Here is a 143,114-nt window from a genome sequence, read left to right as displayed (position 1 = left end):
AGTCAGTCAGACAGACAGTGAGACAAACAGTCAGTCAGACAGACAGTGAGACAAACAGTCAGTCAGACAGACAGTGAGACAAACAGTAAGTCAGACAGACAGTCAGACAAACAAACAGACAGTGATACAAACAGTTAGTGAGACAAACAGTAAGTCAGACAGACAGTCAGACAAACAAACAGTCAGTGAGACAAACAGGCAGTGAGACAAACAGTATGTCAGACAGACAGTGAGACAGACAGACAGACAGTCAGTGAGACAAACAGTCAGTCAGACAGACAGACAGACAAACTGAGAGACAAACAGTCAGTGAGACAAACAGTAAGTCAGACAGACAGTCAGTCAGACAGACAGAGAGTCAGTGAGACAAACAGTCAGTAAGACAGACAGACAAACTGAGAGACAAACAGTCAGTCAGTCAGTCAGACAGACAGACAGACAGACAAACAGTCAGTGAGACAAACAGTAAGTCAGACAGACAGTGAGACAAACAGTAAGTCAGACAGACAGTGAGACAAACAGTAAGTCAGACAGACAGACAGACAGACAGACAGACAGACAGACAGACAAACAGTCAGTGAGACAAACAGATAGACAAACAGTAAGTCAGACAGACAGACAGACAGACAGACAGACAGACAAACAGTCAGTGAGACAAACAGTAAGTCAGACAGACAGTGAGACAAACAGTAAGTCAGACAGACAGACAGACAGACAGACAGACAGACAAACAAACAGAGAGACAGTCAGTGAGACAAACATTAAGTCAGACAGTTAGTGAGACAGACAGACAAACAGAGAGACAGACAAACAAACAAGTAAGCAAAAAAAAAGCACGGAGAGACAGACAGAAGCACGGAGAGACAGACAGAAAAGCGTGTAATGTGTGTGTCTATGATGATGTAATTAGACAATGTCAATAAAACACTATAATCTAAATCAGAGAATAATCCAGAATTCTGACTCACTGGACACGGATGTTTGAAAACCAGAGTGACTTCAGTCCCGCTGCAAACTCATATTCCGCCTTTAATGACCGTAGAAAAGTCCCGGATCCCGCCTGGAGACGGTAATCTCTAATATAACGGGCTTTACCGGCGAGAGTCCCGGAGAACCACACGCTGAGAACCGGCGGAGCGTTCCTTCAGTTCGGGGCGAATTCCGTTCAAATGACTGAACGCGCGCAGCAGTTGAACAAACTCTCTCTCTCTCTCTCTCTCTCTCTCTCTCTCTCTCTCTCTCTCTCACACACACACACACACACACACACACACACACACACACACACACACACACACACACACACACACACTTACTGACGCGTCTCCGCCAGGACTCGGGCTTGTTTTCGCTCTGGATGTGGATGTTTTTCTCCGGACGGTTGTAAACTATAGTCCCGTGTGTTTCTCCACTGCGATCCGCTGAAACGGAGAAAAACTCTGCAAGAAACTTCTTCCGTAGGCGGCGCGTCACATGAGCGCGTGTGTGAAACCCGCAAGACGCGACTGATTTGACGCGACGCGCCACTCTGGGCGTCAAATACCGCCGCGGTTGCTGTGCGACACGGTCAAATTCCTCAGGGGGCGCGCGACACACAAACACCCCGCGTTCAATCTAGTTTGACACGTTTAATCACTTAAACATACAACATGGATTGTCTTTATTAAAACAATATTTTCAAATCCTCAAACCCTCACACTCGATGTGATTGGTCCATCCTGAGCAGCGCTGAGAAATATAATATTTATTTATTTACTTACTTACTGAAAATCTTGTTTTAAGCTTATTTCAGTCCTTCATGAAAGCGGGATTTATTTTACAAGCGCTGTAGAAGTGACTGATGTTTATGGACCGTGTAGTTTTATCTGTTATTTTGTAGTTCTCTAGTGTTTATAACAGCGGCACGTGCTCGCTTTGGCCAGGAGGCGGCGCTAGAGGATCATAATAGAAAAAAATAGAAAATTCTATTCTATTTTTTCAAAATAGAAAATTGTGATGCTTCTGTCACTTCCTTCTGTATGATTCGTTTCACATAAAGACTAAGTGCTTTTATGAGGTCATTTTGTGTCCTGTTGGACAGGAGAGACACCTGGCACCTTTGGTTTGATGCTTGTTTTTCTTGAGATGCTTGAGTACGCTGTCATATTGGCCAAGCAAATCCACCAGGTTCAGAAAATGTCCTCTATTTGAACTTGACAAGTCTTCTTCATTTCCCCTAAAGGCTAAAGCTTGTTTTGCCAGATATAATGTGATGTCTATTAAACGGAACATAATCTCTCTGTTTTTCTGCCTCTCTCTTTCTTTGGCTGCTTCCATCTGAGAATCAGCTACTGCAAAAGCCCTCTGCGGTGCATCTTTTGTAAAGGCTTTCCACCTAATCATGCTTAGCATATGCAATTCACTGCTGCGGTGCTCCTTGATCTTCACTTTGGCCTGCCTCCACAAGTTTATCCCTACAGACTTCCATCCTGTCCTGCTCTGAAATCTTTCCTCATTCATAAAATCCCTGCAGCTAAAGCAATGCATAGCATCATTCAGTGGAGAATATTCCAGCCAGGGGTCATCATTATACCATTGGGCTTGAAAAGAGCGCCCATCTGGATTTTTAGGGAACTTTACCATAGGACGGCAAGGCCCGACTGAACTGGGAAATGTGATGAAGGTCTGATCATATTTAAGATTGCTGCTTTGTACATGAGCTGGGGGATTAGCCAACCTCAGCAAAATATCAAAATCTGTTGACTCTGCCCCACTCAATATCTTCCCTTGCTGATGCTCTCGTCTCCATCATCTCATCCTCTTGCTCATCTATCATTTCCCTATTTTGCCTGTCTGTCCTGATCTCATCTGGGATTGGCTCTGGTTCTGGCTCTCTGAATGCAGCTGATGCACTGGGCTCATCATCTGTCCAATTACTTATTATTGTTATTGCCATTATCATTATTATTTTAATGCCCACTAGTGGTATTTATGTTCTGCTCAGGCAAGATCTTTGAAATGACCTCTAAAATAGCCTATGTTTTTTTTAGATTACAATTATTTAGCATGCAGCTCTTTAACCCTGTACTTTCTAGCATGGTCCTCTCATCTCATATTTGGTGATCATCACTTAGGCCTACCTGATCTATGTGCCTCCTCCTGGTCCACATTTTCCTCACATAGACTGGAGGCTTGTGACTGCTCCTCCTCATCTTAAATGGAATGTAATTATGAAACATCTTCTATTGCTGCTCATGCAGGCTCAGCTCAGGTGCCGGTCGCGTGCAGCGCTGCAGCCCCGAAAACAGAGTTTGCCCTTCTCTCATACTGATGTTCACTTTCGGACGGGTGCCCGAATATGGAAGTGAATGAGGCTTTGCGATTTTTTTTTTATTTTTTATTTTTGTTGATTTTTTTATCTAGGCCTAGGTGAAAATCTGCACCTATTGTACAATTTTTTTGTGCGTGTGTGTGTCGTCTGCACAGCTCTGTAAACTGAAAGCTTCCTTTAGAGGTGAATTATCTCATGATTGTATGATTGCATGACTGTGTGTTTTATAATAATCACTGAATTGAAAAAAAAAAATAATAATAATAATTCCCAGAAGTATCTGATGGACCTCTTTATGGCTGATATGACTCCGACATTTTGGGGCCTGAGGATGGAAAATATGATTTCTTCAGAGATTAGCTGTAACGGTTTCAAACTATAAGAAGTGCGTTTTCTGAGAATGACCCAACGAGAGAGCTGAGACCCCGGACTAGAGAGAGCTGAGACCCCGGACTAGAGAGAGCTGAGACCCCCTGACTAGAGAGAGCTGAGACCCCCTGACTAGAGAGAGCTGATACCCCCTGACTAGAGAGAGCTGATACCCCAGACTAGAGAGAGCTGAGACCCCCTGACTAGAGAGAGCTGATACCCCCTGACTAGAGAGAGCTGAGACCCCGGACTAGAGAGAGCTGGGACCCCCTGACTAGAGAGAGCTGATACCCCCTGACTAGAGAGAGCTGAGACCCCGGATTAGAGAGAGCTGGGACCCCCTGACTAGAGAGAGCTGGGACCCCCTGACTAGAGAGAGCTGAGACCCCCAGACTAGAGAGAGCTGGGACCCCCTGACTAGAGAGAGCTGAGACCCCAGGACTAGAGAGAGCTGAGACCCCCGGACTAGAGAGAGCTGACACCCCCGGACTAGAGAGAGCTGGACCCCCTGACTAGAGAGAGCTGGGACCCTCTGACTAGAGAGAGCTGGGACCCTCTGACTAGAGAGAGCTGAGACCCCCTGACTAGAGAGAGCTGGGATCCCCTGACTAGAGAGAGCTGGGACCCTCTGACTAGAGAGAGCTGAGGCCCCCTGACTAGAGAGAGCTGGACCCCCTGACTAGAGAGAGCTGAGACCCCCTGACTAGAGAGAGCTGAGACCCCCTGACTAGAGAGAGCAGGGACCCCCTGACTAGAGAGAGCAGGGACCCCCTGACTAGAGAGAGCTGAGACCCCCTGACTAGAGAGAGCTGAGACCCCCTGACTAGAGAGAGCTGGACCCCCTGACTAGAGAGAGCTGGGACCCCCTGACTAGAGAGAGCTGAGACCCCCTGACTAGAGTTAGCTGGGACCCCCTGACTAAAGAGAGCTGAGACCCCCTGACTAGAGAGAGCTGGGACCCCCTGACTAGAGAGAGCTGAGACCCCCTGACTAAAGAGAGCTGGAACCCCCTGACTAGAGAGAGCTGAGACCCCCTGACTAGAGAGAGCTGGACCCCCTGACTAGAGAGAGCTGGAACCCCCTGACTAGAGAGAGCTGAGACCCCCTGACTAGAGAGAGCTGGAACCCCCTGACTAGAGAGAGCTGAGACCCCCTGACTAGAGAGAGCTGGGACCCCCTGACTAGAGAGAGCTGAGACCCCCTGACTAGAGAGAGCCGGGACCCCCTGACTAGAGAGAGCTGAGACCCCCTGACTAGAGAGAGCTGGGACCCCCTGACTAGAGAGAGCTGAGACCCCCTGACTAGAGAGAGCTGGGACCCCCTGACTAGAGAGAGCTGGGACCCTCTGACTAGAGAGAAATGAGACCCCCTGACTAGAGAGAGCTGAGACCCCCTGACTAGAGAGAGCTGGGACCCCCTGACTAGAGAGAGCTGGACCCCCTGACTAGAGAGAGCTGGACCCCCTGACTAGAGAGAGCTTGACCCCCTGACTAGAGAGAGCTGGACCACCTGACTAGAGAGAGCTGAGACCCCCTGACTAGAGAGAGCTGGTACCCCCTGACTAGAGAGAGCTGGACCCCTGACTAGAGAGAGCTGGGACCCCCTGACTAGAGAGAGCTGAGACCCCCTGACTAGAGAGAGCTGGTACCCAATGACTAGAGAGAGCTGAGACCCCCTGACTAGAGAGAGCTGGACCCCCTGACTAGAGAGAGCTGAGACCCCCTGACTAGAGAAAGCTGGGACCCCCTGACTAGAGAGAGCTGGACCCCCTGACTAGAGAGAGCTGGACCCCCTGACTAGAGAGAGCTGAGACCCCCTGACTAGAGAGAGCTGGTACCCAATGACTAGAGAGAGCTGAGACCCCCTGACTAGAGAGAGAGCTGAGACCCCCTGACTAGAGAGAGAGCTGAGACCCCCTGACTAGAGAGAGAGCTGAGACCCCCTGACTAGAGAGAGCTGGGACCCCCTGACTAGAGAGAGAGCTGAGACCCCCTGACTAGAGAGAGCTGGGACCCTCTGACTAGAGAGAGCTGAGACCCCCTGACTAGAGAGAGCTGGGACCCTCTGACTAGAGAGAGCTGAGACCCCCTGACTAGAGAGAGCTGGGACCCCCTGACTAGAGAGAGCTGGGACCCCCTGACTAGAGAGAGCTGAGACCCCCTGACTAGAGAGAGCTGGAACCCTCTGACTAGAGAGAGCTGAGACCCCCTGACTAGAGAGAGCTGAGACCCCCTGACTAGAGAGAGCTGAGACCCCCTGACTAGAGAGAGCTGAGACCCCGGACTAGAGAGAGCTGGGACCCCCTGACTAGAGAGAGCTGGGACCCCCTGACTAGAGAGAGCTGAGACCCCCTGACTAGAGAGAGCTGAGACCCCGGACTAGAGAGAGCTGGGACCCCCTGACTAGAGAGAGCTGAGACCCCCTGACTAGAGAGAGCTGGACCCCCAGACTAGAGAGAGCTGGCACCCCCTGACTAGAGAGAGCTGAGACCCCCTGACTAGAGAGAGCTGAGACCCCCTGACTAGAGAGAGCTGGGACCCCCTGACTAGAGAGAGCTGAGACCCCCTGACTAGAGAGAGCTGAGACCCCGGACTAGAGAGAGCTGGGACCCCCTGACTAGAGAGAGCTGAGACCCCCTGACTAGAGAGAGCTGAGACCCCCTGACTAGAGAGAGCTGGGACCCCTGACTAGAGAGAGCTGGGACCCTCTGACTAGAGAGAGCTGAGACCCCCTGACTAGAGAGAGCTGAGACCCCCTGACTAGAGAGAGCTGGGACCCCCTGACTAGAGAGAGCTTGACCCCCTGACTAGAGAGAGCTGGACCCCCTGACTAGAGAGAGCTGGTACCCCCTGACCAGAGAGAGCTGGACCCCTGACCAGAGAGAGCTGAGACCCCCTGACTAGAGAGAGCTGAGACCCCCTGACTAGAGAGAGCTGGGACCCCCTGACTAGAGAGAGCTGAGACCCCCTGACTAGAGAGAGCTGGACCCCCTGACTAGAGAGAGCTGAGACCCCCTGACTAGAGAGAGCTGGGACCCCCTGACTAGAGAGAGCTGGACCCCCTGACTAGAGAGAGCTGGACCCCCTGACTAGAGAGAGCTTGACCCCCTGACTAGAGAGAGCTGGACCCCCTGACTAGAGAGAGCTGAGACCCCCTGACTAGAGAGAGCTGGTACCCCCTGACTAGAGAGAGCTGAGACCCCCTGATTAGAGAGAGCTGAGACCCCCTGACTAGAAAGAGAGCTGAGACCCCCTGACTAGAGAGAGCTGAGACCCCCTGACTAGAGAGAACTGAGACCCCCTGACTAGAGAGAGCTGGGACCTCTGACTAGAGAGAGCTGAGACCCCCTGACTAGAGAGAGCTGAGACCCCCTGACTAGAGAGAGCTGAGACCCCCTGACTAGAGAGAGCTGAGACCCCCTGACTAGAGAGAGAGCTGAGACCCCCTGACTAGAGAGAGCTGGGACCCTCTGACTAGAGAGAGCTGAGACCCCCTGACTAGAGAGAGCTGGGACCCCCTGACTAGAGAGAGCTGGGACCCCCTGACTAGAGAGAGCTGAGACCCCCTGACTAGAGAGAGCTGGAACCCCCTGACTAGAGAGAGCTGAGACCCCCTGACTAGAGAGAGCTGGGACCCCCTGACTAGAGAGAGCTGGGACCCTCTGACTAGAGAGAGCTGAGACCCCCTGACTAGAGAGAGCTGAGACCCCCTGACTAGAGAGAGCTGAGACCCCCTGACTAGAGAGAGCTGAGACCCCGGACTAGAGAGAGCTGGGACCCCCTGACTAGAGAGAGCTGAGACCCCCTGACTAGAGAGAGCTGAGACCCCCTGACTAGAGAGAGCTGAGACCCCCTGACTAGAGAGAGCTGAGACCCCGGACTAGAGAGAGCTGAGACCCCCTGACTAGAGAGAGAGCTGAGACCCTCTGACTAGAGAGAGCTGAGACCCCCTGACTAGAGAGAGCTGGACCCCCAGACTAGAGAGAGCTGGCACCCCCTGACTAGAGAGAGCTGAGACCCCCTGACTAGAGGGAGCTGAGACCCCCTGACTAGAGAGAGCTGGGACCCCCTGACTAGAGAGAGCTGAGACCCCCTGACTAGAGAGAGCTGAGACCCCGGACTAGAGAGAGCTGGGACCCCCTGACTAGAGAGAGCTGAGACCCCCTGACTAGAGAGAGCTGAGACCCCCTGACTAGAGAGAGCTGAGACCCCGGACTAGAGAGAGCTGGGACCCCCTGACTAGAGAGAGCTGAGACCCCGGACTAGAGAGAGCTGGGACCCCCTGACTAGAGAGAGCTGGGACCCCCTGACTAGAGAGAGCTGATACCCCCTGACTAGAGAGAGCTGAGACCCCGGACTAGAGAGAGCTGGGACCCCCTGACTAGAGAGAGCTGGGACCCCCTGACTAGAGAGAGCTGAGACCCCCAGACTAGAGAGAGCTGGGACCCCCTGACTAGAAAGAGCTGAGACCCCCGGACTAGAGAGAGCTGAGACCCCCGGACTAGAGAGAGCTGACACCCCCGGACTAGAGAGAGCTGGACCCCCTGACTAGAGAGAGCTGGGACCCTCTGACTAGAGAGAGCTGGGACCCTCTGACTAGAGAGAGCTGAGACCCCCTGACTAGAGAGAGCTGGGACCCCCTGACTAGAGAGAGCTGGGACCCTCTGACTAGAGAGAGCTGAGGCCCCCTGACTAGAGAGAGCTGGACCCCCTGACTAGAGAGAGCTGAGACCCCCTGACTAGAGAGAGCTGAGACCCCCTCACTAGAGAGAGCTGAACCCCCTGACTAGAGAGAGCTGAGACCCCCTGACTAGAGAGAGCTGGACCCCCTGACTAGAGAGAGCTTAGACCCCCTGACTAGAGAGAGCTGAGACCCCCTGACTAGAGAGAGCTGGGACCCCCTGACTAGAGAGAGCTGAGACCCCCTGACTAGAGAGAGCTGAGACCCCCTGACTAGAGAGAGCAGGGACCCCCTGACTAGAGAGAGCTGAGACCCCCTGACTAGAGAGAGCTGAGACCCCCTGACTAGAGAGAGCTGGACCCCCTGACTAGAGAGAGCTGGGAGCCCCTGACTAGAGAGAGCTGAGACCCCCTGACAAGAGTTAGCTGGGACCCCCTGACTAAAGAGAGCTGAGACCCCCTGACTAGAGAGAGCTGGGACCCCCTGACTAGAGAGAGCTGAGACCCCCTGACTAAAGAGAGCTGAGACCCCCTGACTAGAGAGAGCTGGGACCCCCTAACTAGAGAGAGCTGAGACCCCCTGACTAGAGAGAGCTGGGACCCCCTGACTAGAGAGAGCTGAGACCCCCTGACTAGAGAGAGCTGGGACCCCCTGACTAGAGAGAGCTGAGACCCCCTGACTAGAGAGAGCTGGGACCCCCTGACTAGAGAGAGCTGAGACCCCCTGACTAGAGAGAGCTGAGACCCCCTGACTAGAGAGAGCTGAGACCCCCTGACTAGAGAGAGCTGGGACCCCCTGACTAGAGAGATCTGGGACCCTCTGACTAGAGAGAGCTGAGACCCCCTGACTAGAGAGAGCTGAGACCCCCTGACTAGAGTGAGCTGGGACCCCCTGACTAGAGAGAGCAGGACCCCCTGACTAGAGAGAGCTGGACCCCCTGACTAGAGAGAGCTGGTACCCCCTGACCAGAGAGAGCTGGACCCCTGACCAGAGAGAGTTGGGACCCCCTGACTAGAGAGAGCTGAGACCCCCTGACTAGAGAGAGCTGAGACCCCCTGACTAGAGAGAGCTGGGACCCCCTGACTAGAGAGAGCTGAGACCCCCTGACTAGAGAGAGCTGAGACCCCCTGACTAGAGAGAGCTCAGACCCCCTGACTTGAGAGAGCTGGGATCCTCTGACTAGAGAGAGCTGAGACCCCCTGACTAGAGAGAGTTGAGACCCCCTGACTAGAGAGAGCTGGGACCCCCTGAATAGAGAGAGCTTGACCCCCTGACTAGAGAGAGCTGGACCCCCTGACTAGAGAGAGCTGGTACCCCCTGACCAGAGAGAGCTGGACCCCTGACCAGAGAGAGCTGGGACCCCCTGACTAGAGAGAGCTGAGACCCCCTGACTAGAGAGAGCTGGGACCCCCTGACTAGAGAGAGCTGAGACCCCCTGACTAGAGAGAGCTGGACCCCCTGACTAGAGAGAGCTGAGACCCCCTGACTAGAGAGAGCTGGGACCCCCTGACTAGAGAGAGCTGGACCCCCTGACTAGAGAGAGCTTGACCCCCTGACTAGAGAGAGCTGGACCCCCTGACTAGAGAGAGCTGGACCCCCTGACTAGAGAGAACTGAGACCCCCTGACTAGAGAGAGCTGGGACCTCTGACTAGAGAGAGCTGAGACCCCCTGACTAGAGAGAGCTGAGACCCCAGACTAGAGAGAGCTGGGACCCCCTGACTAGAGAGAGTCGAGACCCCCGGACTAGAGAGAGCTGGGACCCCCTGACTAGAGAGAACTGAGACCCCCGGACTAGAGAGAGCTGAGACCCCCGGACTAGAGAGAACTGAGACCCCCGGACTAGAGAGAGCTTGACCCCCTGACTAGAGAGAGCTGGGACCCTCTGACTAGAGAGAGCTGGGACCCTCTGACTAGAGAGAGCTGGGACCCCCTGACTAGAGAGAGCTGGGACCCCCTGACTAGAGAGAGCTGAGACCCCCTGACTAGAGAGAGCTGGGACCCCCTGACTAGAAAGAGCTGAGACCCCCTGACTAGAGAGAGCTGAGACCCCCTGACTAGAGAGAGCTGGGACCCCCTGACTAGAGAGAGCTGAGACCCCCTGACTAGAGAGAGCTGGTACCCCCTGACTAGAGAGAGCGGAGACTCCCTGACTAGAGAGAGCTGGGACCCCCTGACTAGAGAGAGCTGGGACCCTCTGACTAGAGAGAGCTGAGACCCCCTGACTAGAGAGAGCTGAGACCCCCTGACTAGAGAGAGCTGGGACCCCCTGACTAGAGAGAGCTGGGACCCCCTGACTAGAGAGAGCTGAGACCCCCTGACTAGAGAGAGAGCTGAGACCCCCTGACTAGAGAGAGCTGAGACCCCCTGACTAGAGAGAATTGAGACCCCCTGACTAGAGAGAGCTGAGACCCCCTGACTAGAGAGAGATGGGACCCCCTGACTAGAGAGACCTGAGACACCCTGACTAGAGAGAGCTGAGACCCCCTGACTAGAGAGAACTGAGACCCCCTGACTAGAGAGAGCTGAGACCCCCGGACTAGAGAGAGCTGGGACCCCCTGACTAGAGAGAGCTGGGACCCCCTTACTAGAGAGAGCTGGGACCCCCTGACTAGAGAGAGCTGAGACACCCTGACTAGAGAGAGCTGAGACCCCCTGACTAGAGAGAGCTGGACCCCCTGACTAGAGAGAGCTGGACCCCCTGACTAGAGAGAGCTAAGACCCCCTGACTAGAGAGAGCTGGGACCCCCTGACTAGAGAGAGCTGAGACCCCCTGACTAGAGAGAGCTGAGACCCCCTGACTAGAGAGAGCTGAGACCCCCTGACTAGAGAGAGCTTAGACCCCCTGACTAGAGAGAGCTGAGACCCCTGACTAGAGAGGCAAGGCAAGGCAAGGCAAGTTTATTTGTATAGCACATTTCATACACAGTGGCAATTCAAATTGCTTTACACAGAAATGAAGTTAAAATAGTTATAAGTGAATAAAATAAAAATATATATAGTATAATAGTTATAAAAGGAATTAAAAGGAAATTAAAAGGAAATAAAAATAAAGATGAAATCCCCTATCTGGGGTGGAAGAAAATGGAGAGTCAGGTTTACTTTAAAAATATTTGTCAGGTAACTGTGCGTTTAGACAGTACCCTTACAGACAAATCTTCTTGGCCTAACTTGAGGGTGTTCTCTAGATGTTTTACCCGCCAGAGCAGATCTAAACGGGTCTTCCTCGCACCAGAGCGAGTACTCAAAAAATATTTGTCAGGTAACTGTGCATTTAAACATTACCCTTACAGACAAATCTTCCTGGACCGGAACACCAGGGCTATCTACCTTTTACCACCAAGGCTATACAGATCTATTCGTCATAGCAGATCTAAACGGATCGTCCTCGCACCTATGTGGACTCAAACCACAATAACATTTATTCAGTGATGCCACTAATCAGGTAGTCAAAACCAAATTCATGTCTTACCTGATCAGAGACATCACGTCGGGGTCTAAATTGAGGATAACTATGTGGACTCGAACCACAATAACTGTTTAAGCTCCCCCGTCTCTCAACCTCTTCCACCCAGACAGCCTTAACAAAATAAAAAAATAATAAAAATAAAAGTATAATTAAAAACTAAAAATAAAACAGGGTTAAAATGAAACATAATTAAAGTGCAAACAGTTCGGACAAAGCACAGAGCACATTGAGTAAATGCATAAGATAAGGTGCAATTAGTCGTACAGTTGCACAGCTCATTCAGTAAATGCACAGCTGAACAGATGTGTTTTGAGTCTGGATTTGAAAGTGGCTACTGTTGGAGCACATCTGATCTGTTCAGGAAGCTGGTTCCAGCTACGGCTGGCATAATAGCTAAACGCAGACTCTCCTTGCTTTGAGTGAACCCTTGGTATTTCTAGTTGACTTGATCCTGATGATCTGAGTGATCTGTTGGGTTTGTATTTAATCAGCATATCTGCAATGTATTGAGGTCCTAGGTCATTTAGTGATTTATATACAAGTAATAGTACTTTAAAATCGATCCTAAATGTAACTGGAAGCCAGTGTAAAGACCTGAGGACTGGTGTGATATGGTCATATTTTCTGGTTCTGCTCAGGATCCTGGCAGCAGCGTTCTGTATGAGCTGCAGCTTTCTAATGGTCTTTTTGGGAAGGCCAGTGAGAAGACCATTGCAATAATCCACCCTGCTGGTGATAAAAGCATGAACGAGTTTCTCTAAGTCTTGCCTGGAAATAAAGCTTCTAATTCTTGCAATATTTTTAAGATGATAGTAAGCTGATTTAGTTATTGCTTTGACATGACTACTGAAACTCAGGTCTGACTCCAAAATCACACCAAGATTCCTGACTTGATTTTTTGATTTCAGGCCTTTAGCCTCAAGATATGCATTCACCTTGAGAATTTCATCTTTGTTTCCTAATGTAGTGATTTCAGTTTTGTCTTTGTTTAACTGAAGAAAGTTTTGGCACATCCAACTGTTAACTTCATCAATGCATTTACATAGAGAGTCAATGGGGCTGTAGTCATTTGGTGATAGGGCTAAGTAGATCTGGGTGTCGTCAGCATAGCTGTGGTAAGCCATTTTGTTATTTTTCATTATTTGGCTCAGTGGCAGCATATACAGATTGAATAGGAGTGGTGCAAGAATTGACCCTTGTGGGACTCCGCATGTCATGGATGTCCACTCTGACTTATGGTCACCTATACTCACATAATAACCTCTCCCTTCTAAATATGACCTGAACCATTTGAGGACCATTCCAGAAAGCCCAACCCAATTTTCTAGCCTGTCAAGAAGTATGTTGTGGTCAACAGTGTCGAATGCAGCACTGAGGTCCAGTAGTACCAGAATCGATGTTTTGCCTGTATCTGTATTGAGGCGAATATCATTTATAATCTTTATGAGCGCTGTCTCTGTGCTGTGATTTGGTCGGGAATACTTTGAAAATTGTCAAAGTATCCGTTTGAGTTCAAGAATTTGTTCAGCTGACTGAAAACAACTTTTTCAATGATCTTGCCTATGAAGGGGAGATTTGAGATTGGTCTGTAGTTGCTCAATATGGAGTTATCCAGATTTCTCTTTTTAAGGAGAGGCTTTACTACTGCAGTTTTAAGGGAGTTTGGAAAAGTCCCAGAAAGAAGTGAGGAGTTTACCACTTCTAGGAGATCTGCTTCTAAACAGTTAAACACACTTTTGAAAAAAGAAGTGGGGAGTGTGTCAAGGGTGCAGGTTGATGTTTTAAGGTGCTGTACTGTTTCTTCTAAAATTTTACCATCAATTGCTTCGAAATCAGTCATAGTAACTTTCTGAGGCTGTGGTCTGATCTGATTCACCCCAGAGCAACTCAAGGATGTGCTGATCGCATTTCTGATATTAATGATTTTCTCGGAGAAGAAGGAAGCAAACTCACTACATTTGCTGTCTGAGAGCATTTCACTGGGAATGTGACTCGGGGGGTTTGTTAGTCTCTCTACAGTAGCAAAAAGAGTGCGTGTGTTGTTTATGTTTCTATTTATAATATTTGAAAAGAAGGTCTGTCTAGCTTTGCCTAGTTCCACATTGAAAGCACGAAGACTGTTTTTATAAATGTTGTAATGGACAACAAGTTTTGTCTTTCGCCACAAGCGTTCAGATTTCCTGCATTGTCTTTTCATTAATTGCACTGCTGTTGAGTTTCTCCAAGGTGCTTTTTGTTTGCCACTCTTTTTTCTGACTTTTACAGGAGCAATATCATCAATTACACTCTTAACTTTTGAGTTAAAAGAGTCAAGGAGAAAATCAACAGAGTCTGCAGATATGCTTGGTGTTAGAGATATAGCCTTCATAAACAGCACACTAGTGTTCTCATTTAAGCATCTCTTTTTGACAGAGACAGATCTAGTTTCAATGGCAGGAGAGATTGATATATCAAAGAAAATACAGAAATGATCAGACAGTGCCACATCCTTAATAACTATCGATGAAATGTTTAGCCCCTTACTGATAAGTAAATCTAGAGTGTGTCCACGATCATGTGTGGGTCCGTGTACATGTTGTGTCAAATCAAAAGTGTTAAGAACAGTCATGAGATCTTTTGTTGTACTGGATTCAGCATTGTCAATGTGAATGTTAAAATCCCCAGCAATAGCAAAACAGTCAAACTCAGATGAGATTGCTGATAACAGCTCTGTAAAGTCATCAATAAAGGCCGGAGAATATTTTGGAGGCCTATAAATAATGATAAGCAGGATGCGTGGTGCACCTTTTAGCACAATGCCCAGATATTCTAGAGACAAATAATCACCGAATGATACTTGCTTACATTGATAAACATCTTTAAATAGAGCAGCGACCCCCCCCCCCCCCCTTCTGACTGGTCTGGAGACACTCATAAAAGTAAAGTTAGGAGGGGCTGTTTCATTGAGGACTGTTGCACTGCAGCTGTCTTCTAGCCACGTTTCATTTAGAAGCAAAAAATCTAGGTTGTTTGTGGATATTAAGTCGTTGACTAGAAATGATTTGTTTTTAAGTGAACGGATGTTTAAAAGTGCTAACTTAACAGTATTAATTTTAATTTTTTCCCCCACAGTAATCTTAGTTTGATAAGTAACAGGCAGCAGATAAGAAGGGTTTGCCATACGGCCTGAGAAAGCCTTGGACTTTCTATCACGTAACAGAACAGAAATAGAGAAAGAAGCAGGCACACTGGATTCACGCATGTTTTGTAAACATTTGATAAGATTGCTGTTGACGTTGCGTGGACCCAGAACACGTCACTGAGAGCTGGTATCAGTTGTTTTTGGTGCAGATGGAGGAGGGTGTGTGCCATGGCGTTGTGACCGAAGAAATCTCACAGGAGGAGGGGCAGAGCGAGCTGGACCCACAGTCTTTGGTGGTTGTGGGCCTTGACGCTTTTTGGTTGATATCTGGGGGCTTGCAGCGATCGAGTATGATTGTCTGTTTCCAGTATAAACAAAATCCATTTTCTCTGTGAAGCTCAGAAGCGGGGATTCTGTAGAGTGGGATAACATGTCTGGTGAGGGGGGCTGTTTCTCTGGTGTTACCGGAAGCTGCAATATGTTATCGTCCGGTTTAAGGAGTGACATTTCTTCCAGCTTATTGCTTATATCACATATAAGTTGTAAAAGTTCACCAGTCTCACCCCTGAAGGTCCCCATTTTTACCAGTGCCTCCACAGACTCCACAGTATGGGCTGAGATGTTGCCGTCACAGTGTGTCTGTGGTGAGCTCTGAGGGCGGGGCTCTGCTGGGAGTGTGTCCATGAGAAGTGGTTGTTGTGGCTGCGTGGTGTTATCATTGTCCTTGTGGGGTGTATCAACCGCATGTCCAATCAGATGCTGAAATGAAGTCCTGTGATCGTACTGTACTGGTGTGTGTGTGCCATTCAGGTTGAGTGGGTTAGCACACACAGCTGAAGGATGATGAAGGGAAAAATAAATATTGTCCTTTAGCACTCTTGCACCGAGTTTGTTTGGGTGGAGGCCATTTGATGTAAACAGTTGTCTCTGACTCCAGAAGAGATTAAAATTGTCGATAAAGTTCACTCCCTTCATGTTGCAGGTTTTTTGCAGCCATGTATTAAGCCCAAGTAGCCGTGAGAACCTATTTGTTCCTTTTGCTGGAAGTGGTCCACTGATGAACGGCTGAACTTTCAGTTTTCTAAGTGTTTCAAAAAGTTCATTGAAATCCCTCTTTAGGAGTTCTGACTCCTCTCTCTGAATATCGTTCTTTCCCTCCCCTTGCCAACTCTGACCACAATGCAATTCATCTGCTACCTACATATCGGTCAGTCTTTAAGTCCAGCAAACCAGAAATCCGAACTGTAAATGTGTGGTCGGACGATAAGATTGAGGAACTGAAAGGATGTTTTCTCTTGACAGACTGGGACGTCTTTTTCAAGGAGGCGGACATTGACAGGGCAACAGAATCCACAACTGCCTACATCTCCTTTTGTGTTGACTCCATCATTCCACAGAAAACTGTTAAGATATATCCGAACAATAAACCTCACATAACAAAAGATATTAAGGAGTGTATTAAATGGAAAAAGTCTGCCTTCAAACTTGATGGAGTCAAAACAGCTCAAAAAGAGCTAAATAAACATATGAGAGCAGCTAGGCTGCAGCACAAGGAGCGGGCAGAACAGAACTTGTCCATGTTCAACTCCAAGAAACTGTGGGACTCAATTAGAGGAATGACAAACATGGAGGCTAAAAGGAAGCCCCTGTTTGCTCAGGATGAGAGTTTAAAAGCAAATGCACTGAACCAATTTTATATGCGTTTTGAATCTGACAACAATAGGGACTGCTGTGATGTTTTAGATAATGTAAACTGTACTGTCAAGGACAGGATTTTTATAGATCCACATGCGGTAACCAAGGTTTTTAAATCAATGCACCTGAAAAAAGCGACGGGGCCAGATAATATGTCCACTTTTATTTTAAAGACATTTGCAGAGGAATTGTCTCCGGTATGGCACCAGCTGTTCCAACTTTCTATTGATAAACATGTTGTACCTGAGATCTGGAAAAAGTCCACTATAATTCCAGTTCCAAAAAAGGCATGTCCTCAGGAGGACAACGATTATAGACCTGTTGCATTAACTTCCAATGTCTTCAAGGGCCTGGAACGACTTATGTTAAATGTACTTCGCTCAGAGGTGGAGCCAGCATTAGACAAATATCAGTTTGCATATACAAAGAAACGAAGTACAAGTGATGCCATATCAACTATAATGCACCTTACATTGAAGCACCTTGAATTCCCAGGTGCATATGCTAGACTGCTCCTTATTGATTTTAGCTCTGCTTTTAACACAATTCAGCCACATATTCTCCTAAGAAAATTAGCCCTTCTGAATGTAAATCCATTTTTAATCAGGTGGTACCACTCATTCCTTACTAAGAGGCCACAGCAGGTGAAGTTTAATTCCTCCTTATCAAATATAGAAATATGTAGTACTGGTGCCCCTCAGGGATGTGTCAGTTCACCATTTTTGTTCATTCTGTATACAAATGACTGTGTTAGTTCTGAGCCTAATCAATATGTGGTGAAGTTTTCGGATGATACAGCTGTTCTTAGTCTGCTCACTAAGAACTCTGACTCATCCATTCACAGAGATGCTGTGGACAGGTTTGTGGACTGGTGCGACAATCATAAATTACAGATTAACACCTGTAAGACTGTAGAAATGCTCTTTGATCCCAAATCAATTGGTGACCGAAGCCCTGTGACGATACATGGCAATAACATTACTCAACAAAATTCATGCAAGTACCTAGGCATTCACATTGATAGTGACCTGAGCTGGCAGACACAAGTAGCCACTGTGTGCGCCAGAATCCATCAGCGCCTCCACTTTTTACGCAGACTGCGGTTGTTTGGTGTCAGTAAAAACATAATGTTAATTTTCTATAGGGTAGCAATAGAGTCTATTTTACGGTATGGTATCACCAGTTGGTTTGGTAATCTGCAGAGGTGTCAAGTAACGAAGTACAAATACTTTGTTACCTTACTTAAGTAGAAATTTTGAGTATCTATACTTTACTGGAGTAATTATTTTTCAGCCTACTTTTTACTTCTACTCCTTACATTTTCAAGCAATTATCTTTACTTTCTACTCCTTACATTTTAAAAATAGCCTCGTTACTCCTATTCCATTTCGGCATGTTTTCATTCCGGGCTTGTCATAAAATAAAAAAAAACTATCCAGATAAATCGCGCCATCCGGACAGAGTGAATTTGATTGTGGTTGGATGAGAAGGATAAACACAAACCATTCCGACACCCTATTGGGTTGTACGCGATCAATCACGCCTGCACCTGCACAAATCACACACCATGTTGCCAGATAGGGCGGGTTCTCGCCGACGAGCACGTACTTTCAGCCAATCAGCGATCAGCAGGCAGACGTGCTCAGCCTCATTCATGACTTTAGCCGGGTTTTTAGCGCGATAACTCGTAGCTGTATATTCCAGTGATCGCTATGCCAGTGGCATAAATACACAGTAAGTTGTATCTACAGTAAAGAGTGGGAGAGTGACTCAACTCTCAAACGTGAATTACACCTGTGACTCGAAGACTCTTTATAAATATAACCGTGACTCCAGTCCATCATCATACACACACTTAGGACATCTGCAACTAGCAACCCCGACAGATGCTGAAAGATGTTAAAATCAACGATTAATCCGTTTTGACTGTGCTAAATGTGCATGTGCCATGTACTTCACGAAAGACATACTGTAGTTTTGTCAAAGCAAAGTGCAACACAAGGGTAAGCGCATTGTTGTTATTTATTTGTTGACGGATTATTGTACAGTATAAATGAATTACGCATTTTGACATTGGTGTGTGCATTAACGTGTGAAATGCCTGTTAATTACATAGCTTTTTCCAATCTCTATATTGGGCACTTTTTGCACGTAAATTGGCTTCTTACTGTTGACATTGAAAATCTTGTGTTTTTCTAAGGGATTGCGGTTTTGACAGTTTCTACCTGGACATATAGTCATATTTGAACCGTTTTACTGGGATTTTTTTTTTTTTTTAATCAATGTTATGCTTTAAGGAGATAAAATGGTAACTTACTTATCAACATTGATTGGTATGGCAATACAATAATATCACATTATTTTGGCAGTTAAAGTTTTTTTTTTTTTTCTTGGAGTGACTAGTTGCCTATAAGTATTGTAAGAGGTGCAAACTTGTTATCAATAACCAGGCATGTTATCAATAACCATTTTTAAAAAAATATATAAATGTACATTTGGTGAGGTTTTTGGGCTGGAAATTGTTGACCCAATCTGGCCACACTGATCACACATTCAAAAAATGGTTATTGATAACATGCCTCTGAATTTTGACTTTTTGCACCTTTACAATATTTATAGGCAACTAGTCATCAAATCTTCCACTCCATGAAACACGTTAATGCTCATTAGTACACAATATGGATCTTTAATGTATTTGCATTGTCCTAAAATGCGTTCATTTTCAATGGGAATATATGCGGCTGAAACGCGTAGCCAAGTGCATCTAAAAATGTTCAACATTAACTTTTTAATATAACATTATAGTCATTATGGCCTTCAGAAAAATGTTTTTTTGAGGAGGTGGGGTATGCACTGTGGCGCGGCCTAATCTTTTGTCCTTAAAGGGATACTTCACCCAAAAATGAAAATTCTGTCATCATTTACTCACCCTCAAGTTGTCCCAAACCTGTATGAGTTTTTGTTCTGAAGATATTTTGAAGAATGTTTGTAACCAAGCAGATAGAGCAACCATTGACTGCCATAGTAGGGGGAAAATGCTATGGCAGTCAATGGTTGCATATAATCTGCTTGTTACAAAAATTCTTCAATCTTCAGAACAAAGAAACTCATACAGGTTTGGAACAATTTGAGTAAATTATGACAGAATTTTCATTTTTGGGTGAACTGCCCCTTTAATGGCATTTTTTCCCCTTACATTACTTTTACTTTTATACTTTAAGTAGTTTTGAAACCAGTTACTTTTACACTTTTACTTGAGTAAAAAGCTTGAGTTGATACTTCAACTTCTACAGAAGTCTTTTTAAACCCCAGTATCTATACTTCTACCTGAGTAATGAATGCGAATACTTTTGACACCTCTGGTAATCTGAGTGTCAAACTTAAATCACAGATTCTCAACCTGGTCAGAGTAGCGGGCAGGATTATGGGTCACCCCCCCCTTAACCCTCAGGAACTGTTCAACGAGGCTGTCCTTACTCAGGCAAAAAACATTCTAAATGACAGTTCCCATGTTTTGTGCAGCGAATACTCGCAGATGCCCTCAGGGAGAAGATACAGGGTCTCCTTATGTAAATACAACCGGTTCAAACATTCTTTTGTCCCAGTGTCAGTTAAGCTCATTAATGAGCAAATGTAGGGAGGTTTTTATCAGAACTGTAACATGTACCAGAATCTTTTTAAATTCGTACCAGTATTTTTAATATGTATAGCATTTGTAGTGTGTGTTCGAATGTGTATCAGTACTGTATTGTGCACCGCACTTTAACATGCACCAGCACTTTACTGTGCATTGCACTTTAAATGTGTAATTGTAATTACAATGTACTTCAAGTATTGAAGCTTGATCCTCTTGCACTTTGGTCCCCATCTGGTTGCCAGTTATTTACCCTCTCCTTTGTTGGATGTTTTATGTTTTATGTTGTCTATATGTTTTATGTCTGCCTATGCAGCAGTACCCTGTCTCTAAACCAAATTTCTCCCTAGGGAGACGAATAAATGAACTTGACTTGACTTGACTTGACACATGAATGATGAGTCGATTTGCAGTCTTGTGTTTCATCAGAATGTTCTTAAGTTCCCTGTTTACATCAGAAACTGTTGCTTGTGGAAGGCAGCATGTAGTATTATCCCTGCTGCTAATGTTTCTGATTGTTGAGTCGCCCACTATCAGAGTCCTGGGCTCGGCTGCGCTCTGAGCTGAGGGCCGCTGTCTGCTCGACCTTGAGCGCCTGTTAGCATCAGTGTTAGCTGCGGGCTGATTCAATCTGTGTTCGGTCACATTTATCACGTTTGGGGATTCCTCACCCACATTCATTAGCACTTCAAATCTGTTTTCAAGATGAATATTTGGTGGTAGAAAACTAGTGTTTGCAATCCTTGTGTCTGGGGTAGAGCATGCTACTGCGGCAATATGTGATGCTCGTGACAATCTGATGTCTCGAGTGCCTTTTGGTCTTGCTCCCTGTTTGTTCCATCGATTAGTGTGTTGATCAGTTACTTGTTTCTCTACATGTTGAGTAGCACTACATTTATGGGACTCACCGGCAGTGTGCAGAGGGCGATCATGATGAAGCTCTGCTGTGTGATTCGTCTGGATGGATGGTTCCGCAAATAGCTTTGTTTCAAGAACTGCAATCCTTTGTAAAAGTCTGTGGCAGTTTGTGCAGCAAGTAGATTCTAGAAGAGGCATTTTCTTATCCTTTTGAATGTAGGCAGCTGTGTTTTCCCTTCTCCGGAATGTAAGCTGAAGGCAGTGGGAGGCTGGTCGGTTGAAATATTCCGCTTTTTGTTTAGGAATTCAGTCACCAGAGTTTCTAATTTTATCATTGGAGTCAAGCTTTGTCGTTTGAGCAATGTGCTGATTTGCTGAAGTTGTAAAATATAGAAGCGATAGAGCAAAGCGCGGAGCGCAAAGCGCGGAGCAGTAAGCAAGAGCGTCCGATCAGTAGCGAAGCAGGAAGTGAAAAGAGAACTAGAGAGAACTGAGACCCCCTGACTAGAGAGAGCTGAGACCCCCTGACTAGAGAGAGCTGGGACACCCTGACTAGAGAGAGCTGAGACACCCTGACTAGAGAGAGCTGAGACCCCCTGACTAGAGAGAGCTGGACCCCCTGACTAGAGAGAGCTGGACCCCCTGACTAGAGAGAGCTAAGACCCCCTGACTAGAGAGAGCTGGACCCCCTGACTAGAGAGAGCTAAGACCCCCTGACTAGAGAGAGCTGGGACCCCCTGACTAGAGAGAGCTGAGACCCCCTGACTAGAGAGAGCTGAGACCCCTGACTAGAGAGAACTGAGACCCCCTGACTAGAGAGAGCTGAGACCCCCTGACTAGAGAGAGCTGGGACCCCCTGACTAGAGAGAGCTGGGACCTCCTGACTAGAGAGAGCTGAGACCCCCTGACTAGAGAGAGCTTGACCCCCTGACTAGAGAGAGCTGGACCCCCTGACTAGAGAGAGCTGAGACCCCCTGACTAGAGAGAGCTGGGACCCCCTGACTAGAGAGAGCTGAGACCCCCTGACTAGAGAGAGCTGAGACCCCCTGACTAGAGAGAGAGCTGAGACCCCCTGACTAGAGAGAGCTGAGACCCCCTGACTAGAGAGAACTGAGACCCCCTGACTAGAGAGAGCTGAGACCCCCTGACTAGAGAGAGCTGGGACCCCCTGACTAGAGAGAGCTGGGACCCCCTGACTAGAGAGAGCTGGGACCCCCTGACTAGAGAGAGCTGAGACCCCCTGACTAGAGAGAGCTGAGACCCCCTGACTAGAGAGAACTGAGACCCCCTGACTAGAGAGAGCTGAGACCCCCTGACTAGAGAGAGCTGGGACCCCCTGACTAGAGAGAGCTGAGACCCCCTGACCAGAGAGAGCTGAGACCCCCTGACTAGAGAGAGCTGAGACCCCCTGACTAGAGAGAGCTGATACCCCCTGACTAGAGAGAGCTGGACCCCCTGACTAGAGAGAGCTAAGACCCCCTGACTAGAGAGAGCTGAGACCCCCTGACTAGAGAGAGCTGGGACCCCCTGACTAGAGAGAGCTGGGACCCCCTGACTAGAGAGAGCTGAGACCCCCTGACTAGAGAGAGCTGAGACCCCCTGACTAGAGAGAGCTGAGACCCCCTGACTAGAGAGAGCTGGGACCCCCTGACTAGAGAGAGCTGAGACCCCCTGACTAGAGAGAGCTGAGACCCCTGACTAGAGAGAACTGAGACCCCCTGACTAGAGAGAGCTGAGACCCCCTGACTAGAGAGAGCTGGGACCCCCTGACTAGAGAGAGCTGGGACCTCCTGACTAGAGAGAGCTGAGACCCCCTGACTAGAGAGAGCTTGACCACCTGACTAGAGAGAGCTGGACCCCCTGACTAGAGAGAGCTGAGACCCCCTGACTAGAGAGAGCTGGGACCCCCTGACTAGAGAGAGCTGAGACCCCCTGACTAGAGAGAGCTGAGACCCCCTGACTAGAGAGAGAGCTGAGACCCCCTGACTAGAGAGAGCTGAGACCCCCTGACTAGAGAGAACTGAGACCCCCTGACTAGAGAGAGCTGAGACCCCCTGACTAGAGAGAGCTGGGACCCCCTGACTAGAGAGAGCTGGGACCCCCTGACTAGAGAGAGCTGAGACCCCCTGACTAGAGAGAGCTGAGACCCCCTGACTAGAGAGAACTGAGACCCCTGACTAGAGAGAGCTGAGAACCCCTGACTAGAGAGAGCTGGGACCCCCTGACTAGAGAGAGCTGGGACCCCCTGACCAGAGAGAGCTGAGACCCCCTGACTAGAGAGAGCTGATACCCCCTGACTAGAGAGAGCTGGACCCCCTGACTAGAGAGAGCTAAGACCCCCTGACTAGAGAGAGCTAAGACCCCCTGACTAGAGAGAGCTGGGACCCCCTGACTAGAGAGAGCTGAGACCCCCTGACTAGAGAGAGCTGAGACCCCCTGACTAGAGAGAGAGCTGAGACCCCCTGACTAGAGAGAGCTGAGACCCCCTGACTAGAGAGAACTGAGACCCCCTGACTAGAGAGACCTGAGACCCCCTGACTAGAGAGAGCTGGGACCCCCTGACTAGAGAGAGCTGGGACCCCCTGACTAGAGAGAGCTGAGACCCCCTGACTAGAGAGAGCTGAGACCCCCTGACTAGAGAGAGCTGAGACCCCCTGACTAGAGAGAGCTGGGACCCCCTGACTAGAGAGAGCTGAGACCCCCTGACTAGAGAGAGCTGAGACCCCCTGACTAGAGAGAGCTGGGACCCCCTGACTAGAGAGAGCTGAGACCCCCTGACTAGAGAGAGCTTAGACCCCCTGACTAGAGAGAGCTGAGACCCCTGACTAGAGAGGCAAGGCAAGGCAAGGCAAGTTTATTTGTATAGCACATTTCATACACAGTGGCAATTCAAATTGCTTTACACAGAAATGAAGTTAAAATAGTTATAAGTGAATAAAATAAAAATATATATAGTATAATAGTTATAAAAGGAATTAAAAGGAAATTAAAAGGAAATAAAAATAAAGATGAAATCCCCTATCTGGGGTGGAAGAAAATGGAGAGTCAGGTTTACTTTAAAAATATTTGTCAGGTAACTGTGCGTTTAGACAGTACCCTTACAGACAAATCTTCTTGGCCTAACTTGAGGGTGTTCTCTAGATGTTTTACCCGCCAGAGCAGATCTAAACGGGTCTTCCTCGCACCAGAGCGAGTACTCAAAAAATATTTGTCAGGTAACTGTGCATTTAAACATTACCCTTACAGACAAATCTTCCTGGACCGGAACACCAGGGCTATCTACCTTTTACCACCAAGGCTATACAGATCTATTCGTCATAGCAGATCTAAACGGATCGTCCTCGCACCTATGTGGACTCAAACCACAATAACATTTATTCAGTGATGCCACTAATCAGGTAGTCAAAACCAAATTCATGTCTTACCTGATCAGAGACATCACGTCGGGGTCTAAATTGAGGATAACTATGTGGACTCGAACCACAATAACTGTTTAAGCTCCCCCGTCTCTCAACCTCTTCCACCCAGACAGCCTTAACAAAATAAAAAAATAATAAAAATAAAAGTATAATTAAAAACTAAAAATAAAACAGGGTTAAAATGAAACATAATTAAAGTGCAAACAGTTCGGACAAAGCACAGAGCACATTGAGTAAATGCATAAGATAAGGTGCAATTAGTCGTACAGTTGCACAGCTCATTCAGTAAATGCACAGCTGAACAGATGTGTTTTGAGTCTGGATTTGAAAGTGGCTACTGTTGGAGCACATCTGATCTGTTCAGGAAGCTGGTTCCAGCTACGGCTGGCATAATAGCTAAACGCAGACTCTCCTTGCTTTGAGTGAACCCTTGGTATTTCTAGTTGACTTGATCCTGATGATCTGAGTGATCTGTTGGGTTTGTATTTAATCAGCATATCTGCAATGTATTGAGGTCCTAGGTCATTTAGTGATTTATATACAAGTAATAGTACTTTAAAATCGATCCTAAATGTAACTGGAAGCCAGTGTAAAGACCTGAGGACTGGTGTGATATGGTCATATTTTCTGGTTCTGCTCAGGATCCTGGCAGCAGCGTTCTGTATGAGCTGCAGCTTTCTAATGGTCTTTTTGGGAAGGCCAGTGAGAAGACCATTGCAATAATCCACCCTGCTGGTGATAAAAGCATGAACGAGTTTCTCTAAGTCTTGCCTGGAAATAAAGCTTCTAATTCTTGCAATATTTTTAAGATGATAGTAAGCTGATTTAGTTATTGCTTTGACATGACTACTGAAACTCAGGTCTGACTCCAAAATCACACCAAGATTCCTGACTTGATTTTTTGATTTCAGGCCTTTAGCCTCAAGATATGCATTCACCTTGAGAATTTCATCTTTGTTTCCTAATGTAGTGATTTCAGTTTTGTCTTTGTTTAACTGAAGAAAGTTTTGGCACATCCAACTGTTAACTTCATCAATGCATTTACATAGAGAGTCAATGGGGCTGTAGTCATTTGGTGATAGGGCTAAGTAGATCTGGGTGTCGTCAGCATAGCTGTGGTAAGCCATTTTGTTATTTTTCATTATTTGGCTCAGTGGCAGCATATACAGATTGAATAGGAGTGGTGCAAGAATTGACCCTTGTGGGACTCCGCATGTCATGGATGTCCACTCTGACTTATGGTCACCTATACTCACATAATAACCTCTCCCTTCTGAGTATGACCTGAACCATTTGAGGACCATTCCAGAAAGCCCAACCCAATTTTCTAGCCTGTCAAGAAGTATGTTGTGGTCAACAGTGTCGAATGCAGCACTGAGGTCCAGTAGTACCAGAATCGATGTTTTGCCTGTATCTGTATTGAGGCGAATATCATTTATAATCTTTATGAGCGCTGTCTCTGTGCTGTGATTTGGTCGGGAATACTTTGAAAATTGTCAAAGTATCCGTTTGAGTTCAAGAATTTGTTCAGCTGACTGAAAACAACTTTTTCAATGATCTTGCCTATGAAGGGGAGATTTGAGATTGGTCTGTAGTTGCTCAATATGGAGTTATCCAGATTTCTCTTTTTAAGGAGAGGCTTTACTACTGCAGTTTTAAGGGAGTTTGGAAAAGTCCCAGAAAGAAGTGAGGAGTTTACCACTTCTAGGAGATCTGCTTCTAAACAGTTAAACACACTTTTGAAAAAAGAAGTGGGGAGTGTGTCAAGGGTGCAGGTTGATGTTTTAAGGTGCTGTACTGTTTCTTCTAAAATTTTACCATCAATTGCTTCGAAATCAGTCATAGTAACTTTCTGAGGCTGTGGTCTGATCTGATTCACCCCAGAGCAACTCAAGGATGTGCTGATCGCATTTCTGATATTAATGATTTTCTCGGAGAAGAAGGAAGCAAACTCACTACATTTGCTGTCTGAGAGCATTTCACTGGGAATGTGACTCGGGGGGTTTGTTAGTCTCTCTACAGTAGCAAAAAGAGTGCGTGTGTTGTTTATGTTTCTATTTATAATATTTGAAAAGAAGGTCTGTCTAGCTTTGCCTAGTTCCACATTGAAAGCACGAAGACTGTTTTTATAAATGTTGTAATGGACAACAAGTTTTGTCTTTCGCCACAAGCGTTCAGATTTCCTGCATTGTCTTTTCATTAATTGCACTGCTGTTGAGTTTCTCCAAGGTGCTTTTTGTTTGCCACTCTTTTTTCTGACTTTTACAGGAGCAATATCATCAATTACACTCTTAACTTTTGAGTTAAAAGAGTCAAGGAGAAAATCAACAGAGTCTGCAGATATGCTTGGTGTTAGAGATATAGCCTTCATAAACAGCACACTAGTGTTCTCATTTAAGCATCTCTTTTTGACAGAGACAGATCTAGTTTCAATGGCAGGAGAGATTGATATATCAAAGAAAATACAGAAATGATCAGACAGTGCCACATCCTTAATAACTATCGATGAAATGTTTAGCCCCTTACTGATAAGTAAATCTAGAGTGTGTCCACGATCATGTGTGGGTCCGTGTACATGTTGTGTCAAATCAAAAGTGTTAAGAACAGTCATGAGATCTTTTGTTGTACTGGATTCAGCATTGTCAATGTGAATGTTAAAATCCCCAGCAATAGCAAAACAGTCAAACTCAGATGAGATTGCTGATAACAGCTCTGTAAAGTCATCAATAAAGGCCGGAGAATATTTTGGAGGCCTATAAATAATGATAAGCAGGATGCGTGGTGCACCTTTTAGCACAATGCCCAGATATTCTAGAGACAAATAATCACCGAATGATACTTGCTTACATTGATAAACATCTTTAAATAGAGCAGCGACCCCCCCCCCCCCCCCCCTTCTGACTGGTCTGGAGACACTCATAAAAGTAAAGTTAGGAGGGGCTGTTTCATTGAGGACTGTTGCACTGCAGCTGTCTTCTAGCCACGTTTCATTTAGAAGCAAAAAATCTAGGTTGTTTGTGGATATTAAGTCGTTGACTAGAAATGATTTGTTTTTAAGTGAACGGATGTTTAAAAGTGCTAACTTAACAGTATTAATTTTAATTTTTTCCCCCACAGTAATCTTAGTTTGATAAGTAACAGGCAGCAGATAAGAAGGGTTTGCCATACGGCCTGAGAAAGCCTTGGACTTTCTATCACGTAACAGAACAGAAATAGAGAAAGAAGCAGGCACACTGGATTCACGCATGTTTTGTAAACATTTGATAAGATTGCTGTTGACGTTGCGTGGACCCAGAACACGTCACTGAGAGCTGGTATCAGTTGTTTTTGGTGCAGATGGAGGAGGGTGTGTGCCATGGCGTTGTGACCGAAGAAATCTCACAGGAGGAGGGGCAGAGCGAGCTGGACCCACAGTCTTTGGTGGTTGTGGGCCTTGACGCTTTTTGGTTGATATCTGGGGGCTCGCAGCGATCGAGTATGATTGTCTGTTTCCAGTATAAACAAAATCCATTTTCTCTGTGAAGCTCAGAAGCGGGGATGCTGTAGAGTGGGATAACATGTCTGGTGAGGGGGGCTGTTTCTCTGGTGTTACCGGAAGCTGCAATATGTTATCGTCCGGTTTAAGGAGTGACATTTCTTCCAGCTTATTGCTTATATCACATATAAGTTGTAAAAGTTCACCAGTCTCACCCCTGAAGGTCCCCATTTTTACCAGTGCCTCCACAGACTCCACAGTATGGGCTGAGATGTTGCCGTCACAGTGTGTCTGTGGTGAGCTCTGAGGGCGGGGCTCTGCTGGGAGTGTGTCCATGAGAAGTGGTTGTTGTGGCTGCGTGGTGTTATCATTGTCCTTGTGGGGTGTATCAACCGCATGTCCAATCAGATGCTGAAATGAAGTCCTGTGATCGTACTGTACTGGTGTGTGTGTGCCATTCAGGTTGAGTGGGTTAGCACACACAGCTGAAGGATGATGAAGGGAAAAATAAATATTGTCCTTTAGCACTCTTGCACCGAGTTTGTTTGGGTGGAGGCCATTTGATGTAAACAGTTGTCTCTGACTCCAGAAGAGATTAAAATTGTCGATAAAGTTCACTCCCTTCATGTTGCAGGTTTTTTGCAGCCATGTATTAAGCCCAAGTAGCCGTGAGAACCTATTTGTTCCTTTTGCTGGAAGTGGTCCACTGATGAACGGCTGAACTTTCAGTTTTCTAAGTGTTTCAAAAAGTTCATTGAAATCCCTCTTTAGGAGTTCTGACTCCTCTCTCTGAATATCGTTCTTTCCCTCCCCTTGCCAACTCTGACCACAATGCAATTCATCTGCTACCTACATATCGGTCAGTCTTTAAGTCCAGCAAACCAGAAATCCGAACTGTAAATGTGTGGTCGGACGATAAGATTGAGGAACTGAAAGGATGTTTTCTCTTGACAGACTGGGACGTCTTTTTCAAGGAGGCGGACATTGACAGGGCAACAGAATCCACAACTGCCTACATCTCCTTTTGTGTTGACTCCATCATTCCACAGAAAACTGTTAAGATATATCCGAACAATAAACCTCACATAACAAAAGATATTAAGGAGTGTATTAAATGGAAAAAGTCTGCCTTCAAACTTGATGGAGTCAAAACAGCTCAAAAAGAGCTAAATAAACATATGAGAGCAGCTAGGCTGCAGCACAAGGAGCGGGCAGAACAGAACTTGTCCATGTTCAACTCCAAGAAACTGTGGGACTCAATTAGAGGAATGACAAACATGGAGGCTAAAAGGAAGCCCCTGTTTGCTCAGGATGAGAGTTTAAAAGCAAATGCACTGAACCAATTTTATATGCGTTTTGAATCTGACAACAATAGGGACTGCTGTGATGTTTTAGATAATGTAAACTGTACTGTCAAGGACAGGATTTTTATAGATCCACATGCGGTAACCAAGGTTTTTAAATCAATGCACCTGAAAAAAGCGACGGGGCCAGATAATATGTCCACTTTTATTTTAAAGACATTTGCAGAGGAATTGTCTCCGGTATGGCACCAGCTGTTCCAACTTTCTATTGATAAACATGTTGTACCTGAGATCTGGAAAAAGTCCACTATAATTCCAGTTCCAAAAAAGGCATGTCCTCAGGAGGACAACGATTATAGACCTGTTGCATTAACTTCCAATGTCTTCAAGGGCCTGGAACGACTTATGTTAAATGTACTTCGCTCAGAGGTGGAGCCAGCATTAGACAAATATCAGTTTGCATATACAAAGAAACGAAGTACAAGTGATGCCATATCAACTATAATGCACCTTACATTGAAGCACCTTGAATTCCCAGGTGCATATGCTAGACTGCTCCTTATTGATTTTAGCTCTGCTTTTAACACAATTCAGCCACATATTCTCCTAAGAAAATTAGCCCTTCTGAATGTAAATCCATTTTTAATCAGGTGGTACCACTCATTCCTTACTAAGAGGCCACAGCAGGTGAAGTTTAATTCCTCCTTATCAAATATAGAAATATGTAGTACTGGTGCCCCTCAGGGATGTGTCAGTTCACCATTTTTGTTCATTCTGTATACAAATGACTGTGTTAGTTCTGAGCCTAATCAATATGTGGTGAAGTTTTCGGATGATACAGCTGTTCTTAGTCTGCTCACTAAGAACTCTGACTCATCCATTCACAGAGATGCTGTGGACAGGTTTGTGGACTGGTGCGACAATCATAAATTACAGATTAACACCTGTAAGACTGTAGAAATGCTCTTTGATCCCAAATCAATTGGTGACCGAAGCCCTGTGACGATACATGGCAATAACATTACTCAACAAAATTCATGCAAGTACCTAGGCATTCACATTGATAGTGACCTGAGCTGGCAGACACAAGTAGCCACTGTGTGCGCCAGAATCCATCAGCGCCTCCACTTTTTACGCAGACTGCGGTTGTTTGGTGTCAGTAAAAACATAATGTTAATTTTCTATAGGGCAGCAATAGAGTCTATTTTACGGTATGGTATCACCAGTTGGTTTGGTAATCTGCAGAGGTGTCAAGTAACGAAGTACAAATACTTTGTTACCTTACTTAAGTAGAAATTTTGAGTATCTATACTTTACTGGAGTAATTATTTTTCAGCCTACTTTTTACTTCTACTCCTTACATTTTCAAGCAATTATCTTTACTTTCTACTCCTTACATTTTAAAAATAGCCTCGTTACTCCTATTCCATTTCGGCATGTTTTCATTCCGGGCTTGTCATAAAATAAAAAAAAACTATCCAGATAAATCGCGCCATCCGGACAGAGTGAATTTGATTGTGGTTGGATGAGAAGGATAAACACAAACCATTCCGACACCCTATTGGGTTGTACGCGATCAATCACGCCTGCACCTGCACAAATCACACACCATGTTGCCAGATAGGGCGGGTTCTCGCCGACGAGCACGTACTTTCAGCCAATCAGCGATCAGCAGGCAGACGTGCTCAGCCTCATTCATGACTTTAGCCGGGTTTTTAGCGCGATAACTCGTAGCTGTATATTCCAGTGATCGCTATGCCAGTGGCATAAATACACAGTAAGTTGTATCTACAGTAAAGAGTGGGAGAGTGACTCAACTCTCAAACGTGAATTACACCTGTGACTCGAAGACTCTTTATAAATATAACCGTGACTCCAGTCCATCATCATACACACACTTAGGACATCTGCAACTAGCAACCCCGACAGATGCTGAAAGATGTTAAAATCAACGACTAATCCGTTTTGACTGTGCTAAATGTGCATGTGCCATGTACTTCACGAAAGACATACTGTAGTTTTGTCAAAGCAAAGTGCAACACAAGGGTAAGCGCATTGTTGTTATTTATTTGTTGACGGATTATTGTACAGTATAAATGAATTACGCATTTTGACATTGGTGTGTGCATTAACGTGTGAAATGCCTGTTAATTACATAGCTTTTTCCAATCTCTATATTGGGCACTTTTTGCACGTAAATTGGCTTCTTACTGTTGACATTGAAAATCTTGTGTTTTTCTAAGGGATTGCGGTTTTGACAGTTTCTACCTGGACATATAGTCATATTTGAACCGTTTTACTGGGATTTTTTTTTTTTTTTAATCATCAATGTTATGCTTTAAGGAGATAAAATGGTAACTTACTTATCAACATTGATTGGTATGGCAATACAATAATATCACATTATTTTGGCAGTTAAAGTTTTTTTTTTTTTTCTTGGAGTGACTAGTTGCCTATAAGTATTGTAAGAGGTGCAAACTTGTTATCAATAACCAGGCATGTTATCAATAACCATTTTTAAAAAAATATATAAATGTACATTTGGTGAGGTTTTTGGGCTGGAAATTGTTGACCCAATCTGGCCACACTGATCACACATTCAAAAAATGGTTATTGATAACATGCCTCTGAATTTTGACTTTTTGCACCTTTACAATATTTATAGGCAACTAGTCATCAAATCTTCCACTCCATGAAACACGTTAATGCTCATTAGTACACAATATGGATCTTTAATGTATTTGCATTGTCCTAAAATGCGTTCATTTTCAATGGGAATATATGCGGCTGAAACGCGTAGCCAAGTGCATCTAAAAATGTTCAACATTAACTTTTTAATATAACATTATAGTCATTATGGCCTTCAGAAAAATGTTTTTTTGAGGAGGTGGGGTATGCACTGTGGCGCGGCCTAATCTTTTGTCCTTAAAGGGATACTTCACCCAAAAATGAAAATTCTGTCATCATTTACTCACCCTCAAGTTGTCCCAAACCTGTATGAGTTTTTGTTCTGAAGATATTTTGAAGAATGTTTGTAACCAAGCAGATAGAGCAACCATTGACTGCCATAGTAGGGGGAAAATGCTATGGCAGTCAATGGTTGCATATAATCTGCTTGTTACAAAAATTCTTCAATCTTCAGAACAAAGAAACTCATACAGGTTTGGAACAATTTGAGTAAATTATGACAGAATTTTCATTTTTGGGTGAACTACCCCTTTAATGGCATTTTTTCCCCTTACATTACTTTTACTTTTATACTTTAAGTAGTTTTGAAACCAGTTACTTTTACACTTTTACTTGAGTAAAAAGCTTGAGTTGATACTTCAACTTCTACAGAAGTCTTTTTAAACCCCAGTATCTATACTTCTACCTGAGTAATGAATGCGAATACTTTTGACACCTCTGGTAATCTGAGTGTCAAACTTAAATCACAGATTCTCAACCTGGTCAGAGTAGCGGGCAGGATTATGGGTCACCCCCCCCTTAACCCTCAGGAACTGTTCAACGAGGCTGTCCTTACTCAGGCAAAAAACATTCTAAATGACAGTTCCCATGTTTTGTGCAGCGAATACTCGCAGATGCCCTCAGGGAGAAGATACAGGGTCTCCTTATGTAAATACAACCGGTTCAAACATTCTTTTGTCCCAGTGTCAGTTAAGCTCATTAATGAGCAAATGTAGGGAGGTTTTTATCAGAACTGTAACATGTACCAGAATCTTTTTAAATTCGTACCAGTATTTTTAATATGTATAGCATTTGTAGTGTGTGTTCGAATGTGTATCAGTACTGTATTGTGCACCGCACTTTAACATGCACCAGCACTTTACTGTGCATTGCACTTTAAATGTGTAATTGTAATTACAATGTACTTCAAGTATTGAAGCTTGATCCTCTTGCACTTTGGTCCCCATCTGGTTGCCAGTTATGTACCCTCTCCTTTGTTGGATGTTTTATGTTTTATGTTGTCTATATGTTTTATGTCTGCCTATGCAGCAGTACCCTGTCTCTAAACCAAATTTCTCCCTAGGGAGACGAATAAATGAACTTGACTTGACTTGACTTGACACATGAATGATGAGTCGATTTGCAGTCTTGTGTTTCATCAGAATGTTCTTAAGTTCCCTGTTTACATCAGAAACTGTTGCTTGTGGAAGGCAGCATGTAGTATTATCCCTGCTGCTAATGTTTCTGATTGTTGAGTCGCCCACTATCAGAGTCCTGGGCTCGGCTGCGCTCTGAGCTGAGGGCCGCTGTCTGCTCGACCTTGAGCGCCTGTTAGCATCAGTGTTAGCTGCGGGCTGATTCAATCTGTGTTCGGTCACATTTATCACGTTTGGGGATTCCTCACCCACATTCATTAGCACTTCAAATCTGTTTTCAAGATGAATATTTGGTGGTAGAAAACTAGTGTTTGCAATCCTTGTGTCTGGGGTAGAGCATGCTACTGCGGCAATATGTGATGCTCGTGACAATCTGATGTCTCGAGTGCCTTTTGGTCTTGCTCCCTGTTTGTTCCATCGATTAGTGTGTTGATCAGTTACTTGTTTCTCTACATGTTGAGTAGCACTACATTTATGGGACTCACCGGCAGTGTGCAGAGGGCGATCATGATGAAGCTCTGCTGTGTGATTCGTCTGGATGGATGGTTCCGCAAATAGCTTTGTTTCAAGAACTGCAATCCTTTGTAAAAGTCTGTGGCAGTTTGTGCAGCAAGTAGATTCTAGAAGAGGCATTTTCTTATCCTTTTGAATGTAGGCAGCTGTGTTTTCCCTTCTCCGGAATGTAAGCTGAAGGCAGTGGGAGGCTGGTCGGTTGAAATATTCCGCTTTTTGTTTAGGAATTCAGTCACCAGAGTTTCTAATTTTATCATTGGAGTCAAGCTTTGTCGTTTGAGCAATGTGCTGATTTGCTGAAGTTGTAAAATATAGAAGCGATAGAGCAAAGCGCGGAGCGCAAAGCGCGGAGCAGTAAGCAAGAGCGTCCGATCAGTAGCGAAGCAGGAAGTGAAAAGAGAACTAGAGAGAACTGAGACCCCCTGACTAGAGAGAGCTGAGACCCCCTGACTAGAGAGAGCTGGGACACCCTGACTAGAGAGAGCTGAGACACCCTGACTAGAGAGAGCTGAGACCCCCTGACTAGAGAGAGCTGGACCCCCTGACTAGAGAGAGCTGGACCCCCTGACTAGAGAGAGCTAAGACCCCCTGACTAGAGAGAGCTGGACCCCCTGACTAGAGAGAGCTAAGACCCCCTGACTAGAGAGAGCTGGGACCCCCTGACTAGAGAGAGCTGAGACCCCCTGACTAGAGAGAGCTGAGACCCCTGACTAGAGAGAGCTGAGACCCCCTGACTAGAGAGAGCTGAGACCCCCTGACTAGAGAGAGCTGGGACCCCCTGACTAGAGAGAGCTGGGACCTCCTGACTAGAGAGAGCTGAGACCCCCTGACTAGAGAGAGCTTGACCCCCTGACTAGAGAGAGCTGGACCCCCTGACTAGAGAGAGCTGAGACCCCCTGACTAGAGAGAGCTGGGACCCCCTGACTAGAGAGAGCTGGACCCCCTGACTAGAGAGAGCTAAGACCCCCTGACTAGAGAGAGCTGAGACCCCCTGACTAGAGAGAGCTGGGACCCCCTGACTAGAGAGAGCTGGGACCCCCTGACTAGAGAGAGCTGAGACCCCCTGACTAGAGAGAGCTGAGACCCCCTGACTAGAGAGAGCTGAGACCCCCTGACTAGAGAGAGCTGGGACCCCCTGACTAGAGAGAGCTGAGACCCCCTGACTAGAGAGAGCTGAGACCCCTGACTAGAGAGAACTGAGACCCCCTGACTAGAGAGAGCTGAGACCCCCTGACTAGAGAGAGCTGAGACCCCCTGACTAGAGAGATCTGAGACCCCTGACTAGAGAGAGCTGGGACCCCCTGACTAGAGAGAGCTGGGACCCCCTGACTAGAGAGAGCTGGACCCCCTCACTAGAGAGAGCTGAGACCCCCTGACTAGAGAGAGCTGAGACCCCCTGACTAAAGAGAGCTGGGACCCCTGACTAGAGAGAGCTGGGACCCCCTGACTAGAGAGAGCTGGACCCCCTCACTAGAGAGAGCTGAGACCCCCTGACTAGAGAGAGCTGAGACCCCCTGACTAAAGAGAGCTGGGACCCTCTGACTAGAGAGAGCTGGGACCCCTGACTAGAGAGAGCTGGGACCCCCTGACTAGAGAGAGCTGGGACCCCCTGACTAGAGAGAGCTGGACCCCCTCACTAGAGAGAGCTGAGACCCCCTGACTAGAGAGAGCTGAGACCCCCTGACTAGAGAGATCTGAGACCCCTGACTAGAGAGAGCTGGGACCCCCTGACTAGAGAGAGCTGGGACCCCCTGACTAGAGAGAGCTGGACCCCCTCACTAGAGAGAGCTGAGACCCCCTGACTAGAGAGAGCTGAGACCCCCTGACTAGAGAGAGCTGAGACCCCCTGACTAGAGAGAGCTGAGACCCCCTGACTAGAGAGAGCTGAGACCCCCTGACTAGAGAGAGCTGAGACCCCCTGACTAGAGCGAGCTGAGACCCCCTGACTAGAGAGAGCTGAGACCCCCTGACTAGAGAGAGCTGAGACCCCCTGACTAGAGAGAGCTGAGACCCCCTGACTAGAGAGAACTGAGACCCCCTGACTAGAGAGAGCTGAGACCCCCTGACTAGAGAGAGCTGGGACCCCCTGACTAGAGAGAGCTGGGACCCCCTGACTAGAGAGAGCTGAGACCCCCTGACTAGAGAGAGCTGAGACCCCCTGACTAGAGAGAACTGAGACCCCTGACTAGAGAGAGCTGAGACCCCCTGACTAGAGAGAGCTGGGACCCCCTGACTAGAGAGAGCTGGGACCCCCTGACCAGAGAGAGCTGAGACCCCCTGACTAGAGAGAGCTGATACCCCCTGACTAGAGAGAGCTGGACCCCCTGACTAGAGAGAGCTAAGACCCCCTGACTAGAGAGAGATAAGACCCCCTGACTAGAGAGAGCTGAGACCCCCTGACTAGAGAGAGCTGAGACCCCCTGACTAGAGAGAGCTGAGACCCCCTGACTAGAGAGAGAGCTGAGACCCCCTGACTAGAGAGAGCTGAGACCCCCTGACTAGAGAGAACTGAGTCCCCCTGACTAGAGAGACCTGAGACCCCCTGACTAGAGAGAGCTGGGACCCCCTGACTAGAGAGAGCTGGGACCCCCTGACTAGAGAGAGCTGAGACCCCCTGACTAGAGAGAGCTGAGACCCCCTGACTAGAGAGAGCTGAGACCCCCTGACTAGAGAGAGCTGGGACCCCCTGACTAGAGAGAGCTGAGACCCCCTGACTAGAGAGAGCTGAGACCCCCTGACTAGAGAGAGCTGGGACCCCCTGACTAGAGAGAGCTGAGACCCCCTGACTAGAGAGAGCTGAGACCCCCTGACTAGAGAGAGCTGGGACCCCCTGGACTAGAGAGAGCTGGGACCCCCTGACTAGAGAGAGCTGGGACCCCTTGACTAGAGAGAGCTGGGACCCCCTGACTAGAGATAGCTGATACCCCCTGACTAGAGAGAGCTGATACCCCCTGACTAGAGAGAGCTGGGACCCCCAGACTAGAGAGAGCTGAGACCCCCTGACTAGAGAGAGCTGATACCCCCTGACTAGAGAGAGCTGGGACCCCCAGACTAGAGAGAGATGAGACCCCCTGACTAGAGAGAGCTGAGACCCCCTGACTAGAGAGTGCTGATACCCCCTGACTAGAGAGAGCTGAGACCCCCTGACTAGAGAGAGCGGAGACCCCCTGACTAGAGAGAGCTGAGACCCCCTGACTAGAGAGAGCTTAGACCCCCTGACTAGAGAGAGCTGATACCCCCTGACTAGAGAGAGCTGGTACCCCCGGACTAGAGAGAGCTGGTACCCCCGGACTAGAGAGAGCTGGACCCCCTGACTAGAGAGAGCTGGATCCCCTGACTAGAGAGAGCTGAGACCCCTTGACTAGAGAGAGCTGAGACCCCCGGACAAGAGAGAGCTGGTACCCCCGGACTAGAGAGAGCTGGGACCCCCTGACTAGAGAGAGCTGGGACCCCCTGACTAGAGAGAGAGCTGGGACCCCCTGACTAGAGAGAACTGGGACCCCCTGACTAGAGAGAGCTGAGACCCCCTGACTAGAGAGAGCTGAGACCCCCGGACTAGAGAGAGCTGGTACCCCCGGACTAGAGAGAGCTGGGACCCCTGACTAGAGAGAGCTGGGACCCCCTGACTAGAGAGAGCTAGTACCCCCGGACTAGAGAGAGCTGAGACCCCCTGACTAGAGAGAGCTGAAACCCCCTGACTAGAGAGAGCTGAGACCCCCTGACTAGAGAGAGCTGAGACCCCCTGACTAGAGAGAACTGAGACCCCCTGACTAGAGAGAGCTGAGACCCCCTGACTAGAGAGAGCTGGGACCCCCTGACTAGAGAGAGCTGAGACCCCCTGACCAGAGAGAGCTGAGACCCCCTGACTAGAGAGAGCTGAGACCCCCTGACTAGAGAGAGCTGAGACCCCCTGACTAGAGAGATCTGAGACCCCTGACTAGAGAGAGCTGGGACCCCCTGACTAGAGAGAGCTGGGACCCCCTGACTAGAGAGAGCTGGACCCCCTGACTAGAGAGAGCTGAGACCCCCTGACTAGAGAGAGCTGAGACCCCCTGACTAAAGAGAGCTGGGACCCCTGACTAGAGAGAGCTGGGACCCCTGACTAGAGAGAGCTGAGACCCCCTGACTAGAGAGAGCTGAGACCCCCTGACTAGAGAGATCTGAGACCCCTGACTAGAGAGAGCTGGGACCCCCTGACTAGAGAGAGCTGGGACCCCCTGACTAGAGAGAGCTGGACCCCCTCACTAGAGAGAGCTGAGACCCCCTGACTAGAGAGAGCTGAGACCCCCTGATTAAAGAGAGCTGGGACCCCTGACTAGAGAGAGCTGGGACCCCCTGACTAGAGAGAGCTGGACCCCCTCACTAGAGAGAGCTGAGACCCCCTGACTAGAGAGAGCTGAGACCCCCTGACTAAAGAGAGCTGGGACCCTCTGACTAGAGAGAGCTGGGACCCCTGACTAGAGAGAGCTGGGACCCCCTGACTAGAGAGAGCTGGGACCCCCTGACTAGAGAGAGCTGGACCCCCTCACTAGAGAGAGCTGAGACCCCCTGACTAGAGAGAGCTGAGACCCCCTGACTAGAGAGATCTGAGACCCCTGACTAGAGAGAGCTGGGACCCCCTGACTAGAGAGAGCTGGGACCCCCTGACTAGAGAGAGCTGGACCCCCTCACTAGAGAGAGCTGAGACCCCCTGACTAGAGAGAGCTGAGACCCCCTGACTAGAGAGAGCTGAGACCCCCTGACTAGAGAGAGCTGAGACCCCCTGACTAGAGAGAGCTGAGACCCCCTGACTAGAGCGAGCTGAGACCCCCTGACTAGAGAGAGCTGGAATCGCAGGCCAGACTCTAACTTACAGAGAATTTTGCCTACCAGTTATACTAGTTACAAGGACATTGATTACATCAACAATAACAGATGGACTCAGACGCCTGCATGTCGGGAGATGGGTCAGGCCCCGATCAGATAGCTCCAACAATCCTGCTCAAGGCAAGGCAAGGCAAGGCAAGGCAAGACAAGGCAAGGCAAGGCAAGGCAAGTTTATTTGTATTGCACATTTCATACACAGTGGCAATTCAAAGTGCTTTACACAGAAATGAAGTTAAAATAGTCATAAGTGAAAAAAAATAAAAATATATATAGTATAACAGTTATAATAGGAATTAAAAGGAAATCAAAATAAAGATGAAATCAAAATAAAAAATAAAAAAAAATAAAAAGTATAATCAAAAACTAGAAATAAAACAGGGTTAAATTGAAACATAATTAAAGTTCAAGCAGTTCGGACAAAGCATAGAGCTCATTGAGAAAATGTATAAGATAAGGTGCAATCAGTCAGACGTACAGTGGCATAGCTCATTCAGTAAATGCACAGCTAAACAGATGTGTTTTGAGTCTGGACAGATGTGCACAGATGTGTTTTGAGTCTGGACAGATGTGCACAGATGTGTTTTGAGTCTGGATTTGAAAGTGGCTACTGTTGGAGCACATCTGATCTGTTCAGGAAGCTGGTTCCAGCTATGGCTGGCATAATAGCTAAAAGCAGACTCTCCTTGCTTTGAGTGAACCCTTGGTATTTCTAATTGACTTGATCCTGATGATCTGAGTGATCTGTTGGGTTTGTATTTAATCAGCATATCTGCAATGTATTGAGGTCCTAGGTCATTGAGTGATTTATATACAAGTAATAGTACTTTAAAATCGATCCTAAACGTAACTGGAAGCCAGTGTAAAGATCTGAGGACTGGTGTGATATGGTCATATTTTCTGGTTCTGCTCAGGATCCTGGCAGCAGCGTTCTGTATGAGCTGCAACTGTCTAATGGTCTTTTTGGGAAGGCCAGTGAGAAGACCATTACAATAATCCACCCTGCTGGTGATAAAAGCATGAACGAGTTTCTCTAAGTCTTGCCTGGAAATAAAGCCTCTAATTCTTGCAATATTTTTCAGATGATAGTAAGCTGATTTAGTTATTGCTTTGACATGGTTACTGAAACTCAGGTCTGACTCCAAAATCACACCAAGATTCCTGACTTGATTTTTTGGTTTTAGACCTTTAGCCTCAAGATATTAGATTAGATTAGATTAGATTCAACTTTATTGTCATTACACAAGTACAAGTACAAGGCAACGAAATGCAGTTTAGGTCTAACCAGAAGTGCAATAGCAGCAAGTGCAGGATATACAGTGGTTGCGTAAGTGCAGGACATGGAAATGTACTGAATATATATAAATATGTATAAGTAGAGAGATGGTTATTACTATAAACAGAACTGAATTTACAGATGAATATATACAGTGAATAAATATACAGATGGCTATTACTATAAACAGAATTTACAGGTGAATATGTACTATGAATATAATATACAAATGGCTATTACTTTAAACAGAATTTCTACAGATAGAGGTATACAATAATATGTAAGGCTAATATGAGGAATATAGCAGTGGATTAAGGTAGTGCAATAAATTATGGACAGAGCTATCCGAAAAAAAAGTGTAAAAGTGCAGTGGAAAGTGGTGGCATATTACAGTTAGAAGTACGGTGCAAAATGCAAATGTAAACATTGTTACTGTAAATACAGTCGGCAGTGCAAATGAGCATAATCCAGTTACGGTATGATGGTGCAGAATGCATAAGTAAACAGTTGTTACTGTAATAAACAGTCGGTGGTGCAAATAACAAAGTGAAGGAAGATGTGAGGTAGGAGAGTTAGCAGTTTATGAGGGAAGTGGATCAACGGGGGTTTGAGTTCAGTAAAGAGACAGCTCTGGGGAAAAAATTGTTCTTTAGTCTGCTGGTCCTGGTCCGGTGGATCCTGAAACGCCTGCCGGAGGGCAGGAGAGAAAACAGTCTGTGGGCTGGGTGAGAGGAGTCCTTGAGGATGCTGCGAGCTCGATGCAGACAGCGTTTCCTCTGGATGTGCTCATTGGCAGGCAGTGGAGTCCCTGTGATGCGCTGGCAGTTTTCACCACCCGCTGCAGTGCCTTGCGCTCCGCAACAGAGCAGCTCCCATACCATACTGCGACACAGTTGGTCAGGATGCTTTCTATTGCGCAGCGATAGAAGTTCACCAGGATAGCTGAGGAGAGCTGATTCTTCCTCAGTGTCCTCAGGAAGAAGAGGCGCTGGTGAGCCTTCTTGACCAGGCTGGAGGTGTTGGTCGTCCACGACATGTCCGCCGAGATGTGGATCCCCAGGAACTTGAAACAGGAGACACGCTCAACAGCCATTCCATTGATGTGGATGGTGTCGTGTGTGCCTCTTGACTCCTTCCTGAAGTCCACGATGAGCTCCTTCGTTTTGGTGGTGTTGAGGAGCAGGTTATTATCAGCGCACCATGTGGCCAGGTGCTGGATCTCCTCCCTATAGGCAGTCTCATCGTTGTTGCTGATGAGACCAATCACCGTAGTGTTGTCCGCAAACTTGACGATAGAATTAGATCCATACACAGGCTTGCAGTCGGCGGTGAAGAGGGAGTAGAGAAATGGGCTTAGCACACAGCCCTGTGGTACGCCAGTGTTGAGTGTGATGGATGTGGAGCAGGTGGATCCTGAACGAACATTCTGGGGTCTGTCAGTTAGGAAGTCCAAAATCCAGTTACACATTGAAGTGTTGATGCCCAGGTCTCCAAGTTTGGCTATTAACTTGGTTGGGATGACAGTGTTGAATGCTGAGCTGAAGTCAACAAACAGCATGCGTGCGTAAGTGTTCTTATGGTCCAGATGGGTGAGCACAGAGTTCAGTGCCATGGAAACTGCATCCTCTGTGCTCCTATTGCTGCGATAGGCAAACTGGTGTGAGTCCAATGTGGATGGTATAGAGTCTTTTAGGTGTTCCAGGACCAGCCGCTCAAAGATATGCGTTCACCTTGAGAATTTCATCTTTGTTTCCTAATGTAGTGATTTCAGTTTTGTCTTTGTTTAACTGAAGAAAGTTTTGGCACATCCAACTGTTAACTTCATCAATGCATTTACATAGAGAGTCAATGGGGCTGTAGTCGTTAGGTGATAGGGCTAAGTAGATCTGGGTGTCGTCAGCATAGCTGTGGTAAGCCATTTTATTATTTTTCATTATTTGGCTCAGTGGCAGCATGTACAGGTTGAATAGGAGTGGTGCAAGAATTGACCCTTGTGGGACTCTGCATGTCATGGATGTCCACTCAGACTTATGGTCACCTATACTCACATAATAACCTCTCCCTTCTAAGTATGACCTGAACCATTTGAGGACCATTCCAGAAAACCCAACCCAATTTTCTAGCCTGTCAAGAAGTATGTTGTGGTCAACAGTGTCGAATGCAGCACTGAGGTCCAGTAGTACCAGAATTGATGTTTTGCCTGTATCTGTATTGAGGCGAATATCATTTATAATCTCTATGAGCGCTGTCTCTGTGCTGTGATGCGGTCGGAAACCAGATTGAAAATTGTCAAAGTATCCGTTTGAGTTCAAGAATTTGTTCAGCTGACTGAAAACAACTTTTTCAATGATCTTGCCTATGAAGGGAAGATTTGAGATTGGTCTGTAGTTGCTCAATATGGAGTTATCCAGATTTCTCTTTTTCAGGAGAGGCTTAACTACTGCGGTTTTAAGGGAGTTTGGAAAAGTCCCAGAAAGAAGTGAGGCGTTTACCACTTCTAGGAGATCTGCTTCTAAACAGTTAAACACACTTTTGAAAAAAGAAGTGGGGAGTGTGTCAAGAGCGCAAGTTGATGTTTTAAGGTGCTGTACCATTTCTTCTAAAATTTTACCATCAATTGCTTCGAAATCAGTCATGATAACTTTCTGAGGTTGTGGTCTCATCTGACTCACCTCAGAGCAACTCAAGGATGTGCTGATCGCATTTCTGATATTAATGATTTTCTCGGAGAAGAAATGCTCAGAACATGTGAAACGCACACACATACAAGCACTAGGGCATCACTCTCTAGTTCATGTCAGGGGATTATGATCGTTTATCAAGAGAACACCCAATACCCAAACAGAGATACAGCCACAGCTATCCTTCACCAGAGAGAGCCATGCATCCTGGCTGGAGGTCAACCCAAGCAGCTGAAGAGACTAGATTTAAAACTACAAAATCATCTTTTAAACTAAATATATAGAAGTATGAAATCACTCAGAATTACAATCATCTTTAAACTCGATATATGAAAGCAGAGAAAGAGATACATAGATTCATTATCCTTGATTATTCAGGTTAGGGAAATAGTAAAAAGAAACATTGAGAAGGAATAGGGTATAAAAGAAGAGACACAGGTAACTGACCTGCCCCTTCATTACAAATACATTTTTAAAGCATGTATTTTGTAATCTGTAGCGTAATACTTTTTTAAAATGAACCTCCCCAATCCTGTAGGGTGGAAAAAATTATTTGAATGTGGAAGTACTAGCCTCTGTATATCAACAAATCATCAGTGTCATGTGAACTAATGAATATTCATGAGCCAAGCAGTGACAGTATCGTTAACACGCAGACTAACCATTTAAGAAAAACTCCCTTGGACTATCAGGCTACTTTTACAATTGCATATCTTCTCAAAATGGTGCTCCAAACTCGGGAACAATACTGTAAGTTATTTTTAATACTTCTTGGCATTTGTTTTTTCATGGAAATAATATCAAAATAACATATAAATATAATATAATTTATGGCTTAATAATGAATTGGGTCAGCAAACTGATCAGCAAACAATTATTATATTAAAATTGTCCATTTCAAACAACAGAATGGCACATCTTTCTTTATAGTTTAAGTATAGCTTATAGTACACAACAATTAATGTCCCACATATTAATAAGATATAAGGACACAATAGCAGTAAAACTCTTATCAGCACATAAGCTGCTTTAACATTTAATGCAAATAAAAAAAGAAACAAAACAAGAAAAAGGCCAAATCCCCTTTTTTTACATTATTGTAATAATATCAGTGAACCTGTGGTAATTTGATATGCTATCAACCACTGTAAAAAAAAATGTTTTAATATAGGCCCATCTCTATATGTCAAATATTATTTGTTTGGGGAAAAATATTTGTGTTTGTTGAATATTAAATTTGTATCATAGGCCACAGGCATATCTCTTGCAATTTTACATTGTTGGTTTACTTAAAAACATAACTTCAATCTTATTATTATTATTATTATTATTATTAGTGCTATTTACTAATAAATATTAATCATTAGCATTAAATTAGTCATATATTTTTAAGTTACAAATGTGTAGCTATATTTAGATATTGTATAGGCTAAAAGAAAACGCAAATGCAGTTTGTTCATGACAAGGAATGCACTGTGATGACATAATGCTTTTACAGTTTACAGGGAAAGATCATTACGGAAGATTTTTATCGGTCTGTGTCTACTGGTAATCATGTGTTGTCTGGTAAGTTCATTTATCACAACTATCACAACACAACACAACACAACACAACACAATTAAAATCAATAATGCTTAATCAAACTAAATAGCATACAAAATATTGGGTACAATGCGGATTCTGTAAAATTGTGTAAATTCATTTGAGAACAATATTCTCCATGATATATGCTAACATTTATGAAGTAGCCTATGTAGACTTACAGGTGTAGCAGGTTATTGTTATTGTAGGGTACTATAAATGATTCTGAACTTCTCAATGTTGTATGGCTATAATATTTTCCAAATTGTAGATGTCAGAAAGATGCATTGAAAGCATATTATTATTAGTATTAGTATTATTATTGTGTGTATGCATTTCTAGTTCTCAGGGATTAAATGTGGAGAGATTTGAGGTGGAAGTTATGCCTACTAAACCGCCTCCTTCCCTGCCCCGCAACTTTGTGGGCCTTCATTTCTCCTGTATATTCATATTGAGGTTTCAGAATCGTGGAGGTGTGTGTATTGGCATGGATAGATAAATATTTTATTTTTGGTTGGGGTCGGGCCTGGGCAAAAGTGAGCGGGCACTTTCACGCGTGTCACTGTCAATACCAAAACTGCAGCTACAACCTGTCCACATAAAAAACTTGAGCAGTGGTTACAACAAACGACACTTTCTTTCTACTTTTCGAATATTTTCTTCATTTTTAATTGATAAGAAACGCCTTTCCTATCTGATATGTGATGAGAAAAGGAAGCACAGCGAATTCAACCTCAGGTTGAATTACGTCAAAGCTTAGTGCCACGCACCTTACCCCTACACTATAATGTATCCTGACTTTATATAATAAACCTGCACTTGGAATTGAAAAGTCTTACCGTTATTTGCGGCCTGATGGATGGATTCTCTCCCGCGTTAATGCAAGTTTTTTTAAAAGTCCTGTTTATAGAAATGTGCATCGCTGCTGTTTATCTATCACACACAACTGCAAATGATAGGCTAAGTGAATAGGTAAACACAATTCATGAACTCACAGGCGCAAGCCGCATTACATGCATGAGACAGCCTATAAACATTCCCTAAAACACAGCTGTCAATCAAATGAAAGAAATGTTACACTTCACGAATGAGGCGGTGCTCTTCCTTTCTGCAACACATTTATTTCTGTTTTCCTCTTTGAAGATATGAAAATGACTAGATCAGGTTAGATCAGGAGCACTCTCTGTAGCGTGTACACTCACTCATAACATACTGAGCGCTCTTTTACTCTACTAGCGTCAGTTTCCTTAACTCAGTATCAAATATAATGTCTCAAAGTGCAAGCATTAATGCATATTCATGATGACACTGACTAGACACGATATATATACACGATCTTTAAAGCTACCTTCTCTAAACCCATGAACACTATAAACACAATACACCTAAACATGTTCAGTACTCACTTTTACACGGTGCAGAGGTAAGTATAGTAGATAACAATGGTATTACATTACACCTCTTAACCGGATTGAGGGCGCATTCGTCCTTAAGCTTTATTTGTTTAAATGAGCTCAAATGACTGTCAGATGTAAGTAATTACAAGTGACAAACTATACATCATTTAAAAGATCTACCCAGCTAACAAAAAAAGGTCCCCAGAACGTCCCCTAAATGGCCTCAGCGATTGTCCCCTGGACGTCCATGTGTAGGGTCCTCTTGAGGTCCCGCAAACGTCCTCAAGACGTCCTCCTGACGTTCATAAGGACGTTCACAGGACATCCAGCGGCCATTCGGGACGTTTAGGGGACTTTCCCTTTAGCAGCATTTTATTTTACATTTCGGCAAACCAAAGAAAACAGACACGTATGAATTGTAAGGAACGTCTCTGGTTACGTATGTAACCTATGTTCCCTGAGAACAGGGAACGAGACGCTGCGTCAGCTGACGCTACGGGGAACGCCTCCAGCGTGACAGGTGCCTGAAATCACAATTACAAAACGTCAATCCTATTGACCGGCGACAGCCTACGATGTCATCAAGGTGCAACCAGGAAGTATAAAAGGGCGCCTTGCCAAAATGACAGTATCTAAACGTCTGAAGGGACTGTTTGGCAGGCAAGCCTTGAGGCATGGCAAAGCGATGCAGCGTCTCGTTCCCTGTTCTCAGGGAACATAGGTTACATACGTAACCAGAGACGTTCCCTTTCGAAAGGGAACTCGCGCTCCGTCAGCTGACGCTACGGGGAACGATATACCAACGCCGCCATGCCGAAAGGAGTGCATGCCCACTGGCAGTGACAACTGTCAGGACAAGCAAATTCAACTGAAATGCCTGAACCACTCCCCTTCTGGTCACATTAGGCTGTCAGTGACAGCGCTCCCTACGGTCAAAGCCCAAGCTATAAACCTGAGAAGGAACCTTCGCATACCATATGAAGTCCTACCCTGGCCGCTCAAAGGCCTGGAACCAGCCCATTCGACAGAAGGGGTTCCTTTAAGGGAACGTGGCAGGGGGACCCGAGGGAACCCGTGCCAGTCACTATTCGGGAAGAATTCACCAAATGCCACCAGGGAGGCCTGACCTAGCGACCTCTATGTGGGACACATCAGTTCGGCCAACCCCTGTCTGTTTAAGTACAGAGCCTCTGGTACTTGCCTCCGGAGAGACATCCTGCTAGGGTATTGCAAAAAGGCAGTGTCCTCCACCAGCCGGACCTCAGAGACGGGTTATCCTGGAGAGCAGTGCTCAGCGAAGTGCATTCTAACCCTTGCTAGCTTTTAACGTTGCTAAAACGTGCTCAGGAGGCCGAACAGGCCTACAGGCTGATCCTAGCTGGGAGGCCTCGAGGGGCCTACAACCGATGGATCAGTGCCAAGCGGCTATAAGCTCACAGAAGACTCTCACTTGAGAGGAGCTTCCAAGCCTGCCTGGTAGGTAACCATGCTGTAGGCGATCTATGAGAGTCCCTTCCTGTAGGGACCGCATAGTAACAGCGTCGTCTCGTCATGCTAGGGTATGAACACCGCCTTCAGGTACTACCGGCCGGAAACCGGCGCCTGATAGCAGGTGACCACCAGCTGTCAGCGTAAAGCCAGTTATGTGTTCCCTCCTAGGGAACTCGTCCCCCAGGGAGGCCAGAAGGGGCCTCCACCTGGTAACCTGTGCCGACTGCTCGCGTGTCCAAACCGCGGAGCTCGCCCTCAGGGAGGCCTAGCAGGCCTACCACCTGACCGCAGTCGAGCTAGCCCTCGAGGTAGCTGGGAGAACAGGGACTCGCTCTGTCAGGGAGGCCTAGTGAGGCCTACCACCTGTTTAGTCGTTGGGCGTTCCTCCAGGGAGGCTTAGTTAGGCCTACCACCTGACAATAGGTGTGCTAGAGATAGCTTTTTCACAGTGACTAGACTCACCTAGTGACTGTGAAACTGGAACATGCCCTTAGAGGAGGCCAGGTGAGGCCTACAATCCAATAGCGAATCCCCCAGGGAAGCCTGTGCCGCTTGCTACCTGTTAGCAACCCCTGCTACCACGTGTCACCGAAACTGGGGACCGGGGAACGATCTCAGGGAGGCCCGGTGCTAACGACCTGATGGCAGAAAGTGCTAGCCTCCAGGGACCTCGGCCACCTGGAGCCCAGGAACACCTCCTCAGAGGAGGTCAAGTGAGCCTGCTTAGCCCACAGCAGGCCCTTAGGGAGGCCTGGTAACGCCTTCCACCTACAAGCAGCTCGTGCCAGCCGTCGAGGGACTGACGCCTCAGGCATGCCCCCTCGGGGGAGACTGAGTGTGGCCCGCTATTCACAGCAAGCTCTCAGGGGGGCCTGGAGGGGCCTACCACCTGAGCCAAGGTGACCCAAAAACGGGAGCCTACCCCTCATCTCTAAATAAGAGGTATGCAGGTTCTATGAACCCTGCCGTGGACAGAAGACTGGCTGCTGCACCCAGGCTGACGGTAGCTGTCTGCTGCTGAAGAAGAACTGGACATCCAGATATCACCTGGGGACTCATCCCCAAGGAGGCCAAAGAGGCCTACTAGTTGAAGAGATTGTCGCTGAAGTTTGACGTTGATGGTTTATAGTCGCGACGTCGAGACTCCCTCCTGGAGTCTGCTGCCCAGACTGCCCAAGCTGGCTACTCACAACCAGCTGGCCTTCACACGCCCGCACCTGGGGCTGGCTCCATCCCAGAGGCTAAAGGGCCTCCGCTATAGCGCAGTCTCACAGGGCAGTGCCTACAGACATGAACCTAATCACATTGCCAACAGCAGTGCACTCAGCAAACAAATGCTTAGGAACCCTCTAAAGCGAGGGGAGTACAACTTATGTCACCTGCTTCAGGGCGGCCGCCTTACTTTCTTATACAGCGGTCTGCCGTTCGTGCAAGGACGTCAGCCATTGGTAATGCTCGGGCCTCAGGGGAGCATTCGATCAAACCGCCATGCAGAAGGTTGCGATGTTCAGCTCGACCCGAGCCCTAAAGAAGGTGGAGCAGAGGACATAGAGCAGAGGGTAAAACACATCATACAAAAATGTAACCCACCGGCCGTACCATCCTCCAGGATGAGGCCGGGGGCCGCCAGAAGGTGGCGGCCACACCAGCTCTGAAAGGCGGGGCACAGCAAAACTAAAGTCTTAGACGCACACAGCGAAAGAAGCTCAGCCCGGCCCCACGACCACTGGCAAGGTCGCTATCCCTGCTGCAACACCTACACTGCATTACTAAATAACCCCAGAACGCAGAGAAGGGGGCGGGCCTTGGCCGGACTACTCTGTAATAAGAGGAGGCTGAATCAAGGATGCAGAAAAACAAGCACTGTTCTTATACTTAAAGACAGGCCTAGGGCGACATTACCTGCTTTTAAAGGAAGCGCCCCCCATCCTTAGCAAAGCCTAGGCCAAGTGGTGCGGTGCTAAACCTGCACTAGATCTACCCAGGGCTCGGGAAAGAAATATTATCACCCCTTAAATAAACAATGGGGCCCCGAAACCCATTTAAAAGCCCAACAGGGCTGGGCGCAGATCTCACTACAGCTCACGCATTAGTGCTTAACCCGGTCGTAATGCTACTTTATACTTAAAGCTAGGAAAACAAACAACTCGCCCCCGCGCGCCACAAGCCCGCGAGCAAGAGCGGCAAATACAGACACTCACATAAGTGAGAGAGATAACACGGAGAGACGGTAGATCTCTACTAGCTAAAGTATAGCATTATGCACAAACATATAATGTTGCAAAGAAGATCGTTCTTAGCTTACTCACTGGGAGCTGCAGGCCCTGCGATGTCCAGCGATGTTCCATAATCCCCCGAGCCCTCTCAGGAGAGCGAAAAACGGAGTCCTGAAAACATTAGTAGAAAATGTTTCACCCTTCTCGAGGGGGACTCACCACTCGCTCTTCTTGGCGCTTCAACCCAGCCATCAAGCTAGTATACGACCACCATCCTGAGGGGGGCGCTTTCACCAAACAAACCAGGCGGGCCGTCAGAATCGTACATTTTCTGCTCATCATTGGCCCACCGGCCTGATGTAAAGCGCCCAGGGGAAAGCACAGGAGGAAGGGAAAAAGGCAGCGCTCATCGGCGCGCCCTGGGAGGCGGAGTCCGCTGCCTGCGCTGGTTCCGGTTACCAGCACTGGCTTCCTTCCTCTTCTTGTTGCGGGTGTCCCGCCTTCTCTGCGCACCAGTCCTCCACGGAGGGGGCGCTCGAGAGGCGACGCTGGTTCGCTGGTCCCGTCTCCAGTCCTCAGACCGTGACGGGCCAGGGACACCCGGTCTCGTCCACGGGCGGCAACGACACATATCCAGCCTCAGCCAGTCCCTCGACATCAGCGAAGTAAGCTCGCTGATGCCGATGGATGCAGGCTGAATAAGGCTTCTTCCATCCCTTCGAGATCTGTTGATGGAGATCTGGAAGAAATGGAAGACTCCCGGGAGCTGGGCGGTCATGAGCGGAGAGAAACCGGTCATCCAAACGATTTGGACGCACGACCTCTCTCCTCGTGCGCTGCCACGGCAGCTGCAGTCTACCTCCAGCGCGCTCCATGACCTCCACCAGCTCCCCGTACATGGGACAGGATGGATGTGAGGTTTCAGCCTCAGCTGACTCACCAACCTCTTCATCCAAAACGCTCGCAGTTTGCACAGGAAGCTCCCTCGAGAACTTCCCATGCATGGTCCTCACCCAGACAGTAAACACAGAGTGTGTGTGTATCCTCAGGTGTAAGATACCTGGTACACGGGTCCACACATCTGCGGAAGTGGCGTTGCTTCTGAGCACACTTCATTCTCTCGATTGTAACTTTCTTTGACGCTTTACGTGAAATCGGCAAACAGTCCCTGAAGACGAAAAGATACTGTCATGTTGGCAAGGCGCCCTTTTATACTTCCTGGTTGCACCTTGATGACGTCGTAGGCTGGCGCTGGTCAATAGGATTGACGTTTTGTAATTGTGATTTCAGGCACCTGTCACGCTGGAGGCGTTCCCCGTAGCGTCAGCTGACGCAGCGCGAGTTCCCTTTCGAAAGGGAACAAAGTATATTTATTTTAATAGTTGTAAAGGTGATGTGCTCTTTCCGCATGCCCGTGTGTGTGTTTGCAAACGCGCAGGCAGCTGTGTGTGCGCGCGGGCGCGTGTGTGTGTGTGTGTGTGTGTGTGTGCGCGCATCTCTGGTTGTCAGCTGTGGGGTTAGTCCGATGGCAATTCTTCCACTTGGCTTCTAACCTAAAACAACAAAATGAACACACTCAGTAGTGTTATGATTTTATGTCTAGTATCATAGTTTGTCCATTGAAAAAAAAAAGACTGTTGACTATTTTGATTTCGTTAGACCATGGTCCAAATTAGCCTAATATTATATTCAGCGCATATTGGAAGATAACGGTTGTCCCAATTTGGGCTTTGTCTTTTTACTCAGTATATTTACTGTATAAAGTTCGATATTTAATCCCTATATTTGTCAATATCAGATAATGTTGTCTCATTTCAGCTTAACATAAGTTATAGCTTCGAAATGCTAGCATAATGGTTAACAGCTGTAGGCTACTACACGATGGAAAACTTCAGCAAAAGTTTTAAAAAGGTAAAATTTTCATATTTTAAACATTACAAGATTAACAATGGTTATGGTAGCTAATGTCTACTAATCAAAAATTATAAATACTTTTTCTACCGACGAAAGAGAAAACTCAAATCCGCCTCTGAGGAAATCCGGCAGGACCGTTAACTATCTCTACGCAGCTAAGCGTTGCCATGGATACATGCTGCGCGTACCTTTAAAGAATGACGTCACTCGGGCAGGTCTGTGGCTATAGACGGTTTCAACGGCAACAACACAAACATTTTTTTAATTTTTTTATTTGAGCTATGTGCGCTAAATATTAAGCAGTAAAATATTTTACCTAAAATAACTTTTCTTGAATAAAACCGCCTTCACCTGACCAGGTAAAACAGGAAAATTTTATTTTTCTTACCTGTTATTTCCACTTTCTTTCCAGCAATGTGTTTTTTCATTCTTCACGTTTTCTTTGGCTGCATTCATTAGTTGAAGTCGATTCATTCTTTTAGAGCTCCGGAGATTCAACCTTATTTTCTTCATGCATGTGTAATACATAATAAATTGTAGCCTATGTTTAATTATATTATTGAAGGGTATCGTGTTTTGATGTTTAAATTACTGCTGAAAACAAACTCGCGATTTGATGATAGTGATACTGGTAAGTGTAACAGGAAAGTTATTTGTAACATTGACCTACAATTCATTCAAATCATATTTTTAGGCTAGTTTACTTGCACTAAAATGTTAATCTACAATATATATATATATATATATATATATTTTTTTTTTTGTTGTTGCATACTTTCCATTATCACAGTTAATTTAAGGGATTTTAAGAAATAAACAAATCCCCTTTTAAATCCAATACGGGTTTATTTTAGTTGAATTTTTTGTTTGTCTGAGTTGTGTCAGGTCTGATGATAAAAGGCAATGCATATGGGCGACTGGATTTTGCAAGTGTTGCTATCCCATATGGAAATGGCAGGTGAGGGACGAAATAGACGTTCATAAACTGGCCTAGACAAATGTCCTGGGAACGTCCGGCAGCGAACGTTAAGCGGACCAAATGTAGATGTCCTCCGAATGTCCACCAGCGAACGTTATAAATGGAGACGTCCTCCGAACTTTCCACACGTCCACTCTCAAGCTAGGCCAATATACTACATCTAGAAGTCGAAGAAGTGTCTTTAACCTCCCCAGATGACCGCTGAGTGGATTGTCATGCGCGTAGCGTAAGAATTCTTCACAGTACCTTGCTGGAATTACTAATTGCAACTTCTGTCCTGTCTGTCCTTTCTGTCCGTTGGGTACACTGCGAAATAGAAATCCATTTTGTAGAACATAATGCACTCGAGATATATCTTGAACAGTCTGTGACTGTGCTTTACCAATTAACTCCTGAAGTTCTACATCATTCTGTTGAGCGATGCCAACTTGAGTAAGATCTACCGGAATGTCAGTGGCAAGTGCTGTGGCCTTCACTACAGCAATTATATCAGGTGAGGTGAGATTATTTTGGGTTCTGGATAACACATCCGGTACAACATTACACTGTCCTTTTCTATATTTGACGGTAAAGTGGAACCCTTGTAAACGTATAGTCCAGCGTATTATTCGTGAAGATGGTTTTGGGTGTTGAAAAACACAGGTCAATGCTGCATGATCTGTAACCACTTCAAATGGATGACCCTCGAGATATGGCCTCCACTTCTCGACAGCCCACACCACAGCCAGACACTCTTTTTCTGAAACGGAGTAAGCCTTCTCGGGTCCTCGTAACAGTCTAGAAGAGTATGCTATCACATGCTCTTCTCCCTCTGACTCCTGTGTAAGTACAGCACCCAAACCAAGCTCACTGGCGTCAGTTTGAACTTTGAACGGTTTATCAAAGTCAGGTGGTATCAAGACTGGGGCTTGTGTCAGATCTTTTTTAATGGTGTCAAATGAATGTTGGCATTGCTCCGTCCAAAACCACATGGAATTTTTCTGCTTCAGTGCATGTAAGGGGGCAGCTTTATCAGAGAAATGTGGTATAAAACGATAATACCAGCCTGCTAAACCTAAGAAACGTTGAACATCCTTAAGTGATTGGGATGTAGAGAATGAATTGACTGCTGCTACTTTGGATGGATCAGTTTTTATACCATCACCTGAAACAATGTGTCCTAAAAACGATAGTGATCGCTGGATGAGATTACATTTTTTTAGGTTGAGGGTGAGACCTGCATCGTGAAAGCAATGGAAAACTTGGCTAAGGTGTTGAAGATGTTCCTTCTCATTCTGTGAAAACACCACCACATCATCAATGTATATGAAACAGCACTTGCCTTTGAGCTTTCTTAATGCATGCTCCATTAATCTCTGAAAGGATGCAGCTGCATTTTTCAGCCCAAAAGGAAGCCGTAAAAATTCATAGAGCCCTGTTGATGTGACAAAAGCAGTTCCCTTTCGAAAGGGAACTCGCGCTGCGTCAGCTTCAACGCTACGGGGAACGCCTCCAGCGTGACTGGTGCCTGAAATCACATTGAATCACGTCAATCCTATTGACCGGCGACAGCCTATGATGTCATCAAGGTTCGACCAGGAAGTATATAAGGGAGCCTTGCCAACATGACAGTATCTTTTCGTCTTCAGGGACTGTTTTGCCTGTCTTCACGTGAAACGTCTACAAGAAGGATAACAATGAAGTGTGCTGAGAACGCCACTTCTGCAGGTGTGTTTTGAATGTGTATCTTGCGCTTTGGATACACACACACTTTGCGTTTGCTGTCTGGGAGAAGAGCATGCATGAGAGGTTTGCGAACCTCTTTTGAAATTACTTGTGAAAGTATTTTGTGAGCGTTGTCCTCTGGAAACGCTCCGCTCTCGGTGGGACCTCTTCTCGAGGGGAGAGGTTTCAGCATCTGGGAACGGCCACGCTCGAGCTGAGGCTGAGCGGCGTCTCAATACCAAAAGCGCTTCCCAGATGGTTCTTGAGGACGATCCAGATTGCGAGAGGCGGACCTTGGAGGAAGGAGCTGGATTTATGTTCCTCCTCCTCGTCTGCTGCTCTTCCACTCGAGCAGAGGATGGGTGAGTCAGTTAAAAATGCTGAAGCTTTTCTTACCATCCTGTCCCATGTACGGGAGTTGCTGGAAGTCATGGAACGCGCTGCGGGTAGACTGCAGCTGCCTTTGCGGCGCGTGAGGAGAAAGGCTGAGCGTCCAAACAGTTCGGACGATCGGTTTCTCTCCGCCCATGACCTCCCAACTCCTGGGAGTCTTCCATTCCTTCCAGATCTCTATCTGCAGATCTCGAGGGAATGGAAGAAACCATACTCAGCCCCGCATCTGTCGACATCGGCGAGCTAGATGTCGCTGATGTCGAGGGACTGCCTGGCTGGGTATGTGTCGATGCCGCCCGTGGACGAGATGTTATGTTTATCTCGCCTCTGGGCGGCCGGCGACACTGTGGCTCCCACCCTGCCGGTCTAAACGCCTGAATGGCAGGGCGTACATGTCAGTGGGCTTTGCACACCACAGCTGTGTTGCAGGCTGTGTTGCAGGCGGACCTGCTGAGGGACCTCGATCAGGGGGGAGGGACCCCCTGAGGCGGTAGTCGAGTCGCGCCGGACCGCGGTTTCCGCTCTCCGGGCCACCGTACAAATAGCGCCGATGCGGCGAGGGTGGCCACGGAGAGACATCTGTGGTTAAACCGTTTGGACATCAGGGAGAAGGAAAAAATCCTTTCTCCCTGATGCCCCGGTTTCGCCATCTGAACTTTTCGGCACCTCCGTAGAGGCGGTGGTGGGAAAGTTCGGAGAGGCGAAGGCGCGCTCGGCGGCATTCAGGACATGCATTCCGCTGAGGTCCGGGACCGCGCCCAGGCAGTCGGGTGTCCCCGGCCCGTCCCAGTCTGAGGGCTGGAGACGGGAATAGCGAGCCAGCGTCGCCTCTCGAGCGCCCCGCCGCGGAGGACTGGGGGCGCAGGGGAGGCGGGACACCCGCGACAGGAAGAGGAAGGAAGCCGGGGCTGGTAACCGGAACCAGCGCAGGCAGCAGACTCCACCCCCCGAGGAGCGCGGAGATGAACGCTGCCTTTTTTCCCTTCCTCTGGTTTTTCCCCCGGGCGCTTTTACATCAGGCCGGTGGCCTATGATGAGCAGAAAATGTAAGATTCTGCCGGCTTGCCTGGCTTGTTTGGTGAAAGCGCCTCCCTCAGGATGGCGGGCGGATACTAGCCTTATGGCTGGCTGGAAGCACCGCTGGGAGCGATCGGTGAGTCCCCCTCTCTGAGGGTGAAACATTTTCAAAACTATGTTTTTCAGAACTCCTATACCTTCGCTCGCCTGAGAGGGTTTCTGGGGAAATTTGGATCGCCGCTGGATCTTCGCAGGGCCTGCAGCTCCCCGTGAGTAAGCTAAGAATGATCTTCTTTGCAACATTATGTGGTTGTGTGTGAATACCTCACTTTCTGCTAGTAGAGTCTGCTGCCTCTCCGTGCTATGTTTTCCCCCACTATGTGGGTAACTGAAACGCGTTCTTGCCCGAGGACTTGTAGTGTAAGAGGCGAGCTGTGTTTTTCCTAGCGTAAAAGTGGGAAGTAGCTGAAGACCGGGTATGCACTAACGCACGAGCTGTAGTGAGATCTGCGCCCAGCTCTGCGGGGCTTTGGGAAAAGGGTTTTTGGGGCCTCATTGTGTATATTAGAGGTGATAATATTTCTTTCCCGGGCCCTGAGTAGATCTAGTGCGGACTTATGTCGCACCACTTGGCCTAGGCTTTGTCAAGGATGGGGGCGTTCCCTTTTAATGAAGTTGTTCGCCCCTGGCCTGTCTTTTTATATAAGAACATGGCGTTGTTTATGCATCCTTGTTTCAGCCTCCTCTGTTTCAGAGTCGTCCGGCCAAGGCCCGCCCCCTTTTTCTGCGTTCTGGGGTCACAAGTAATGCAGACGAGGTGGTGCAGGAGACAGCGACTTCGCCAGTGGTCGTGGGGTGCAACTAAGCGTCTTTTCGCCAGTGGCGATTAGACTTTATCCGCTGTTTCCGCCTTTCGGAGCTTGGTGGCCGCCATCTGCTGGCAGCCCCCGGCCTCTTCCTGGAGGATGGTACGGCCGGTAGATTTCACATTTCTGTGATATTGTTCCCTTGCTTTATGTCTCTGCTTCACCTCCTTTAGGGCCCGGGTCGAGCGGAACATCGGGTAACCTTCTGCTAGTGCGGTTCCGGTTGGATGCTCCCCTGAGGCCCGAGCATTGCCAATGGCTGACGCCCTCGCACTTATGTTGGCCGCTGCATGGAAAGTAAGACAGCCGCCCCTATGCAGGTGACGTAAGTTGTACTCCCCTCGCTTTAGAGGGTCTTTGTTTAAGCACTTCCGCTGAGTACACTGCTGTTGGCAATGTGATTAGGTCCATGTTTGTAGGCACTGCCCGAGAGACTGCGCCGTCCTGGGGGCCCTAGGACACGGCGAAGCAGTTGTACCTAGCTGCCTCTGGGATGGAGCCAGCCCCAGGTGTAGGAGAGCATAGGAGCCAGCTGGCTGTGAGCGGCCAGCTTGGGCGGTCTGGGCAGCAGGACTTCAAGACAGGTAGTAGGCGTTAACCGGCCTCCTTGCAGAAAAGTCCCGACACCATGGCCCACGAGTGGGCCTCAGAGGCTCTTCTCCACTGGTGTCGACGTCAGCAGTGACCCGTCATTTGGCCCTGGGGATGAGTCCCCAGGTGTTAACTGGATTTCCAGGCCTTCGTCAGCAGCAGACAGCTGCCGTCAGCCCAGGTAGCAGCAGCCAGCCTTCTTAAAGTCTCGGCAGGATCCTTGGAATCTGCAGACCCCCTATTCGGGGGGGGGTAGGTCCTGCCAGGCCTCCCTGAGGGGTAGGCTCCCGGTCTGGGTTACCTTCGCTCAGGAGCTAGGCCCTGTTTGGCCTCCCTGAGAGCCTGCTGTGGTCAGCAGGCGCTGCCTGGTCTCCCCCGAGGGGGCACCATAGGCATTAAGTCCCTCGACGGCTGGTACGAGCTGCTAAATAGGTGGTAGGCCCTACCGGGCCTCCCTATGGGCCTGCTGTGGGGAAGCAGGCTCACTCGACCTCCTCTGCGGATGGCGTTCCTGAGCCCCAGTCACTGTATGACTAGCACGAGTGCTAGGAGGTAGTAGGCCTCATCCGGCCTCCCTGAGTGACCCCCTTGGAGGGAGAAAGCGTAGCAGAGCGCTACGGACGGCATGTTCAAACCAGCTGATTATGACTTTGTCCATAATAATTTTTTATCATCTCACTGATCTTTAGATTGGCCCTGCAGCTACTGCTGTGCTGGCCTGATCATTGGGTGCACAGCAATAAGACCAAACTGGAAGCCAGTTATAAACTTAGTTGCTGTGAACGTTCAATAAACTGCAAACACTGAGAGCACAGATCAAATTATTGCTCAATTCAAAGATTTTTTGTGACTACACAATATAGAATTTGTTCAGCTGGGCCTGTGTTGGATTCATGTTGTTCAAACATGTGTTAATAAACAGTATGATATGATCTTGTGTGGTTGGCAGTTTAGAGTCGTCCTGCCACGCCTTTTTGAATCTATTTACGAAAGCTGCGGCTGATTCTTTTGGCTCCTGTTTAGTGTTCGCGGCATATGAAATGTCTCTTTTAGAAATCACCTTTCTTTCTAACATTTTTTGCAGCTCCTCATAAAAAGTCTCTAAATGCTCTTCCTCTTCCCAAAGCAGCTTATTAGGATTATCTGCGGTACCTTTACCAGTCATTTTATCGTTTTCTATTCTCAGAGAAGGACACCCGTCAATTATATCTGTTTCTGTCACGTCCTCCCCCAGAGTTCTGAGTAGTATTACTTTAAAATCTGGACCTGTCAATTGTGCATATCGTGTATGACTTTTTAGGATCTGGACATATTTCACCGGATGAGAGGGAGAAGGCAGATTGTTACATATACTTTCAATATCACTGATATAATCTGATTTATGTTAAAGACAACATTCAAAGCAAACAAATTGATATATATGAAAATTCCTTGGAGTGTGTAGGGGTCAATATTACTTTATCCCCTCAGATGTCATTTGTTGTTTTTGCAGTCTACCGACCTCCTACTGCTACAAGTGTTTTCTTTGACAATTTATCAGAAATTCTTAAACAACATGAAGGTAAAGAAGTTATACTTCTGGGTGACTTCAACTTAAATTGGCTTGATAAAGCACGCAGCAAAAAGCTCAAGGAATTTGCCAAAACATATCAGATGATACAAATGATAAATAAACCTACAAGAATAACAAAATCTTCTCAAACACTACTGGATCTAATTTTTACAAATAAACCGGATAGGATAACTAAAACATATAACTTGATTACTGGTTTATCTGATCATAATTTCACTCTAGCTGCTAGAAAGCTAACTAGATCACGGTATAGGAATCAAATCTCACTAAAAAATAACCCCAATATATCTTTTATTTCAAAGAAAGATCTAGTATTTATTGAAAATGAAATAAAACAAACTAATTGGAACGACACTATTGAAAATAAATCCTGTGAGCAAGCATGCAATGATCTAATGTCAGCTTTTAAAGATATTTTAATAAAATATACCAAAATAAGGGCCAGGAAACCTAATGCAAAACAGAATCTGCCTTGGTTAAATAGCAATCTCTGGAACTTAATGAAAAAAAGAGATGCCTCCCTAAAAAAAAATTTAAAGTCTGGATTGACTACTGATCATTTAATATATAAAGGTCTGAGAAATAAAGTCATAATGCAACTTAGAAAGGCAAAACAGATTTCTTCCTTGAAATTATTAGAGATGCCAAAGGGAACAGTAAAAGACTATGGAAAAGCATTGACAAACTAAATGGAAAGGAAAAGCCCAAATATGAAAGCATACATCTTAAAATAAATGGAAATATTATAGATGATAGCCTCGCTGTCGCTACAAATTTTAATAATTATTTTTTAAATTCTGTGCAAGCATTGGGTCCGAATTTTCCAAAGATCCACCCTCAGCACTCCTTAGTTTGTGATAGTTCTGCCTTTTGTATAACACCAATAAATGATATAAAGGTTGGAAAGGTCATCTCAACCCTGTCCAATAGCAAGGCAAAAGACATATATGGTCTTGATACTGTCTTTTTAAAAAATCATAAAGAATCTATAACCTCCGCTTTAACTAAACTAATAAACATATCTATTAATGAGAGTACTTTTCCCAGTGCCCTGAAATCTGCTATAGTTATCCCTGTGTATACATCTGGTGACAAACTGGAAGTTAGTAACTATCGACCTATTAGCATCCTGCCAGCCATTTCAAAGGTCATTGAAAAGGTTGTAGCAGAACAACTGATTGCTCACCTTGATTCCAGGGCTTTTTTACATCCTATGCAGTTTGGGTTTAGGAAAAAACATTCAACAGAAACAGCATGCTGCTACTTCCTTGAAGTAATTAAAACAAACCTAGATCAGGGTGGAGTGGTGGGTGCAGTTTTTCTTGATTTGCGCAAGGCTTTTGACACAGTTAATTATGACATACTATTAAACAAACTGGCAAATTATGACCTTTCCATAGACACACAAAATTGGATTAAATCTTACCTGAGTGGCCGAAATCAGTGTGTGCGGGTGAACAATACTCTGTCCTCATTTAAAGCATGCACCCTGGGAGTGCCACAAGGGTCAATTTTAGGGCCACTGCTTTTCAGCATATATATTAATGACCTTCCATCTGTGTGTAATACTGTTGATTTAATAATGTATGCTGATGATACTGTGTTATATACTCATGGGAAAAATGCAACTGAGGTTGCAATGAAATTAACTAAGGAAATGCAGAAGGTTGCAGAATGGCTAGATAACTCCTGTTTGACCTTAAACGTTGAAAAGACAGTAACCATGTTCTTTACAAACAGGAGCAAACTCAGCGATTGTCCTGAAATATCAGTAAATGGGCAAAAAATAAAAAATGTGGATGAATTTAAATATTTAGGGGTTACCCTTGATAATACTCTTAGTTTTAAAAATCATGTTAAAAAGTTGAGTAACACACTGAAATTTAACCTCATAAACTACAGACACATAAGAAACTCTCTTACTGTTGAAGCATCACATACATATTTAAATGCAATGATTCTCCCACATTTTTTCTATTGTATGACAAGTTGGTCTCAGGCATGTAAAACAGCCTTAAAACCACTTGAATCATTATATAAAAGTGCCCTTAAGATTCACGACAAAAAAACACGTCAGTATCATCACTGTCAGATACTCACCAAATATAGTATTTTAAATCTGGAAAATCTAATAATCCACACAAATGTATGTCTATTGTTTAAAATCCTTCATAATGCTACTGCTCCGCCTTTGAAAAAAATGGTGACACTCTGCTCAGAAAAAACTACAAGAGCTACCCGATCATGTACCAGAGGAGAATGCAGTATTCCTAAACGCAGGACTGCATTTGGTAAATCATCTTTTTCTTTTGTTGCCATAAATCAATGGAACACACTTCCAACAGAGTTGATTACATGTACGGATTTTAAAAAAATTTCATGTCACACAAAACATTGGATCCTGTCACAACAAATGTGTGGCCATTTGTGAGTTGGTGTGTGTTTGTGTGAGAGATGGGGGGGGGGGGGTTATTAATTTATAAAAGGTGATGGGAGGGGGGTAAAAATGTTTTAATTATGTGGAAATGAGTCTATTGATAATTTTGTACTTGATATTTTGCACAGCTGTGAATTTAGTAACTGTTAATTTATTGTATGTTTTATTTACCTGCCCAGGGACTACGGGTGGAAAATAGCAATTTGCTAAAACCCGGTGCAATGCATCTCTCCTTGTTATATACAGGGTTAATGTTTTATTGTGCACTGTCCCTGTTCAAATAAAAGAAAATAAAAAAAATAAACAAAATCACTCGCCTTAGCAGGGCGTATGGAAATTTGATTTCCCCTTCTCACAAGCATAAATGCAGGCTCTGTTTTCTGTTCATCAGCTGTGGCCCCCCCTGCTACACACAGTTCAGTCTCACTCTCTACTCCGTCTCTACTCTCTGTCAGGGTGTGGTATAGTTTTGTTTCAGGGATGGATTGTTTCAATTCCTCTAATTTAGGAACATTATGTTTAGGAACATTATGTTGGTAAGTGCTCGATTTGAATTCTACCGGCGGGACATGTGTCAACACAGCTGACTTGTATTCTACCGGTGTGACATGGGGTATTACTGCTGGCTGGTATGGGGGTGACTGGTTTTTCTTTTTTGAGTTCGGCCTCTCTGGACCCTTATCCCAGTATTTTTTCATTTCTTTCCATTTATTGTATGCCTCTTTCATGTACTTATAATTCCATTCTGGATTTCCCCATCCCCCATTAATCATTGAATCTGCACTATCCATATCCCCTGGCTTAAAAGAACCATCTTCAGGGAAATGATCCAATTGTATTTTTCCCTGAGTCCACCCTTTCAAATTTGATAAATACAGTTCGGTCCAGTATCCGCAACTATTTCTAAACATCCAGTCTCGGGGTGTTTCCCCTTGTTCTGGTCTTGATATTTTTTGACCCATCCTTCACTTAATCAATTGTGATTTGATTAATTTGTTAGTTTACCACACCACATCACAGGGGTCTCTTTATCAATTTGTCAAATATTTGGTGTCGATCAGTTTGTCAATTACTTTTATTAATTGTCTAAACGGAATATTCCCATCAACACTTGTTTGACCGTCAGAGCGGATCTACACGGTCCTTCCCCCTACTGGAGGGCTATCTCAGAATGTTTTACCCATCAGAGCAGATCTAAACGGGTCTTCCTCGCACTGGAGGGAGTACTCAAAAAATATTTGTCAGGTAACTGTGCATTTAAACATTACCCTTACAGACAAATCTTCCTGGACAGGAACACCAGGGCTATCTCTACCTTCTATGGGATCAATCAATCAATCAATCCTACTACCACAGGAAATCATACAAAGATAACTTACCTGTGATGGAGGATGACTTCTCAGCAGTCCCGTGTTTCTTGGGAATATCCCGGACGAGCCCCCAACTGTTAGAATCTAACTTTTAGGTAGACTATCAGTATATCAATATTCTCAATCATCAGTCGATGTCCACCCCTGTGATGTGTGGCAGCAGCTGCAGCGCAAGATCTTGGGAGAATGCTCAAGGAACCACAGACACAGTGCAGTACTATAACATTCTCAAATTTATTAAGGAAGAAAGGTCATATATAAAGGTGTAAGTGAAACATGTATGTGCGCAAAATGTGTGTATGTGTATCTTAATGTTTTGTCTTGGATGTCTGGGTGTGTGCGAATGTGTCCAAGGACTACTGAATGTATTGTCTAATTGTGCACACGTACCATGGCAGAAAAGTCAGTGTTATACAAGGAAAGTTAAAAAGTGAAGCCCAAGAAATAAGAAAATATTAACACAAGTTAATAGCCAAACTTGGAGACCTGGGCATCAACACTTCAATGTGTAACTGAATTTTGGACTTCCTAACTGACAGACCCCAGAATGTTCGATCAGGACTCACCTGCTCCACATCCATCACACTCAACACTGGTGTACCACAGGGCTGTGTGCTAAGCCCGTTTCTCTACTCCCTCTTCACCGCCGACTGCAAGCTTTTGTATGGATCTAACTCCATCGTCAAGTTTGCGGACAACACTACGGTGATTGGTCTCATCAGCAACAACGATGAGACTGCCTATAGGGAGGAGATCCAGCACCTGGCCACATGGTGCATTGAAAATAACTTGCTCCTCAACACCACCAAAATGAAGGAGCTCATCGTGGACTTCAGGAAAGAGTCAAGAGGTACACACAACACCATCCACATCAATGGAATGGCTGTTGAACGTGTCTCCAGTTTCAAGTTCCTGGGGATCCACATCTCAGCGGACAAGTCGTGGACGACCAACACCTCCTGCCTGGTCAAGAAGGCTCACCAGCGCCTCTTCTTCCTGAGGACACTGAGGAAGAATCAGCTCTCCTCGGCTATCCTGGTGAACTTCTATTGCTGCGCAATAGAAAGCATCCTGACCAACTGTGTCGCAGTATGGTATGGGAGCTGCTCTGTTGCGGAGCGCAAGGCACTGCAGCGGGTGGTGAAAACTGCCCAGCGCATCACAGGGACTCCACTGCCTGCCATCGAGCACATCCAGAGGAAACGCTGTCTGCATCGAGCTCGCAGCATCCTCAAGGACTCCTCTCACCCAGCCCACAGACTGTTTTCTCTCCTGCCCTCCGGCAGGCGTTTCAGGATCCACCGGACCAGGACCAGCAGACTAAAGAACAGTTTTTTCCCCAGAGCTGTCTCTTTACTGAACTCAAACCCCCGTTGATCCACTTCCCTCATATACTGTTAACTCTCAGATCTGCCTTCACTTTGTTATATGCACTACCGACTGTTATTTACAGTACCAACTGTTTACATTTGCATTTTGCACCGTGCTTCTGACTGTAATATGCAACCACTTTCCACTGCACTTTTTCACTTTCTTTCGGATAGCTTCTGTCCATAATTTATTGCACTACCTTAATCCACTCCCATATTCCTCATCTTAGCCTAACATATCATTGTATACCTCTATCTGTAAAATTCTATTTATAGTAATAGCCATCTGTATATTATATTATATTCATAGTACATATCCACCTGTAAATTCTGTTTATAGTAATAGCCATGTGTATATTTATTCACTGTACATATTCACCTGTAAATTCTGTTTATAGTAATAACCATCTCTCTATTTATAGATATATTTATATATATTCAGTACATATCCATGTCCTGCACTTATGCAAACGTTGTATATCCTGCACTTGCTGCTATTGCACTTCTGGTTAGACCTAAACTGCATTTCGTTGCCTTGTACTTGTACTTGTGTAATGACAATAAAGTTGAATCTAATCTGATCTAATCTAATCTAATTTCATGACTTAATAGATGACAGACCTACGACTTTGCATGCTCGTAGTTTCTTTTGCACTTTATTTGATGTGATATACAGCGCGGCACATTTGCGTGTGATATTCAAGAGTGCGTGCTGCAAGCACAGTTTAACGCCGGACACTGAGGACAGGAAATTTAGTTTTTTGGATTTTTACTGTCATATAGACTGATAACATCTCATCTGACAGCAGATACTGAATCAGGACAACACGCTTCTCTCAGAATCTGACAGAAGTGCCACCAGTTTTCACACATATCTTTCAAAATAAAGATGGCATCGAAAAAACAGAGAGTTACATTTGTTGTTGTTTCTTTGACCGCACACAATGCGACTCACTCAAACCACAAACCATTGAGAAACATTGATGTAAGCCGCGTTTCCACCGAAATTACCAGGAACTATTTGTACCAGGAACTTTTTTCCCAGGAACTTTTTCTCCCCCAGACCTGCTACTATCTGCGTTTCCACCGCGGTCTAAAGTACCGGGAAGATTAGGCAAATTAGTCCGGTGACGTGGGAATGCGCGCGACTGCTCCTCCCAGTCACCGACGGACATGAATCACTTTTGCGTGATACTGTCTGCAACAATAACAAGTGGAGGAGATGCAAGCAGTGCTGCGTTTGCTGGTTATGTAGGCACAACACTGCTTATTTAAACGTGCACTTTCACCTGGTTTGACCATTTTAATGCAAAATGGGATGATGGGCAATCCAAAATCTGAATGTGCTCAATTCCAAAACAAAAGATTTTCTATAAAAGGATAATGAGGTTAAAGTCATTCATGACAGATGTGTGAAAAGTTAATTGAATGAAAACAATAGACTGAATTAAGCGGTTGAAAGATTAGGTACTAGACTGCAAGTATTTTATTTTTTATCACAATAACATCTCAACATTCACAACAAAAAAAAAATCACATGACTAGTATTACAATATGCTTCATTAAATGCATAATTTTAGAGACTTCTTCCTCAAATTTGAAATGAAGCAGGACCACACTTATGGCTTCACTTAAGTTGTGGTTATAAGTTATTATACTACATTCGACTTCAAAATTACACTGGTGTTCAGGGACAGGCATTAAACTGGTTTAGATCGTACTTATCAGACCGCTACCATTTTGTCTGTCTAAATGGGGAAAAATCAAAGATAACGTCAGTAGACTATGGGGTGCCGCAAGGATCCGTGTTAGGCCCTCTGCTATTCTCAATATATATGCTGCCACTTGGTAATATTATAAGAAAACATGGAATTAATTTCCACTGTTATGCTGATGACACTCAATTATATATTTCATCACGACCGGATGAAAACGCTAAATTATCTAAACTGACAGCGTGTGTTGAAGATATTAAATACTGGATGACGTGTAATTTTCTGCTATTAAATTCAGATAAAACGGAGGTGTTACTTATTGGTCCAAAAAACTGCCCACAAAACCTCTCGCAATACAATTTTACCTTGGAAGGATGTCCTGTCACTTTATCCACTACAGTAAAAGACCTGGGTGTTATATTAGACCGCAACCTGACATTCGAAAATCATATTTCATATGTTACAAGAACGGCATTTTTCCATCTTAGAAACATTGCTAAGCTACGTAACATGCTATCTATTTCTGATGCAGAAAAGTTAGTTCATGCATTCATGACCACGAGACTAGATTACTGTAATGCTTTATTAGCTGGTTGTCCTGCATCATCAATAAACAAGCTACAGTTAGTCCAAAACGCAGCTGCTAGAGTTCTTACTAGGTCAAGAAAATATGATCATATAACACCAATTTTATCATCTCTACACTGGTTACCTGTGAAGTTCCGTATCAATTACAAACTATTGCTACTGACCTATAAAGCCCTAAATGGTTTAGCTCCAGTGTATCTAACGGATCTTCTATCGCCCTACAATCCATCGCGCTCTTTAAGATCACTAAACTCTAGGCTTCTGGTCATTCCTAGGATATCTAAGTCCACTAAAGGAGGGAGGGCTTTTTCACATTTAGCTCCTAAACTCTGGAATAGTCTACCTGATATTGTTCGAGGTTCAGACTCGCTGTCCCAGTTTAAAACTAGATTAAAGACGCATCTCTTTAGCCAAGCATTCACATTATAATTATTCAATTCAATTCAATTCAATTCAATTCAATTCAATTCAATTCAATTCAAATTTATTTGTATAGCGCTTTTCACAATACACATTGTTTCAAAGCAGCTTTACAGAAAGTGCATTTCATAGATGTACAGTAAAAATGTTAAAAAGACAATGTTAAAGAATAATGTTCGAAAAAGTTAATCAATCGTGTATTAATCTAGGCCATAACAACGCTGGCGTTGAGTCGTCTCTTCACAGGCGTCGAGTCGTCTCATCACAGGTGTCGGGGCATCCGAAGTCTCCATGAGAGGCTGGATACAAACTGGAGCTGATGAACTATTTACCTCGGGACTAGTGTCCCGAGATGACAACAGAAAAGCAGATGGGAAATGATTAGCGTAGCTGCTGTTCAGAATATTATATTAATGCTTTTGATCCGATTTAACTGTAGTATAAAAAGATAATTATAATGTGAATGCTTGGCTAAAGAGATGCGTCTTTAATCTAGTTTTAAACTGGGACAGCGAGTCTGAACCTCGAACAATATCAGGAAGACTATTCCAGAGTTTAGGAGCTAAATGTGAAAATGCCCTCCCTCCTTTAGTGGACTTAGATATCCTAGGAATGACCAGAAGCCTAGAGTTAATTATCTTTTTATACTACAGTTAAATCGGATCAAAAGCATTAATATAATATTCTGAACAGCAGCTACGCTAATCATTTCCCATCTGCTTTTCTGTTGTTATCTCGGGACACTAGTCCCGAGGTAAATAGTTCATCAGCTCCAGTTTGTATCCAGCCTCTCATGGAGACTTCGGATGCCCCGACACCTGTGATGAGACGACTCCACGCCTGTGAAGAGACGACTCAATGCCAGCGTTGTTATGGCCTAGATTAATACACGATTGATTAACTTTTTCGAACATTATTCTTTAACATTGTCTTTTTAACATTTTTACTGTACATCTATGAAATGCACTTTCTGTAAAGCTGCTTTGAAACAATGTGTATTGTGAAAAGCGCTATACAAATAAATTTGAATTGAATTGAATTGAATTCACATAGTTATACATTTAAAAATATAATATTTGGATTTTCTAGATATGTTTATGTGCATATTCAGAAAGACTTGCGAGCAGCAGCCCTTTTATTTGCTTTCTACACTATATGAATGTGGTTATATAGTTAGAATGTGGAAATTAAAGACACAGTGACATTTTACACATTTGACTTTATTTTAGACAGATTAGTTCTTACAAAATTAAAATAAATAAAATAAGTGTGCAAAGACAAATAAATTACTAGAACAATAAAATGAAAATATAAAATGTGAAAACAACAATATAAAAATGTGTTGCAGGTCTGAATGACAGGAAAGGATGCATATTTACAAATGACATGAAGTTGACCAGACAAAACATGAAATATTTTGTGTTCATATTGTCTGCAATGAAATACAAGTCAAAGTAAATTTAGAAATCACTTCTTTTTTTTATTTGCGTTTTCCATACTGTCCCAACTTTTTCTGATTTGGGGTTGTATACTGGTCTTATGAGATCAACATTAGACTATGGATGCACTGTTTATGAGTCACCATCGGCATCGTTGTTAAAGAAACTGGATGTTATGCAAGCTAAGGCATTAAGAATAATTTTAGGTGCAGTTAAAACCACGCCCATTGCAGCATTGCAAGTAGAATCGTCAGAAATGCCATTATTTATAAGACGACAAAAATTGGCTATGGCATACTGGATAAATGTACAGGGACAAAGAGATAATCATTCTGTAAGGGAAGTCCTGAAGGATTGCTGAGAAATTTTAAATGTAACAGGTAAAGATTTTGGGCAACTATCCACTATCTTACTGTGTGGGCAACTATCCAGTATCTTACTGCATGAACAACTATCCACTATCTTACTGCATGAACAACTATCCACTATCTTACTGCGTGGACAACTATCCACTATCTTACTGCATGGGCAACTATCCAGTATCTTACTGCATGAACAACTATCCACTATCTTACTGCATGAACAACTATCCAGTATCTTACTGCATGAACAACTATTCACTATCTTACTGCATGGACAACTATCCAGTATCTTACTGCATGAACAACTATCCACTATCTTACCGCGTGGGCAACTATCCACTATCTTACCGCGTGGGCAACTATCCACTATCTTACCGCGTGGGCAACTATCCACCATCTTACTGCATGAACAACTATTCACTATCTTACTGCATGAACAACTATCCACTATCTTACCGCGTGGGCAACTATCCACTATCTTACTGCATGAACAGCTATCCACTATCTTACCGCGTGGGCAACTATCCACTATCTTACTGCATGAACAACTATCCACTATCTTACCGCGTGGGCAACTATCCACTATCTTACCGCGTGGGCAACTATCCACTATCTTACTGCATGAACAACTATCCACTATCTTACCGCGTGGGCAACTATCCACTATCTTACTGCATGAACAACTATCCACTATCTTACCGCGTGGGCAACTATCCACTATCTTACTGCACGAACAACTATCCACTATCTTACCGCGTGGGCAACTATCCACTATCTTACTGCGTGGACACTCTAGTACCCCACATGACACATCCTTGTGTTACAGAAAGCTGCTCACGACGGTTTGAGTAGTCAGGAAGCTGCGGATCACCTCTAGTTGGCCATCCTTTCATGGTCAGATCAAACACTTTGGACAATACAGGATCTCGATTTGTCTCCCTTTTAATTTGAGCGCTTGTGACAGGCAGGGGTTCCATTTGAGTGATGTGAAACATATCACTGTCATCCTCGACCTCCTCTGGTTTCTCCTGAGGAAGGTGTGACAATCCATCTGCATTGCCATGGTGCTTTGTGCCCTTGAACTCAATTGAATAGTCATGACCACCAAGGAATAATGCCCTACGCTGTAGTCGTGCTGCAGCCATCACCGGAACACTTTTACTAGGGCTGAAGATAGCTACTAAAGGCTGATGATCAGTAATGAGAGTGAAGTTTTTCTCGTAGAGGTACTAATTAAACTTCTTCACTCCCCAAATCAAGCTTAAAGCCTCTCGATCGATCTGGGCATATCTTCTTTCCGCAGAAGTCAAGGACCTAGATGCAAATGCAATCGGTCTCTCAGATCCGTCAGTCATTTTGTGAGACAATACAGCACCTATTCCGTATGGCAAAGCATCGCACACTAGACGCAAGGGAAGACTAGGGTTATAGTGCGTTAACACAGTCTCTGAAGTAATCAATTGTTTAGCTGTTTTGAAAGCTGTGTCACACTCTTTGGACCACATCCAGTTGTTTTCCCGTTGTAGCAACACGTTCATTGGATATAGCACTGTGGATAGATATGGCAAGAATTTATGATAATAATTTACAAGTCCAAGAAATGAACAAAGCTGGCTCACGTTCTCTGGTCTTGGTGCCTTCAAAACAGCATTGATTTTATCTGGAGATTTGTGAAGGCCATCCTTGTCAATTTGGTGTCCACAGTTCTCCACTGAGTCTTTGAAAAATTCACACTTGCTTTTGTTTGCTCTCAGTCCATAGTCTGCAAGCCTTTCAAAAACAGCTTTCAAATTTTCCAGGTGAGAACCATCATCATGGCCAGTGACTATAATATCATCTAAATAGCACTGTGTGCCTGGAATCCCTTGCAAAACTTGATCCATGGCTCTTTGCCACAGTGCAGATGCTGATGACACCCCAAAAACGAGTCTGTTGTAGCGAAAGAGACCCTTAAAGGGGTGGTAAAACACATTCTTTTGAAGGCTTGACTGTGTTTGTGGGGTGCACTGTAACATGTGTTCATGCTTCATTTAAAAAAAAAATTGCCTTATTTTTCATATATTTGACCTTTATTCTACACTGCTCTGTCCCTCCTTGTAAAACGGTCTGATGCTTTCCGGGTTGTATGAAGCCAGTCCCTCAAAAATACGCGATGGGCTCAGATTGGTTTGCTGGCCCAGTGTGTTGTGATTCGCTAACCGCAGTGCACGTATGTCGGAAACGTCACGCCCCTTACCTTTACCGGAGGCTGTGCTTTGGTCAGTATTAGAAACAACGGCGTCAATAAAACCATATGAGCCCGAATCAGACCCAGAACATTTGAGTGAAGATGATCGAGCAGAACCTGTTCAGTCCTCAAGAGTAAAAACTGCGGATCTATAATGATCGCTACTGAATGGCACTTTAACTTTTGTATTTTTAGAACGATTATAGCCAAATATCTGACGCAAGAACTAACCTAAAACGAACACTAAGCACTGGCTTTAACTAGTAAGTTAGCCAAATCACACACAGAACCATGTTTAGCATGCCTGTAGATAAACAATACATAAAAGCTCTAATCAAAGAATCATTTACACTAATGCCAGGTTCGCTGTTGAGATTTTAACGTTAGTGTTTGTAAAGTTAGGTGTTAGTCGGATAACGTTAAGTATGAATGAGAATTTAACAGACTGGTTTGCAGAACAGCGCTGTCATCTGTTTACTTCCTTGCTACAACCTATTACAGGAAAACACATCGATGAAATATAAATCAGACTTACAGGTTGTGGCCTGTAAACAGCTTCTGTTTGTAAATCCAGCTTTCAGGACAAGCCGTTGTGCATATCTTGTATTGAACTCGCGAAGTTTGTGGAAGTTGTCCTCCGTGAAATGTGCAGCGCGCGCGTCTGCGGCAGTGTTTTTTTCACGCAGCTGACGTTGTGCAAATCCGGCATTGAAATCGCGAAGACGGTGGATGTTTTCCTCCGTGAGATGTGCTGCAGGGAGCCCCGCGCGCGCCTGTTCCCCGTCTCAAACACACGTGCATATAACATGCTGTATGTTAAACGCTCTGCAACGCACCCCTGTCCCAAGGAAGGCTGAACAGAGCAAGTACCCCAGACCTGCAATCCGGATGAAAATAACAGCTTTTCCTTGGCATCGCGGCAACAACACTCCAGCCTACTATACCACAACAGCGCCACGATACAAAATGGCCTCACCCCCCCTTATTTAATATTCTCGGAGGAGGGTTTTATGTAAATATTGAGCCTGTTGATGTCACCAACCCTGGAGGAATGGGTGTAGTGGCCTACTGGCCGTTTGCTGTAGTTCTTAGAAACTGATTTCTTTAAAAGCAAATATCTCCCTTTGCTTTAAACTTTGAACGTTGTAACTTTGCAGTGTTAAACAGGAAAATAATGCAGCATAATTTTATTCAGCTGTATAGCCATTCTGGAGAAAACGCTGATGTCATCAGTTCATTTAAATTATCATACAGTGACAGTGTGGGCTTTAAATCAATAATTAGATCAGTAATTTAGTTTATATGGTTAATTTAGTTTATTAATTTATTTCGATGTTTAGTTGAAAAATTTAGTGTCCCCAACTGAGCACGCCAAGGTGTGGCCCAGAATGTGGCACAAAATAGGTGTGGCTCAGTCAGTCCAGCTTACTTTAGACAGGATTCCTTGGTCTTCTAGTTGCTTTAACTCAGCCTCCACTTTTGGACGTACCGCATATGGCACAGGGCGTGCCTTGTGAAATTTTGGTTGCGTATCACTCTAAATGGTAAGCCTTGCCTCATTGTGCTTCAATGTTCCAATGCCATCTTGGAAGACTTGTACAGATTTCTCTAGCACATGCTCTAATTTGTCTTGTATAGAGCACGTGGTTCCCTTGGGGGTAACTTGCATGGCTTTTATCGACTGCCAATTGAGCCGAATGCTTCTAAGCCATTCACGTCCAAATAAGGGTACTCCACCCTTTTCCAGCACATAAAGGTCCAAAATGCGCCTTTTATGTTCACATTTTACTCTGACCTTAAGTTTTCCCATTGGAGCAATTTTCTCTCCAGTGTAGGTCTTCAGCCTTACGGAAGTGCGCCTCAATTTCAGTTTATGGAAATGGACTTTGTAATCTTTGTATGAAATTATCCATCTTCAATTTTAGTCCTTCAACGATAGGAGTCACCCAGATAATTTTTCGATCTGTCCCTTTAAGAGAATGCAGCTCAATGTATGAGAAGTCTGCCAGAGTTGTCAGAATCTGGTTCATTCAGTTCTTTTATCTTTGCATCTCTTTTTGCAAATGTCTCTCTTCTTTTCAGTTGGCTTTGTTTGCAGATGCGTTTGCAGCACCTCCACAATTTCATTGAATGTTTTCTCTGCTGACTTGACTGGTGCAGTTAAATTGCACAAGAGGTTGTATGTTTTTGCCCCCATTACACTCAGGAGAACGGCCACTTTTCTCTCGCTCCCGATGTCATTGGCTAAACAATACTGTTCAACTCTCTCCACACACGTCGCCCAATCTTCCACCGTACTGTCAAAAGCATCCATTTGTCCAACACACCCAGCCATTTTTGTTTATTCTTTCGTTTCAGTCGATTAATGTATATCCCCTTTATACAACTGATGCAGAAAACTCAGTTCATTAATTTAGGCCGTGTGGCGTGTGCCCTCCACCCGTACACTCTAAAAACGTTTACTATGATTTACTAAATTTTTTGGGTGAAACATTTTTACACTAATAAAATTGAGTACATTTTAAAGCAGTGCATACACCGTATAAGTTGAACAAATGCAAGTAAAAAAATTAAGTAGATCTGAGTAACTAAATTTGGCACATTTACAAATAAAACTGAGTAGAAAAAATTGAAGGAAAAACATTTAAAAAACAATATTTATGAGTAATATGAACTGTTTTTTATTCATAGTAATATTAACTCTTATAGTATAACTAGTATAAAGTTAATTAAATTAACTTTAATTTCCTCTAAACCTTTGTAAAATACTCCACACAACCACACTTATACATGACATTGGCCTTTATTGTCGATGAGTACAGCAATACAGCATATATTACAGTTTTGACAATATTGGCAACATTTAAACTCATGTAACAAACATTTTACATTTACATTTATGCATTTGGCAGACGCTTTTATCCAAAGCGACTTACAGTGCCCTTATTACAGTGACAATCCCCCTGGAGCAACATGGAGTAAAGTGCCTTGCTCAAGGACACACTGGTGGTGACCGCTGGGATCGAACCAGCAACCTTCCACACATCAGTTCCATGGTTTAACCCACTGGACCACCATCTCAAGTCCTTCTCATTTTAGAAGTAAACATTAAACATTTAAAAGTAATTCAAGTGTAATCAACCTGTCTGTCATCCCATTTCTACCGTATCAGCGCCATTTCTCGAGCCTGAGATGGACTCGCGTTCTGCGGGTGGACTTTGAACTTCAGGGGGAGGGGTGCAGTGTTATAATCAAGGGGCGGGGGAGGGGTGCAGTGTTATAATCCAGTAAAGTTACTAAATTTCTTCAGTGTGTGTTAAAGATTAATAATCTTGATTTGAATTAAGTATTATTTGTGGTTCTTGAAACAGACCGATTTAATTATCTGTTCTCAAATATTTTTATGGAAATTTCACAAATATATTAAGTATATTTTAAATAAATAATTGGTTATTCGAACACTAAATTATTTTAGTGAAAAGAACGTCTCGGTTACGTATGGTAACCCTCGTTCCCTGAAGGAGGGAACTGAGACGTATGTCGGACATACCGACGAATTGGGATCACTTCTGGGAGCCCCTATCAGCTTCGAGCTATCTAGAACCGGCCAATGAACAATTGGCATGCGAGATTTGCATCTCGCGCTCCGCCCCGCACTGCGGGTATAAACAGGAAGTGAGAGCGAATGCACGCTGTTTTTCACTGAGGAGCCAAACGTAGTGGCTCAACCTGCAGTGAGGGTACAGCAACTGTGGCGACGGGACGTACGTCTCCGTTCCCTCCTTCAGGGAACGAGGGTTACCATACGTAACCGAGACGTTCCCATTCAGTCGGTCACGTTCGACGTACGTCGGACGTACCGACGAATTGGGATCCCTATGGAAAACGCCATAGTTACTACCACTTCCAGCGCCCAGCGATGAGCCCCTCAGACCCCGATCTGATGCGGGCGGGAAAGTTCACGCAGGGAGAGTCAAAGCTGCTGTTCCGCAAGACCCACTCAGCTGACTGTATTGGATAACGCTGGGAAAGCGTGCCTGTGAAGGCAGCTGCGGAAGCCACATCATGCCCAGAGGGAGTTACCATGTGGAGAATACACGTATGGGCTGGCCGTGGGCAGCACAACATACGGAAGTCCCAGGGGTGGCCCCGGCCAATTAGGAGGGAGACAACACGTACCTGGGACGGCAGAGGGAACTCTGCCGAGGGAAAGACACGGGCTCGCCGTAGGGAGCCGTACTGTGGAAGAATACACATATGGGACCACCGTGGGGGTCACTACATATGGAACCCAGCCTAACACAAGTTCCACCAATGCATACGAGTGTTAGACCTGGCGTTGAACGCTCCGCCACGTCCGACTGCCGCGGGTTGCGGAGGACTCAACAGGGTTTGCCGTTCCGGGGAACTCGACTGGAGCAAAATAAGCGCACGCATCCGTCTACCATAGGGGAGGGAATGGCGCAGCAAGCCGACACTAGAACGGGCACTTCGGTGTTACTGACTATGGGAAGTGAGCACACAGGAAGAAACCGGCTCTACACGGAGGCTATAGAATCTAGCGAACGTGTTAGGTGTCGCCCAGACCGCAGATCTACAAATATCTGTCAGCGAGGCGCCACGAGCCAGCGCCCAGGAAGAGGCAACACCCCTAGTGGAGTGGGCTCTTAACCCGAGCGGGCAGGGCAAGTCTTGGGACTGATAAGCCAAGACGATGGCATCCACTATCCAGTGGGCCATCCTCTGCTTGGAGACAGCCTTTCCCTTCTGCTGTCCTCCGTAACAGACGAAGATCTGCTCTGAGGTCCTGAAGCTTTGCGTTCTGTCCACGTAAGTCCGGAGAGCACGGACGGGACAGAGAAAAGCTAGGGCTGGGTCTGCCTCCTCCGAAGGCAGCGCTTGCAGGCTCACCACTTGGTCCCGGAAGGGAGTAGTGGGAACCTTGGGCACATATCCAGGTCGGGGTCTCATGATCACATGAGAGTTACCGGGCCCAAATTCCAGGCACGATTCGTCGACCGAAAATGCCTGCAGGTCCCCTACCCTCTTGATGGAGGCCAACGCAGTCAGGAGTATTGTCTTTAACGACAGAACTTTCAACTCAGCTGACTGCAGAGGCTCAAAAGGTTCTCTCTGTAGTGCAGTTAGCACCAGAGTTAAGTCCCAAGAGGGTATGGAGGGAGGATGAGGCGGATTTAATCTCCTCGCTCCCCTAAGGAACCTGTCGACCAGATCGTGCTTACCTAGAGATTTTCCATCTACGAGCTCATGATTAGCGGCGATAGCGGTGACATAGACTTTGAGGGTGGAGGGAGATAGCCTTCACTCCAACCCGTCTTGTAGAAAGGTAAGCACAGATGCGATCGAACATCTTCGGGGGTCTTCTCGGCGAGAAGAGCACCAATCTACGAACAGGTTCCACTTCAACGCATAGAGGCGCCTCGTAGAGGGGGCTCTAGCGGAAGTGATGGTGTCAACTACCGCTTGCGGTAGGTCACCTAGAACCTCCGCGTCCCGTCCAGGGACCAGACATGGAGTTTCCAGAGGTCCGGACGCGGGTGCCATAGGGTGCCCCGTCTCTGAGTCAGGAGGTCCTGCCTCAGAGGAATGGGCCAGGGAGGTGCTGTCGCAAGGAGCACTAGTTCCGGGAACCAAGTCCGGTTGGGCCAATACGGAGCGACCAACAGGACCTACTGCTCGTCCTCCCTGACTTTGCACAGTGTCTGCGCAAGAAGGCTCACTGGGGGAAACGCATACTTGCGTTCTTCCCGGGGCCAGCTGTGGGCCAGGGCATCCGACCCGAGGGTCCCCTCGGTCAAGGAATAAAACCACTGACAGTGGGTCGTCTCTGGGGAGGCAAACAGGTCTACCTGTGCGGCCCCGAAACGACTCCAGATTAGCTGGACCGCCTGGGGATGGAGTCGCCATTCTCCCGGAAGTACCTGCTGACGTGACAGCTCGTCGGCCGCATGATTGAGCAGGCCCGGAATGTGAATGGCACGAAGCGACCTCAGATACTTCTGACTCCATAAGAGGAGATGGCGGGCGAGTTGCGACATGCGACAGGAGCGTAGACCACCCTGTTTGTTGATGTACGCTACGGCCGCAGTGTTGTCCGTCTGGACCAGAACGTGCTTGCCTCGGAGCGGCACTTTGAAGCGGCTGAGTGCAAGACGAACTGCTAACAACTCGAGGCAATTGATATGCCATTGCAGTTGAGGCCCCGTCCACAGACCCGAAACTGCAAGCCCGTTGTACGTGGCACCCCAACCCGTGGATGAGGCATCCGTGGAGACAACGGAGTGCCTGGACACTTGTTCTAGGGGAACTCCCGCCCGGAGAAACAGAGGGTCCGACCACGGGCCGAAGGTTTGGCGGCACCTCGGAGTCACTTGGACGCGGAGGGAACCGCTGTGCCACGCCCATCTCGGGACTCGATCGTGTAGCCAGCATTGAAGCGGTCTCATATGAAGCAATCCGAGCGGCGTTACTGCGGCTGCGGATGCCATATGCCCCAGGATCTTCTGAAAATGTTTCAGTGGTACCGCTGTCCTGCCTTTGAACGAATTCAAGCAGTTCAACACTGACTGGACGCGCTCCTCGGTGAGGCGCGCTGTCATGGTGACCGAGTCTATCTCCATACCGAGAAAAGAGATCCTCTGTGTGGGACAGAGTTTGCTCTTCTCCCAGTTGACCCGAAGTCCCAACTGGCTGAGGTGACTGAGCACCTTGTCCCTGTGTTCACACAACTGCTCTCGCGACTGGGCAAGAATCAGCCAGTCGTCGAGGTAGTTAAGGATGCGAACACCATAATCTCTCATGGGAGCAATGGCCGCCTCCGCAACCTTCGTAAAGACGCGGGGCGACAGGGACAGGCCGAAGGGTAAGACGCGGTACTGATATGCCCGTCCCTCGAACGCGAAGCGCAGAAAGGGCCGGTGTCGAGGGAGAATCGAGACATGAAAGTACGCGTCCTTCAGGTCGATCGCTGCAAACCAATCTCGGGGACGGATGCACCTGAAGATGCGCTTCTGCGTTAACATCGTGAACGGCAGCCTGTGAAGGGACCGGTTCAGGAATCGCAGGTCCAAGATCGGTCGTAACCCGCCGCCTTTCTTGGGTACAATGAAGTACGGGCTGTAGAACCCGGACCTCATATCGGCTTGAGGGACCGGCTCTATCGCGTCCTTCGCCAGTAGGACAGCGATCTCCGCCATGAGCACGGGGGCGTTCGCCTCCACTACAGTCGTGAAGTGAACGCCCCTGAACTTGGGGGGACGCCGGGCGAACTGAATCGCATAGCCGAGTCTGATGGTATGGAGGAGCCACCGAGACGGGCTGGGAAGCGCCAGCCAGGCTCCCAGACTCCGAGCAAGGGGGATCATCGGCACCACAGACCCGCAGCGGGGCAGCGAGGCGGAACGCAGGGATCCGGCTCGGACGGCATGGGAGCGGCCCGAAGCGGGATCTGAGTGTGCTGTGCAACACTTACCTGCATCCGCGGAGGGGACGTGCGAGTGTGGGGAGGCCGCTTGTGTGCGTCCCGACAGCCGGCGTCCCCTGCTGGCGAAGGGAGAGGTACTTGAGGGTGGCGAGGCATGGGAGCATCGACCACCGCCAAGCGCGCTCTCTTGGCACCCAGAGATATTGGAAACTGCTCTTTTATTGAAGTTTTGGGTGCCGCTGGCACTGGGGGAAGGAGTGGTGCTGCAGCCATCTCCCTCAGAGCAGTTTCCTCCATCTCTGGGCGGCCCGTCTCAGGGTCGCTTGCGACGGCGCTTGCCACCTGGCTTGGCAGCGGCCTGAGCAGGCTGGACATCCTTCCCACGGCCGGCCCCACGCCGTCGGCTGGTGGAAGGCTGCTGCGGTGCCTTGGCGGGGGCGGAGGCGGCGGCGGGTGGACGTCCTCGGCGACGAGTAGTCGGAGGCGCTGCCGCCGGCGGCGGGGTGGAGGCAGCAGCGGGCCGCCGGGGCAGGATGTGCTTTATCGCCTCCGTCTGCTTCTGGGCGGCCGAGAACTGTTGGACGAAGCTCTCGACCGCGTCGCCGAATAACCCAGCTGACGAGATGGGGGAGTCCAGGAACCGATATTTATCGGTCTCCCTCATGTCAGCCAGGTTCAGCCAGAGATGCCGCTCCTGGACCACAAGCGTGGACATCGCCTGACCGATGGCACGGGCGGTGACTTTCGTCGCCCGGAGGGCGAGGTCCGTCGCCGTCCGGAGCTCCCGGAGGAGCTCTGGGTCAGGCCTACCCTCGTGCATGTCAAGGAGTGCCTGGGCCTGGTGGACCTGCAGCAACGCCATGCCATGCAAGGCGGACGCAGCCTGTCCGCAAGCCTTGTAAGCCTTCCCGGTCAGACCGGAAGATAACTTACAGGCCCAGGACGGGAGACGTGGGTCACCGCGCCAGTTAGAGGCGGTCGCCGGACACAGTTGCATCGCGACGTCGCGCTCCACTGGCGGGATCCCCACGTAACCCTTGGCTGGCCCGCCGTCGAGGGTAGTGAGGGGGGAGGAGTCACTCGGCCGGTTTCTGGCAGAAAAAGGTGCCGTCCACGACCTCGTGAGCTCCTCATGCACCTCCGGGAAGAAAGGTGTTGGGGCGGGACGCTGAGAACCAGCGCGACCCACCCCGAGGAACCAATCGTCCAACCTAGAGGGTTCGGGACACGGTGGAGGGTTCCACTCGAGCCCAACCCTTTCGGCGGCCCGGGCAAGCATAGCAGCCATCTCAGGGTCCGGGGCAGCCGTTGCCACTCTCCCAGAGGGAGGCAGTACAACTGACCCTTCATCCCCCGAGGACTGAAACTCCCCCTCCGATGCAGCGATAGACATCTGTTTGTCTGCTGGAGCTCCAAAAGTCACCACTGGTCTCCCGTGGGAGGGTCCAGCGGGTTCCCTTGGAGGCTCTACCGGCTGCGGAGCAGAGGGAATAGGGGCCTGCGGAGTTTCACTCGGCGGGTTTGCCCTAAACGTGATCCTCAGATCACCCTGGCCATCCAAAGAAGCAGGTCCACCCGGGTTAAGGGTAGACCTAGTTTGTGGGATGGGTAAGGGGACTCCCCCAGCTCGGAGGTAGGAGAGTCTCGATCTAAGCTCCGAGATAGTCATGTTCCCGCAGTGGGAACATGAACTATCCACAAACGCCGCCTCAGCGTGCTGTGTGCCCAAACACGTGAGACAGCAATTGTGACCGTCAGCAGGGGACAGGGAACGACCGCATCCAGAAACGCACGGGTGGTAAGACATCTTGAATAAGGCGGCACGTCACCCGTGAAGCTCTTTTGTGAGGAAACGCTCTGTGCTGAAGCACTCAGGGGGAAACGCGACAGCGCACGGGATTGTAGTGCAGCCCGTGCCTGTACTCAACAGGAAAACGCCCTACCCAGACCAACAACGTTGTTGTGATAACAGCAGTTTTCTCTGTTTCTCAGAGGCAGCTCGATGAGTCAGCGCGGATCCCGCTGAAACGTGCCGTTCCTCCAACACGCGTGCTCCTCTGGTTCTCCGGTCTTGACAGTCTTGCTTGATAGCAGCGAAAAAAACTCAGTGTTATGAGTGAGTCCTTCATATGCCGTTTGGCTCCGAAGTGAATGACAGCGTGCATTCGCTCTCGCTTCCTGTTTATACCCGCAGTGCGGGGCGGAGCGCGAGATGCAAATCTCGCACGCCAATTGTTCATTGGCCGGTTCTAGATAGCTCGAAGCTGATAGGGGCTCCCAGAAGTGATCCCAATTCGTCGGTACGTCCGACGTACGTCAAACGTGACCGACTGAATGGGAACTGAAATATAACTGTAAATTTGAGACAAAATTAACTTTTGGATTTTTAGTCAATTATTTTGGTATGTTCAACTCAAAACATCAAGTAAATGATATTTAGAGATTTTATTAAGTTAATAAAGTTAACTTTTACTGTGATGTTTACTAAGCCACTGAATTATTTTTTAGAGTGTAGCAGACATTTCGGCAGCTCTTTCGATGTAGGCAAGACACAAATGCTTCCAGTCTCTGTAGTTTGCTGCACGCCAGTTCTGTTATGTTTGTACACTTACATTACAGTAAGAAAGACACTCAGATCGGAGCTGGCTATGAACATATCTTTTACTGTGCAATTGCAATTACTGCACTCTCCACTAGAGCACACCAATACAGAGTAATTTTGGATTACACAATTTGGAACCCACTATCAAGAGATCTTGCACACAGGGTTGAGCCCACAATGAGCCTACAATTTCACTGATTTATATACAATTTTTCTTTTTTTGAAGTTTGAAGGATCATATGTGTATTAAACATGTGCCGGTAAACGGTAATTTGATATACCGCAATAATGAACATGCTCAATATTGTTATCGTGGGCACTTCAAAATACCGTGAATAATTATTTATTACGAATTATTCTGAATTTTTTTTTAATTTTAAGAATACTTTACCCATCAACCGTTTAAAATGAACAACACCTTAAACGCAGCCGTTTCCCTGCTCATCACATAACCTAATACTTAATACTTAAAGACTTAAGACTATTCATTTTCAAACTTGAGCATTTTATATTTTAATCTGGACTAAATTACATGCCCTAGATATTGTTTGAATATGTTCTGACTGTTGTTCAATCATACACTTTACAAGGCTCCATTATTTAACATTAGTTCACTCATTAACAAACTGACAATGAAAAATACTTCTAAAGCTTGTATTAATCTTAGGTAAATGTAAATTTCAGCGTACCTATTATTCTTTATAATTATTTTGCACTTTAATATGTTTTAAATATTTGTTTACTTTATACATTTTTGTCTATTGCTTTATTGTATTTAAATGTTTGGTTATTTTGTTACAAGAAAGTTATTAAACCTGTTTATAGTATGACAACACTTTTTTTGCAACTTATTTCAATATCGTGATAATACCGTATACTGTGATAAAAGCTTCAGCAGTTAATCGCAACATGAAAATTTGATACCAGCACATGCCTAATGTGTATTTTATATATATATATATTTTTTTTTGTAAAGACTCCTAATTCAATGCTGATTTAGCACATATATCATCATTTAGCACACTGCAGTTATTAATATTAGTTTGAGCATGTCCTGATGTCGTTGGATGACACGGAATACTGTACTGATATAGCAAATACATGTTTATATGTGTGAGATTATATGTGCTAAATAAATCAGCATTGTTTTTCAGTGAAATGTCCCTTCAAATAAGTAAATTAATGAATTGTTACATTTTAGCACACACATATAGCAAAGGCATGTGGCCCAGTTTTGGTATAAATCTGGCACAGCTGGTGCAGATGTGGGCCAAACCTCTATTTTGACTAATTTTGGTATGTGGAATTCATTTCTGCCATTGATATGACCATATTGGGTGATGTTTGACCTTGAAAGGGCATGGTCAAGGTCGTTTTCTATTTCTACAGCGAGCTGCAGGATGTTTTGCCTTCTCCCTCTGACACCAACAGTATATGGAAGTCAATGGGGCAAAAACAGCCACGAGGAGTAAATGAGGGAGAAAAAATTTAAATCTGATGCTGCACAAAAACTAACAATGCATCAAAGCCAAAGTTGTTTCTGATCTTTGACATGTCCAAGACTGTGATAAAAGGTACAAAAAATACAGTCAACAATTACATTTAATATTGAAAATAAGTCATTTTGTGTGGATGCCGTCGTGGAACATCACTCGTTCGAATCAGCTATCGCGTCTGTTTTAAGACTTTTTCTTGTCTTCTCTTGTTGTGATCTGGCGCTATATAGAAAATAAAATTAACTTGACTTTCAAGGGGGGTGGGGGGTGCATTGAATTAAAGTCAGCAGACTTCTTCAACAAACATTTGTGAAAGAATGGGTTGCTCTCAGGAGCTCAGTGAATTCAAGCGTGGTACCATGATAGGTTGCCACCTGTGCAATAAATCTATTCCTGAAATTTCCTTACTACTAAATATTCTATGGTCAACTGTTAGTGGTTTAATGACAAAGTGGAAGCAATTGGGAACAACAGCAACTCAGCCATGAGTTTAGTCATTAAAGTTCATGTGCGTGCAAAGGCAGGAATCCCAAAACGTTTGGCAGTGTGTAAGCTGGTATCCTCCCTTGTACTTTCCCTTGTCAGTGGCGCTTGGAATGCACCCAGTGATGACTTGCGTGATTCAGCTGCATCCCGTGGTTCATTCTGTGGCCAAATTATTTGTCAACAAAATTAACATAGCAACAGATTGAAAAATGAATGGGCCAAAAAAGGCAAGTGAATAAAAACACGTCTTTAGTCTTGCAAACTATACCACCCCTGCTTTACTACTGTTATTAACAAGCTAACGCTAACTTGTCATGCTTGTCGAGCTGGATAACGACAAGCAGCAGAAGAGCGACTGGAGGGACGGCACGCTCCTCACTTCGGAACAAAAGTGGGATTTTGTAGTGACTAATGCTGCCTTCACTTGCTATCGGAAATATGATGATTCCGACTTCTGAAGTCGTGATTACGAGCGCATTGCATTCAAGTTTCAAAATGTGAGGGCGTTCGTGTGCAATGTTTACCTAGGAACCTCGTATTTACGATAATTCCGAGAGCATGTGAAGGCAGTTTTAACGTTCCCCTGCTGTTGAACTCCCTTCCTCCTCATCAAGGACGCCAAGATGTTTTGATTTTAGGTGCTGAATCGCCACCGTGGTGCTCCCATGCCATGTCGCGTCGCTTTTGCTGCAATTAACACACTTTTTCGATGGCGCTTTTCGACAGGTTTGCTCGGCTCGGTTTGCTTTTCCGCTGTGTGGTACGACGGGTACAGCTCGCCAGCTTCCACTCTGCTTTGCGCTCAACCGTGCTTTCTTTATACTCAAACATCTCCGCGTCTTATTGACGGGCATAATAGTCGCGCGACACAACAAATCAATAATGAAAATCGTTGCCAGCTCTTTTAATAATCGATTTTTATCGATTTTATCGATTCGTTGTTGCAGCCCTACTGGAGACTGTGGGTAACACTTCATCAGCCAGTCCATGAGTGGATAAGCTGGATCTCCGAGGAAAAAGAAACGCACAGGTTTCCCCTGAATCACCCTCACTCCCTAAAGGTCATACAACAACATAAAGTTATTAGTGTCACAAATGTGTGCAAAAATTACCAGAAAAGACCATGGCAAAAACATTTTTACCCTGGGGAGTAGATGGGCCTTTTTGAACAGCTGTGATTGCCGCAGTACATTGGGATCATGCGCATTTCCAGGAACTTGGCAATTGACACTCCAAAAGCTAGATAAAAAAGAAAAAAATGAATGTCAGCATTACAGAAGTACAGCTGATACTCAGTTTATTGGTCATATTAGCAGATAAGCGTACACTACAATTTAGGCTGTAGTGTTTTACGTACGATATTAAGGTTTGAAAGTCCAAATGAAAAATAAAGTAAACAATTTAAAGTAAATACAAATGTGTCAAAACACTTCACATGGCAAATAGATACATAAAATGGAACATCTGAAAGGACAGACACCAGTAAAAAAAGATTAAACAATGAGTTAAACAATCAAATTCCATTAAAACAGGTCTCTCCCACCAGTCCTTACTTCGAACTTTCTCATCCAGTACCTCCGAGTTTGTCGCATTTGTATCCGCCGTTGTCTATTTGCACGTATAGCATGGAAAATTAACTGCACTTGAAACTCCCAAAACTGTATGTGGTACCATAACAAAGACGAACTGTATGCGTGAAATTCTTGAGGGAACGTAGGACGGCGTGGCATGGTGACGTAATGACGTGTGCTCTTAATCTCTCCATGTTCTATAACATGTAAAACGGGAATATGAACGGATTACTCTAAAAGCATCTCATGTAAACGCCTTAATCAGAATATTGTCTTATTCAGATTAAGGTCAATAATTAGATTACTGCTGTCCATGTAAACGTAGTCATTGTTAAAAAAGTTTTAAAAGCTATGAAGTTTGAAAGTTTTGAGTTTGAAGTTCAAAGTAGTTTTCAAGCTGAAAGTTTATAGTCTATCAGAAAAAAACAAAACAAAAAAAACAAACAGATGATAAACAGATAGACACAGACAGACAGACAGGCAATACAGACAGACATACATTACAGACAGACAGGCATACATTACAGACAGGCATTACAGGCATACATTACAGACAGACATACATTACAGACAGACAGGCATACATTACAGACAGACATTACAGACAGACATACATTACAGAGAGACAGGCATACATTACAGACAGACATTACAGACAGGCATTACAGACAGACATACATTACAGACAGACAGGCATACATTACAGACAGACATACATTACAGACAGGCATTACAGACAGACATACATTACAGACAGACAGGCATACATTACAGACAGACATTACAGACAGACAGGCATACATTACAGACAGACATTACAGACAGGCATTACAGACAGACATACATTACAGACAGACAGACAGACAGACAGGCATACATTACAGACAGACAGACAGACAGACAGACAGGCATACATTACAGACAGGCATTACAGACAGACAGACATTACAGACAGACAGGCATACATTACAGACAGACAGACAGACAGGCATACATTACATACAGACATTACAGACAGGCATTACAGACAGACATACATTACAGACAGACAGACAGACAGGCATACATTACAGACAGACAGACAGACAGGCATACATTACAGACAGACAGACAGACAGGCATACATTACAGACAGGCATTACAGACAGACATACAGACAGACAGACAGACAGGCATACATTACAGACAGACAGGCATACATTACAGACAGAGAGGCATACATTACAGACAGGCATTACAGACAGACAGGCATACATTACAGACAGACATTACAGACAGACATTACAGACATACATTACAGACAGACATAACAGACAGACATTACAGACAGACAGGCATACATTACAGACAGACATTACAGACATACAGACAGACATTACAGACAGACAGACAGACAGACAGACAGACAGACATTACAGACATACAGACAGACAGACAGACAGACAGAGTGTCTTTAGAAGTTTTTTGAAAATGGCTACAGACTCGGCCGCACGAATTGAGATAGGCAGGTCATTCCACCAGGTGGGAACGGTCCAGGAAAAGGTCAGTGACAGCGATTTCATGCCTCTCTGGTATGGCACCACAAGGCGTCGTTCACTGGCAGAACGCAAGTTCCTGGACGGTGTGTAAGTCTGAACGAGCGAGTTTAGGTATATTGGTGCAGAGCCAGTGGTTGCTTTGAAGGCGAGCACCAGTGCCTTGAATTTGATGTGAGCAGCTATTGGTAGCCAGTGCAGACTGATGAAGAGAGGCATGACGTGCGCTCTCTTCGGCTCATTAAAGACCAACCTCGCCGCTGCATTCTGGATCAGTTGCAAGGGTTTGATAGTGCATGCCGGAAGGCCTGCTAGAAGAGCATTACAGTAGTCCAGTCTGGAGAGAACAAGAGCTTGGACCAGTAGTTGTGTGGCATGCTCTGATAGGAAGGGTCTAATCTTCCTAATGTTGTATAATGCAAATCTACAGGACCGGGTTGTTGCAGTGATGTGGTCAGTGAATTTTAGCTGATCATCAATCACAAGCCCAAGGTTCCTGACTGTCCTGGACGGAGTTATGGTTGATGATCCTAGCTGAATGGAGAGATTGTGGTGAAGTGTTGGGTTGGCTGAGACCACAAGCAGTTCTGTCTTTGCAAGGTTGAGTTGAAGGTGATGTTCCTTCATCCAGGCAGAAATGTCTGTTAGGCAGGCAGCGATACGAACACCAACCGTGGGATCATCTGGTTGAAATGAGAAGTAGAGTTGAGAGTCGACGGCATAGCAGTGATAGGAAAAGCCATGTTTCTGAATGACAGATCCCAATGATGACATGTAGATGGAGAAGAGAAGTGGTCCAAGCACTGAGCCCTGGGGAACTCCAGTAGCTAGATGATGTGACTTAGACACTTCACCTCTCCACGACACCCTGAAGGACCTACCTGAGAGGTAAGACTTGAACCACTGGAGAGCAGTTCCTGAGATGCCCATCTTCATGAGAGTTGACAGGAGGATCTGGTGGTTAACTGTGTCAAAAGCAGCAGACAAATCCAATAAGATAAGTACTGTGGATTTGGAAGCCGCTCTTGCCTGTCTGAGTGCCTCCGTAACCGAGAGCAGGGCAGTTTCAGTGGAGTGGCCGCTTTTGAAGCCGGATTGGTTGATGTCCAGGAGGTTGTTCTGTTCAAGAAATGTAGACAGCTGGTTAAACACAACCCGCTCAAGTGTCTTTGCAATGAAAGGAAGAAGGGATACCGGTCTGTAGTTTTCTAAAAGTGCTGGGTTCAGAGAGGGTTTCTTAAGCAGTGGGGTTACTCGAGCCTGCTTAAATGCTTTGGGGAAGGTCCCGGTGTGAAGAGAGGTGTTGACAATGTGAGTAAGTGCACGAGTAACAGAAGAAGAAATGGCCTGAAGGAGGTGGGTGGGGATAGGATCAAGCGGACAGGTAGTGGGATGATTGGAAAGGATGAGTTTGGAGACATCTGTCTTTCTAACATCTCTCTTTCTAACATTTTTCAATGTACATTTATGAAATGCACTTTCTGTAAAGCTGCTTTGAAACAATGTGTATTGTGAAAAGCGCTATACAAATAAATTTGAATTGAATTGAATCTGCTTCAGAGAGCAGAGAGCAGAGAGAGGGAGAGGAGCGTGTGTGTGATGGTTGTTGAAATATGCATGTCGGTTTGTGGTGTGGAAAATTGGCTGCTGATTGACGAGGAGGAGATTTTTTTTTTTGTTTGTGAAAAATTATGCAAATTCATCAGCAGTAAGAGTTGATGAAGGAGGGGGGGGGAGGACAAAGGAGCGAAGAGAATGTTTTGAAAAGTGCACGAGAGTCAGAGCAGTTGTTGATTTTGTTGTGGTAGTATGTAGTTTTAGCAGTGGAGACATTAGTAGAGAAAGAAGCGAGAAGAGACTGATACAGGGTTAGGTCAGTAGCGTTTTTAGTTTTGCGCCACTTCCTCTCTGCCGCCCGGAGTCCAGAGCGATGTTCTCAGAGAACATCAGACAGCCAGGGGGCAGAGGGGGTGGTGCGGGCTGGCCTGGATGAAACGGGACAGAAGTTGTCTAAGCAAGATGTTAGCAATGCTTTTTTTTGCAATGCATGCAACAATCAATGACATTACTTCATTAATTTAAGCTCTCTATGGCATCCCTTAGGCCTACAATAATAATAAAAAACACAAATGCACAATTGTTAAAAACAACATAAATAATGCTTATTACTGCCATGGAATCCATCGCCTTCGAACAAACGCTAACATCATCTGGAAGTGATTGAAACAAACTTGTGCGCATGTGCGGTTACACAAACATGACATCATTGGCACATGCGTATTAAAGACTGACGATACGTCGTTCTTTGCGCATGCGCGGTAACACATACGCTACAGTCTGCAGTGAGGAGTATTTGTGATAAGTGGCAAGCTCTACTAAGAACTCCAGGGGAGACGCACTTGATTCCTGCCTGGTTCTAGAGAGAGGGCAGCACGGCCAGGGCGCTGCGGCATATTAAATATATGATAAATAATTTTTCTGCGTGAGAAATACAATGTGTGGCGGAAGTACGTGACCAAAGACCAAAATGAGTGACTGTCATGCTCAATGCGTGACACGAGAGCCCTGTATATATATATATATATATAAATAACTTAATTTGTCCCGGATATTCACATTGAAGTGTTGAAATCGTGGAGGTGTGTGTATTTGTTAGTCAACTGATTTGAGTGGGGAGTGGCTGTGTTGGCAGCGACATGTGACGATGCCCCTGGCTGAGTTTGGAAATCTGCACGTAATCTCTCCCTAGTCTGCATTCTCTTTTGTTCTTGCCCTGGGTTTGAAAATTGCAAAAACTGGTTATGGCAACCGGTTATGGCGGAGATAATAGGGGCTGGTCATGCCATGGGGCCCTGCAGACCACAGAATGAACCACGGGATGCAGCTGAATCACGCAAGTCATCACTGGGTGCATTCCAAGCGCTACTGACAAGGGAAAGTACAAGGGAGGATACCAGCTTACACACTGCCAAAAGTTTTGGGATTCCTGCCTTTGCATGCACATGAACTTTTAGTTACTGTTGTTCCCAATTGCTTCCACTTTGTCATTAAACCACTAACAGTTGACCATAGAATATTTAGTAGTAAGGAAATTTCAGGAATAGATTTATTGCACAGGTGGCAACCTATCATGGTACCACGCTTGAATTCACTGAGCTCCTGAGAGCAACCCATTCTTTCACAAATGTTTGTTGAAGAAGTCTGCAGACTTGAATTCAATGCACCCCCCACCCCCCTTGAAAGTCAAGTTAATTTTATTTTCTATATAGCGCCAGATCACAACAAGAGAAGACAAGAAAAAGTCTTAAAACAGACGCGATAGCTGATTCGAACGAGTGATGTTCCACGGCGGCATCCACACAAAATGACTTATTTTCAATATTAAATGTAATTGTTGACTGTATTTTTTGTACCTTTTATCACAGTCTTGGACATGTCAAAGATCAGAAACAACTTTGGCTTTGATGCATTGTTAGTTTTTGTGCAGCATCAGATTTAATTTTTTTCTCCCTCATTTACTCCTCGTGGCTGTTTTTGCCCCATTGACTTCCATATACTGTTGGTGTCAGAGGGAGAAGGCAAAAAATCCTGCAGCTCGCTGTAGAAATAGAAAACGACATTGACCATGCCCTTTCAAGGTCAAAAATCACCCAATATGGTCATATCAATGGCAGAAATGAATTCCACATACCAAAATTAGTCAAAATAGAGGTTTGGCCCACATCTGCACCAGCTGTGCCAGATTTATACCAAAACTGGGCCACATGCCTTTGCTATTTGTGTGTGTGCTAAAATGTAACAATTCATTAATTTACTTATTTGAAGGGACATTTCACTGAAAAACAATGCTGATTTATTTAGCACATATAATCTCACACATATAAACATGTATTTGCTATATCAGTACAGTATTCCGTGTCATCCAACGACATCAGAACATGCTCAAACTAATATTAATAACTGCAGTGTGCTAAATGATGATATGTGCTAAATAGGCATTGAATTAGGAGTCTTTACAACAATATATATATATATATATATATATATATATATATATATATATAAATAAAATACACATATGATCCTTCAAACTTCAAAAAAAGAAAAATTCAATATAAATCAGTGAAATTGTAGGCTCATTGTGGGCTCAACCCTGTGTGCAAGATCTCTTGATAGTGGGTTCCAATTCTACTGAATTGCTTTTAATGCTGGAAATTACGTGTACATGCACTTTTGCTATTAAAATTGGGCAATATTTCACCAATATTTTTTTTACAGAAATTTCCCAGAAAGTTTGCATTTCTCAATCCATATATTAAAGAAATTGTAAATAATTGAATAATTTTGCCATGATTGCATAATATCAACTTAATATCAAATATAATTTCCTATTTTCATAATAATGTGATTATTTTTTTAAATGTATTTATTTAACAGTATTTTGTGTGATTTGTCAAAATACTTTTTACATTTCACAATGACACGTTTCAGATTGGTTCAGATACTGAAATAGTCTTCTGTCCAAAAGGAGTCCTGGCTTTCTTGCACATCCACAAACAACCAGAGTAAGGGTCCCTATTCAGATGTTCGATATTGAACCAGATTCATACGTCCACAGACGTCCCAAAAGGGTCCTAGTCAGACGTTCAGAAATTATACAAATTTGGCACATCCACAGACGTCCAAACGGGTCCCTTATTGGACGTTAAGAAAATGAACCTGTTTCACACGTCCACAGACGTCCATAGGGGGTCCTAGTCAGAAGTCCAGATATTGAACTAGTTTCACACATCCACAGACGTTCATAGGGGATCCTAGTCAGACGTCCAGATATTGAACTAGTTTTGCACATCCACAGACGTCCATAGGGGGTCCTAGTCAGACGTCCAGATATTGAACTAGTTTCACACATCCACAGACGTCCATAGGGGGTCCTAGTCAGACGTCCAGATATTGAACTAGTTTCACACATCCACAGACGTCCATAGGGGGTCCTAGTCAGACGTCCAAATATTTAACTGGTTTCACACATCCACAGACGTCCATAGGGGGTCCTAGTCAGACGTCCAGATATTGAACTAGTTTCACACATCCACAGATGTCCATAGGGGGTCCTAGTCAGACGTCCAGATATTGAGCCAGTTTTGCACGTCCACAGACGTCCATAGGGGGTCCTAGTCAGACGTCCAGATATTTAATTAGTTTCACACGTCCACAGACGTCCATAGGGGGTCCTAGTCAGACGTCCAGATATTGAACTAGTTTCACACATCCACAGACGTCCATAGGGGGTCCTAGTCAGACGTCCAGATATTGAGCCAGTTTTGCACGTCCACAGACGTCCATAGGGGGTCCTAGTCAGACGTCCAGATATTTAATTAGTTTCACATATCCACAGACGTCCATAGGGGGTCCTAGTCAGACGTCCAGATTTTGAGCCAGTTTTGCACGTCCACAGACGTCCATAGGGGGTCCTAGTCAGACGTCCAGATATTGAACTAGTTTCACACATCCACAGACGTCCATAGGGGGTCCTAGTCAGACGTCCAGATATTGAACTAGTTTCACACATCCACAGACGTCCATAGGGGGTCCTAGTCAGACATCCAGATATTGAACTAGTTTCACACATCCACAGACGTCCATAGGGGGTCCTAGTCAGACGTCCAGAAATTGAACTAGTTTCACACATCCACAGACGTCCATAGGGGGTCCTAGTCAGACGTCCAGATATTGAGCCAGTTTTGCACGTCAACAGACGTACATAGGGGGTCCTAGTCAGACATCCAGATATTGAGCCAGTTTTGCATGTCCACAGACGTCCATAGGGGGTCCTAGTCAGACGTCCAGATATTGAACCAGTTTCACACGTCCACAGACGTCCATAGGGAGTCCTAGTCAGACTTCCAGATATTGAACCAGTTTTGCACATCCACAGACGTCCATAGGAGGTCCTAGTCAGACGTCCAGATACTGAACCAGTTTTGCACGTCGACAGACGTCCATAGGGGTCCTAGTCAGACGTCCAGATATTGAACTAGTTTCACACATCCACAGACGTCCATAGGGGGTCCTAGTCAGACGTCCTGATATTGAGCCAGTTTTGCACGTCAACAGACGTACATAGGGGGTCCTAGTCAGACATCCAGATATTGAACTAGTTTTGCACATCAACAGACGTCCATAGAGGGTCCTAGTCAGACGTCCAGATATTGAACTAGTTTTGCACGTCCACAGACGTCCATAGGGGGTCCTAGTCAGACGTCCAGATATTGAACCAGTTTTGCACATCCACAGACGTCCATAGGGGGTCCTAGTCAGACGTCCAGATATTGAACTAGTTTCACACATCCACAGACGTCCATAGGGGGTCCTAGTCAGACGTCCAGATATTGAACTAGTTTCACACATCCACAGACGTCAATAGGGGGTCCTAGTCAGACGTCCAGATATTTAACTAGTTTCACATGTCCACAGACATCCATAGGGGGTCGTAGTCAGACGTCCAGATATTGAACTAGTTTCACACATCCACAGACGTCCATAGAGGGTCCTAGTCAGACGTCCAGATATTGAGCCAGTTTTGCGTGTCCACAGACGTCCATAGGGGGTCCTAGTCAGACGTCCAGATATTGAACCAGTTTCACACGTCCACAGACGTCCATAGGGTGTCCTAGTCAGACTTCCAGATATTGAACCAGTTTTGCATATCCACAGACGTCCATAGGGGGTCCTAGTCAGACGTCCAGATATTGAACTAGTTTCACACATCCACAGACGTCCATAGGGGGTCCTAGTCAGACGTCCAGATATTGAACTAGTTTCACATATCCACAGACGTCAATAGGGGGTCCTATTCAGACGTCCAGATATTTAACTAGTTTCACATGTCCACAGACATCCATAGGGGGTCCTAGTCAGACGTCCAGATATTGAACTAGTTTCACACATCCACAGACGTCCATAGAGGGTCCTAGTCAGACGTCCAGATATTGAGCCAGTTTTGCATGTCCACAGACGTCCATAGGGGGTCCTAGTCAGACGTCCAGATATTGAACCAGTTTCACACGTCCACAGACGTCCATAGGGTGTCCTAGTCAGACTTCCAGATATTGAACCAGTTTTGCATATCCACAGACGTCCATAGGGGGTCCTAGTCAGACGTCCAGATACTGAACCAGTTTTGCACGTCGACAGACGTCCATAGGGAGTCCTAGTCAGACTTCCAGATATTGAACCAGTTTTGCACATCCACAGACGTCCATAGGGGGTCCTAGTCAGACGTCCAGATACTGAACCAGTTTTGCACGTCGACAGACGTCCATAGGGGGTCCTAGTCAGACGTCCAGATATTGAACTAGTTTTGCACGTCCACAGACGTCCATAGGGGGTCCTAGTCAGACGTCCAGATATTGAACTAGTTTTGCACGTCCACAGACGTCCATAGAGAGTCCTAGTCAGACCTCCAGATATTGAACTAGTTTTGCACATCCACAGACGTCCATAGGGGGTCCTAGTCAGACGTCCAGATATTGAACTAGTTTCACACGTCCACAGACGTCCATAGGGGGTCCTAGTCAGACGTCCTGATATTGAACTAGTTTCACACATCCACAGACATCCATAGGGGGTCCTAGTCAGACGTCCAGATATTGAACCAGTTTTGCACATCCACAGACGTCCATAGGGGGTCCTAGTCAGACGTCCAGATATTGAGCCAGTTTTGCACGTCCACAGACGTCCATAGGGGGTCCTAGTCAGACGTCCAGATATTGAACTAGTTTCACACATCCACAGACGTCCATTGGGGGTACTTGTCAGACTTCCAGATATTGAACCAGTTTTGCACGTCCACAGACGTCCACAGGGGGTCCTAGTCAGACGTCCAGATATTGAACTAGTTTTGCACGTCCACAGACGTCCATAGGGGGTCCTAGTCAGACCTCCAGATATTGAACTAGTTTTGCAAGTCCACAGACGTCCATGGGGGTCCTAGTCATACGTCCAGATATTGAACTAGTTTTGCACGTCCACAGACGTCCATAGGGGGTCCTAGTCAGACGTCCAGATATTGAACTAGTTTTGCACGTCCACAGACGTCCATAGGGAGTCCTAGTCAGACCTCCAGATATTGAACTAGTTTCACACATCCACAGACGTCCATAGGGGGTCCTAGTCAGACGTCCAGATATTGAGCCAGTTTCACACATCCACAGACGTCCATAGGGGGTCCTAGTCAGATGTCCAGATACTGAACCAGTTTTGCACGTCGACAGACGTCCATAGGGGGTCCTATTCAGACGTCCAGATATTGAACCAGTTTTGCACGTCCACAGACGTCCATAGGGGGTCCTAGTCAGACGTCCAGATATTGAACTAGTTTTGCACGTCAACAGACGTCCATAGGGGGGTCCTAGTCAGACCTCCAGATTTTGAACCAGTTTTGCACGTCCACAGACGTCCATAGGGGGTCCTAGTCAGACGTCCAGATATTGAACTAGTTTTGCACGTCAACAGACGTCCATAGGGGGTCCTAGTCAGACGTCCAGATATTGAACTAGTTTTGCACGTCAACAGACGTCCACAGGGGGTCCTAGTCAGACGTCCAGATATTGAACAAGTTTCACACGTCCACAGACGTCCATAGGGAGTTCTAGTCAGACGTCCAGATATTGAGCCAGTTTTGCACGTCCACAGACGTCCTAGTCAGACGTCCAGATATTGAACTAGTTTTGCACGTCAACAGACGTCCATAGGGGGTCCTAGTCAGACTTCCAGATATTGAACTAGTTTTGCACGTCAACAGACGTCCATAGGGGGTCCTAGTCAGATGTCCAGATATTGAACCAGTTATTCACGTCCACAGACGTCCATAGGGGGTCCTAGTCAGACGTCCAGATATTGAACTAGTTTTGCACGTCCACAGACGTCCATAGGGGGTCCCTTGTCAGACCTCCCGATATTGAACTAGTTTTGCACGTCAACAGACGTCCACAGGGGGTCCTAGTCAGACGTCCAGATATTGAACAAGTTTCACACGTCCACAGACGTCCATAGGGAGTCCTAGTCAGACGTCCAGATATTGAGCCAGTTTTGCACGTCCACAGACGTCCTAGTCAGACGTCCAGATATTGAACTAGTTTTGCACGTCAACAGACGTCCATAGGGGGTCCTAGTCAGACGTCCAGATATTGAACTAGTTTTGCACGTCAACAGACGTCCATAGGGGGTCCTAGTCAGACGTCCAGATATTGAACCAGTTATTCACGTCCACAGAGGTCCATAGGGGGTCCTAGTCATACGTCCAGATATTGAACTAGTTTTGCACGTCCACAGACGTCCATAGGGGGTCCTAGTCAGACGTCCAGATATTGAACTAGTTTTGCGTGTCCACAGACGTCCATAGGGGGTCCTAGTCAGACGTCCAGATATTGAACCAGTTTCACACGTCCACAGACGTCCATAGGGTGTCCTAGTCAGACTTCCAGATATTGAACCAGTTTTGCATATCCACAGACGTCCATAGGGGGTCCTAGTCAGACGTCCAGATATTGAACTAGTTTCACACATCCACAGACGTCCATAGGGGGTCCTAGTCAGACGTCCAGATATTGAACTAGTTTCACATATCCACAGACGTCAATAGGGGGTCCTATTCAGACGTCCAGATATTTAACTAGTTTCACATGTCCACAGACATCCATAGGGGGTCCTAGTCAGACGTCCAGATATTGAACTAGTTTCACACATCCACAGACGTCCATAGAGGGTCCTAGTCAGACGTCCAGATATTGAGCCAGTTTTGCATGTCCACAGACGTCCATAGGGGGTCCTAGTCAGACGTCCAGATATTGAACCAGTTTCACACGTCCACAGACGTCCATAGGGTGTCCTAGTCAGACTTCCAGATATTGAACCAGTTTTGCATATCCACAGACGTCCATAGGGGGTCCTAGTCAGACGTCCAGATACTGAACCAGTTTTGCACGTCGACAGACGTCCATAGGGAGTCCTAGTCAGACTTCCAGATATTGAACCAGTTTTGCACATCCACAGACGTCCATAGGGGGTCCTAGTCAGACGTCCAGATACTGAACCAGTTTTGCACGTCGACAGACGTCCATAGGGGGTCCTAGTCAGACGTCCAGATATTGAACTAGTTTTGCACGTCCACAGACGTCCATAGGGGGTCCTAGTCAGACGTCCAGATATTGAACTAGTTTTGCACGTCCACAGACGTCCATAGAGAGTCCTAGTCAGACCTCCAGATATTGAACTAGTTTTGCACATCCACAGACGTCCATAGGGGGTCCTAGTCAGACGTCCAGATATTGAACTAGTTTCACACGTCCACAGACGTCCATAGGGGGTCCTAGTCAGACGTCCTGATATTGAACTAGTTTCACACATCCACAGACATCCATAGGGGGTCCTAGTCAGACGTCCAGATATTGAACCAGTTTTGCACATCCACAGACGTCCATAGGGGGTCCTAGTCAGACGTCCAGATATTGAGCCAGTTTTGCACGTCCACAGACGTCCATAGGGGGTCCTAGTCAGACGTCCAGATATTGAACTAGTTTCACACATCCACAGACGTCCATTGGGGGTACTTGTCAGACTTCCAGATATTGAACCAGTTTTGCACGTCCACAGACGTCCACAGGGGGTCCTAGTCAGACGTCCAGATATTGAACTAGTTTTGCACGTCCACAGACGTCCATAGGGGGTCCTAGTCAGACCTCCAGATATTGAACTAGTTTTGCAAGTCCACAGACGTCCATGGGGGTCCTAGTCATACGTCCAGATATTGAACTAGTTTTGCACGTCCACAGACGTCCATAGGGGGTCCTAGTCAGACGTCCAGATATTGAACTAGTTTTGCACGTCCACAGACGTCCATAGGGAGTCCTAGTCAGACCTCCAGATATTGAACTAGTTTCACACATCCACAGACGTCCATAGGGGGTCCTAGTCAGACGTCCAGATATTGAGCCAGTTTCACACATCCACAGACGTCCATAGGGGGTCCTAGTCAGATGTCCAGATACTGAACCAGTTTTGCACGTCGACAGACGTCCATAGGGGGTCCTATTCAGACGTCCAGATATTGAACCAGTTTTGCACGTCCACAGACGTCCATAGGGGGTCCTAGTCAGACGTCCAGATATTGAACTAGTTTTGCACGTCAACAGACGTCCATAGGGGGGTCCTAGTCAGACCTCCAGATTTTGAACCAGTTTTGCACGTCCACAGACGTCCATAGGGGGTCCTAGTCAGACGTCCAGATATTGAACTAGTTTTGCACGTCAACAGACGTCAATAGGGGGTCCTATTCAGACGTCCAGATATTTAACTAGTTTCACATGTCCACAGACATCCATAGGGGGTCCTAGTCAGACGTCCAGATATTGAACTAGTTTCACACATCCACAGACGTCCATAGAGGGTCCTAGTCAGACGTCCAGATATTGAGCCAGTTTTGCATGTCCACAGACGTCCATAGGGGGTCCTAGTCAGACGTCCAGATATTGAACCAGTTTCACACGTCCACAGACGTCCATAGGGTGTCCTAGTCAGACTTCCAGATATTGAACCAGTTTTGCATATCCACAGACGTCCATAGGGGGTCCTAGTCAGACGTCCAGATACTGAACCAGTTTTGCACGTCGACAGACGTCCATAGGGAGTCCTAGTCAGACTTCCAGATATTGAACCAGTTTTGCACATCCACAGACGTCCATAGGGGGTCCTAGTCAGACGTCCAGATACTGAACCAGTTTTGCACGTCGACAGACGTCCATAGGGGGTCCTAGTCAGACGTCCAGATATTGAACTAGTTTTGCACGTCCACAGACGTCCATAGGGGGTCCTAGTCAGACGTCCAGATATTGAACTAGTTTTGCACGTCCACAGACGTCCATAGAGAGTCCTAGTCAGACCTCCAGATATTGAACTAGTTTTGCACATCCACAGACGTCCATAGGGGGTCCTAGTCAGACGTCCAGATATTGAACTAGTTTCACACGTCCACAGACGTCCATAGGGGGTCCTAGTCAGACGTCCTGATATTGAACTAGTTTCACACATCCACAGACATCCATAGGGGGTCCTAGTCAGACGTCCAGATATTGAACCAGTTTTGCACATCCACAGACGTCCATAGGGGGTCCTAGTCAGACGTCCAGATATTGAGCCAGTTTTGCACGTCCACAGACGTCCATAGGGGGTCCTAGTCAGACGTCCAGATATTGAACTAGTTTCACACATCCACAGACGTCCATTGGGGGTACTTGTCAGACTTCCAGATATTGAACCAGTTTTGCACGTCCACAGACGTCCACAGGGGGTCCTAGTCAGACGTCCAGATATTGAACTAGTTTTGCACGTCCACAGACGTCCATAGGGGGTCCTAGTCAGACCTCCAGATATTGAACTAGTTTTGCAAGTCCACAGACGTCCATGGGGGTCCTAGTCATACGTCCAGATATTGAACTAGTTTTGCACGTCCACAGACGTCCATAGGGGGTCCTAGTCAGACGTCCAGATATTGAACTAGTTTTGCACGTCCACAGACGTCCATAGGGAGTCCTAGTCAGACCTCCAGATATTGAACTAGTTTCACACATCCACAGACGTCCATAGGGGGTCCTAGTCAGACGTCCAGATATTGAGCCAGTTTCACACATCCACAGACGTCCATAGGGGGTCCTAGTCAGATGTCCAGATACTGAACCAGTTTTGCACGTCGACAGACGTCCATAGGGGGTCCTATTCAGACGTCCAGATATTGAACCAGTTTTGCACGTCCACAGACGTCCATAGGGGGTCCTAGTCAGACGTCCAGATATTGAACTAGTTTTGCACGTCAACAGACGTCCATAGGGGGGTCCTAGTCAGACCTCCAGATTTTGAACCAGTTTTGCACGTCCACAGACGTCCATAGGGGGTCCTAGTCAGACGTCCAGATATTGAACTAGTTTTGCACGTCAACAGACGTCCATAGGGGGTCCTAGTCAGACGTCCAGATATTGAACTAGTTTTGCACGTCAACAGACGTCCACAGGGGGTCCTAGTCAGACGTCCAGATATTGAACAAGTTTCACACGTCCACAGACGTCCATAGGGAGTTCTAGTCAGACGTCCAGATATTGAGCCAGTTTTGCACGTCCACAGACGTCCTAGTCAGACGTCCAGATATTGAACTAGTTTTGCACGTCAACAGACGTCCATAGGGGGTCCTAGTCAGACTTCCAGATATTGAACTAGTTTTGCACGTCAACAGACGTCCATAGGGGGTCCTAGTCAGATGTCCAGATATTGAACCAGTTATTCACGTCCACAGACGTCCATAGGGGGTCCTAGTCAGACGTCCAGATATTGAACTAGTTTTGCACGTCCACAGACGTCCATAGGGGGTCCCTTGTCAGACCTCCCGATACTGAACTAGTTTTGCACGTCAACAGACGTCCACAGGGGGTCCTAGTCAGACGTCCAGATATTGAACAAGTTTCACACGTCCACAGACGTCCATAGGGAGTCCTAGTCAGACGTCCAGATATTGAGCCAGTTTTGCACGTCCACAGACGTCCTAGTCAGACGTCCAGATATTGAACTAGTTTTGCACGTCAACAGACGTCCATAGGGGGTCCTAGTCAGACGTCCAGATATTGAACTAGTTTTGCACGTCAACAGACGTCCATAGGGGGTCCTAGTCAGACGTCCAGATATTGAACCAGTTATTCACGTCCACAGAGGTCCATAGGGGGTCCTAGTCGGACGTCCAGATATTGAACCAGTTTCACACGTCCACAGACATCCATAGGGGGTCCTAGTCAGACCTCCAGATATTGAACCAGTTTTGCACGTCCACAGACGTCCATAGGGGGTGCTAGTCAGACGTCCAGATATTGAGCCAGTTTTGCACGTCAACCGACGTCCATAGGGGGTCCTAGTCAGACGTCCAGATATTGAACTAGTTTTGCACGTCCACAGACGTCCATAGGGGGTCCTAGTCAGACCTCCAGATATTGAACCAGTTTTGCACGTCCACAGACGTCCATAGGGGGTCCTAGTCAGACCTCCAGATATTGAACCAGTTTTGCACGTCCACAGACGTCCATAGGGGGTCCTAGTCAGACGTCCAGATATTGAACCAGTTTTGTACGTCCACAGACGTCCATAGGGGGTCCTAGTCAGACGTCCAGATATTGAACTAGTTTCACACGTCCACAGACATCCATAGGGGGTCCTAGTCAGACCTCCAGATATTGAACCAGTTTTGCACGTCCACAGACGTCCATAGGGGGTCCTAGTCAGATGTCCAGATATTGAACCAGTTTTGTACGTCCACAGACGTCCATAGGGGGTCCTAGTCAGACGTCCAGATATTGAACTAGTTTTGCACGTCGACAGACGTCCATAGGTGGTCCTAGTCAGACCCGCAGATATTGAACCAGTTTTGCACGTCCACAGACATCCATAGCGGGTTCTAGTCAGACATCCAGATATTGAACCAGTTTTGCACGTCCACAGACATCCAAAGGGTGTCCCTTGTCAGACGTTCAGATATTGAACCAGTTTTGCACGTCCACAGATATCCAAAGGGTGTCCCTTGTCAGACGTTCAGATACTGAACCAGTTCTGCACGTTGCACAGACGTGCAAAGGTGGGCCTGAACTGACGGACGTTATACAGACATGACAGACTATTTTACGTCACATGTTTGCTTGGTAGTAATTTGCATATCAATATTTTAGTTAAATTGATCTTGATTCATACGAGCCTATGCAAAATATTATGTGATGCATAGACTTACGGGATCCAATTGCATTGCAAAGATGAAACCTTTGACAACGTCGGCTAGTCCACTGTTGAAGAGTAATTAGGTGAAGTGAAATTACTCTGTGAACGAAAGCTATCGTGAACTTTGTAATGTTTGGAGTGGACGTCATAACAGTTCCTTCATAAAAAAAAGTAGATATTTTTCCTTTTTGCTGTGTGTGGAAATACAACCCGGAAGAAAGAACGCAACGAGTGGACCATAAGGTCTATCATAGGTATACTGTTTATGCATGAAATCATTTAAATCATTGGGTAAAAATGCATGCTTATGTGAGACCCATGCTGTTTAGAACCATTTTTTTATAGGACTGCCGTCTGCCAATCAATTGCCATGTTCCATGCATAATTCAGACACAGGTCACACCGTATGCCGTTCCCATAGCATCAACGTTATGCCGCTGTGTCTCGTTCCCTTCTTAGGGAATCAGGGTTATGTACATAACCCTAGAAGTTTAGTTTAGTAATCTACAAGCATGATTGTAGTCAAAACTATTGAAGACAAAACTTTTGATTAACAACAATATTTTGTGTATTTGTAGGTCATATGGTCTTATGTAGGTAATGCAAGGAAGAAACACCCTCCACCCAGCTTTTTCTCTCTGCACTTTGCTGGCCTCCATACAAATTCCTCTTCTCCTTCAGTACTCACTTCAGAAGAGTCAATCTCATTTTACTCTGAATTCGGTATCACTTTATATGACTACTCCAGGTTACAGAGGGCTCTTTACTGGCCCAGGCCTGACAGAGCAATCACAAATGTGTCCATGACGACTAGTCCAGACCACACTGAATTCATCATTCAGGACCTGAAAGAGAGCTATCAAATAGGGGAGGAACTTTTTGTTACTGTGCACGCAAAGGACTTTGGCAACAAATCCAAGGGTTACGGAGGTGACTTTTTTCAAGCCAAGCTGTTCTGGAACAAAACTAAGGTCAGTGATTTTTTTTACACATGATGTACTTAACATGATCTAATCTGCTGCTTGTGTCATAGAGAGTTATACTGAAAATGTGCCTCTGTCACAGGCCAGTGTTTTTGGGGAGGTGGTAGACCTGCTCAATGGCTCCTACTCTGTACGCTTCCTCCTGCCGTGGGTCGGAGAGGCACAGGTGGCTGTGCGTCTAATTCACTCCAGTGAAGTTGTGCAGCTCCTGAAGCATCTCACAGATACTGACGCTGACAGAGTGTTTTTCTATGGACATTATGAGGGATCAGGACCAAATAATACCTGGCTGGAGGAAATAATGTTGTGTAATATAAAGTGGGACAAGAATGGACTAGAGCGTATGAGAACAGGAAACTGCTGCTGTGAATACATCGATCCACCTACTGGAGAAACTTGGCTCTGTCAGAGACCCAAATCACTGCCATGCAATGCCCTTGTGTACACCTCTTTGGGTGGTTATAAAAACCCCCTGACTGATGAGGAGAAATTGCTTATGTGAGATTAACAAACTTTTGATTGACTGTGCATTTGATCTATTTGATGCATTGATGGAAAGGAATTATGACAACCATGTTCTCTTTGGCAGGGAGCAATCTAACAAAAGTATCAATGGAGATAAAAGGATCATAAACATTTTTCAATCTGATGGAAATGGAACTATTGGTATGTTGGTCAATAGCTTAACCCAGCAGAATAATGGGAAATGTGTTGAACATAATCAATTTTCAAGTCAAATAAAATCTCCTTTTTAAAAACGTATACATTTGACAGAACCTACATTTATTCGTCCTGCAGATGTTACAGAGAAATGTCGTCCTGGTTTACACACTCCAGTTCCGGCTGGCTTTTACCTGAATGATGTGTGGACTTCATTTGTCTGTAGCACCCGCCATTTTACAACCCAAGCGACAACAGACTGCCTGAAAGACAAACACATCTACATAATGGGAGACTCTACTTCAAAACAGTGGTTTGAATTCCTTGTGGAAACATTACCAAGTGAGTTGCTTATTTGTTAATTAGAATTATATGGTATACAGTTTATAAATGCAGTAATTGTGGGTCTGTTTTTCAGCCCTGGAGCAGAAGTTTTTCAACAAACCATATTTCTTTGGGCCACTCATAGCAGTGGATGTGGCAAACAAAATTGACTTATGCTGGAGGCCTCACGGCGTTCCTTTACGCACTAAGAAAGCAGTATTTTCTAATCTGCACTACATGAGTAATGAGATCAATAACCTGGCTGGAGGATCCGACACTGTCCTTGTGTTCAATCTGGGGGCCCATTTCACCACATACCCCCTGGATTTCTTCACCCATAGAGTGTTGAGAGTCCGCAAAGCTGTTCTAGCCTTGTTACAGCGCGCACCTGCTACTACTGTTATAATCAAGACTGTCAACACTGGCTATAAGGTAATGTTATAGGATTTTGTCACTTCAAAAGCGGAAGCTTCAAATTGTAGCATAAAATATCTTCCTCTGTAGCCTGTATAAACGGCAGTTCCCGTAGCACAGGATTGTTGTTATTTATTGATGTACAGTTAATAACAGATATTTCATCTAAACACATCAACCTCAGTTTGCCATAATGCCATAAACACATCAGTTTACTATCATTAATTGGGGATGATGTTAAATGAAAAATGGTGTCATGTTATTGCGGCACATATTTCATGATTTAAAGGGGAGTGTAGCAACTCATAATGTAATAACTGCATATCATGTAAAAACTGCACATAATGTAATAAGTATCACATTATTATTGTAATAAAATGTTCGTAATGTAATAATTATTATGTTATGAGAAATGTATTACATTATAAACTTACCAAAATTATAATAGCCTGTCATAATTGTAGTAGCTTAAAAAACAACAACAACAAAAGAATATTAATATTCCCTCATAGTAGATTAAAAAAAAAATTTAAATCCAGTCTTTAAACTATAACAAAATGCAACATTTAAATATTCATGCAATTATTATTATTATTTTTATTATTATTATTTATATTAAACAAAGCAAAGTCCCCGGGCGCCGCAGCAATAGGGCTGCTCTCTGCTCTGGGTGTGTGTGTGTTCACTACTGTGTGTGTGCACTTGGATGGGTTAAATGCAGAGCACAAATTCCAAGTATGGGTCACTTCACTATTGGCATTCCTTTACAGTACATTTTACAAATCTAAATCCAGTCTTAACCTGCCTACAAAATCCACCAGAGTACTGATACTACTACTACCGTCACACACGATTGCAATGAACGACGAGAGAGAGGATCTAAGTGCAGCAGTAACGTTTTTATTCAACAAAAGAATTAGAAAAAAAACACTCTTGACTATAAAACAGAACAACCAGTAAACGTGACAATAACAGAAAACGTCTCGGTTACGTATGGTAACCCTCGTTCCCTGAAGGAGGGAACGGAGACGTACGTCGGACGTCACCGACGAATTGGGATCACTTCAGGGAGCCCCTTTCAGCTTTGAGATATAGAGAACAGGCCAATGGGCCATTGGCGTGCGAGATTTGCATCTTGCGTTCCGCACCGCGCTGCGGGTATAAACAGGAAGAGAGAGCAGCGCACTATTGTTTTTCACTGAGGAGACGAACTAGTGACTCGGCCATGCAGTGATGGTACAGCAACTGTGGCGATGGGACGTACGTCTCCGTTCCCTCCTTCAGGGAACGAGGGTTACCATACCTAACCGAGACGTTCCCTTTCAGTTGGTCACGTTCGATGTATGTCAGACGTCACCGACGAATTGGGATCCCTTTGGGGGGGATCCCCTTCCAGCTCCCAGCGAAGAGCCCCTCAGACCCCGTCTGTTCCGGGCGGGAAAACTCATGCAGAGAGAGTCACTGCTGCTGTTCCGCAAGACCCACTCAGCAGGCTATTGCGCTGGGAAAGCGTGCCCGGAGGGGCCGCTGCGGAAGCCACATCATACCCAGAGGGAGTTACCATGTGGAGAATACCCGTATGGACTGGCCTTGGTAAGTACATTTAGTGGGTTCGTGGATTTTTGCCCATGTTAATCGATTGCCATTGGACGCATAACGGGCGCGAGGGATCGCAGGGTGATTTGGGAGTACAAATGCCCAGTTTTTAATTTGCCATTCGGACGTTTTATGATTCCCTGCCCAAATTCAGTTGCCCCGGAAACGGGGGTCTCCGGACCCCTCTAGGGGGCGACCTTCGTGCCAAAGACCACCCCCCCCCCCCCATCCACGAACCCACTATTTGTCCAATTACCCACTGTATTGGGCAAATGACCCCAGGACCCCCCCCCCCCCACCCCCCCATCCACAAACCCACTATTTGTCCGATTACCCACTAATTTTACGGACCCAGCTCGGGGCCTCGAATCGCGGAGCTCTGCAACATTCCAATTTTTTTCCCTACACCCTAGGGCCACGCCCTAGGGGTATGTTGCTCAGGGCCCCCCCAGGAGCCACTGTGCAAAATCTGGGGCCCCTGGGACCTTTCTGTAAAAATCCCACCTACCCATTAAACTAATGCGTTTGCCATAGTGGGTTCACGGATGTGTACGAAACGGCTTGGGAAGGGCCGATCGACTAGGGGAGGCCATTTTTCATCTCGCCACGTTCCCCTGAGTCGGGCGGTAAAGTTTGGTGGCCTTTCGACCTCGTTCAGGGGTCAAAAGGTCAAAAAAGGGACGAACGTCCACCAATAGCCTACGCGTTTAATGGGAGCAAGGCGGGGCTCCCATACGGAGATGGAGGGTCGTGGCCCCTTGAGGTTTGAGATTCCGACTCTCCAGGGGCCCCCGACTGATGGACCTGAAGCACGAAACTCTAGGACCTTCCTGAAAAAAGTGCCCCTCCCCCGCCATCAAACCATTTTTGACTCAAAATGCTTTTAGATGGTATGAGTGTTAGAAGCCTGAGGTCAATATTAGGGTTAGAAGTTGAAAAAGAGTTCTCTTTGCTCTAGGGCCAACCGCTTTCGATATGTTGCTCAGGGCCCCCCCAGGAGCTACTGTGCCAAATCTGGGGCCCCTGGGACCTTTCTGTAAAAATCCCACCTACCCATTAAACTAATGCGTTTGCCATAGTGGGTTCACGGATGTGTACGAAACGGCTTGGGAAGGGCCGATCGACTAGGGGAGGCCATTTTTCATCTCACCACGTACCCCTGAGTCGGGCGGTAAAGTTTGGTGGCCTTTTGACCTCGTTCAGGGGTCAAAAGGTCAAAAAAGGGACGAACGTCCACCATATTAGGGTTAGAAGTTGAAAAGGATTTCTCTTTGCTCTAGGGCCACGCCCTTTGGGTATGTTGCTCAGGGCCCCCCCCCCAGGAGCCACTGTGTTAAATCTGGGGCCCCTGGGACCTTTCTGTAAAAATCCCACCTACCCATTAAACTAATGCGTTTGCCATAGTGGGTTCACGGATGTGTACGAAACGGCTTGGGAAGGGCCGATCGACTAGGGGAGGCCATTTTTCTTCTCGCCACGTTCCCCTGAGTCGGGCGGTCAAGTTTGGTGGCCCTTCGACCTCGTTCAAGGGTCAAAAGGTCAAAAAAGGGACGAACGTCAACCAATAGCCTACGCGTTTAATGGGAACGAGGCAGGGCTCCCGTACGGAGGAGGAAGGTCGTGGCAACTTGATATTGGGGATTCCGAATCTCCAGGGGCCCCCGACTGATGGGGCCAGAGCACGAAACCCTGGCATGTTCCTGACAGAAGTGCCCCAATTTTATCCAACTTTGACTCAAAAGGCTCTTAGATGGTATGAGTGTTAGAGGCCTGAGGTCAATATTAGGGTTAGAAGTTGAAAATGAGTTCTCTTTGCTCTAGGGCCACGCCCTTTGGGTATGTTGCTCAGGGCCCCCCCAGGAGCTTTCTGTAAAAATCCCACCTACCCATTAAACTAATGCGTTTGCCATAGTGGGTTCACGGATGTGTACGAAACGGCTTGGGAAGGGCCGATCGACTAGGGGAGGCCATTTTTCATCTCACCACGTACCCCTGAGTCGGGCGTTAAAGTTTGGTGGCCTTTTGACCTCGTTCAGGGGTCAAAAGGTCAAAAAAGGGATACCCCTTTCAGTTTTTTTGGGTCGGAAAATAAAGTTGCTCCGATTGTTCAATTCAATTCAATTCAAATTTATTTGTATAGCGCTTTTCACAATACACATTGTTTCAAAGCAGCTGTACAGAAAGCGCATTTCATAGATGTACAGTAAAAATGTTAGAAAGACAATGTTAAAGAATAATGTTCGAAAAAGTTAATCAATCGTGTATTAATTTAGGCCATAACAACGCTGGCGTTGAGTCGTCTCTTCACAGGCGTGGAGTCGTCTCATCACAGGTGTCGGGGCATCCGAAGTCTCCATGAGAGGCTGGATACAAACTGGAGCTGATGAACTATTTACCTCGGGACTAGTGTCCCGAGATAACAACAGAAAAGCAGATGGGAAATGATTAGCGTAGCTGCTGTTCAGAATATTATATTAATGCTTTTGATCCGATTTAACTGTAGTATAAAAAGATAATTATAATGTGAATGCTTGGCTAAAGAGATGCGTCTTTAATCTAGTTTTAAACTGGGACAGCGAGTCTGAACCTCGAACAATATCAGGAAGACTATTCCAGAGTTTAGGAGCTAAATGTGAAAAAGCCCTCCCTCCTTTAGTGGACTTAGATATCCTAGGAATGACCAGAAGCCTAGAGTTTAGTGATCTTAAAGAGCGCGATGGATTGTAGGGCGATAGAAGATCCGTTAGATACACTGGAGCTAAACCATTTAGGGCTTTATAGGTTAGTAGCAATAGTTTGTAATTGATACGGAACTTCACAGGTAACCAGTGTAGAGATGATAAAATTGGTGTTATATGATCATATTTTCTTGACCTAGAAAGAATTCTAGCAGCTGCGTTTTGGACTAACTGTAGTTTGTTTATTGAGGATGCAGGACAACCAGCTAATAAAGCATTACAGTAATCTAATCTCGAGGTCATGAATGCATGAACTAACTTTTCTGCATCAGAAATAGATAGCATGTTACGTAGCTTAGCAATGTTTCTAAGATGGAAAAATGCCGTTCTTGTAACATATGAAATATGATTTTCGAATGTCAGGTTGCGGTCTAATATAACACCCAGGTCTTTTACTGTAGTGGATAAAGTGACAGGACATCCTTCCAAGGTAAAATTGTATTGCGAGAGGTTTTGTGGGCAGTTTTTTGGACCAATAAGTAACACCTCCGTTTTGAAATCTGAATTTAATAGCAGAAAATTACACGTCATCCAGTATTTAATATCTTCAACACACGCTGTCAGTTTAGATAATTTAGCGTTTTCATCCGGTCGTGATGAAATATATAATTGAGTGTCATCAGCATAACAGTGGAAATTAATTCCATGTTTTCTTATAGTATTACCAAGTGGCAGCATATATATAGAGAATAGCAGAGGGCCTAACACGGATCCTTGCGGCACCCCATAGTCTACTGACGTCATCTTTGATTTTTCCCCATTTAGACAGACAAAATGGTAGCGGTCTGATAAGTACGATCTAAACCAGTTTAATGCCTGTCCCTGAACACCAGTATAATTTTGAAGTCGATCTAAGAGTAGTTTATGATCTATAGTATCAAACGCAGCACTAAGATCGAGTAGAACTAGTATTGAGATACAGCCTTGGTCAGAAGCTAGAAGTAAATCATTTGTGATTGTGTCCTAACTCTGGATTCCTATAGAGGGCGCTGAGGCGTAGACAAGAGCATGAGAATGGTGGCCCTAGACCCTTCCAGAGCCCAACGGGAGCCCAAAACACAAAGACGTCCGAATGCCCTATGAAGCAGTGGTTGACAAATAGGTGGTTCGTGGAGATGTCATTTATATGCAAATTAAGCACTCATATGAGTGGAAAGTGACATGAATATGTTCGTCTGAGTGTGTCGAGTACAGTAGAGGTGTTTAAAGTAAAAAAAAAAGTTAATTATCATCAATAAACCCTAAGTCCACGAACCACTTAATTAGCGGCCACTACTTCATGGAGAAGTGGGACGTCTTTGCTTTCCCAGCTTCCGTTGGGCTCTGGAACGCACCAGGACCCCCAGACTTGCGCTCCTGTCTACGTATCGATGCCTTCTGTCATAATCCAGAGTTTGGAGAAGATTGAAGAAACTCAAAAATTTCCCTCCAAAAACACTAAAGGGTCAGAAAATAAAGTTGCTCCGATTGTCTCCTATCTCTGGATTCCTATAGAGGGCGCTGAGGCGTAGACATGAGCATGAGAATGGTGGCCCTAGACCCTTCCAGAGCCCAACGGGAGCCCAAAACACAAAGACTTCCGAATGCCCAATGAAGCAGTGGTTGACAAATAGGTGGTTCGTGGAGATGTCATTTATATGCAAATTAAGCACTCAAATGAGTTGAAAGTGACATGAATATGTTCGTCTGAGTGTGTCGAGTACAGTAGAGGTGTTTAAAGTCTAAAAAAATTTAACTATCATCAATAAACCCAAAGTCCATAAACCACTTAATTAGCGGCCACTACTTCATTGTGAAGTGGGACGTTCGTTCCAGCTCCCGTTTGTACCGTAATTCCCCGATTGACTTGAAATTTTGCACAGTGGCTCGTGGGCCCCCCCAAACAACATACCCAAAGGGCGTGGCCCTAGGGAGTAGGGAAAAAAATTGGAACGTCACATAGCTCCGGGATTCTGGGCCCCGAGTCGGGGGCCCACTGAGCCTCAGGATCTCAGATCTCAAGATCCAACAACCTTCCGTGTCCAAACGGAGGCTGTCCGTAAAATTAGTGGGTAATCGGACAAATAGTGGTTCCGTGGGAGGGGGCGTGGCCCGGGGGAGGTCAGCGGGGGCCCGGGGGTCATTTGCCCACTTTAGTGGGTAATCGGACAAATAGTGGTTCCGTGGGAGGGGGCGTGGCCCGGGGGAGGTCAGCGGGGGCCCGGGGGTCATTTGCCCACTTTAGTGGGTAATCGGACAAATAGTGGTTCCGTGGGAGGGGGCGTGGCCCGGGGGAGGTCAGCGGGGGCCCGGGGGTCATTTGCCCACTTTAGTGAGTAATCGGACAAATAGTGGTTCCGTGGGAGGGGGCGTGGCCGGGGGCAGGTCAGAGGTGGTCCGGCAATCGGGGGGATTTAGGAAAGCGTCCACTCGCAGGCTAAACGAATGGCTCGAGATCCCATTGAACTAATGGGGACGTGGATGCGGTGGTGGCGACACACTGTGGATGAAGGCGGCACTGCATCTGCGGGTCTCGAACTTGGGGGGGCCTCCGTCCGGCCCCCGGTGGGGTCGGAAAGGTTTTGGAACCGATCCCTTTACAGGCTTCCGTTCACCAACCTGAAGGACGCCTACTTCCATGTCTCCAGCCTACCTCGACAGACTGTTCTTACAGTTTGCTTTCGAGGGGTGGGCATATCAGTACGCTGTCCTCCCATTCGGGCCAGCTCTGTCCCCTTGCGTCTTCACGACGATTGTCGAGGCAGCCCTTGCCCCACTCCGGCAGCACGGGGTTTTGCATCCTGAACTACCTTGACGACTGGCTCATACTGAGTCACTCTCGAGAGCAGGTGTGCGAACACAGAGATCTAGTGCTCCAGCACATAGCCCGTCTGGGCCTTTGGGTCAACTGGGAGAAGAGCAAACTCTGCCCAGTGCAGAGGATCTCTTTTCTCGGTATGGTTATCGACTCGGTCGCCATGTGCACACAGCTTACCAGCGAGCGCACGCAATCACTGCTGACTTGCCTCCGTCAAATCGAGAGCAAGAGTGCGGTTCCACTGAAATAATTGCAGAGGCTCCTGGGGCATATGGCATCTGCAGCCAAGGTAACGCTGCTCGGTTTGCTTCATATGAGACCGCTTCAGCACTGGCTTCACGATCAAGTTCTGAGATGGGCCAGTGATGGGCCAGTGACTCGGGCCTGCCTCAGCTTTCTACAGGCAGGTGTTCCCTTAGAACAAGTTTCCAGGCATGTTGTTGTATCAACGGATGCCTCCTCCACGGGCTGGGGTGCCATTTGCAATGGACATGCTGCCGCGGGCTCCTGGACAGGTCCCCTGCGCCTCCTGCATGTCAGTTGCCTTGAGTTGCTGGCAGTACGGTTCTCCCTGCACCGCTTCCGAGCGTTGCTCAAGGGTCAACATGTACTAGTCTGGTCAGACTACACGGCCACTGTAGCATACATCAACCACCAGGGTGGTCTGCGCTCCCGCCGTATGTGTCAACTCACCCGCCATCTCGTCTTATGGAGTCAGAAGCATCTGAGGTCCCTTCATGCTGTCCATATCCCAGGAGAACTAAACCGTGCAGCCGACGAGCTCTCACAGTTTCAGCCACTTCCTTAGAGAATGGAGACTCCATCCCCAGATGGTCCAGCTGATTTGGGAACAGTTCGGCGACGCACAGGTAGATCTGTTTGCCTCCCATGACTCTTTCCACTGCCGCCTGTTTTACTCCCTGATCGAGGGCACGCTCGGCACGGATGCACTGGCGCACAGCTGGCCGCGGGGTCTACGCAAGTATGCGTTCCCCCCAGTGAGCCTTCTTGCACGGGTACTGTGCACGATCAGGGAGGACAAGGAGCAGGTCCTTTTGGTCGCCCCGTACTAGCACGGCCGGACCTGGTTCTCAGAACTTGTACTCCGTGCAACAGCCCCTCCGTGGCCGATTTCTCTGAGGAAGGACCTTCTCTCTCAGAGACGGAGCACTCTTTGGCACCCGCATCCCGATCTTTGGAACCTCCACGTGTGGCTCCTGGATGGGACGTGGCAGGTTTGAGTACCCTACCACCTCAGGTGGTGGCTACCATCACTTCTGCTAGGGCAGAGTCTACTCGACACGCCTATGCGTTGAAGTGGAACCTCTTCGTCACCTGGTGTCCTTCTCGCCAAGAAGACCCCTGGAAATGCCCGATCGGGTCTGTGCTCTCATTTCTCCAAGTAGGGTTGGATTGAAGGCTGTCTCCTTCCACCCTGAAGGTTTACGTGGCCGCTATATCAGCCTACCATGACCTCGTGGAGACCAAACAGGTAAGTCAGCACGACCTGGTCCACAGGTTCCTGAGGCGAGCCAGAAGACTAAATCCTCCTCGCTGTCCTCTAGGGACCTCGCAGTAGTCTTAGATGTTCTGTAGAGGGCTCCCTGCCATTGTGGTCGGTTAATTTTAGGTGCCTGTCAACGAAGACAGTGCTCCTGATCGCTTTGGCCTCCATCAAGAGGGTAGGGGACCTGCAGGCATTTTCGGTTGACAAAGTGTGCCTTGAGTTCGGGCCGGCTAATTCTCACGTGATCCTGAGACCCCAGCCTGGATATGTGCCCAAGGTTCCCACCACCCCGTTTAGAGACCAGGTGGTAAACCTGCAAGAGCTGCCTTTGGAGGAGGCAGACCCAGCCTTGGCACTGCTCTGTCCAGTACTCTTTTCTCTTTTATGGTGGGAAGCTGATGGGAAAGGCTCTCTCAAAGCAAAGGTTGTCTCACTGGATAGTGGACACCATTGTTTTGGCTTACCAGACGCTAGGGCATCCATGCCCCCTTGAGGTCAGGGCTCACTCCACCCGGAGTGTAGCCTCCTCTTGGGCTTTAGCGCATGGCACTTCGCTGACAGACATCTGCAGAGCTGCAGGCTGGGCGACACCCAACACATTCGCAAGATTCTACAATCTCTGAGTGGAGCTTTCCAGAAGCCCTGAGCTACTCCAGCACTGTCGACTCTGACACCAGTAAGTCTGCCCTCTCGAGCCCAGACCCTCGTGTCAGGCTAGGTGCCTCCGTGTGCATGGTTCCCCTCTGGGCTACCCCCACATGTGTATTTCCACCGTAAGCCTCCTTGAGCAGGTGTCTTTCCCTTGGCAAGCCCTTGCCATCCTGGGGTTAAAAATTCCACCTTTGGCTGGTACCCCAGAGTTCTCCATATGCAGCCCTTAGCACAGGTGTGGGCAATTCCAGTCCTCGAGGGCCACTGCCCTGCAGAGTTTAGCTCCAACCATGATAAAACTCACCTGCCTGTAGCCTTCTAGTAATCCTGAAGACATTGATTAGCTGGTTCAGGTGTGTTTGATTAGGGTTGGAGCTAAACTCTGCAGGGCAGTGGCCCTCGAGGACTGGAATTACCCACCCCTGCCTTAGCGGGTCATATGTGTACTCTCTAAGTGCTCCCTACGGGTAGGCATCTTTGCATATCTCCACCTGGAATATGCTCCCAGTGTACCTTGATATTCCTGTGATAAGTGGGAGTCCTTTGTCCGTACTAGTCTTACAACAGGGCACTCGCACTTACGCAGGGCACTGGAAGACAGCCGAGTGGCAAGATTACATTGGGACCCCCATTCGTTAGTCACTGACGTTACTTGGAGTGAACGAAAGGGAGCATCTCGTTTACGTATGTAACCCTCGTTCCCTGAGCGGAGACGTAACGTCCCTTTGCCACGTCCGCTGTACCGCTGGAACGACCGGGAGTTCAGTCTTAGCTCCTCAGCAGGTAAACATAATGCGATATTGCCAGCGTACTCCCTTATATACCCACGTGGTGGGGCGGAGTTACGCATGCAAATTCCGCATGCCCATGGCATTGGCACTGCCATTGGGCATTTTCTAAGATCTCAAAGATGAATGGCTTTTAGGCAAAACCCCCATTCGTCAGTCACTGATGTTACGTCTCTGTTCCCTCCTCAGGGAACGAGGGTTACATATGTAACCGAAACGTTCTTGGGTGCAGGCTTGGAACTTGGCCATTGTGTTTTAGGGCCTTTCAGAGGCTCTTTTCGAGCCTATTGAAGAAGTTCCTGATACATTTCTTACACTAAAAACGTTTTGCTATTATGTCTCTCAAGAGAAAGGGAGACATTCTAGCTCTTTCGGTGGTACCCTCGGGCTTGGAATTTTCTCCGGGTATGGTTAAGGCCTTCCTTCATCAAAGGCTGGGATAGATTCCTAAGGTTCCTACTAATGTTGTAAGACCAGTTATTCTGCAGGCCTTTTGTCCTCTTCCCTTTTGGACGTCAGACCAGGAAAATCTTAATCTGCTCTGCCCTGTGAGGGCTTTAGATGCTTATGTCCACAGAGCTGCCCTGTGGAGGAAAACTGCACAGCTGTTCGTATGTTTCGGGTCACCTAGAAGGGGGTGCCCAGCATCTAAGCAGAGAATGAGCAAGTGGGTGATCGAGGCCATTTCACTTGCTTATGAGGTGGCCGGTCAGCCTTCACCTTTGGCTGTACGGGCACACTCTACTAGGAGTATGGCTGCTTCCCTTCAAGAATTGTGTGATGAGGCAGCGTTGTCCTCACTGAATAGCTTTTTGTGAGGTTCTATGAACTTGACCTCAGCTCTACACCGAGGGCATCGGTGCTCGATTCATTGTGTGCAATTTCACACAGGCGGGCATCTGGCTCCTATGGAGATGTGGGTATAGCGTTCCCACAGCAGTGACGCAGCACAAGTTCCCTTAGTTTCATACCTAACCGAGATGTTTTATGTTGTTATGTTTTTGTATGTTTTAAAAGTTATCACAATATGACAATATTGATTTCTCATAATGTAAACATCATTACATTATGAGCTCAAGATTTTATTATGTACATTATGAACATTTTATTACAATAATAATGTCATGCATTTTATATTATGTGCAGTTTTGACATTTATGTGCAGTTATTACATTATGAGTTGCTACAGGGAGCGCAGAAGCCTACTTTATGTGCATGTGCAATACTTCAGAGTATGATTACGTTTTAAAATATTTTAATAAATTCAAAATAGAAAACAAACAACACGTCAAATTAAAGACCATCCGAATTAGATAATGTCATACATCCCATTAAAAAAATTGATTGCTTTCATGCACTCTACTTTGCAATAAAATCATTAAGTTGATCAAATTTAAATTGTTCAAATAAAGGAATATTTCCAGCCTAGAGTGAATTATTCAAAACTGGTTTGATTATCCATTTGAATGCAATAATGGGATAGCATTTATACACGAATACACCCTTTCGTATATTGTAGTGTATTCGATAATTCTTCTTAGCAGTAACTTGAACAGTGTGCAAATCTTCATTTATCTCTTGACTGACTGTGGCAACATAGTCAATGCTGAAAATTGCCTCACTCACATGATGTTGGACATTAAAATGGAAGAATGCACACATGGTGGGGTATCGTGTAATGCTAAATAAACCATTTGAAATATTTATGTTTATTGTCAAATTCAAATTAGTATAATTTTTTGACAAAATTGGCAACCGTCCATTGACAATAATGCAGGTGGAAAATAAATTACGCTACTAATCGGAACTGGATGTGACAACAAATCTCCATAAATAAAAGTGATAAAAGTGTATAAAAGTGTATAGAGTACCAAGTGATACAATGAAGCCACTCTGTGATGCAAGTTTATGAATGATATTGTGTTTTTCTGTCTCTATAATAGGATATTTTTGGCAGTGACTGGTATTCTCTACAGTTGAACAGAATTCTGCGCTGGGCTTTTCAGGATGTTGGGGTTCATATTCTAGATGTGTGGCAAATGACTTCATGTCACTACAGTGAAGAGAACATTCATCCTGGCCCTATTGTCATTAAAAATGAGATTGACATTTTACTCTCTTTTATTTGTCCGTACTGAATTTAAATTAAATTATCATGACAATTTTGTGTTTATTACTAGAAAAATTATTCCGGTTATGTCTAGGTTATGAGCTGTAATTAAATTGTCAAATTATAAACCACTCATTGAATCTCCACTACAACCATTTAAAAAAGAAATAAAAAAGAGAATGGTTTAGTACATGTCAGAGATCTCATTTTTTGTTATACAGTATCATCCTCAAATTCAAAACATATTTTTTTAGACTTGCTTGAAAAACCTTTTGTCTGTTTTTAATGATATGTTTATTTGTAATTAATACACTAAATACTATGCACTGATTATTTTTACATTTGGCTATTCAGTTTCGGCATTATGTCTTGAAATATTCTGTTAAATAGATGTAAATGTAAAGCACTGTTAATTGTTGTTTCAAATTGTATTTGTTCAGTTTTTTTATTTGCATCATTGTTCTATTTTTTAATAACAGATAAACTATATTGTGATTGTTTGGTGCCAAGCACCGATGGAGCGAAGGCACCTATTGAAACCGTTCCAGTTCTTATTAGGGGCCAAGCACCGAAGGTGCAAAGGCTCCATTGAAACCGTTCCGGTTCTTATTATTATTATTAGGGGCAGAGCACCGAAGGTGCGGAGCCCCTCTTGAAACCGTTAGATTTCTTATTATTATTATTCCGCCATGGAATTCTATGGCAGCCCATAGAACCGTTTGCGGGAAAATGATGAAATTTGGTACACTGATAGAAGTCATTACCAATAGTAACCACACCAATTTTGGAGTCTCTAAATCAATCTCTCTAGCGCCACCACCTGTCCAAAGTTTGACTCATGTTTTTGCTAATAACTTTTGAACCATAAAGGCTAGAAACAAAATCATTTTTTCTTTAGATTCCTTGGCTCAAGCCAATTCAATTGCAACATATGATGTCATTTCCGTCATTAGAATTTTCCCGCAATTTTTTATTAACCGAAACCCAACTTTTTCGAACTCCTCCTAGGCCGTTGGTCCGATTTGTACAAAAATTTAACCAGATCATCTTCGGACCATGCTGACAAAAAAACATGGAATTCAAACGTGGATTCATCAAATCGTTTTTGATAAACGTGCAAACAAATTTTAAGTAGCGGCTGCAAAAACACACTTAAGGCAAAATCTCCACAACGCTTTATCGTGTTCAAATTAAACTTGGTACATCTCATCACAAGCATGATCTGAGGACACATGCAGCGTTTCGGTGCAGCGCCACCTACTGGTCCGGATATACAAAAAATTGCTGTTTTTGCTTATAACTTTAGAACCGTTTGTCGAAAAATAAACGTGGTCTCATTAGATGACGTTAGAAACGTTGTCTGTTATTCAATTTTACCATATCGGCCATTTTGGTTGTCGGCCATTTTGAATTATGTGCTAAAATGCTGTATTTTATGAACACATGAACGGATTGATACGAAACTCGGTTTGGGTCATCAACACGATGCCCTGAATGAGCCCAAGAAGTTTCGAAACAGCGCCACCTAGTGCAGAATTTTTTTTTCTCCAAATGCTTACAACTTTGGGTGAACTTGACGTATTTTCATGGGAGTAACTTTTTTTGTCTCCTGAATCCTCGCCGAGTCCAACGATACCAGACTTGCTAGGTTTCGGCATATGGTTTGTGCAGCGTTGCAATTTAATGCTTTAAAAACATTAGCTGATATCTTCGAAACCGATAGTCCGATCGAGACGAAACCAGCGTCAGAAGTTCGAAAACATAGGTCGATAGCCATAGTCTAATACCCAAATGTCAAAATATTGATAGTAAGGGGGTGTAAAATCCAATCAAAGTCAGGTGTCAGTCATTTTTCATGTGTTTTTTCATATAAATGTCTATAACTCCAAAACAAAACAAGATATTTTCACCAAACTTGACACAGACATGTATGCGCTCACTCCGAGGACACATACAAAAAATGGCAGGATTGTGCCACTTGGTGGCGCTATAATAGAACAAAACATGAAATTCCCATTGACTACAATGCAGTATTATGATATAAAATGCTATGCTTCACAAATGAATTGTTGTATCATTACGAAACTTTGTATGTGCCATCAGCACGATGCCTTTAAGGTACTTAAAAGGTTTCAAAACAGCACCGCCATGTGGTCCATACTTATAATGAAAATGCTTCTTGAGGCTATATCTCTGCAATGACATATTGACACTATATTGACACCCTGCTTTGATATATTGACACCAATCTTTACATGTGTCATTTTTCCCTTATTCTGACCACACCACATCAATTTCGTAACTGTGCCACCTTTTGGTTGAAAGTGATAAATCATTAAATCATTATTATTGACTGTTTTTATAATTTTACAGCTATTTTGCCTAAAATCACCTTAAAAGGTCTTCAATTGCTCATTGCTGCAGTTGATCTGACACTGCCAGCCATTTTGGCATGTCTTGTCTTCTTCTTTGCGCTTGGCCCCGATAATGGCTGCTTGTTATTATTATTATTCATCTTCCACCATGGGAGTCTATGGCTGCCCATTGAAACGTATGGTAAAAAGTTGTGAAATTTGGCACACTAATAGAGGACATTCTGAAATGTCACCATAGCAAATTTGGAGTCTCTAACTCAATCCCTCTAGCGCCACAATTAGTCCAAAGTTTGACTCATGTTTATGCGAATAACTTTCGAATCATAATAGCTAGAAACACAATTCTTTTTTCCTCTGATTCCTTGGCTCAAGTCGATTCAAGTGCACCATATGACGTCATTTTCTGTCAAGAAAATGTTCCCGCCATTTTGAATTTTCCAAAAAACCTACTTTTGTGAACTCGTCCTAGACGGTTTGTCCGATTTTCACAAAAATTGAACAGATCATCTTCAGACCAAGCAGACAAAAAATCTTGCAAATCATGTTGATTCGTCAAATCGTTCTCGATGAACACGTGGACAATTTTACGAAGCGGTTGCAAAAATACACTTAAGGCTATATCTCCGCAACACTTTATCGTATTCAAATCAAACTTGGTAAATGTCAACACAAGCATGACCTGAGGCAACATGCAGCATTTCGGCGCAGCGCCACCTACTGGTCCGGAGATACGAAAATGGTCTAATTTTGCTTATAACTTCTGAACGCTTTGGCCAACACAAACCTGGGCCGGGTTTCCCAATAACGATGTATCTTAGCTCTAAAGAGCATGTTCTACGAGCCAAGTTACGATCACTCGCAGCAATTCCACGTGCGTTTCCCAAAAATTTACTTAAAGGTCCCATGGCATGGCATTTTTCTATTATTTTATAATGTTTCCTGAGGTGTACTTATATTGTTAGTATGACTTTTACATCATAAAATGTCATAATTTAGAAATAAAAGGCATTTTTTCAATACTGCTGTTTGCCCTGTGGCTGAATGCCCTGCTTCAAGAGGCGTGTCTGCTGTGAGACTTCAGTAAAAACGCCCACTGTTGTGATTGGCTGACATCTTTGCATTTTAAATGAGCGGAGGGGGCGTGGTTTAATGAGGTCTACGAGGCACGAGCTGCTGCCAGAGAGACGGATGGACCTGAGTTCACTTCACATCAGTTCTCAGCATGTCTGAACTGTTGTAGTTACAGCATATACTTCAGGTTATTAGTCTATTTCTAGTCGGAGGGACTGTCACTCATGTCAGAAAGTTAGTAACTTTAGTAAATTATGGATCAGCGCTGACTGGAGACGCGAACCGTTTAGAACGATTCAGTCCGATTTGGTGAACTGATTCGGTTCACTAAAAAGAACTGGTTCAAAAGAAAGATCGTTCGCGAACCGGACATCACTAACGTACCAGAGACGGAGATCAGCGATTGCTAACAAAGTTATTTATAGTAACTACTGAGTTATGAGAGCGCTGTCAGTCAGTGCGAGTTTATTGTGTTTGTATCTGAGAGTTCTGAATAAACACGAGTCCCAGTCACGCCGAGTCCGTCTTCATCATTATTACCAACTTTGTAACACATGCAAAGTACCATTACAGCTGTCGAGATGAACGAGTTAAAAGTTGATAATAGCATTATTGTTGATAATAGCATTATTTTTAAAATAAAATAAAAGGGTCAGTACTCGTTGAGTACACAGCGCAAACAAAGACACAACAGCAGTAATCGAATGTAATCCAGTTTATTGTGGGGATAGCTGGCTAGCCCGAATATGCTCATGCTTACCCCCCTTCTGCTTAATCTCACGCCGCGTTTGGTGCCTCCGCTGTGGGCCAGATGCAGTACTGGGGGTCGGGGATGTTGAAGGCCACCGGCCAGTGCAGCCCGAGCTTCGGCGTGTGTGAGGCCGATGTTGAGCAGAAACTCATGACTGTATGCACATTTTAGAACCGATAGACGCGACGAGGACGTACAAAAACACTGACTCACAAGATAGAAAACACGAAAACACCGTTCTGTCTGGAGAGAGAGAAGCCGCATTGTGTGCACGAATAATAAATAATTAGCAACACATCAGAAATTACTGATCACAGATCAGAAGGAACTGAAAAAAGACTTCTGTTTTCATTTGTACATTCAAACACTGAGAAACTGCCAGCATTCACTCGTTCACAAGGAATGATCTCTCGAGCGTTTGCATGGGCGTGCCAGATTCTCTGGGTGGAGGAAAGGGAGGAAACCGCTCCTGCTTGGACGTCAAACCAGGAGACTTCAGGATTGGCTCGTTTGGCCTGTCATTTTCTCAAAGGCAGAGAAAGACAGCCAGAACTCGGGTTTACACCGATCAACATTTCTATCCACTTGGGGACAATATTCAGGCTAGGGGAACTCATATTAATGTTGAAAAACCTCATAAAATGAAAATTTCATGCCATGGGACCTTTAACATGAACGCGTAAGAACGCGTTCTAAGTGCTACTTAAGAGTCGCTGTCCATTTGCGAAGTTCTGAAATATAACCTTATATGGAATAGTTTCCTCTGAAAGTTTCACCTAATAATTGTCATCTGATGTGGATTAGCAATCAAAACACGTCTATATAAAGCAACTACCTACAGGCTGAGGCACTGACAAAAGGCTGAACAAAAAAAACCAAGTAAAGATACCTTTCAAAAAGACGAAATAAATATCCTAATTTAATTCAGATGTGTATTTATAATTTTTTTTTTGTTTGTTACCTGCACTCATAAAAATTTTTTTTTAAATCCAGTGATCATAAAGTCAGTTTCCACAAAAATATTAAGCAGCAGAACTGTTTTTTTTTAATCAACATTGATAATAATGAGAATATTAAAATAAAAATAATAATAAAAAAGTGTACAATAAAGTACAATCAAAACTTTATAGTATTATCACAATGCACTTGAATAAAGTTAAAGGTGTAATCTGCCGGTTGTCTTGTAGGTGACCTCATAACTCTGTCTTCTTACAATACACTTAGAGCTTTACGATAACTCCAGAGCACTCGTAGATCTACGATCATTTTCAAGTGCTACTTACGTTAGGATGCTTTTGGGAAACAGACCTTAATATTAAGATCACTCGTACGATCGTTTTTACGATCAACTTAGGCTTACGATGCTTTTGGGAAACGCAGCCCTGGTCTCTTTAGATTCAGGGCATCACGCTGAGTCAGACAATATCCAATTTTCACATATCAGCAATTTTGGCCATTGGCAGCCTGGCAGCCTGGTATCCATCTCAGAATTTTGTCAAAAAATGCTATTTTTTACGAATGCATTAGTGTATCGTTACGAAACTCAGTATGTGTCTTCCCCACCATGACCTGAAGGTACTCAAAAAGTTTCGGGGCAGTGCCACCTTGTGGTCAAAAGTTATAACAAAATTTACAAAAATGCTAATAACTTTTGATTAAATTAGCCTAGTTTAATGAAACTGGTAATAATACATTCCTTGGCTCATGCCGAGAACATAGATACTAATTTTGCAATATTTGGTAAAAATTCCTGACCTCCATGTTGTTATTTGATAAAAACCTACTTTTTCAAACTCATCCTAGACCGTTTGTCCGATTTCCACCAAAATCGAATCATATCATCTTCAGACTATGTCAACAAAAAGTTATGGATTTTGCATCAATAGATGAAACCATTTTTGTATACCACAGCGACGAAGTTGAGGCCAAATGACTCTTGAGGTAGTATCTCTGCAATGCTTTGACATATTGGCATCAATCTTTCCATGTGTCATTGTTCCCTTATTCTGACCACACCACATCAATTTCGTAACTTGTGCCACCTATTGACATTTCAGCCATTTTGCCTAATCTTCTTAAACTGTATAATTGTTCATTGTTGCAGTTGGTCTGACACTCTCAGACTACAATGCATTTTTCATATTAGTCAAGAAGACTTTGCTCATTATTGTTTCATTAATAATGTTATTATATTTCATTAAGCATGTCAAACACTTTTGTGTTAGTATTGTATATTACAGTAATACATGTATAATTAATATTAGTCAGGGTTGGACATTTTTTTTTACTCGGTAGCATAAGTGCTCCCAATTAAAAACTTAGGAGCACCAGCAAAAATGTAGGATTACCACAACTAACATGTTTATATATTATGTTTGTGTGTGTGTGTGTGTGTGTGTGTGTGTGTGTGTGTGTGTGTGTGTGTGTGTGTGTGTGTGTGTGTGTGTGTGTGTGTGTGATGAAAATAAGATTTTTGTTTTATAAATAAAAAAAATTTAATTAATATTCTCACCATTTTTTTGAAGGCCATTCCCCTCTAATGTTATTAAATGCATTTTCATTTTTATTTTGTTAAAGGGGCTATATGCAACTTTTTCCCCCAAAATAAACGTAACAATAGCCTTTTTATTTGACCATTTATGACTCAAACATCTCCTGATGAGCATACTGACACCTTGTCCGCTCACAGTGGGTGCACCTATAAGCCTGTATCCTATTTTTCCTATTTTCTGGCGGGTAGGTTTTTCCCGCGCTGTCTGCGGATGTGACGTCACCACCGCTGCGAGAGCGAGCAGAAAATGAGAGCAGTTCTGTTTTTTGGCCACAGGTGTCAGTCGCGAGTTTAAATTTCAGAAAAACGCATATAGCCCCTTTAATTTGATCAATACATTAAAAGAATTAGAATAAAACCTTATTAGAATTAAATCTTATTAGAATAATAATTCACTATAGGGCTGTTGCCAATCAAATTCAATAATTTATACATGAACATAAACATCCAGTAGGTGGCGGAAGGTGACCATCTTAATGGGTGATTCATTGAGTCATTTATTCAAACGATTTGTTCAAACGGCTGATTCATTCATGAATGAGGCAGTTGTTTATGAAAGGGTCCTTTAATCTTGACTCAACGGATTCGTTCAAAACTCTGAATCATTCACTAATAGAAAGGTGCTGTCTGCTGTGATCTTTGTTTGTAACTATTTTTGCTGCTGAAAAAGAACAAGTACATATTACGTCTAAAATGTAAATCACTTCATTTAAACTGTTGTATGAAACTATCTCATTTTCAATCTTTGTGTGTGCTGTTGATTTGTTTTAATTTCTCCTTGAGAGGCTGCACGAGCCTCAACAACGCAACCTTGTTACCATCAGTAACATTATAGTAGGCCCTACATACATTATTATCCACCATCACTTACACTAAATTAAATACAATCTGAATCATTATTGCGTTTTGGTTATTCTTTAGTTATGTTTGTTATTCAACAGTTAATCAGGCTACTTATGTCTGGTCGGGCAAGTAAAATTCTTTCAGCTCTTTACATTTTGCGCGCTGGTTAGCTCTCTGTCATGTACACAGAGCACAGTGAAAGGAAGTGACTAATTAAACAACCTAAAGCCTGCTTTAAAGTTTAGAGCATGAAGATGAAGTTTAATTTGTTAATTATAGAATGGTGGTCCAATCAGTGTATCAGCTCACAGCAGGCACAGTAATTACACTTTGTAGAAATGAAAAAAAAAGTTTGCACCTCCACAATTATTTGCACTTGCACAAATGTTCCCAAATATATTTTGAGGTTGTACAGATGAAATTTCAGGCACATAGGCCACACAAATGGTCACAATTTTGAGCCTTGTTAGTAATGATTCATATTAAGCCATGTTTTTCCACATAAGGGACTGAGGGGGGACCACAGTCATGTTCAACTCAAAATGGAGAGGTTATAATCATTTGTTTTTTCTATAACTTTTTATTGGATGCAATAAGCTGTATCTATGACATTTCACTGTAATCAGCATTCCTCAATACCTTCATCAATTTGATGACAACACACCTAAACTTAAATGAAAGTGTAATACATTATAAAGAATTCTCCTTATGTTTTTTCAGCCATTTACCATTTAATTATATTTTAAACGTCTACTATTGTTGTTTCTTCCATTCTTACAACATTCGTCCAATCAACATTGACTTATGAAAATAGAAATGAAGCTTATGCGCAAGTTCTGGCAGGAAGATTCAATGTTACGTCACTTATCACATTCAGACCTATCCAATCAAGTCATAATTCTCAGAGTATAAAAGATCGGTAATTAACACATGTCTGAGTTCACAGATGCTGACGCCAGCATTGCAGTTGACGATCCGGACGTTCTGTGGCGGTCGATCGCTGGTCCTAATGTGCAATACAGTGGCGTTCAAAGTCCATGTCAGCCTATCATTCTGTTCATTGGGCTGTCGCGGCAACAGACATGCGTTTAGATGCGGAACAATCACTTTCAATGGATGACTATCTGGGCATGTTATCAAAGACACGGATGATCTTCATCACCATTCTGGCGTCATCACTTCATCACCATTCATCACAGTGATATGTATATGATTATGCATTTCCGATATCGATCGGGTGTAGTATTTTTCTCTTTCTCAAATTGTCGCAAGCATGCGTGCACGAGACGCGCACCTGCTTGTGCGTTGCTCGTTATCGCTTGCTCGTGTTGTAAACTATCCACAGTGCCTCGTAAATGATTCGCATGACACCGGTTACCGTTAACGATTGTATTTTGTTTAGAAAAGCTGAAACCGAACAGCTGGCACAGCATATTAGCCTCTATCGTTCTCCCCACGAATGCAAGGAATCCAACACGGGTTTTAAAGCGACATGCACCCATTAATCGGGGCTTCATGATTAACAAAAGTTAAGCTGAAATCGCGAATGGGTTCAGTGTTATCAGATCGCTAATGTTGAATTAACTATGCTAATTTGCTCAGCATATATTTTTAAGTACAGCACCGACATCAGTGCTTGATCCGTTCTCATTCAATGGTGCTATTCATCTTGCAAGCGCGTGAGTTCGTCACATACAAAATGCAATTGAAACTGACACCATAGTTTCAAGCTTAGAAGTGTTATGGGCCTGTCATCCAGCAGAGTACATATTTTGCTCAAACATACAGGGCACCCAGTGTTGAAATGGCTTCCTTGTGTGATTCAACATGGCTTCCTTTACCATGAGGAAGAACCGCAGCGTTCTGTGCTCTTATAAAGGTGCCGTTGCTTATTGCTTTATAAATATGCGCTTCATATTAATAAATTAGTTCATTAAAGCAAACATGTATAGTAATTGTGCTTTTGTCTTTGCGTTACTCCAGTTAATATGACTCTATTCGTGTTTTATTCCGCTACTGATATCTGGATGCCTCTGTCTATTTTTAGGAACTCTAGAATTTAGTGCTATGTCTCATTCGGTCCTTCTGTACTACGACGCCATGGTTACAATTATGAATTAAACAAAGTGTATCTCGCTAGTACTCAAAGCACCATATGTCAAGTAAGGTTTGCTTAATAAACAAGGTTTGACTGGATATTCAATAGCAGTAATTTAATTCCGTACTCAATCCGACCCATTTCTCATAAAGATTGCATCCTGTACAGCATCTAAATCGCAGCACGGGAATACAATTATTCAAATCTTTTATGAATATAGTAAGTGAGCAGAGTGCGTTTCCTTTATAAATGCATGAAACCGTCAAATGCTTCAGTTCAACTAAACTCGGACACTTGTGGAAACCGTTTCGGTCAATCTGACTAAACCAAATCATGAATCTATAGCATGTTCTACTCTTCGTTGGTCAAACGTATGCACTAGAAGGCAGAATTGGTCAGTGAACAAGCGCTGAGCCATTCAATCCTGATTGTGTATGTTCCGTGTTGTGTTGGCTCCTCCAATTGGCCCTTGCATTCAAGCGCTCCACAGACATTTACATTTACGCATTTGGCAGACGCTTTGGTTCAGGGCGACTTGCATCGTATTTAGGGTGCACATTTGGTATTTTGTCGGATCTTGCTTTCCCTGGGAGTCGAACCCATGGCTTGGCGTTGCTGGTGCTACGCTCTACTGTTTGAGCTTCAGGAAAGACGTGTCTGTGATTGGCTACGCTCGCATTGTAAACACCAACATTTGTCAGTCTATCGAGACTAACACAATATACGGGGAGTAAATATAGTAAATATGACTGTTTGACAAAGTCTGCACATGCGTACTGATTTCTGCAAATGACGAGCTCTCTCGCAGTGAGCTTTTTGTTTTTCTCGTCACCAAAGCTGGCACACACGGTGCGGCTTATAATCATTGTGAATCGTTGCTTTTCAGACTGTGATCCTGATGTCACACTGTGGGAACTCCGCTGCATTAATGTCAGACTGCATGATAATCAAACGCACAAGAATTTGTCTGGAGGTTACATCAACCCACTCACATTTGTTTAATTTACTTCAGGTTACAATTTTATCATGGCTGTTGGTAAGTATGTCAAACATGTTATCAAAGACACAAGATTTTAACCTATGGTCAAAAGAATTTAGGATTGCGATATTTGTCTCAGACTGCCAAACGTGGACAGACAAAAAAAAAAAAAAAAAAAAAAATCATCATACAGTATGAACTTGGCTCAGGTTATCAAACGATGACTCTCACATTGATTAATGTTTTTCATTGGTTCGGTTGCTTTGCAGGGTTCTATAGCCAGCTATGGTTTATTAGCTAGTAAAGCGTCTTCTAAAACATTCTTATCCTTCCGCAAGGGCATTTGTTTGGTTTTCAATGGTCAGTTATGTATTTGTCATGCTGTTCTGGTTTATTTTCTTCTGCGGGTTCTCTCAACAGGTTCTGATGGTTAGATGGTGTTCTATCTAGCTGTGAGCTGGAGTCACGCCCAATGGTTTCGAATCCTCCAACTGCAGATGCTAAGAACTGCAGTTCCCCAACTCCTCTATGCCTAGGTCATTCTTTGGATTGGGGCTGCTACGAACGCAGCTCAATGCGTGGAGTCCGCATACTCTATCAAGGTGCCGTGTACATGGTCATCCTCCGCATTATAGTACAAGCAAGATCTGACTCAAACACTCAGCAACTTCAAGTAATAATTTTCATGCAAATACTGGCGGTGGCATGTTTTCTCCTTCATTACTACTCATCAATCCTGTTTTCGTCAGTCTCTATGCCTTTCATGAATTTCTCTGTGGCCTAACGTGGTCTCTGTCCAGGTGGCCTATTGTAGCCTTCATCTCTGTGGCCTACTGCGGCTTCATCAGCGTGGCCTTCGTCTCGGTAAAAGAGGATATTTCTAAGCACATCCCTGCACCCCTAATCATTCTGCAATTTTTATATTCCCCAACGCTCTCCCATATCAAGGTGGTTAACTCACCTAGAGACTGACCTACAGACCATCTCCTCAGTATACCGGACATTCATTCAGGGTTATGTGCTGCTACAACAGCAACTGAACGCAGGATTGTTTGGTGGTCAAGATGGTCGTCAGCATTCTAATATTATAGAATGAGCAAACCTTCAGGTAATCTAAGATTGCCTACGTGTCTTGACAAGCATCAGGTAAGTTACAGTTTATCATTTAACTCCTAATACTTTTTCATGGGGTCTATCGAGACCAACTCATGCACCCACGCTGTCTTCTCCTCACTATGGGCTATCGCAGCCTTCTCTGCGCACCGGCTTATCATTCTCAGTCGCCGCATCTTTCTTGTACCTTCTCCTATCAAGGCTGTACACGGCCTAACTTGGCAGTCATACAGCCTATGTAGGTTTTTTTTTTGCACCCCGGCCTATCAAGGCAGTATATACGACCTAACGTGGCAGTCATACAGCCTACGTGGCTTTTCGTACCCTGGCCTATTGAGGCAGTATACACAGCTAATGTGGCAGTCATACAGCCTATGCAGCTCTCTGTACCATGGCCTATTGAGGCAGTGAATATATGGCCAACGCGGCAGAACATACAGCCTACGCGGCTTTTCGTACCCCGGCCTATTGAGGCAGTGAATATATGGCAAACGTGGCAGAACATGCAGCCTACGCAGCTTTTCGTACCCCGGCCTATTGAGGCAGTGAATATATGGCCAACGTGGCAGTTCATACAGCCTACGCAGCTCTCCGTACCATGGCCTATGGAGGCATTGAATATTTGGCCAACGTGGCAGTCCATACAGCCTACGCGGCTTTTGCAGTAGCATAACAATTCCCTCTGTTTATTGGTTAACACCTATGTCAATATCCATATCTATTGCATGTTCAATGTCCATATTCTAAGTAATTCTTATGCAAATACTGGTGGTGGTGTCACAGCGTCACATTCTCAGATTATTACTCATGCCGTTTGTCAGTCTCTATAGCTCTTATTCTTCGTCAATTGCCTAACGTGGCCTTCGTCTCCAGGTGGCCTAACGTGGCCTTCGTCTCCAGGTGGCCTAACGTGGCCTTCGTCTACATGCGGCCTAACGTGGCCTTCGTCTACATGCGGCCTAACGTGGCCTTCGTCTCCAGGTGGCCTAACGTGGCCTTCGTCTCCAGGTGGCCTAACGTGGCCTTCGTCTACATGCGGCCTAACGTGGCCTTCGTCTCCAGGTGGCCTAACGTGGCCTTCGTCTCCAGGTGGCCTAACGTGGCCTTCGTCTCCAGGTGGCCTAACGTGGCCTTCGTCTACATGCGGCCTAACGTGGCCTTCGTCTACATGCGGCCTAACGTGGCCTTCGTCTACATGCGGCCTAACGTGGCCTTCGTCTCCAGGTGGCCTAACGTGGCCTTCGTTTACATGCGGCCTAACGTGGCCTTCGTTTACATGCGGCCTAACGTGGCCTTCGTCTCCAGGTGGCCTAATGTGGCCTTCGTCTCCAGGTGGCCTTCGTCTCCAGATGGCCTTCGTCTCCAGGTGGCCTTCGTCTACATGTGGCCTTCGTCTCCAGGTGGCCTAACGTTGCCTTCATTTCCATGCGGCCGATCAAGGCTCTGTCTTGTGGCCGTTCAAGGCTTTCGTCTCTACCTGGCTGATCAAGACCCGTCTGTGGCCGTTCAAGGCTTTCGTCTCTGCCTGGCTGATCAAGGCCCGCATGCGGCCGTTCAAGGCTTTTGTCTCTACCTGGCTGATCAAGACCCGTCTGCGGCCGTTCAAGGCTTTCGTCTCTACCTGGCTGATCAAGGCCTGTCTGCGGCCGTTCAAGGCTTTTGTCTCTACCTGGCTGATCAAGGCCCATCTGTGGCCGTTCAAGGAATCGCAGCATTTACGACGGGCGAGTATACAATTCTTTTACAATTTTTGGGGGTGAGTGGGTCCCGTCCTGGAGGAACTAATTTCCTCCACCAATTTTTGGGGGTCGGCTGCTCCCCTGCCTTCATCTTCAGGCAGGAAATGCAGAGTCCGTTACCCTCGTGACGAGCGCTACGGACGGGGCCTACGCCAAAGAACCTCTAATTTAATACTTGCTGGTCTGCTAATAAACTTGTGGTGTTATCATACTTTATCTGGTCTCCCGAGTCTTCATGGTAGAAATGAAGCTTATGCGCAAGTTCTGGCAGGAAGATTCAATGTTACGTCACTTATCACATTCAGACCTATCCAATCAAGTCATAATTCTCAGAGTATAAAAGATCGGTAATTAACACATGTCTGAGTTCACAGATGCTGACGCCAGCATTGCCTCCATCCTCCCCACCACCACCAGGTCGGTCCCTGTCTATACCTCCCGGGGGTCGGCTGCTCCCCTGCCTTCATTTTCAGGCAGGAAATGCAGAGTCCGTTACCCTCGTGACGAGCGCTACGGACGGGGCCTACGCCAAAGAACCTCTAATTTAATACTTGCTGGTCTGCTAATAAACTTGTGGTGTTATCATACTTTATCTGGTCTCCCGAGTCTTCATGGTAGAAAAACTGTTCAAAGGCAAAAACAGTTAAAAAAAATCAATTTCATAAATTTAGAATTCTTAGATTTTATTGACAATAAGTAGCAGTTCTGCATTTAAATTAATGAAATCAGAATGATAAAGAAAATATATATATTTGTGTTATCAATCTGTAGAGCCATATACTGATTAATTTGTCATTAAGTATAATGTGTCTAAAAGCTGTTTTAAATCTAATTTTAAACATGTACAGTGTAAGTAGACTGTCAGTTTATGTTTTAAAATAAAAAATATTTAATAGTGAACAATTTCAGATGCAAAACTTGCACCATTCTTAAGTGCTTTGCTCAAGGATATTGTAACACGCAGTACATTCTATTTTATTAATAAAATACAAAGATTATACAAATTATTCAAAGCACAGGCAAGCGAAACTAAAACAAAATAGTTTAGTTTAGCAAAGCTAAGACAGTGGTAATAAACAGAAAAAAAAGAAAAAAAATTGTGTGTATATATATATATATATATATATATATATATATATATTGTCAGGGTTGCTGAATGACACAAACAGGTAAGTTGAAAGGATATTTATTTAACACAAACATATAATGGTCACGGCAGACAGGAAGAAGTGATGAGATAAACTGGAGCGGTAACTGATGAAGTGTTCTGAATGAGTCTCTTATCTGATGCAGGATGGAAGTCGGGATGGTGAAAGTTCAAGGCTGGTGATCTGAAGAAGGCAGGCTGGTTGAGGAAGGATCGTCGGATGAAGGAACACAGGTAAGTCTTCTGAAGGTAAGGATCGAGTGAGTGAGTCAGTATGGCGATGTAGTATCGACGAGACCTGACAATGACTGTAGGAACTGAAGGTGCTTATAACCAGTGGTTAAATTGGCTTTTGTAGGGAGGGGGAGCCCTTATTTATGGTGAATGGTCATCATTCAGAATCACGCCATTAAATGACTTGATGTGTTTTTACACCAAAGGGGCTCCTTTTACAGAATTAATGTGTAAGTTAGGGTTGAGTAGTTATTCAAACAAAGAGAAAAACTTTACAATTCACTTACTTTATTATTATTTTTTACCTTTAATATTAACAGGCAGGCAACGGATTTCACCCTCAGAAAATGTATGAAATTGAAAATGTTTAAAAATATTGGCTGGCAAATATGTAAACAACTTTTAAGACAAGAACATTGTTGATTTAAGAGAATCAGGGCCAATTTCTTTGCCAGTTTGTTTTGTTTCATTGAATCACACTGACACGAGAGGTAATTACTTAACCCACTGTGAAACAACCCGAACAACACTTGAGGAACTTGTGTGCAGACATAACACTTTTCATAACACTAGTATACACTTTCAATACATCACATTTACTTATTCACATACAACAATTCATGCATTCATCAGCTTCCAAATAGGAGCAAAGGCAGGCTCCTCTGGTTTATGCTGCCTTTGTCTACAGGCAGCATGGTCTGCTGACCTCCTTGTCATCACCCACTTCCTAACAAAGTTAGTTGGGTTCCACAACTCTAGTGGTGGACCCACTAACTTTATGAACATCAAAGATGATACATTAACTATTTTCAGCTGATTTCTCAGTGGTGAAACAATAGTATTCATCGCTGAAAATCCCCTTTCACATTCAGCTGTGCTCACAGCCAGTGTATCTACTGTGTGTTTTAATTTCAGAAGACCCTCTTTAATTGCCATGTTTGGGTTTTCCTTGAAGTCCCTGAAACCTTGTTTGACACTACAGTAGTTCATTGCCAGACTATCACACAGCTGCCTCAATTCTTGTTCTCCATACAGCAGCGGCACTGGAGAGGGCCAGGTGTCAGGTGACAACACATTTATTTGATCAAAAAGCTCCAGCTCATGCTCTGGGACCATCCTGGACTGCATGCTACAACTGAGTGCATGAAAAAACTTTTCGTGATTGATCTTTATTTGTCTCCCACCAGTTTTCAATGGAACCCCCTTAAAAACACCATCCTGAACAGCCTGACAGGCAACCTGGTAATGGGGGCCTGGTGTCTCCATCATTGCTAAGAAAACATCAGCCTGCCGTTTAACTTTTTTTAACCCTTCTGAGAGACGAATTTCTCTGTTTTGTAATGCCTCAGACAAGTCTTTAAGCTCTTCTAGAGCATCCAACATAAGTCCCAAATTGACAACAAAACCCTCTGAGGATAACTTAGCTGCAAGCCCGTCATACATGCACCTTTCAGCCGAGGTCCTGGATGTATCTTTACCAGCACTAATAAAGTGCTGGTGCAAAGCACCATACATATTCCAGACAGCCTCAACTGTCCTGTAGGAAGAGGCAACCCATCTCACATTTAACACACGACCTATTTTTCTCAACTGTGTGCCCACTACTGATGCAGCCTCATCCAGTTCCCTCAAATTCTTTGGGGACTGACTATAAAGACAGTACAGCTTATCCAGGAAACTGGTGAAGTGGTTGGTTTCCACACAGCTCCTTACGGCATCCCCAACTGACAGCTCTAACCTGTGGTTAAGGCAGTGCCAGCCAACCACTGCTGGATATCTGGCCTTTAGCTTTGCATACACCCCTGCCTTTCTACCCAGCATCACTGATGCCCCATCTGAGCAGAAGCCAAGAAAGCACTGCTTCAGAAACTCATCATCTAACCCATTTTCCATGAGACACTTGAGCAATGCATCAGTGATGCCATCTGCAGTGGTCTGTTCTAGCTCAATAACCTCTAAGAAAAAAGTGAGTGGGTCTGAATTTTGGATCGATGCGCGAACGTATACAACTAAACAAGACTTTTTGCTTAGTGTCGTGCTCTCATCTATAAGGATGGACACTTTGGGTCTTGTATTCATGATGCTGGTCATCAGAGCATGTTTCATGTCTTTTGAGATGAAATGAACAATCTCTGTGCATGTGACATTAGTGTGCAAAACTCTCCCCATATTAAGACCATTCATGCGCTGTAGGTCGATGAGCGAAGGGTGATCTGTGTATGGGCGATTTCTTTTGGCAATGTGATATGCCGTCCTAAACACCTTCTCAGTGGTGCACAGCTGTTCTTGTTGTGATTTTAGGAAGCTGGCATCTAATGTACGCTCTTCTTTTTTTTCACAGATCGACTCGGCTAATTTGTGGCTATGTGATGTTACATGCTCACATATTTTTTTTCGTAACGATCTCATCTGCTTTTCTTTAGTATCCCCATAAGGTTTAACTCTGCCAAATTGCCACTCTGATGAAAAAGTGTATTTGCTTGAACCAGATCTTAGCACACCTGGTGACCCTGCATCTCTGCATATTTCACATCCCAGTGCATTATTAGATAGGAATATGAACGAGTATTTGGTTTTGAAGTGTTCATATTGGGCCAGAGTCCAACAAATTGGCAAACTGAGGGCTGACACTGGGCTGCTGATGCTATCACTGTCCTTGCTGAGAGCTGGGCTGCTGCTGCTACCACTGCTGAGGGCTGACACTGGGCTGCTGATGCTATCACTGTCCTTGCTGAGAGCTGGGCTGCTGCTGCTACCACTGCTGAGGGCTGACACTGGGCTGCTGATGCTATCACTGTCCTTGCTGAGAGCTGGGCTGCTGCTGCTACCACTGCTGAGGGCTGACACTGGGCTGCTGATGCTATCACTGTCCTTGCTGAGAGCTGGGCTGCTGGCTGTGCCTTTCTTTAGGGCTTTTCTACTAAATGCATGCATACATCAAAATTACTGATTATGCACACTTCTGGGCTTACATCTTCAACCTCTATCATTCTTTCGATATGGCAGTTGCAGCATGAACTTACCCCCCAAAAAAATCTTCCAGGGTCCGCTTCATGTTATAGATCAATGTTTATTCAGCGTCTGAATGAAGACAATCAGTTTATGTTTAATCAAAAAAACTTTATAAATTGGTTGTCAACAAGTTCTAGGAGGTTGGGGGGTGGGTTTGCAGGGGTGATTGGCACAAATATCGATTTCGATCTTGATTCAGTATCAATTCATATAGCCTACTGTATAAGGAAAAATAAGTTTGCCTTTTTAAGCACTATTTTAAAAATGTTTTGGGTTAAATTATATTTGGTTGCATTCATTAATATTCACTTGTGTGTGCTAATATAAGTATCATTAAATATATAAAATATATATTATATTTAAATATAAATATTTATTCAAATGCAAAACCTAAAAATAAGCAAGCAGTTATGATCTGCAATACTTTTTTAAACAACTAGACTAAATAGATGTATAATTATTAAAAAGCCATACAGGCACCAGTGGGTAATGGAAAAAGAAATTTTTTTCCAGCCACAAAAAGACTCTAATTTGCCTCTTTGCATTGGAATTCTGTATTTTAACATTAATTACTACACTACTTGTAAATTATAAATTATAAAAAATATTAGAAGAAAAATATTTTAAGTGGTCATTAATGGACCATTTATTTAATTGAAAAATAGTTAAGGTGTATGAGTGTGTGACCAATTAGTAAGGAATACCTGCGGGCTAACATTAATATTAATGTTGCATCTCCCTCACTCTCCATAATAAAATGATTATGTAAATGTGTTTAACGTAATAATCAATGCACACTATACTGTACTTTTTGCCAAAAATTGCTGCAAATGACTGTTTTTTAAAGCTGTTGCCCGCTTAAGCCATTCAAATGTATTGACAGCACTGGTTTGTTTAGAACTATTGAGAGCTCTGTGAACCACGCCGGGAGATGAAAGCATGTCGTTTTCAATGACTCTGGCTTTAACTGTTATGCCACACCAAGTGCGCCAAACGGTATTTCCTGTTTGAATTTCGTACTATTAAAACTTTACAATATTTAAAAGCTTAGACTTGGTTTCATATCAAAACCGTGTGTCTCACGCCAAATGCGTGAGAGTTGGCACCCCTGTAAATTATAAAGATCAGTGGTCTAAAAGTCATCTCTTCAGACTTGGTTTTAATGCGGATTTTGTAGGCGGTTACACGTCAATACTGTTACCGAGCTCGCTTGGCTCATTTGAAGCTCAATATAACGGTTAAACATAATGTACAGACAGCTAACATTTATTTCAGCTCAATCCTTTTTTTACTTAACCTAGTTGTTTTCCTATCACTTACCGGAGCGCAATGAAGGGACAGACAATGGAGAGTCTAGAAGAGGCAGACTTCAAAGAAGAACGAATCGGACCCCCCCCCCAAAAATTTTTTTAAAACGGCAAAAAGGTTAATGAGTCATGACTGAACAGAGGACTTGGTAGCTGGTAGCTGCTCGATCGGTCTAGCCGTTCGCGGGTTTCCATGGTAACGTCACTGTTGACAGTTTTCCCTTGATGGCTGTGGCGGGGTGCTAGAGAATGTAGCGATTAATGCATTATGACGTCTGATAATTCCATGTAGCCTGGGTGTCTCTGTGTAGTCTTGCTAATTATTCAGTCTCATATTCCATGTATTTGCCAGGAGATTAAAAATAATTCAAGTGGATAACAATATTTGGTGCTGAAGGAGACGGAGCTGAGCTCCAGCAGAGTGTGTTGTGGACCTAAGGAGGCGGAGCTGCGCTCCGGTGCGCTCCGGCCCAATTTAACCTCTGCTTATAACAGGAAGTGCAGTGATGGGGAATTAGGGACAGGTGATGAACACAGGTGCGATGAATCAGAACTCGGGTGAAGCGGAGCGGATGGGCGGAGTGTAGAGGTCTGACGCTGATGCATCTGTGACAGTACCCCCTCCTCCACGGCCAGCTCCTGAGGGCCGAAAGACCCGACGACGGGGCCGACCTCGACCTCTCGGCGCCGGACGATTGGGATGAGATGAGTGAAAGTCCTGTAGGAGCATAGGGTCTAGTATGTCATCACGATGAACCCAGCATCTCTCCTCAGGTCCAAAACCCTCCCAGTCCACGAGGTACTCCAGTTGATTGCCCCGTCGTCGGGAATCGAGAATGCCCTGGACCTGGTAGATGTTCTCGTCAGCGGGGTCCACGGGAGGAGGAGGTACCTCATCAGCGCCAGGCTCTGAGGAGTGAGGAAACAAAGGATCAGTATAGGGTTTGAGCAGGGAGACATGAAATGAAGGTGAGATGCGGTAGTGTGCAGGGAGTGATAACCGGTAGGTGACGTCGTTGATCTGCCTCTGTATTGCGAATGGACCTATATATCGGGGACTCAGCTTACGACAGGGCTGACGGAGACGGATGTCCCGGGTGGAGAGCCAGACCTTTTGCCCTGGTTGATACCTCGGAGTCGCAGATCTTCTAGCGTCGGCCTGACTCTTGTGTCTCCGAACAGCCCTTTGGAGATGAACATGAGCTGAGTCCCAGACCCTCTCGCTCTCCTGGAACCAATGATGGACTGCTGGAACATCTGAAGGCTCACCTGACCAGGGAAACAGGGGCGGCTGGAAGCCGAGTATGCACTGAAACGGCGTGAGACCAGTAGTAGACTGTTGAAGGGAATTCTGTGCATACTCGGCCCAGGGTAGATACCTGCTCCAGCAGTCTTGATGGTCATGGCAGTAGGATCGAAGATACCGTCCGACCTCTTGTATCTTCCGCTCAGTCTGGCCATTGGACTGGGGATGGTATCCTGACGTCAAGCTGACTGTGACTCCCAGAAGGTTGAAGAAGGCTCTCCATACCCTGGATATAAACTGAGGTCCGCGATCGGAGACGATATCTTCTGGTAACCCAAAGTGACGAAAGACTTGGTTAAATAATGCTTCGGCCGTTTCGAAGGCAGTGGGTAGACCTGGCATAGGGATGAGTTTACAGGCCTTCGAGAAACGGTCAACAACCACCAGTATACATGTTTGAGATTGAGAAGAAGGGAGATCGGTAACAAAGTCTATCCCCAGATGGGACCACGGCCTGGTTGGAATAGGCAAGGGTACTAATTTACCTTCTGGGAGCCGACGAGGGACCTTGGCCATGGCACAGACTGAGCAGCCCTTAACGTACTGGGACACATCCTGGCTCATACTGGGTCACCAGTACCGACGTTGAAGGAGCGAGAGGGTCTGTTGACTGCCTGGGTGTCCAGAGCCCAGCGAAGTATGGACCGAGTCCATGAGGGACGGACGTAGACGCGTGGGAACATAAGTCCGTCCCACTGGCCCTCCCGGCGGAGCAGGTTCGGTTCGGGTGGCGTCGGCTATATGGTCATCTATACCCCACTGGATGGGACTAACAATCAAGGCTGGAGGGAGGACAGGTTCTGGTTCTGGAGTGAAGGTATCGGGTTGATGTATACGAGATAGTGAATCAGCCTTGACATTTTTGTCCCCTGGACGGTATGTTACCTTGAAGTTGAATCTTGTAAAGAAAAGGGACCAGCGAGCTTGACGAGTGTTGAGTCTTTTGGCCTCTCGAAGGTATTCCAGATTTCGGTGGTCTGTGATGACTATAAAGGGATGTTTCGCTCCCTCCAGCCAGTGTCTCCATTCCTCCAGAGCTAGCTTGATAGCCAGCAGTTCCCGGTTGCCGATATCATAATTCTGCTCCGCCGGGGACATCTTCTTGGAGAAGAAGGCACATGGATGGAGTCGAGGAGGTTTCCCCTGCTGTTGAGAGAGGATCGCTCCTACCCCAGTGTTGGACGCATCCACTTCGACGGTGAAAGGAAGATCTGGATTGGGATGCACAAGGGTAGGAGCGGAACTGAATGATTGCTTCAACACATCAAACGCTTGGGTGGCTTCAGAGGTCCAGGACAGAGACTTGGCCCCTTTTTTCAGGAGTGAGGTGATAGGAGCACTGATTTGACTGTAACCTTGAATGAATCTACGGTAGAAGTTTGCGAAGCCCAGGAATCGTTGCAGCTCTTTGATGGTGATGGGTAATGGCCAGTTGGCAACGGCATCCACCTTCCTCTGGTCCATGGTGACTCCCTGAGGAGTGATCACATACCCTAGGAAGTGGAGGGTTTCTTGATGGAACTCACATTTCTCAAGTTTTAGATACAGCTGATGATCCCGAAGACGTTGGAGAACGGACTTGACATGAAGGCGGTGCTCAGACAGGCTGGTAGAATATATAAGGACATCATCGATGTAGATTATAACGAACTGGTTCAGATAATCTTTAAATATCTCATTCATAAACCCCTGGAAGACCGCTGGAGCATTGGACAGCCCGAAGGGCATGACGCGGTACTCATAGTGGCCTGCAGGAGTGATGAATCCGGTCTTCCACTCATCTCCCTTTCTAATTCTAATTAAATTATAAGCACTACGGAGATCAAGTTTAGTGAATACCTTTGCACCACGAAGCTGTTCCAAGGCGGCTGGGACCAGAGGAAGAGGATACCTATACTTGACGGTGGAATTATTGAGGGTCCGGTAATCTATACAGGGGCGCAAGCCTCCGTCCTTCTTACCGACGAAAAAGAAGCTTGAAGCAGCAGGGGAAGTAGAAGGTCGGATGTATCCTTGGTGAAGTGCCTCCTCGATGTACTCCTCCATGGCCTTCTGTTCTGGGATGGACAGTGGGTAGATTTTACCACGCGGTAGGACCGCCCCAGGCAGTAGGTCAATCGCACAGTCCCATGGCCGATGTGGTGGAAGTTTCGTGGCCAGCTGCTTATCGAAGACATCCTGGAACGCCCGGTAACTGTGAGGAATCTCATGATGGTCGTTAATAGCTGGGCTTTCAATGGAGGTGGTACACATGGAAATCTTTTGGATGGGTAATGAGTGATGGTGAGACACCCTTTTAACCTGAGATAAACAGCGTGAAAAGCAGTTACTTCCCCATTGACGAACCTCTCCCGTAGACCAGTTGATATCTGGAGAATGAAGTTCCAACCACGGGCGTCCCAGGATGATATCTGCCGTAGAACCCTCCAACACCAGAAAAGACAATTCCTCTTGATGAAGACAACCAACTTTCATTGTTACAGAGGGGCTGCGGTGACATATCCTCCCACGACCGAGCGGTCTGCCGAGGATGGAATGCACTTGAAGAGACTGCGGGATGGATTCATGGTGGACTTGTAGCTTTTGAAGAGTGGAACGGGAGATAAAGTTACCAGCGGACCCAGAGTCGATTAGCGCTTGTGCTGGAAGAGAGTGCTGACGATGTGAGATCTGAACAGTAGTGTATTTCAGTTGAGAAATGGGTGATGGAAGATGTACTGTACTCACCGCCGGTCGTGGGGGACGAACTGGACAAGAGACTAGCAGGTGGCCAGAGGATCCACAGTATAGACACAGGTTGTTAGAGATACGTCTCTGGCGTTCAACTGCTGATAAATGTGCAGAACTGAGGTCCATGGGTTCTGGTGTTAGAGGGTTGACTGTGGTGGAAGGACGAGGAGGAGGCAGTGCAGGTTGAGCGAGCAGACAGGCAGTGCGGCGTTGGTCCACTCTGATGGAACGCTGAATGAGACTTTCCAAACCAATGGCATCATCATGAATGGTGAGTTGTAACCGGATCTCATGATCTAACCCTTGCCGGTAGGCGGTGATTAGAGCCGGCTCATTCCATCCACTAGAGGCTGCTAGGGTTCGAAACTGAAGGGCATATGAAGAAACAGATGACTTGCCTTGTCGTAGATGAAATAATTGATCATGAACTGATAAAGCATTAGCGACTGGAGAAAATACAACCCGGAAGTGACTAATAAAGTTGTTCAGGGTCTCAGTCACAGCTCCTTTCGCTTCCCAAAGCGATTGTGCCCAAAGCAATGCTCTTCCAGTGAGAAGGGAAATGAAGAAAGCTACCTTAGATCTCTCGGAGGCGAATTGTGATGCGTTCATCTCCATGAACAGCTCGCACTGCAGGAGAAATCCGCTGCACTCCCCCTCCTCGCCAGAGAAGGGCGCTGGCCGGGCCATGGGACTGACAGAGGCAGACGAAGAAGAATTGATGGCGGGTGATGAAGTGACAGGTGAGGATCCAGTGGTGAAGATCGGCGTGGAAGCTTCTCCGTCGCCGTGACCAGATGGTTCGTGCATGTTTGGTCAGGTCTTCTGTCAGGGTTGCTGAATGACACAAACAGGTAAGTTGAAAGGATATTTATTTAACACAAACATATAATGGTCACGGCAGACAGGAAGAAGTGATGAGATAAACTGGAGCGGTAACTGATGAAGTGTTCTGAATGAGTCTCTTATCTGATGCAGGATGGAAGTCGGGATGGTGAAAGTTCAAGGCTGGTGATCTGAAGAAGGCAGGCTGGTTGAGGAAGGATCGTCGGATGAAGGAACACAGGTAAGTCTTCTGAAGGTAAGGATCGAGTGAGTGAGTCAGTATGGCGATGTAGTATCGACGAGACCTGACAATGACTGTAGGAACTGAAGGTGCTTATAACAGGAAGTGCAGTGATGGGGAATTAGGGACAGGTGATGAACACAGGTGCGATGAATCAGAACTCGGGTGAAGCGGAGCGGATGGGCGGAGTGTAGAGGTCTGACGCTGATGCATCTGTGACATATATATATATATATATATATATATATATATATATATATATATATATATATATATATATATATATATATATATATATATATATACAGAGAAATTACAATGTATTCACCAGATACAGATGAGCATAATGGGCAAGCAATGAAACAAATGAGAACAACTCAAAATCAAACAAACAAGGGAACTAAACATAAACTGAGAAACCATTGAACAAAATGAATCAAAATAACAGTCCTGGAACAGAAACAGAACATGACAGTATCTGCCCTTTCCAAAGGCAGTTTTTGATACATAAATACTACATCACAACAGCCAGTGTGGTGGTAGAGGTAGAGACTTTGGTGGAGCTAGCAGAGGACGATACCACATTAAAACCAATACTAGTTGCAATGGCAGTAATGGTATAGTGGATAGAGCTGATGGAGTCACGAAGGCTGAATACCAAGATGGAGACAGATGGCTGGAGAAACAGGGTGATGCAATTGGACCAGAGGGCCAAGGTGGAGACGAAAGATCTGTGGACTGAGGTTGAGCCAGTGGGACTGATGAAGATGCTGGAGGGATAGAGGATCCCAGTGAAGCCAAAGGGTCGGAGTATGCAGACATAGTCCGTTGTTTTAAACTAGAAGATGACAGATGGTGTACTGTACTCATTGTCCTACAACACAATAAAACTAAATTGTTGTTGATTTTAGTTTTATGGAATGCTAAGATGATTAACAAATAATATCCATATGAAAAACATGTGCAAATCATTTATAAATACTAAATATGCTTACATTAAGTGTCTGTGAAGACTTTTGTTGCCTTGATGGGGTACCAAGCCAGAGGGATGGACACCCATGGGAAACCTTTAGCAGACCAGGGTGAAGCCCGGTAAACAGAAAACCAAGGTGGAGTCAGGAAGGCTGGACACCAAGATAGTGGCAGAAAGCTGGAGCACCAGGGTAATAACGCTGGACCAGAGGGCCAAGGTGGAGATGGAAGTGAAGTCAGTGGTACTGATGAACCTGGACAGATGGAGTAGACCCAAAGGATTGGAGGATGCAGGTGTAGTTAGTTGTTTTAAACTACAAGGTGTCCTCATATTCCTACAACATAATAAAATAAAATATTGTTTATTGTAGTGTTATGCAATAATAAGAAGATATGCATGTCACAAATATATGCAAATCAGCCTTTATGAATACTAAATATGCTCACATCAAGTCTCTGTGAAGATGTTTTTGTTCAGTAAGAATGAGAGACTGGGATGGCCTGATATACTGTAGTCAGAGAGATGGAGACCCACAGTGGAGCTTTAGGCACAATATACCAGGTTGGAGCCAAGGAGACAGAAGAACAAGGCAGAATCAGGAATGCTGGAGACAAAGATGGAGTCAGAGGGCTGGAGAATCAGGGTGATGTTGCTGTACTGTAGGGACAAGGTGGAATATCTGCAGATGAGTTGGAGCCAATGGGAGTAACAAAGCTTGCAAAGCAGGAGAGATGGAGGATCCCAGTGGAGGGTGCAGGCGTGTAGTGTCTTATAGCCCTACAACACAATAAAACAAAATATTGTTTATTGTAGTTTTATGCATCGTCAAGATGATTAACATATAATATCCATACAAAAAACATAAGACAGGATTTATAATTAATAAAAATATGCACATATAGTCTCTATGAATATTACTTTATGTTCAGCAAGAATGGGACAGGGGGATACCTTGATGAAGCAAGAGGGATATAGATCCATGGTGGAGTTTTAGTGGTACAGACTCGGGCAGTGCAGAGGAGACAGAAGACCAAGGCACAGTCAGGAAGGCTGTAGACCAAGATGGAACCAGAGGGCTGGATAATCAGGGCTATGATGCTAGACTAAAGGGACATGGTGCAGACATAGCCATAGGCCTGAAAGTCCATTCTGGAGCTGCGGAGATGTCAGACCAGGGCAGAATTGAAAGTAGGTGGGACCTGGTTAAGGGATACCAGGTTAAGGGATACCAGGCCACAATAGAAACAAGGGAGCAAAATGCCAAATTGGAGCCAATGGCAAAGAAACATAAAACAAAATTAAACTAAACTAAACAGATATTCAAACTAAGACAATCACTAACAATGAACTAAAAAAAAGAGGAGTTTAAATACAAAGATATAAAGATGAAATAAACTAGACACAAGTAACCATAATGGCTAAACAAGAAAACAAATAACATACTACAAAGATAGGCAACTCTGGAAACCAGAACTAAATGCAGGAAAATTTTAACAAAATGAAGTCCTAAAACATATACAAAACATGACAGTTATAATAGAGTTGCCTAATAGCTTCCTTGACCTTAAGCTTAAACCAGCAAGTTTTCTATTCTACATTTGAGTTTTGACTATTATGCAAAACCACACCCACGGGACTTGTCAATACAGGATAGTTACATTTGTAATATAGTTCTAAGAAACAAATAGCATATATAATTTTTTTTGCGTTGCAGTTATAAATAATACATTTTGAAAAAGGTATTGAATGTACATTGTATCCACATTGAAAAACAAAGTGTGATGAAATTAGATTCTGTTTGGTACGACTGTCCTGTGGTGAACAGTTTCTGTTGTGAATGACCTTAAAGAAGTATACTGTAGTCAAGACTAGAGGGTGAAAGATGACTTATATTGTCCCCATAGACCTATAAAACAATAAAACACAATTTTGTTGTGTAGTATAGTTTTATGCAATATTATGAAAATAAACAAATAATATGATTATGAAAAACATATTCAAAGCATATAAATGAGTATAAATAAAATATATACTCACGTCAAATCTGATGATTCTTTTTTCAGCAAGAAAGCCTGCTTATCCTTTTTTTCTGCTTTGTTGTATACCAGATGGTAGCTGGAGAAGGTCACTTGTTTTTATTCAGATGACAGATGAGATGTTTCTCAGATCAGGCAGATTTTTTAACAAAGATCGAGATGTTCAGTTGTCCATAAGTTCCAGATTGTTTGTGGTTTGAAAAAGGTTTCTGTTGGCGAATGTGGAAGTACTGCAGTTTTTTTTTAAATCATGATTTACTTAAATGTATAAATAAAATCAGCTGTACACAAAATTCATAATGGTATTACATCATTGAGAATGAAAACAGTGCTGTAAGTAGAACTACACAGCTTCAAAGTACTCAGCATAAAATGTGCTGTACAATGACAATTTAGAATAAAAAAAAAATATTATAAATTTGACAATATATTTGATTTTGTTGAAAATTACCACTTGCTAAACCAAAAATTGTAGGAGGTCGTTCTACTTACATACTGACATAATTTTCACCAAATGCAACTACTTTACAGCATGGACATAGCTTGTGGGAGGCCATTCTGAATCTCTGTTCAGAACTCACAACAAAAATGTGTTCCCTTTCAAAAGCTACACTCAATGCTGCATAAGCTTATGCAAATGGGAAATGTCTTTGACATAACCAGCTGTGAAAATAGTGTGAAAACACGTCAATGAAATTGACCCGGAGGTATTTATAGCCTCGGCCGGTGACGTCATAGGCGCACCTGCTGCACGAGGCTATAAATAGATGAGCTTCAGCTGGAGCAAACCAGGTCTTTTTCTTTTCAGACCAACTCTGTGTTATGGTGTGTTACAAAGTCTCTGAAAAAAAAAAAAA

At 45.2% G+C, this 143,114-nt stretch overlaps 1 protein-coding gene and 1 long non-coding RNA gene across 5 annotated transcripts in view; one reads left to right on the top strand and one right to left on the bottom strand.

The window, feature by feature from the left end:
* Nucleotides 1-1,432, bottom strand: part of LOC307130107 — a 35,312-nt gene extending 33,880 nt beyond the window's left edge. For 3 of the 4 annotated variants that reach the window (XR_013817007.1, XR_013817008.1, XR_013817009.1), the window contains exon 1: nt 969-1,192. This is a non-coding gene — a long non-coding RNA (uncharacterized lncRNA). Of the gene's footprint in view, nt 1-968; nt 1,193-1,316 lie in introns of those variants that run through there. The other variant, XR_013817006.1, reaches the window with a different exon arrangement.
* Nucleotides 1,433-43,437: 42,005 nt separating this feature from the next.
* LOC307130054 (NXPE family member 3-like) lies at nt 43,438-115,117 on the top strand. The gene is made up of 8 exons (XM_079822915.1): nt 43,438-43,518; nt 44,267-44,334; nt 100,937-101,329; nt 101,424-101,839; nt 101,931-102,007; nt 102,140-102,343; nt 102,420-102,757; nt 114,760-115,117. Exons 1-8 carry the CDS (start codon nt 43,491-43,493, stop codon nt 114,952-114,954), a joined length of 1,719 nt encoding a protein of 572 aa, XP_079679041.1. The 5' UTR covers nt 43,438-43,490; the 3' UTR covers nt 114,955-115,117.
* The last annotated feature ends 27,997 nt before the right edge of the window (nt 115,118-143,114 follow it).

The sequence above is a fragment of the Gobio gobio genome (assembly GCF_949357685.1).
Source record: "Gobio gobio genome assembly, chromosome: 8".
In the NCBI taxonomy this organism is placed as follows: domain Eukaryota; kingdom Metazoa; phylum Chordata; class Actinopteri; order Cypriniformes; family Gobionidae; genus Gobio; species Gobio gobio.
Note: the sequence above shows the minus strand (reverse complement) of the source record. Positions and strands in the feature narration are given on the sequence as shown.

Bases quoted from the DNA above. Each gene is read 5' to 3' on its own strand.
- LOC307130054 (XM_079822915.1), top strand. From the start codon at position 43,491: ATGGTGCTCCAAACTCGGGAACAATACT. The intron at 43,519-44,266 runs GTAAGTTATTTT...ATGCTTTTACAG, and splicing joins CCAAACTCGGGAACAATACT to TTTACAGGGAAAGATCATTA. The intron at 101,840-101,930 runs GTGAGATTAACA...TCTCTTTGGCAG, and splicing joins GATGAGGAGAAATTGCTTAT to GGAGCAATCTAACAAAAGTA.